Source organism: Pelodiscus sinensis, chromosome 14, assembly GCF_052426305.1.
Source record: "Pelodiscus sinensis isolate ZL-2025 chromosome 14, ASM5242630v1, whole genome shotgun sequence".
NCBI lineage: Eukaryota > Metazoa > Chordata > Testudines > Trionychidae > Pelodiscus > Pelodiscus sinensis.
In genome coordinates, this window is record NC_143065.1 from 44,162,183 (window position 1) to 44,284,078 (window position 121,896).

A 121,896-nucleotide genomic window follows, 5' to 3' on the forward strand; every position below is an offset into this window, starting at 1 on the left:
CCACGCTGTGTGGACGATCAGCTGAGGAAGCCTTTGCCGACTGATCCCTTATGCCATATCCACCACTTCTCCCTTATTCACAAGGCTTGATATCCTATCAAAGAAAGTTCTCAGATTGGTTTGACATGATTTGTTATTTACAAATCCATGCTGGCTGTTACCTATCACCTTATTATCTTCCAGGTGTTTGCAGATTAATTCTTTAATTACTTGCTCCATTAGCTTCCCTGGCACAGAAGTTCAATTCACTGGTCTGTAGTTTCCTGGGTTGTTCTTATTTCTCTTTTTATAGATGGGCACTAGATTTGCCCTTTTCCAGTCTTCTGGTGTGGTATAGACTTTAGTAAGGCATTTGACGCAGTCTTACATGACCTTCTTATCAATAAGCTAGGGAAGTACAACCCAGATGGGGCTACTATAAGGTGGATGCATAACTAGGAAGGAGTACTGCTGAAAGGGATTTAGGGGGTCATCGTGGACCACAAGCTAAATATGAGTCAACAGTGTGACACTGTTGCAAAAAAATCAAACACGATTCTGGGATGTATTAATAGCAGTGTTGTGAGCAAGACACGAGAAGTCATTCTTCCACTCTACTCTGTGCTAATTAGGCCTCAGTTGGAGTATTGTGTCCAGTTCTGGGCATCACATTTCTAGAAAGATGTTGAGAAATTGGAGAAGGTCCAGAGAAGAGCAATAGGAATGATTAAAGATCTAAAGAACATGAGCTATAAGGGAAGACTGAAAGAATTGGTTTCTTTAGTTTAGAAAAGAAAAGACTGAGACATGACAGAGGTTTTCAAGTCTCTAAAAGGGTGTTATAGGAGGAGAGAGAAAAATTGTTCTCTTTGGCTTAAATTGCAGCAAAGCAGGTTTAGGTTTGACATTAGGAAAAACTTCCTGACTGTCAGAGTGGCTAAAGACTGGAATAAATTGCCTAGGGAGGTTCTGGAATCTCCATCACTGGAGATATTTAAGAGCAGGTTGGACAGACATCTATCGAGGATGATCTATACAGTGTTTGGTCCTGCCATGAAAGCAGAGGTGTGGACTTGACCTCTCAAAGTCCCTTCCAGTTCTAGTATTCTATGTTTCTAGTATTTTTAAGCTACACAACTTCAGCTACGTCAATTGCGTAGCTTAAGTCAAAATAGCTTAATTCGGCTTTTGGCGCTGTCTACACAGCAAGAAGTTGAAGGAAGAACACTCTTCTTTTGACTTCCCTTACTCCTTGGCTACGTCTACACTGGCCCCTTTTTCGAAAGGGGCATGCTAGTTTTAAACTTCGGAATAGGGAAATCCACGGGGGATTTAAATATCCCCCGCGGGATTTAAATAAAGATGTCCGCCGCTTTTTTCCGGCTTGGGGAAAAGCCAGAAAAAAGCGTCTAGACTGGCCCGATCCTCCGGAATAAAGCCCTATTCCGGAGGATCTCTTATTCCTACTTTGAGGAATAAGAGATCTCTTATTCCTCAAAGTAGGAATAAGAGATCCTCCGGAATAGGGCTTTATTCCGGAGGATCGGGCCAGTCTAGACGCTTTTTTCCGGCTTTTCCCCAAGCCGGAAAAAAGCGGCGGACATCTTTATTTAAATCCCATGGGGGATATTTAAATCCCCCACGGATTTCCCTATTCCGAAGTTTAAAATTAGCATGCCCCTTTCGAAAAAGGGGCCAGTGTAGACGTAGTCCTTGTGAAATTACAGTTACCATGAGTTGGAACAAGAAGTCCTCCAGCTCGACATTATTTCAAAATAAAGGCTTGTAGTGTAGACATGTCAATTATTGCAAAATAATGCTGCTGTGTAGACGTATAGAGTGGCTAACTTCTATAGAGCTACATAAACTACTCTAATTAAGGAGCTGGTCCTCAGTGTTTTCAAAGCACTGTGTTGTAGAGAAGAATCATATAGTATCTTTAACTTTTAGGATTTTAAATTTGCAGAATGCACAGAGTAGGTTTTTAAAAAGTGATAGTACTATATTCTTCCTAGGACAGAGAAATCTGGCACACCAAGAGCATGGCTATAAAAAGATTGCTTTAAAAAGATAAATTGGTTTAATTTTTATACTTACAAAATTTGTGATTCAGTGTGAAAAATTCATTCAGTAACTGTTAGATGAGACAAGTTTAGCAAAGTGCCTACGCACTCAGCTCAGAGGGCGGCTTTCTGTGATTCCTTTTGGCAGCAGTATGTGGGCAAGATGCACGATTTATGAAGATAGGAAATTCCATTAAGCTGTTGCTGGCTGTAGAGTTTTCCCTTCAAGTACTAGCTACCAGGGTCCCAGATTGTTTTGTGGATGCAGGGGGTGGAGGGTGGAGGGGGAGAAATGTCAGGTTACATGTTTTTAACTCCCACGTCACGCTGTTTCTAAACGAAGCATTCAAGCCAGCCTGTGAACATGGAGTCACCATAATAGTGCATGGTCTCCAGTCACTCAGGCCTGGTCTACACTACATGGGAAAGTCGAAGTAAGATACGCTCATGCTACATTTCAAAGGTGGAGGTGCCGCCAGTTCCCTGCTGTGACCCCACCCCTTCTCCCCATGGAGACAGTGCTGGGGGGAAACAGCTTTTAAGCTGTTCCTCCTAGCACCAGACCCTGTTAGCCTCCCCTTGCTGCCTCTCTCTGATAGAGGCAGCATGAGGCGGGAAGAGGGAAGTGACTAGTCGAGTCGACTATCTGATAATCAACTAGTTGCTTACACCCCTACCTTAAATCCCCGTCAACAAAGTGGCAGGTCAATGGGAGCAAATGCTCCCATCAGCCTCCCTTACTCCTGCCAAGGAGAAGGTGTACCAGCGCTGACGGAGGTGCCCTTTGAATTCGAGCTAGTGGGTCTATGCTACAGCTGCTAAATCAAACCTGATCAATCTTGGCAGCGCTGATCTTCTGTGTAGTGTAGATGTGCCCTCAGTATTCACACAAGTGCATCCACAATATAAATCTTTAAAACGAGAAAAGGCAAGTGTTCAATGGAATTTGCACGCAACTTGTTTTTGTTAATGGGACAGATATTCCTTTCCAAGATATCAGAAATTCAAAACAGACACATTCTGAATGACTTAAGGCGAGCATGTTCATATACCGTGGTTCAAAAGGGGGGTCGGTGACTCCGAGGCTGCATTATGAATGCAGGAGTAGATGCTCTTAAGCTAGTTTTCCTGCCTTCTACCCTAATGGCCTTTACCCTCACGATTTTCATGAAGCTGCACTAGGGCATGCTCATCACATCATGCCCAGGTTCTATGGGGCAGTAAGATTGAACTTGGGTGAGGCTGCGACTGAGGCTGGGCTGTGTGTGTCTGTAAGCACTTGCAGGTCCTCACTGATGAACAGTGGACAAGAGGCTGAAGCTCAGGCTTTCTGCTGTTGGGGGCAGGCATGGCTGGGGGCTCTGTAACAGCATTGGACCGTTCCCATTTCTTATGCTGTGGGTGCAGAAAAGAGGAGGGATGCCAGTATCTACGCCCTTAACTAAGACAAACGGCGGGAGAGAAGGTGTTCAAGGATTGCTGGTGAAAGAGAGCACAAAGGCCAGGGAGAACACCAGGTCTATGGCGGCTCAAAGGGGACTCCCATATAGAGGAGCTTCAAGCTCTGTGAAGTTTATTCTCCCCACCACCGAGCCTTTGGCATCTGATGACGATGTCTACACTTATAGAGGCACAGCTAAACCACTGGAGTTGTGCCACTGGAAGCTCTCCTGTAATGGTTTAATGATACCAGTAGAAATGTTGGTGGGAGACTGGAGTGCTGTCCACACCAGCACTTGTTGGGAAACGTCTGTTGGGGGGAGAGGGGGAAGAGGGGTGTTTTCATATCCCCGACTGACCAAAACGTGACTGACACAAGTGCTAGTATAGAAAGCCCAGATGAGCTGCTTCTAATCCTGGCGATGCTGGGGCCTGTGGCCATTATGGCCACATTAGATCAGCCCAAAGCCCATCTAGCCCCATGTCCTGCCTGCTTGCAGTGGCCAAGCCAGGTGCCTCGAGGCAAAGAGCAGAGCAGCAACTTAGCAAGTGAGGGATGAAAACACAAATCCCACATGGTTGTTCTGGGTTCACTTTGTGGGGCGAGGGGACGTGGGCAGGGTGTGGGTCAGGCTGAGAGAAAGTGGGGACTGAAATGGGGGAGAGGAGCTGAGATGGATGAGGTCAGATGGGGGGCTAGACGGGAGAGGTAGGATGAGGGGGCTGAGGGGAGTTAGATGAGGGGCGTGGCTGAGATGGTTGAGGGGGATTAGAGGGGGAGGGGGCTCAGATGAGAGAGAGGGCTGGGGGGGTTAGGTGAGGGAGGGGGACTGGCAGGGGGGTTAGATGAGGAGGGGGCTGGGGGATTGAGAGGGGCTGAGATGAGGGAGGGGATTGGGGGGGCTGGGAGGGGGGTTAGGTGAGGGAGGGGGTTGGGAGGGGCTGGGGGGTTGGGTGAGGGAGGGGCGGGGGGGGGGTTGGGTGAGGGAGGGGGCCGAGAGGAGGAGGATTGAGGGGCTGAGATGAGGGAGGGGGCTGGGGGGGCTGGGAGGGGGGTTAGGTGAGGGAGGGGGTGGGGGACAGAGGGGCGGGGGGGGTTGGGGGGGAGGGGTCGCTAGGGTGCCCGGTGCCCGGGCCCAGCTGCCAAAGGGGACGCGGGGGGGGACCGGAGGTGGCAGCGACCTCCCCTCCCTCCCCCCCCCTCCCTCCCTCCCTCCGCCGGCCCCGGGCGCGTGCCCCCGGCCTCGCGCTGCGATTGGCGGGAGGCTCCGATCCCGGCCCGCCCCCTTGTGCGGGCGGGGCCGCGGAGCGCGGCGATTGGTTGGCTTGTCCCCGCCCCCCGCCGGGTTCTCGCGGGAAGTGGGGGCGGGGAGCGGCGGGGTCCCTCCGTCAGCGTCTCCCCCTGGCGCCCTGCGTCCGCCGCGGCCGGGAGCCGCCCCGCGCAGGTAGGAGCCGGCTGCGGCCCGCGCCCAGGCTGCGCTCTCGCCCGGCAGGGGGCGGGGCAGGTCGCTGTGGGCGCGCGGCGGGCTGAGCGGCGCTGCTTGCTAGCCCGCGTCCTGGAGCCGGGCGGCGCGCTGTGATTGGGCCGCGCTCCGCGGCGGGCCCGCCCCGGGGGAGAGCGGCGCACTGTGATTGGGCCGCGCTCCGCGGCGGGCCCGCCCCGGGGGAGAGCGGCGCGCTGTGATTGGGCCGCGCTCCGAGGCGGGCCCGCCCCGGGGGAGAGCGGCGCGCTGTGATTGGGCCGCGCTCCGAGGCGGGCCCGCCCCGGGGGAGAGCGGCGCGCTGTGATTGGGCCGCCTCTCCCCTCCTCGCCCTCGCGGTCGACTTCTCGTGGGCCGCGCCGCCGACGAGCGGGGGGGCGGGGCCCGGTGCAGTGAGGTGCCGCCCGGGCCGGGCGCTGAGGCAGGAGCCGCCGCGCTGAGGGAGGCCCGCGCCCCGCACAGGTGGGAGCCGCCCCGCCCCTCCCCGCCGCCTGAGGCGCCCCGTGCTGGGGGGCCCAGCTCCCCGGCACTTGCGGGGTGCTCGGGGCGGGGTGTCCCTGCGCCCCGGGGGCGTTACTGGGTCACCGGGGGGGGGGGCTCTGGCGTCACCCGCCTTGCCGGGGGGGGGGGTGCCCGGGGGCGCGCTCTGCCGGGGGGGGGGTGCCCGGGGGCGCTGCTCGGAGCCGGCCGGGTTTGGGTCTGGCCGGGCGCTGGGCGGGGGGCTCGAGGCGAGGCGGAGACCCCCGCAGGACCAGCCAGCCGGGACACGTACGTGCCGTTCCCCCGCTTGGCTGCACCTGTCTTCATCCACACGCTGCCCCCCTTTCTTCTGCGCCTGCATCCGCGTCCGGGGCTCCCTGCCGAGCGAACACACCTGCTTCCGTCTTGCCGCTTCCTCGTGTTGCTTAGGAGGGGGGCTTCACATTTCAGAGGGGACAGGGTTGAAATTGCAGCTCCTGGAGGAGAGAGAGCCATAGCGCCTTCTGGAGGAGGGGATAAAGGCACTGACTGAGGTTAGATGAGGGAGGGGGGTTAGATGTGGTTAGGTTTTGTTGCTAGAGTATCCTACGAGTAACCCAATTTTGGTAGAAATTTAGCGGTGTTAGTCTGGTGCAGCTGAAACAAAAAAACAGGACTGTGTAGCGCTTGAAAGACTAACAAGATGGTTTAATAGGTGATGAGCTTTTGATCTGAGGAAGTGAGTCTGACCCAGGAAAGCTCATCACCTACTAAACCATCTTGTTAGTCTTTCAAGCGCTACACAGCCCTGTTTTTTGTTTCATTAAAATTTGTCATTCTTATGGTGATCCGCTAAAGAGACAGATAATTTTGATGAGTGAGTAAACTTTATTATCCTAGTTGCGGGGGTGTGTGGCATTTTACAAGACTGACATAACAAGACCTGCAGTGTTCTATGGAGATACTATTTGGGATTTTTTTTATGGTAGCAGTTTCCCAACATACTTGGACAAGAGCCTTCTTTTCTTTGTGTGCTTCATTACTGCAGGTGTCGCGTGGCATAGAAGAGAGTTTGTGAATAGCTCTTTGTATTCTGCCAGCACCTGTTCATGTGGAACTGAGGGGCTACGTCTACACTGGCCCCTCTTCCGAAAGGGGCACGCTAATTTTAAACTTCAGAATAGGGAAATCCGCGGGGGGTTTAAATATCCCCCGCGGGATTTAAATAAAGATGTCCGCCGCTTTTTTCCGGCTTGTAGATAAGCCGGAAAAAAGCGTCTAGACTGGCCCGATCCTCCGGAATAAAGCCCTATTCCGGAGGATCTCTTATTCCTACTTCGAAGTAGGAATAAGAGATCCTCCGGAATAGGGCTTTATTCCGGAGGATCGGGCCAGTCTAGACGCTTTTTTCCGGCTTATCTACAAGCCGGAAAAAAGCTGTGGACATCTTTATTTAAATCCCGCTGGGGATATTTAAATCCCCCGTGGATTTCCCTATTCTGAAGTTTAAAATTAGCATGCCCCTTTCGGAAGAGGGGCCGGTGTAGACGTAGCCAGGTAGTTTTAGTAACTCCTTAAAGGTGTGATCCGGATTGACTAAAACAGAAGTGTTGAAACCTCAGGCTGTGCTTCTGTTCCTAATTTAGCCTCCATTAACTGGATATTGTCTGTCTTGTTGCCAGCTATTTGTGCTGTCAAAAGACTAAGTGAATTAAATATGGCGATACAAAGATGAATATTCTGACCCTTTTGTTACAAGGGGCATATTTTCCAGTGGATCTTGATTCATTCTAGTTCCTGAAAGCATAGATTTCTGTCTTGACATAGGTATTGGTTTCGTAAAAGTGGAGCAGAGCATTAGCTGCTTATGTGAGACAGAGGATTTAGACTCTTTTTGGTATACTTTTATTAGGAAATATAAAAACGTAAGAGTACTTAATCATTGACACTACAGCTATTACAGTATTAGTTGTATGAATCTAACCATTTTAGTGGAGATTGCCTTTTCCTTAAATAATACCTATATCCATGAAACCACTCCAATTTGGTCTCATAGGTTTGATTTAGAAACGTCAAAATGCTAATGCTCTTCAAACCTAGTTGTGTGCTTGAATAGTTTTTTTTGGCAAATGATCTGAAACCATAAAGGTACATCTTTTTTTTTTTTTTTTTTTTTTTTTCCTTACTCCCTCTTGATGCTCTGTTTATAAAACAGCAGATCAATTTAGGTAATTATTTTAGTTCTAAATGTGTTGTACTGTGACATAATGCTTATTAAGGGCGTAAGATATAATTAGTCTAGTAAGCAACCCCAGCAGAAAAAACTGCCATTTCACACTGTTCGTAGAATAAGTTCGTAGAATAAGTATTGGGGTCAAAATACTCTTTGTGGAATTATGTATACTCCTTTATAATCTATGTATGACGAGACAGTTTTGTGACTAGTTTGCTCATAGGTGAATTCAAAAGGTTTAGCAAGACGTAGAAGTAGCAATTGGCTTTAGTTAGCGATGTTAACTATCATTTGTGTAAATGTGTAACCACTGGACATAGTAGTAGTTATATGTTTACACACGGGGGAGGGGGCAGGCAGGAGCACTTCACCTCCTCCTGCATTCAGATTTCCTCCCAGAGCTTGCACCTCTCACCCCTTCCCACACACAAATCCCTCATTCCCACCCCAGAGCCCACCCATCCTGCCTCAAATCAGTGAGGGTGCAGCTAGACTTCAGGAGTTTTTCCGGGATTCCAGAGAGATCCCGGAAAAACTCTTCTGCATCCAGGGATGCGTTTGTTCTTCCACTTTCTTTAGTGGAAGAGCAAATATGCTCTTTCGGTAACCCCTGTATTCCTTGTTCCACAAGGAATAAAGGGCTTCCAAAAGAGGGTTTTTTTTTTCTGACATTTGGTCCAGTCTAGACAGGCCAAATGTTGGAAAAACCTTTTCCTACAGAAGAATCGAAAAAAAGTGGCAGTGTAGAGTGTATAAAGGCTGGGGATAGCGAGTGATGGAGAGGAGGAGAATAGAGAGGGTGGGGCTTCACGGAAGGGATGGGGATTTGGGGGGAAGGATGGGGCGATAGATCTTGGCTTGTTCTGACATTTAAAAAGTGATCTTGGGTGAAAGAAGGTTGGAGACCACTGGTGTAGATACAGGCAGTCCTCGACTTACGCGGATCCGACTTATGTCGGATCCGCAGTTACGAACGGGGCTTTTCTTGCCACAGAGGACACGGACTGCGGGACCTCGTGGTCCCGCCGCCCGTGTACTCTGGGGCGAGAAAAGCTGCTCCGCGTCTCCCTGGTCAGCAGACCAGGGAGACGCGGAGCAAAGCCGCGGAGGGGCTCGGGCAGCCCAGGCGCCTGGGCTGTCCCGCCGCCGGCTTCCCCCGAGGCTTTGCAAAGCCGCGGGGGAAGCAGGCGGCGGGACAGCCCAGATGCGTCCGGGCTGTCCCGCTGCCCGCGTGCTCTGCGGCTTTGCTCCGCGTCTCCCAGGTCTGACCAGCAGACCAGGGAGATGGGGAGCAAAGCCATGGAGGACTTGGGCGTCCCGCCACCCCCGTCTCCCTGGTCTGCTGGGGGGGGGGGTGCAGCTAGTGCCTCCCCTCCCCCAGCAGACCAGGCTTTTCTTGCCTACCCCTGGGGTAGAGCAGCTGGGGGCTGCCGGGTTGGTCCCGCAGCGCCGCTCCGGACCAACCCAGCAGCACCCCAGCTGCTCTGCCCTAGGCGTCCCCAAGTCAGCCGCTGCTGAAACTACCAGCGGCTGACTACAGGAAGCCCGAGGCAGAGTTGCTCTGCCCCAGACTTCCTGGAATCAGCCGCTGATCAGTTTCAGCTGCAGCTGACTTGGGGACGCCTGGGTTTCTTAAATTGAATCTGTATGTAAGTCAGAACTGGCGTCCAGATTCAGCCGCGGTTGAAACTGATCAGTTTCAGCAGCGGCTGACGCCAGTTCCGACTTACATACAGATTCAACTTAAGAACAAACCTACAGTCCCTATCTTGTACGTAACCCGGGGACTGCCTGTAGTTCAAAGTCACTGATCAGTCACAAGTTAATGAGGGATGAGAAAAAGGATCCAGTGTTAGGGAAAAATTGGGTTCTAGTGACAACTCCTTGGGCAAATCATCTCAACTTTCAGTCTTTAAAAATGAGCAAATACTATGTATCCACCTGTAAGTTTTTTCAGAATAAGTATGTGTTAGTTTGTGGAACCTGTACATTATGTCAAGGTTAAAATTTATATTGTTTTCATACCAGATTGTAAAGAAAAGCCCAGTGTCCTTTTTTTCTTTTTTTTCCTCCCCTAATCCTTATAAGAACTGCTTTTCATTTTGAAAGGCTAGATTAGGTTTTAGTCAAACTGTTTTCAAAGGTAAGTTTACAAATGAGTTGGTTAATAAGCAAGTCCTAACTGTCTGGTGTATGTCATGTGCACCTGAAAAGCAAAGTATCCAAGATGTGCATCAGCAACCAATTAGTGCACATCTTGTTTTGTTATGCTGTTGTATCTAAGAATGTAAACTTGTCATCTTGCAGATGCTGAATCTATAACACTGTCCTTGTCTTTAATCTATACCTAGTTTTGAGGGTTGAACAAGGCGTGTAGAGTACTTGTTGCATTTAGAATTCTCTCATCTTCTCCCATGGCTCATTGCTATGTATTCCTTATTTGCCAATAGGGAAAATAGGCTGGTAGTGTGTCAGGAAACAAGCACTGAGAATGCAAGTCTCAGACTTTGAGGTAGGCAAATCTTTCTTTTGATACTGTTACTCAATGGTGGCATATTTTTATATCGGTGTGGGGAACCTCTGGCCCTTGGGCTGGATGCAGCCCCTGGCTTGCCTGGATCTGGCCCCTGATGCTCAGTACCCTCCCCAGCAATGGTGCTCCATTCCCCCTCCCCCACTGCCCCTCTGTGGTGCTGGAGCACACCCAATCTACTAGGCTGGGGCCCCTAGGCTCTGGTATGGGAGGGGAATATCGGGAGTGTCTGTCGTCTTTTCAGTCAGGGATCACGACATCGAGGATTTATTTGTTTTTTTTCCTTCTCAGCTGTGTGCACAGTCCCCCCCCCCCCCACTGATTTTTCTATGGATCACTGGCCCCGATCCAAAAAAGGTTCCCCACCCCTGATTTAGATCATCCAATAGTTGGTTTTTTTAATAAGATCCCTCCATATTTTCTACCTGATTATTACTGGCTCTGATTTTTACATGCAAAGTGGCAGCTAAGGTAGCTTTTTTTACTCTGTTAGCAATTCATCTGAAAACATTCTGAAATGTAGCCTAATACAAAGGAATGTAAATAAAAAAAATTGTCAGATGATGATTCCATGATCAGTTTCTTGAAAGTATTTGCTGATCATTTCACTGATTTTCTCCATTAGTGTTTATATAATTTCAATATTATAGATGCTTATTTACTTTGTACTGTATAACAATTCATGGGAATAGTGCGTAATACCTTGCTGAATCATTCCCAAGGCCACATGTAAAAAGACTGCATAGCCTGTATATGTAAAAGTACAGTAATCTATTGAACTGTGGCCTATGTCTATCTGATGTTTATGTAAAATATTGCCCATACCCTGTTAGCATCTAGTCTTACTATATATTTTAGAATAGTGATAGAAATGTAGCCGTGTTAGTCTGGGGTAGTTGAAGCAAAATGCAGGACAATGTAGCACTTTAAAGACTAACAAGATGGTTTATTAGATGATGAGCTTTCGTGGGCCAGACCCACTTCCTCAGATCAAATAGTGGAAGAAAGTAGTCACAACCATATATACCAAAGGATACAATTAAAAAAAAGTGAACAAATATGAAAAGGACAAATCACATTGCAGAACAGAAGGGGGATGCGGGGGGGTGGGAAGGGGGAGGAAGGAAGGTAAGTGTCTGTGAATTGCTGATATTAAAGGTAGGGAGAGTGGGATGTTTGAGTTAATGGTATTACAGGTGATAATTGGGGAAACTGTCTTGGTAATGGGTGAGAAAGTTCAAAGACTTGTTAAGTCCTTGTTGGCAAGTGTCGAATTTTAACATGAATGACAGTTCAGAGGATTCCCTTTCAAGTGCAGATGTAAAAGGTCTTTGTAGCAGAATGCAGGTGGCTAAGTCATTTAGAGAGTGTCCTTTCTGGTTAAAGTGGCAAGAAACTGTTTTCTCTTTGTGATCTTGTCTGATATCTGTTTTGTGGGCATTAATCCTTTGGCGAAGTGTCTGAGATGTTTGTCCAATGTACATAGCAGACGGACACTTTCGGCACATGATAGCATAGATTATATTTCTGGATGCGCAGGAATATGTGTTCTTGATCTTATAACTCACTTGGTTAGGTCCAATAATGGTATCAGCAGAATGAATATGTGGACAAAGCTGGCAACGGGGTTTGTTGCAAGGGAAGGTACCAGGGTTGGTATTAGTGTGGTATGTCCTGTGGTGGTTGGTAAGAATCATCTTGAGGTTAGGTGGTTGTCTATAGGAGACTATGGGTCTGTCTCCCAGAGCCTCTTTGAGTATGGTATCCTGTTCCAATATAGGCTGTAGTTTATTGATAATGTGTTGGACAGGTTTAAGTTGGGGGTTGTAGGTGATGACAAGTGGTGTTCTATTGTTGGTTTTCTTGGGTCTGTCTTGAAGTAGATGGTTTCTAGGTATTCGTCTGGCTCTTTCAATTTGCTTTTTTATTTCTCTGGGTGGGTAGTTGAGATTTATAAATGCTTGGTAGAGATCCTGAAGCTTCTGGTCTCTGTCAGTGGGGTTAGAGCAGATGCGCTTGTATCGAAGGGCTTGGCTATAGACGATGGATCGTGTGGTGTGTTCTGGATGGGAGCTGGATGCATGTAGGTAACTGTATGAGTCGGTGGGTTTTCTGTAGAGAGTGGTGTCTAATTTTCCATTGTTGATTTGTACGGTGGTGTCCAGGAAGTGGATCTCTCGTGTAGAATGGTCCAGGCTGAGGTTGATGGTGGGGTGTAGGTTGTTGAAATCTCTGTGGAATATCTCCAGTGTTTCTTGGCCATGTGTCCAGATCATAAAGATGTCATCGATGTACCGTAGGTAGAGGAGGGGTGAAAGGGGACGGGAGTTGAGGAAACATTGTTCTAGGTCAGCCATAAAGATGTTAGCATACTGTGGGGCCATGCGTGTACCCATGGCTGTGCCGCTGATCTGGAGGTATAAGTTGTTCTCAAACTGGAAATAATTGTGGGTGAGAACAAAGTTACATAGGTCTGCTATCAGGTTGGCAGTAGTGTCCTCTGGGATAGTGTTTCTAATTGCTTGTAATCCGTCTTCATGTGGGATGTTGGTATATAGAGCTTCTACATCCATGGTGGCAAGGATGGTATTATTGGGAAGGTTATCGATGTTTTGTAGTTTCCTTAGGAAGTCAGTAGTGTCTCGGAGATAGCTGAGGGTATTGGTTACGAAGGGTTTGAGAAGAGTGTCTACATAGCTGGATAGACCAGTAGTGAGCGTGCCAATACCAGAGATGATGGGACGTCCGGGGTGCCCAGGTTTATGGATCTTGGGAAGTAGATAGAACAATCCTGGTCGGGGGTCAGAAGGTGATTCTGTGAGGATTTGTTCCCGAGTAGCTGTGGGGAGGCTTTTAAGGAGACAGTGTAGTTTCTTTTGGTAGTCCAAGGTGGGGTCAGAGGGGAGAGGTTTGTAAAATGTGGTGTTCGAGAGTTGTCTGGTTGCCTCCTGGTTATAGTCGGCCTTATTCATAATGACCACAGCACCCCCTTTGTCAGCTGGTTTGATTACAATGTCCAGGTTGTTTTTGAGACTCTGGATGGCATGGTGTTCAGCGCGGCTAAGATTGTGTGTCGCTTGTTGTCGTTTGCGAATAATGTCAGTCTGTGCGTTGTTGCGGAAGCTGTGTATATAGAAATCCAGATTGTAATTCCGACCGTCAGGGGGAGTCCATATAGAATTATTTTTCCTTTGGTGTTGGTAGGGGGGATCTGGTAGGTCAGATTGATGTTCAGTGGTGGTTTGGAAATATTCTCGGAGACGGAGGCGGCGAAAAAAAGCCTCAAGGTCACCACAAAATTGTATCCAGTTTGTGGGGGACGTGGGGCAGAAAGAGAGACCCCGGGACAAGACAGACTCTTCTGCTGGATTGAGTTTGTAGCTGGAGAGGTTAACAATATTATCCGGTGGGTTGAGGCAGTTGCTGTTGTAGCCAGTGGTATGGAGCAGGTTAGAAAATTTATTGTCTTTTCTTTGTTGTAGGGAATAGAAGTGTGTATAGTAGATTTCTTGTCTGGTGGAACAAAAGTCTTGCAAGGTGTCAGTCGGTGTGGATGTTTGTCTTGAGATGAGATGATCTAAGCGCCGAGGTGCAGCGCTGTGGGGACCTACCTGGCAGCGCCCCAGCTGCTCTGTCCCAGGCATCCAGATTCAGCTGCTGTTGAAACTGATCAGCGGCTGATTCCAGGAAGCCCCGGGGCAGAGAAACTCTGCCTCAGGCATCCTGTAGTCAGCTGCTGGTCAGTTTCAGCAGCGGCTGAATCTGGACACCAGTTCCGACTTATGTACAAATTCAACTTAAGAACAAACCTACAGTCCCTATCTTGTACGTAACCCGGGGACTGCCTGTATACTGCACAGTGACATAGATGGGTAGCAAGGAGCCAGAAATGGGGACTGGAACAGCTATAACTCCATGGGGCTTGCAGGGGGTAGAGAAAGGGACAGCTATCTACTATATATTTCAGAGAGTTTGTGTGTAAGTTTGTCTCTCTCTGTCCCCCTGCTGGGGTACACATACCCCTCCCCAGGCTGAGCTTGCAGCAACTGCAGCAGCCATGGAGAGGCATGTCTCACCTGGCCCCAAGCTGCTGCAGTGAGTGAAGGCTGGAGTTGTCCCCTCTGCCTGGGGCAGCCTGCATCTTGAGCTCCTCATCCCCATCCTCGAACATTGACTTAAATGAAGAAAAACAAAACTTACTTGAGTTCAGGACCTGAGTAACGCCAGATAAATCTCGTAGTAGATCTCAAACTGAAGCCTTGGTATAATATGGATACATTAATAATCATAGTTGAGCATTTTTATGCTAAAGGTGTTAGTAATGAAATAGTGTTTTTAAATGTGAATTTCATTCAGTTGGGTAAAATGTTTATAGCACCTTATTTATTTGAACAGTTGGGGGAGGATATAGCAGAGAGAGGCACGAATAGGTGATAAAAGCAGTTTTCTGTGGGAGGGTAAACTAAAACAATTCAAGCAATGAGATCAGCATTTGGGATGTGTTGTGTAGGCAAGTTAAAGGTTAGACAAACAGAACTCAAATGCCTTCCTGAATAATGTGGACAGACTCCAGTCATCAGTGGGCAGTATTGAATCTGGGGCTTTTGGCGCTAAATGCCTTAGGGATTTAGTGACAAGTTGACTATCTGATAAGCAAATGCTTATCACGTAGTCAAGTAGGGACTCGACTAGTCACACTCCCCCACCCTTTCCTGCCTCTATCAGAGATAGGCAGCCAGAGGGGGGGAAGCAGGAGCTGGTGCTGCGGGGAACTGTCACCGTCTCCATGGGGGGCAGGGGAGGCAGAGGCACAGCGGGGAAGCAGTGCGAGCGGGATTGCTTCAGTCCCTGCTCACGCCATTCTCACTGTAGGCGCTTCTGCTTTTGAAATGTACAAAAGCCCTCTGGGGCTCTAGTACATTTCAAAGGCAGAAGTGCCACAGGGAGTACTGGGTGAGCAGGGACTCAAGCAGTCCCTGCTCACCCTGGGCTCTTTGTGGCGTTCTCAGGGTTTTTGGGGTTGCTAGGGTGAGCCATCTTAAAAGCTAGTTTCTCTTCAGCACCATCTCTGGGGTGCCACCTCGCCTCTCCTCCCCTCCCCCCCCCCCCCCCCGCTGATGGGGAGGGAGGGAGAGAGGGAAAGGTAGAGGATGCTGCTGTGAAGGGCTGGCCACCATGAACAGTGGTGATCAGGAGCTACTGGACTGAGCACGAGCCAGGACCGAGCAGTTCCAGCTAGCACTGATCATTGCACCTCTGCATTTTAAATGGAGTAAGAGCTCACCAGCTCTTACCCTGTTTAAAATGCAGAGGCGCAGCACGGGTGGCTCTGGAACTGGCACAAGCCAGGACTGCTCATTTCCGGCTGGATTTGGCTCCTGGAGCCACCCCTACTGTGGCTGTGCACAGTGGTGCTTATCGACTAGTCGTAGAGTCAATACATTTTGTATTGACTATATGATTAGTCAGTTAATCGCATTTCAGCATCCTTAAAATATGAGCTGCTAGTGCATGACTAAAGGCTGTTTGCCTCTTAGCTCTAGATCAGTGGTCACCAACTTACCAAGCTCTAGATCAGTGGTCACCAACTGGTTGATTGCAGTTGACTGGTCAATCCTGGGGATTCTCCCATTCAATCATGATCTCTGGGGGATGTAGAGGGACTGCTACGTAGCCAGATTTGCTCCTGGCCAGCCTTACACCACTCCTGGAAACAGCTAGCATGACCCTGTGTGTTGGAGGTGGGGGCAGGGATCTCTATATAGCATGTACGCTTTCAAAAATGCAGTGTGAAAATAACCCTTTCATGAAGATTTTTGCATGAAATGTATTTATGGAAGAATGCTTTTATGTATACAATTATCAGTAAGGAGCTAGTAAAGGGAAAATCTGTTAAAAGTTGTGTGTGTGTGTGTGTGTGTGTGTGTGTGTGTGTGTGTGTGTACACAACTCTGATTTTATTTTTTCTTCGTAGTATCATGCATGTATATAAATAACATTATTGCAAAATCTTAGTTGGCTCAAGCAAACACTCCATGCCTTGTAAATAGCTAGAAGCATTATGTATACAATCCTGCATTCTTCCCAAACAACACTTGCAGACTTTGATGGGAGTTTTGCAAACGAAGGCCAGCAGAATCCAATTTGAAAGTAGTCTTTTTTTTTTTTTTAAAGCTAATATGAACTTGAACAGTGCAGCCTGTAGATGAAGGAATTGCCAATTTTATTAATAAATCCTCAGCCAGCAGTATCGGAACAGGAAAGCCTTTAAGGACACTATGCACTTCTGAACTTGGCAAGTTTGGAACAAGTGAAATGACACTATCAAAGCATGTTCTGTAAAAGTGTTTTGCCCTGCAAATATGTTCTTTGGCATTACTAACAAGCTTTTTCTGGGTCAGAGATTTAAGTTGATGTCCATCTACAGTCCTTGGTTTTGCTTCAGTGAATTTGTAAAGTTATCAGATGCCACAGTGATAGTAAAAATATATAAATGAGTCTATGGAAACTGAGTGCTATTCACTGGTATGGGTGGGGAAGGAAGGAATTTGGCAAGTTGCAACCTGAAACCTGTAAAAGAGTTTAGATATGTATATTGTCAAAACTTAGTGTAATATGTATTCTGAAGACTTGTATTGGCTGTTACAACTTGTTGGCTCAAGACAAGAATGAATCTAGTTCTGTGAGTTTAAACAAAGTCATATTTACTAACACTTTTTTTAAATGCAGTTTTTTGTACCCCATATGTGATGGCTTCTGCCATCCTGTTCTCAAATATGAGAAATAATTTAAAAGTAAAGGGAAAGCATTCGTATCGGGAAAAGGAAATATGGTCTTTTGAAAGCAGTGTCTTCGGAACCACCATTGCTCCTTTATCTTAGTAGAGCCTATGATCTCTGCTTTATGGGTGGCACCCCCAAGGTTATTTATGAACTGAGTTTTAAAAACCCACCTATCTACATTTGGGACAAGGTGGGTTACGCTTATTGTTTGTAATGTTTCAGAGGGGTAGCCGAGTTAGTCTGTAACAGGACAAACTTAAACAACAAATAGTCTAGTAGCACCTTAAAGACTAACAAAACATTATGCTTTCTTGTTTTCTGGTAACCCACCCACTTTGCCTTTTGTTGAAAACTTGCACATGCCATACCTTTTCTTTGAAAACATTTGTTTCAATGAAACTTTGCATTTGGCATAGAAACAATAGCAAAATATTAAACCATGAGATAAAGTTCAGTTAAGTATTCTCAAGTATCAGAAAATGACTGCCTTGGTGGTATTGTGCGATATATTACACTGCTAAAAATTAGTAGGTGCTTGAAACATTAGTGTCTGGCCAATGGCCGAGACAGAGGAAAAGCTGGATCTGGCAGCACTTGGCAGTAATTTTTTGCAAGACAAATGTCCTGAGCTCTTTTTATTGTCTAATGGATTGTTTGACAATAGCACTTCTCTTTATTATGCTGGCTTTTACAGTGCTACTTCAATAGGCAAAGAGATTCTTTTGGAGATGATTTAGTCTCTAGTTAGTTGAGACATTTCCTGTTTTTATAATAAAATTACACGCACTAGTTTGGGGTACTGTTTTTACCTGGAAAAATAAGGATATTGTCCTGTATTTGTGTAGCCTACAACAAAATGGGACACTTATCTTGACTGACACTTGAGATTACTGCTTTGATATAAATAGGTGATGATAATTATCAGAACACTTGCTACAAACATACTGCTATTTCATGGCTTTTTTTGACCAATATCATCTTGCTGTTTTGGCATACTTTCTTGTGTCTCAGTGCTAACGGTGAAATGAGAAGCCGAGTTTCAAAATTTAGGTGTGTCTTTCTCCAAACAATTGATTGACCCATAAGTTTAAAAGTAGATTTCTTATGCAACTACAGTGGGATTTTTCAGAACGGTTCCTTTACCATTTGGGTTGTCAGAAGAAAAGAAGAAAGCTTCAATTAATGAAATAATGTGGCATTCCAGTCTTATTGGTATTCTAAAGCATTCAAGATGTTGGCTTCAATGACCTTCAGAACAGATTGAGGAAATCTGATAATTTTACTTGGACTGTGGTATAAATGTGTCTCAAGCTGTTGTGTACTGATCTCATTTATCTTTCACTATATTAGAAATTAGCACCGTTATTGCACTAAAGGTTTTATGCTCCTAAGAAGAGTTAGGCAATCGCCATTAATTTATCTCCTAGAACTGGAAGGGACCTTGAAGGTCATCAAGTCCAGTCCCCTGCCTTCACAGCAGGACCAAGTACCACCCCTGACAAATTTTGCCCCAAATCCCTAAATGGCCTCCACAAAGATTGAACTCACAACCCTGGGTTTACTAGGCCACTGAGCTATAGTCTTTATCATGATTTTACTTGGTATTTACTGTTCTGGGAAAAGTTAGTAGACCTTGTTTAGGGCATTTTCTATTTCAAAGTGTGTTCCCATATCATCTCCTATCATCTACATGCTATGCCTCTGTAAATGCAACTCAAAATTGCATTTGCTTTTTGTGACGGCATCATCTTGTTGACTCACCTTGAGGTTGATTCACCACAATACCCAGATCCTCCTTAGCAGTGCTGCTGCCAAGCCAGTTCTCCCCTTCTGTATTTGTGAATTTCATCTTTTCCCCCAAGTGAGGCACCTGACATCTTAGTTGAATTTTATTTTCAGGTCCCTCTGAATTTTGGCTCTACCCTCGAGAGTATTTGTGGCCCCTGCCTAGATTTGTTGTGTCCGTTTGATCGGTGATGCTCTTTTCCTGCATTCAGGTCATTAATAAGTGTGTTTAACACTGGACTCAGAACAGATCTTTGTGAACTTCACTTAAGACGTTCTTCCAATTGGACATAGTTTCATTAATAGTCGCTCCTTGGAGTTGTTTAACTAGTTCTGTATCCACTTAATGCTAGTTCCACTGAGCCTGCATTTCTCCAGCTTGCATAAGAGAATGTCATGTGGGAATGTCAGGAGCCTTGCAGCAGTGTACTTAACATATCCTGGACTTTTGCATTTCCACTATCCACTGAACCAGTTACCTTGCTAGAGAGGGAAATCAAATGGGTTTGGCATAATTTGGTCTTAATAAATCCATGCTGGCTATTGGAAATAACCCTTTCATCCTTCAGGTACTCACAAATTGAATGTCTTATTGCTTTAGTAGCTTCTTGGGTATTGAGGTCAGACTCACTGATCTAAGGTTCCTTGGCTCCTCCTTTTAACATCCAATTAAATGAAAGCACCAACAATGAAGTGTTGTTGTAGGCTTGAAGCATTAAGCTAGAGGCGGGCAATCATTTTTGATGGGGGGGCACTCCCGAGAATTTGGTAAGAGGTCAGGGGCCACATTCTTCTATGCTAATGGAGCACGTGTGAGGTCTGTGGAGGTTGGGTGCAGAAGTGAGCACAAGGTAGGAGATTGGAGTACAGGGTCTGGGAGGGAGTTGTGACCTGGGACAGGGATGCAGAGGGTTTGGGTTGTGACCTGAGGCTGAAAGGGCTTATGATCTTGTGGGACTTGAGGCAGGAGTGGAGGAGGGGATGCCGAGGGTTTGGGTTCTGGCCTAGGAAGGGGGTGCCAGTTTCAGACTCTTGACTGAGAAGTGGTAAGTGCCTCCCTGTCAGCAGCCCAGCGGGGCCCTCAGGCAGGCTTCCTGCCTGTTGGGCCATGTGCTTCTGTGATGCATGTCCCTTGGGGGTGGGGAGGACTTCGTGGATATTCAGAGCTCTTTTTTCTAGAGACAGATGTGGATGAAAATTTTGTATCTAGAACCTTGCAAAACTGCATATAACTGCTATATAGCCACAGGTATCTGCAATATTGGCAGCTCATTTTTGTGGATGCAGATACAAAATTTTGTATCCATGCAGGGCTCTAATGATTCATTCACTACAAAATATCTATCTTGAGAATAAACGTTGCATAATTTTTAGGTTACATTTTTTAATAACTGTTGAATGCCAGTTGAAATATTGGAAGTGTCAGGGAGATGAGAACCATGGTAACTAGATTTTCTAAAAGAATGCTCATTGTTAGTTTCAGAAGAAATGAGAAAATGAGGTTTTAATTGCTGTCTTTATCTTGAGTGTGCCACCTTACGCACAGATCTTCTGAATTGGTGCTAGCAATGCCTGAACATTAGAGTTAAAAATGATCTGGTATTCCTTGATTTGAGAGTTGACAATTTGGCTGGTGTCATTGGTGATTAAAATCTGATTTATAGGCTGCCTGATTAAATATGATTTGTTGGCTACAAATTTAATTTACTCAGCTATATTTTTGGGGGGTTAGAATTTAGTATAATCTAAAATCAGGCATTCTAGTCATAATTAAGATTTATAGTGGAGGCCATATGAGGACTACCTGAGTTGTCATTACATTTGTCTGTACCTTTTCTATGGATGAAGCCTTCAGGGCTCTAAATCTGGTGCTTTTTAAGAGCACTGTACTTGCTGTATTAAAAGAACTTCAGGCCATAAACCACTATATTAAAATAAAAATTGATTGTAAATCCCAGTAGGTTGGTTGCTATAGTAGGTAGCTAGCTTCTGTCTCAACACGTTGAATAAAATAAATGGCACACCTTGGTTCTATGCCTCAGTAGGATTAAGGCAGGACACTTGTTAGTTGCCATTCAAATGAAGCTTCCATTAATGATTTTCTACTACATACAATTTTCAAACTTAACTTTTGAGGCAGGCTTGCAATCTGAAACTACATGCAGGTTTGGTTTAATTAGGCCTTGCAGCAGGCAGACACCCCCCCACCCCCACACACACAACTTCTTGTACTAGAAACAGAGAAAATAACAAAGAATCATGAAGACTTACTTGTTGAGATTTTGTTAATGTAAAGAGAAGGTTTTGTTTTTGTTTTGTTTTAACAATTTGATTAATAACCACCCCCCCCAACCTCATAATAGGAATGTAAAGTCCTGTTCAACGTTTAACCAGTTTAACTCATTAAACATTTAACCTCTCCACAGGCAGTTGATCCCAGTCAATGGTTAACTGTTACCAGTAAGCATCACCTATTAAGGAGTTTTTTATGTCCGGGTTTGATAAATGGTAAAATGGGGAGGGCTTGAGGAGGTAATAGAATTGTTTGTGGATTATATGGATGCATTCTTTGTAGGGAATGGAAATCTACAAATGTGAGACATGTATGCTGGCATTTAATAAACTGTAGCACATTTATATACTAGCTTTCATGTATTTGAATATGTAAATCTAACTTCCCCGTTGCCTTGCACGGCCCAAGGTGAAGTGAGTGCAAAGATATGGAGAGTAGTATTAATCAAAATGTAGTGCTGATGAATTGAGCACACTGTCTTTGTTCAGATCCCAGAGCGCGAATAAACTTGATTTGCTTGTGCATAAGAACAGTCAGCATTGTACTAGGGAGTGTGTAAGCATATTAATTGACATGTCAAATTGGGTGGAGAGTGAGTCTCAAGGTTTGTTTAATTTCTGATAGGGCTGTCAAGCAATTAAAAAAATAATCACAATTGCATGCGCCTCCCCTTTGAAATGCTGCGAAAGTGTTTCAATGGGGCAGTGCTGCATGGAGCCCGGGATCAGCTGGAGTCCACAGCTGACCCTGGGCTCCATGCAGTGCTGCCCCTTGAAAGTGTCGCCATGGCATTTCCAAGGGGCAGTGCTTTAGGAGCCTGGGATCAGCTGGGGGGCTGAGGTTGTTGGCTCTGGGAGGAGAGGAGCATTGGAGCAGAGGGCTGGGAGGTACCTGGCTCTAGGGGAGGGGAAGGGCATTGGGTTGGAGCAGGGGGCTGGGATGCCTGGCTCTGGGGGAGGGGGTGGGTGCATTGGGTTAGGGCAAGGAACTGCATGTTAAAACTTCTGGCTTCTTGGCTTTCCTGTAGGTGGCCAGTGGGTCTGTTGGTTAGATTTGGGGGTTCCAGTGTCTGCTTTGTGAGGGCTGTGGGAGCTGGTGCTTTGTGGGGTGGGCAGGGGAATGGAAGGGATTCTGGAAAGCAGGATTCCTGGGTTCCTTTTCTAGCCATGACGCTTCTCCCCGTAGTGCCTTTAATTTCACGTTGATTGTACTTATATTTCAGTAAATACTGTATTGGCAGTTCTTGTATGATTTGTTAAAATTGTGAAGCCAAAACAAAAAAGTAGTCAATATGATGGTCTTCTGTTGATATGTGTTTTAGTAGTTAAATTCCTGGACTGTCATTGCTCCTCAAAAGTGCTGTCATATGGGTGGAAATTGGGTAAGTATTGTATTTTATTAATATCAGCAGAACTGACTTAAATGGGGCTTGTGTGTTGTGTATTCTTGCCTTAATCTTTGTATTCATGCCTGTCAGTGTGAAAGAAGCTGTTTGCATATATTTACATAAATATTTGCATATATATGCAACCACACTTAAGTTGTGGCCCTCAGTATGTGTTGTGGGTGTCATTGTAGTCCCCGGGGCTTCCAAAGTTGAGTAGCTGGGATCTACAGGCATGCTTGGTGAATATGCAGTGACTGTACTTCCCAGGCTTCTGTCACTAGGGTCAGAGCTGGATGCTTTTTCTTTAGCTGTGAAGTTGGTTTCCTCCCTTCCCTCTCTTCTTCTGGTAAGGATGGGGTCTTTCTGGGAACTTTTTAAAGAAGTCTTCCTTGGCTTAACAGTAAATCCTGAGGCTACTCTAGTACTTCAGCATTTGATCAGGGCCAGTTCAGGGATCCTGCCTCCTTTCTCAGATTGGTACTCACAGAAGCTAAGATGGTGACTCAAGGCCAGAAGCCTAGCTTTTTAAAGCCACCAACCAAGTGAGGGTTGGCTTTTTTTCGTGGTTGATGGGCTTTGTTTGCAAGTTCTTTTATACTGAATGGCAGTATAACGTCCATTGGTACAACTTCGGTGCTAGGATATCTAAAATGGGATGTGTGTATGGGAAAATTAAGAGCACTAGAGGAATTGCGTTCTGTTCGGGTTCCACCTTTCTTTTGTCACTTTAATTGAAACAGTTAGTTATATTTGAACATTGAAATTCATGTTAAGAATCTGTGTGCAGATTAAAAGTTCAGTGGTTGAGCACAGGGAAGGGTTTTGCCAGGACAATGGGTTTTAGATCTAGCTTTGCAAAAGCGTGTAAAGAAGGGAATAAAGTGAAGGAAAGGTGTATCAATCTAAACATAGATTGATATGTACATTAGAAGCATCTAAAGTACATTAGAAGCAGGAAGCCTGCTAAAAAACCCGTGGGCCCCCTAGATGATCGAGCTATAAAAGGAGCAATCAAGGACGATAAAGCCATTGCGGAGAAACTAAATGATTTCTTTGCTTCAGTCTTCACGGCTGAGGACGTTGGGGAGATTCCTGAATCTGCACCGTCCTTTGTGGGTGATGAATCCGAGGAACTGTCCCGGATTGAAGTGTCATTAGAGGAGGTTTTGGAACAAATAGAAAAACTTAATGTTAACAAATCTCCAGGACCGGATGGCATTCATCCAAGGATTCTAAAAGAACTCAAATGGGAAATTGCTGAGCTATTATCTGTGGTTTGTAACCTATCCTTTAAATCGGCTTCCGTACCTAATGACTGGAAGGTAGCCAATGTGACACCAATATTTAAAAAGGGCTCTAGAGGCGATCCTGGCAATTACAGACCGGTAAGTCTAACTTCAGTACCGGGCAAATTAGTTGAAACAGTAGTAAAGAATAAAATTGTGAAGCATGTAGAAGAACATAATTTGTTGGACAAAAGTCAACATGGTTTCTGTAAAGGGAAATCCTGTCTTACTAATCTATTAGAGTTCTTTGAAGGGGTTAACAAACATGCGGACAAGGGGGATCCAGTAGATATAGTATACTTGGATTTTCAGAAAGCCTTTGACAAGGTCCCTCACCAAAGGCTCTTGTGTAATTTACACGGCCATGGGATAAGAGGGAAGGTCCTTTATTGGATTGAGAACTGGTTAAAAGACAGGAAACAAAGGGTAGGAATAAATGGTAAATTTTCAGATTGGAGAGGGGTAACTAGTGGTGTCCCCCAAGGGTCAGTCCTGGGACCAATCCTAGTCAACTTATTCATAAATGATCTGGAGAAAGGGGTAAGCAGTGAGGTAGTAAAGTTTGCAGATGATACCAAACTGTTTAGGATAGTCAAGACAGAAGCAGACTGTGAGGGACTCCAAGAAGATCTCACCAATCTGAGTGATTGGGCAACAAAATGGCAAATGAAATTTAATGTGGATAAGTGTAAAGTAATGCACATCGGGAAAAATAACCCCAACTATATGTACAGTATGATGGGGGCTAATTTGGCTACGACAAATCAGGAAAGAGATCTTGGAGTTATCGTGGACAATTCTCTGAGAACTTCCACGCAGTGTGCAGCGGCGGTCAAAAAGGCAAATAGGACGCTAGGGATGATTAAGAAAGGGATAGAAAATAAGACCCAGAATATCTTACTGCCCCTGTATAAAACTATGGTATGCACACATCTTGAGTACTGTGTACAGATGTGGTATCCTCACCTCAAAGATATTTTGGCCTTGGAAAGGGTTCAGAAAAGGGGCAACTAAATGATTAGGGATTTGGAACGGGTCCCATATGAGGAGAGGTTAAAGCGACTGGGACTTTTCAGTTTAGAAAAGAGGAGACTGAGCAGGGATATGATAGAGGTCTATAAAATCATGAGTGGTGTGGAGAGGGCCGATAAAGAAAAGTTATTTATTAGTTCCCTAAATAGAAGAACTAGAGGACACCAAATGAAATTAATGGGGAGCAGGTTTAAAACGAATAAAAGAAAGTTCTTCTTCACACAGCATGTAGTCAACCTGTGGAACTCCTTGCCAGAGGAGGCTGTGAAGGCTAGGACTATAATAGAGTTTAAAGAGAAGCTAGATAATTTCATGGAGGTTAGGTCCATAAAAGTCTATTAGCCAGGGGATAAAATGGTGTCCCTGGCCTCTGTTTGTCGGAGGCTGGAGAGGGATGGCAGGAGACAAATCGCTTGATCATTGTCTTTGGTCCACCCTCTTTGGGGCACCTGGTGCTGGCCACTGTCGGTAGACAGGATACTGGGCTAGATGGACCTTTGGTCTGACCCAGTACGGCCGTTCTTATGTTCTTATATAAACATAGACCCATGTAAACTGAACTTTACACACTCTAAATAGTGAGAATGAATTTCTGTATAAGGTGGCTTCTTTAAAAGATAAAATGATTGAGCTAAAATGATGAATCAGATGTTATAAAACCAATTCTTGCACCCCTCCTTATGTGGGGTACTTAATATGTAACTAAAAATTGTGATCACAAAATAATTGTGTAGAATTGGTATAATCACACAAGTTAAATTTAATTCCAGGTATAATTTTAAGACTGCTTTAATTCCAGGTATAATTTTAAGACTGCTTTAACCTTTCTCTTTATTTCACCTCTGAAATTGCAAAAAGTACAAGACTAGGATAATGGGCTGCTTTAGAATTGGTGTGTATCATAGGTACTGCACACAATGGCACGAAGTAATAGCCCTTACCCTAGAAGACTTCCGTCAAGTCTGGACTAAAATTTTTGCTGGCCTAGGGCAGTGTTGGTTAGGATAGGTTTTGGATGTTTCTGTACTGGCAAAAGCTCTAGTGTACATGCAACATCATGGCTTAAAAGTACTTTTATCTGTATCGCTTGCTTTACTTGGGAACCAGTATAAGCTGTTACAGCAAAAACACTTTTCTTGTCTCATAGCTGTAGCAGTGAACTTGAAGTGTAGACGAGGCAAGATAGTTTGTGGGCTCAAGGGATAGGCTGTAGCAAAAGCAAATGAACGGAGGAATAGGGTCTTGATAGTAAATGCTACTTTGTGTGGAGGACAAAGCTGGATGCAGAGGTGGGTAGAAGCATGTTTATTTACACGAGACACAGACCCCCACACTTATGGTCAGATGAAACAATCAGTTCCCACTGAGAAGTAGCTGGGTGCTGGTCATTATTTTTGGGTTCAAAAGAAGTTGAACTTTCTTAAAGCCCAATTTTTCAGGAGCTAATCTACCATTAATGGAAATATTTCCTTTGATTTCAGTGGATCTTGGATTAGACTACTGGTTGTGTTTTTACAGGTATGCTTATTTCCGCAAAAAATTAGTATGAATTCCTCTGTTCCAAAAATATATTGTACCCATTCAGCATGGTCTTTAAGAAGATAACTCTGCAGATAATGTCAATGTAGTTTTCAGGCTTTTCTCTCAAACACCAAACAGTCCTGTTCCAAAATGTTTGTTATACCTTGTTTACAGTGTGTTCTTGCTTTGCCATAAGCAGTGAGTGCATTCATTTGAGGTGGAAATTCGAGTATGCTAGATGCATTGAAATTGCAATACAGCAACCGTAGGGGGAAAAAGACTGAATTGGAGAATTTTGATCAGCGTTTATGAATTTAAATGGAATGTCTATCACATTATCTTGCTATTCCTGCAAATAAGATTCTATCCTCTACTTACTGAAAGCATCATGATTCATGAGATTTATTAGAAAATATAAGCAGTTATAGAAATGTCTGCGGAGGTGGAGAGAATGTTATTAATAGATATGGAAAAGAGCTTTCTAGAAAGCTAAAGAATGTCATGGAGCTTCTGTTACTCTATTGTGCACGTCTGTATGTGTATATACACACGTAGCACAAATGACTAGATTTTGTTTGTAAAAAAGAAAAAAAGTAATAATTTTTTTTATGGTAGTGTAATCAAAAGAGAAATGCCGCTAACATTTGAGTGACTATTTGCATTCAACCTAACTTTTACATTCTGCACTTGGTAAATATTTGAGGACAAAGTTTGTTAGCAATGCTGAAAGTCACTCCAATGCATCATCTTAGCTTAGTTATTTCAGAAATTTGTGTTCAACTGTAGTGTCTCAATCTGAAGGACTAATCCTTTCTTGCCATCTCTGCTGTTTAATGTAGGCTTTTAAAAATCCTAAGAAGCTTTACTCCTTTGTAAGGCTTTCAGAAGTCTTTTTTCTTAATGATAAATGTCAACAGATTATATCAGGGCATCTTTGACAACAGCACGGGAAAAATGTAATTTTCATTCTTTGGTAGGTTCTGCTTTACAGTATAGAAGCAAACTAAACTGGGTCATAACTTTTATAGCCAGAAAGGTAATGTCATCTGTGAGCTGATCTTCTCGCTGAAATCCCTCTAGCCCAGGGGTTCCCAAACTTTTTGACATAGGGACCAGTAAATCCACTCATGAGCTTTTGAAGGAGTGGTAACATTCATTTGCATATTTGCATGTTCAATAAGCAAATATTTGAATATTCAAATAAGTTTTCTGGTCCTCCTAAAGCCCCCAGTGCCAGCATTAGGAAAGTTTTTGATACAGTCACCCACAACATTCTTACCAGCAAGTTAAGGGAATACGGATTGGATAAATGGACTGTAAGGTGGATAGAAAGCTGGCTAGATCAGGGTTTCCCAAACTTTTTACTTTAGTTGGAACCCGTTTTTTTTAGTACTGTCTTTTGCAGCCCAAAAATATAAACACATATTAAATGAATAAATTTTCAGTGTTTCACCCGGCTGCATCCTTCACCCAGCCTGGGCCAGAGCTTGGGGAACCCGGCGCCACACGAGCACTTCAGGAGGCGGGAGCAGGAGCAGATTGGGGGTAGGGTATCTGGCTAAGAAGGAGGGTGCAAGGAAGGGGAGGGTTGCCAGGTACTGGATAGTCTGGTATTTGACTGTTTTGTCTGGGAAAGAAATTGAGAAATTACCAGACATATAAAATGCCTGGTATTTTCTAATTAGGTATGTTTTATTATAATTAGGTGTATTAGTCCTTAGCTGCTTGGCTGGTGTGTGTGCTCACACTGTCTGAGTGTGTCTACCTGCCAGGCAGTTCGCAACTACTCCAGGAAGGGTATGTGGTGGGGAGGGGGCAAAATGGAATCCCCAGCCAGACTCACTCGTCTGCCAGGGTCTGCATGTCCCCAGGTTAGTCCTGCTTCTCCCTCCCCTTTCTCTTCCCGATCTCCCGAGTACAGCCCTGCTGCCCCTGTCCAGCCCTGGGTTCCCCCGGTCAGCCCTGCTCCCCTAAACCTCCCCCCCCCCCCGTCCAGCCCTGCTTCTGGCAGCTGATTCTTCCGTCGTCCTCCCGATCTCCCCCGGCGAGCTCCTCCTCTCCCCATGCAGCCCTGGTTCCGCCTGCCCTTTCTGATCTCTGCCGCCAGACAGCCCTGCTACCCCCAACCCGCCCGCCCCCACCCCCCATCTCTGCAGGACAGCCCTGCTGCCCCCAACCCTGCTTCCCTACCGGCAGCCATGCTGAGGCCTGGTATCTCTTTCCTGCAGCCTGGTAGCGGGCCGTGGCCCATAGTTTGGGAACCGCTGCTCTAGCCTTCTGTAGGGACCAGAATAAGGATATAATTTTTTTAAAAATGCAGAGCATGTACTTTCTTGTTTGCATATAGCAGGGGTGGGCAAAAGAGGGCAAAGATTTCACATGGTCACTAACCCCCAGACCGGTCAGGGTCTGTGGGCATGGAAGTAGGAAGAGTCCTGGCCCTGCCCCGCCCCTTCCTGGGCAGCCCGGGACCATTTCAAAAATTTCTGAGGTGGCCCCCAGTCAAAAATTATTGCCCACCTCTGGCATTCAGTGTTCTGAAGATAAGTTTGGAGAAATTATCATCAGAGGTCACCTCTTGAATTTTCTACTAGGATTTGCAGTGGCACCAGTAGTATGGTACATGGTATATAGTCTGACACTCTTCTGTTCTTAATTTTTCGAGTTCTGTGGTTCCTTTCTTTCATGGGTCTCGGAGACTCGCACTACTAATTTACCTCAACTTTTAGATGTTTGTAACTTGTTCTGCAGATGGTGTGTGATGGGGTGGACTAGGCCCAAAGGTCCCCCCTGCTAGAGACTTCAGGCCTGTGCCACACCCATCCCTGGAAAGGAGCAGTGGAGAGGTCCTCCAACCAGGCTAGGGTGGCTGTAGGAAAAGCAGCCAATGTGGGCCCAGGAGGGCCACACGAAAGGAGCTGCAGAACAGAGCAGCAGTTAGTTGCTGTTCGGAGCTGAGAAGAAAGGACTACCTGGAAGAGTAGCAGGGCTACAGGCAGTTCAGTGTGAATAGAGACTGGGGGGAGCAAGGTGCTCTGGCTGGCTGCTAGAACTGAGTAGGGACTGAGTCTGGAGAGGGCCACAGGAGATCGTGCTTACAGGGAGGAAGCCCTGGGGATACAGCTCCATATCCTCCTACCAAGAATGGGCTAGTCAAAAACAAGAGCCATGGGAGGGCAGAGAGATGCCCCGGTGAACCCTATACCCCAGAAGGGTCTGTCGTGATTAACATGCAAGAGAGTATGAGACTCATCCAGAGCACCGAGTTAGTGGAAAAGCTGTTTGAGTGCCCCCGAAGGGGTCACCAGAACTAAAGAACTCCGGTCATGACCGGTTCACCTTCCGAGTCAGACCTACTTCTTGGTTGGTCTCTGGATTGATTGCTAGCTAGCAGGGGTCTAGTACGCTTTTCAAGCCTTGACTCCGTTAGATGAAGCCATACCTCTGATGGACATGTTTTTGGGCCTTGCCTCTACACTGTCAAGTTTTGGAAACACCACAGTGAGAACGTACATGCTGCAATGTGACTTGTTTCTAAAACCACCCTGTTTGGTATGACCAATTTCCACCCCTACAAGAGATTTTTCCCCTCCCTTTGTCAACAGAGTGTAGATGCCATGCCTGCTTTTATTGGCTTTCAGAAAATGTCCCACAATGCCCATACCAACCAGTCTGGTCAGCAGTTCAACCTCTGCTGCCCTTCAGCCAAGTAAACAGTCCACCTTTCCCCCTTGCAAGCCTGGGAACGTTAAATTCCATTTCCTGCTTGCTGGCTCAACATGAAGAGGTCTCGCCTTGTCTTACCAGGTGCTAGTCTATGCCTGGCCATTGCACAAAATGTGGAGCTGTTGGATCTGATCAGTATATGGGGAGAAGAGTCTGTACTGTTCCAGTTGCTATTGATCTGTAGGAATTTGGAGGCATTTCTTAAGGCTTGGGGGGGGGGGGGGAAGGGCTATGATTGGGGCATTTCTCAGTGCAAGAACCAAGATAAAGGAGCTGAGGTAGGTGTACCATAAAGCCAGTGAGGCAGGCAGTTGCTCTAGTTCTACAAAGCTAAGACCTACTGTTTCTAGAAAGAGATGGGCGCTATTTTTTTAGTGGTGATCCCACCTTCCCCGCTAAGAGCCCCGAGGGGGGGCTAACCTGGAGGATGAAATTATTTGAAGAGGTTGAACTAGATGAAGATGTGGAGCTCCCAGCTGGGTCCCCTGGTGGGACAGGAAGCTGGGAGCTGTTCTCCACTCCTGAGGTACATAGCCAGTCTCAGCAGTTGCTCTTGGGGAACAAGAAGCAGGAGATGAGACGTAGGGGAGATGGCTGTGGTTTGTGGAGTGCAGAGGTGGGCGTATGGTATAGAAAAGTGGGTTTCTTGCTGTGTTTCTGTGAGCTGAACGTAGCCCTGTGTAGCTCATCGGCATGGTCAAATGGGGTGGTGATGGACACCTAGATTTCAATGGAATCAGTAATGTATCCTGTTTTCCCTGCGTACCTTCAGCAGTGAGATGTCTGCTAGAAATGATCCCTGCCCGTGGAAAAAGGTGGGATAACTGTAGAATGCATTCCCTGCAAAGCTACGCTGCAAACACTGTATTGTCTTTTTCCGTACACACAGCCCCCTCCCTGCCCTACAACACTTGCCGCTCTTTGGTTGCTTTTAGAGATGTGTGCTTGGCAAGGGTTAGTGAGAAAGTGATTGGTAGATTGCAGAAGGTGCTGGTAAGTGAAATGTTTCAATGCCGTGATTGAGTTTAAAATTCCCTCTTCTGTTTGTTGTTGGCTTGTGCTTTAGCAGATGTGTCCCTGAGGTACACCCCACATACTCCTGCTGACCGTCTTCGGCAGATAAGAAAAAGGACAAGAGGCAGCAAAGACGACCTGTTCAGGAAGGTGATGCAGCACTCCTCTCTGGAGAAAAGGGAACACAAGGAGTGCTGGGAAGCTGAATGTCAGGACAGCAAAGAGAATAACATGTTTTCTAGGGCCTCAACTGAGCGGATAATTAAATAATGGAGGAAGGAGATGCCCAAGTCTTTAATAAAGCTGCAGAGTGAGCAGATCCAGGTGTGACCTGCACTGCAGTGCACATGCAAGTCTTTCTCTAGACACCTCTTCTCTATGCCTACTTATTCTGTTCCAATTTCTGGAATGACTCAGTTTCAGCAATGATAGCTGGACCTGTACGCAGTAGTGAGGTTATGCTCTTTCCAAGCCCCTCCTTTACCAGCAAACACGTTTTGGCAAGTGTCACTTTCTCTTGATCAATAAAGGCAAAGTTTTTTATAACAGTAAATCGTTTTTGTGTTCCACAAATTCATATAGCAATCACTTCGATTGCAGGAACGGGCTTTTTAGTCTTTTTAGTAATTTTCCTCACAAGAGTACGTGGCCCCCCAAAATTTACCTGGCATCCACCAAAAAAGCAACTCAAAACAGCCCCCACCTCCCCCCCCCACCACCGCCAAAAGCACCTGGCATCTATAGAAGTGGCTCCATGCACTACCCCTCATCTACAACAGGCCCTGACCCCACAGCCTCCGCTGGCCACAGATCTCCATTATGTTACTGCCTCTCATTATCAATGTGCTTCCTCAAAGCCCTTCCTGTATCAGTTGCAGCCCTCTGTGCCTCCCCTTGTACCTGGCTGCTCAGACTCTGCACCCAAGTGCTTTGCCTCAGCGCTCGACCCCTGAGCAAACATTTCTACCTTAGATTCACACAGATTATGCAAAGCGCAGTACATGGCTATGACTATGGGAATGTTTTCCTCTGTAAAGTCTTAACCTGCCATAGAGACATCTCCAGCCAAGGGCACATTCGACTGCCATGCAACACCTGCTTAGCCTGTTAAAAAGCTCCTTACTGCTGTCCAGGTGCCCGGGTAAGGGGTGAACTGGGTCTCCCAGGATTACTATGAGCATTTCCACATCCCCCATTGTAATCTTGTGGTCTAGAAAGAAAGTCTCCTCTTGCAGCTTTATGTACAGCTGGTGTTCCTGAAAATATACTTGTCATGCACTTCTGGTGTGCTCTGTTGCAAGGTGATCTGGTGCTAAAATTGAAATGTGTGTGCCACACCCCCCCACCTCCAACCCCAGTTAGTGGCTGGCTTTGCAGAAATGGGCTTCCCTATCATACATATTCCCCAGAGTCACAGTCCTCCATAGCAGGATGTGAGTTTATTGCCCTGCACACTTGCTTTAATACAACCCCCATGATAGACTTCCCTACTTCAAATTGATTGGCAAGTGACTGGTAGCGGTCTGGAGTCACCAGCTTCCAGATAGCAATTGCTATACACTTCTTTACTGAGGCCAGCTCTCATTCTAGTGTCCTTGTGCCGCAGGTGTGCAGCTAGCTCAGCAAACAGCTCCAGGAAGGTTTTCTATGCATCCTGTAGTCACTGCTCTTCATCACGCACCTGCATGACAATGCAATCCCACCAATCAGTGCTGGTTTCCCTAGCTCATAGGTGATGGCTGACCCTATGCAACTGCTCTTTTGTGTGCCAAAAGCAATAGAGAGTTGGTGCCCGCCACTCTTCCCCTGTTAGTAACTTCCTGATTAACTCCACTGCCATGTATGATGCCTCAACTGAGTGTAGAGGAGAAGTGCGATATATCCCTTCTCGCTGCAGATGTTGGAGTACATAGCAAAGGATGGTAGGTGAAAGAAAGGTGGAAACCAGCAGAGGTCTGGGAAAGAAAGCAGTGCCTGAAAGGGTGTTTAGCACGGTCCCAAGATGCACCGCGCTCTGTCCTGCCTTCTCATAGAACCTAGCAAGAGAAGGTGTTGCCAAACACTCAGGGATACATGCCTTGCACTGCTGATGATGGTGCCCCCCAGTGGACACGATCTGTTGACAGAGAGAGCAAGAGTGAACACCGGTTGTCAATTTTGGTTTTGTTGCCTTTTTTTTTCTCCGTGTTGACATGAGTTTTGTCAACAAAACTTTGTCGCATAGACAAGCCCTTAGTGTGTGTCTCCTAACTTGTGGGCAAGCTTTAAAACTTAGATTTAAATTTAGAAAACTCACATGTCTGGGAAGTGAACTTGATATTTCAATTATCTGTATGTTATGTAAACACTTAGCTCTTGTTTCTAGGTTAATTTAAATGTAGTGCTTGTTGTTGAGAAATTGAACATCTGGTTTTTAAGTATGGAAATCAAGTTAATGCATAACTGAACACCAGGCTTACTGGGTTTAGTAATATACATGTCCAGCGTGGATTGCCAGGATGGCTGCTAGTTTTTATTAGATTTTTTTGGTGCTGTTTGTGTAACAACTAGTAGTGGAGCACTTCCTGTTGGCATAAGGATTAATACACAATCTAATGACTCCACGTATCTAAATCCTAGGCGGCCATGTAAAGTGTAAATAATTATTTTTTCAATGACATTTTATAGGGATAGTATGGTTCTAAAAAAAACACGTCAAACAAACTTGGTGCATTTAAAAAAATAGACATGCTAATCACGTGGCACTTAGAGGTTTTGAAGTAAGTCCTTTCTAAGCTTCTGGATAGAATCTAAATATTTTTCTTTAACATGTTTTAGAGCAGAAAATCTTTCCTGTTGTGTAATGCTTCCAAAACCTTTGGGAGCTGCAGAATTTTGTATCTGAACATTTTGTATTCTTATTCATTAGAAAAATGGAGACAGAAGCCCAGCAGCAGAGTGGGGGCTATCCTGTTTATTGCGTCGGGTGTAACATGTATGATTACCTGCCCTGTGGGCGGGTGGCGTATGTGTGCACCCGTTGCAAGGAGCTCCTGACCCTCAGAGACAGAGTTCGGGCTTTGGAGGCCAGGGTGGCTGAACTGGAGGAGCTAAGGAAGGTAGAGAGTTATGCTGATGAGACTTTCCGGGACACTGTAGTACTGTCCCACCTCCAGTCTGAGAGCCCCAGTGATCTTAAGGAGGATGAGAGTCTCAAGGGAACAGAGCATTCAATGGGAGCAGAGGGAAACCATCCCGTAGTTGGGACCCTCCTCCCAGAGGATGTTGCGGTATCCTCTCGCACTGAGGATACCTCTGAGGGGAAGGGAACGCCAGTGAGAGAGGCAGGTGTTAGTAGTGGGTGATTCGATCGTTAGAAACATAGATAGTTGGGTTTGTGATCACCGGGAGAACCGTATGGTCACTTGCCTGCCTGGTGCGAAGGTTGCGGATCTCTCGAGGCATCTAGACAGACTTATGTGTAGTGCTGGGGAGGAGCTGGTGGTCGTGGTACATGTAGGTACCAATGACGTAGGGAAGGGTAGGAGAGATGTCCTGAAGGCCAAATTTAGGCTGCTAGGAAAGAGACTGAAATCCAGGACCTCTATGGTGGCATTCTCGGAAATGCTTCCAGTTCCACGCGCAGGACCAGGTAGGCAGGCGGAGCTTCAGAGCCTCAATGCGTGGATGAGACGATGGTGTAGGGAAGAGGGGTTTAGATTTATTAAGAACTGGGGACACTTTTGGGAGAGGGAGAGCCTATACAGGAAGGATGGGCTCCACCTAAACCAGGGTGGAACCAGACTGCTGGCACTAAACATTAAAAAGGCCGTAGAGCAGTTTTTAAACTAAGAGATGGGGGAAAGCCGATTGGTGTGGAGATGCACGTAAATCGGAGGGAGACTTCTCTTAGAGGAGAATCCATTGATAGAGATTGTCTAAGATGTAGTCAGAAAGAGAGGAGGGGAGAGGGCAAACCATGGGCCAGAGCAGACAAACAACCGCATACAAAGGAATCCACTGCATCAGGGAAGGGCAGACAAATAACCAGTGGCAAATTTCTAAAGTGCTTGTACACAAATGCTAGGAGTCTGACTAATAAGATGGGTGAACTAGAGTACCTCTTATTAAATGAGGAGATTGACATAATAGGCATCACTGAAACCTGGTGGAATGAGGAAAATCTGTGGGACACAATCATACAGGGATATAAAATATATAGAAAGGATAGAGCAGGCTGAGTGGGTGGCGGAGTGGCACTGTATGTGAAAGATAATGTAGAATTAAATGAAATAAAAATAGTAAGTGAATCAACATGTTCAATAGAATCGCTATGGATAGTAATTCCATGCTCTAATAATAAGAAATTAGCAATAGGGAAGTATTACCGACCACCTGACCAGGACAGCGATACTGACATTGAAATGCTGAGGGAGATTAGAGAGGCTACCAAAATAAAGAACTCTATAATAATGGGGGATTTTAATTACCCCCATATTGACTGGATACATGTCACCTCAGGAAGAGAAGCGGAGATAAAATTTCTCAATGGCTTAAATGACTGCTTCTTGGAGTAGCTGGTGTAGGAACCCACAAGGGGAGAGGCAATTCTCGGTTTAGTCCTGAGTAGAGTGCAGGATCAGGTCCAGGATATAACTGTTACCGGACCGCTTGGGAATAATGACCATAATATAATAACATTCAACATTCCTGTGGTGGGAAGAACACCTCAGCAGTCCAGCACCCTGGCATTTAATTTCAGAAAGGGGAATTACACAAAAATGAGGAGGTTAGTTAAACAGAAATTAAAAGGCACAGTGACTAGAGCCAAATCCCTGAAAGCTGCATGGAAACTTTTTAAAGACACCACAATAGAGGCCCAACTTAAATGTATACCCCAAATTAAAAAACATAGCAAGAGACCTAAAAAAGAGTCACTGTGGCTTAACCACCATGTAAAAGAAGCAGTGAGGGACAAAAAGGTATCTTTTAAGAAGTGGAAGTCCAATCCTAGTGAGATAAATAGAAAGGAACATAAACACTATCAAATCAAGTGTAAAAATGTAGTAAGAAAAGCAAAAAAAGATTTTGAGGAACAGCTAGCCAAAAACTCAAAAAGAAATAACGAAATGTTTAAGTACATTAGAAGCAGGAAGCCTGCTAAAAAACCTGTGGGCCCCCTAGATGATCGAGCTATAAAAGGAGCAATCAAGGACGATAAAGCCATTGCGGAGAAACTAAATGATTTCTTTGCTTCAGTCTTCACGGCTGAGGACGTTGGGGAGATTCCTGAATCTGCACCGTCCTTTGTGGGTGATGAATCCGAGGAACTGTCCCGGATTGAAGTGTCATTAGAGGAGGTTTTGGAACAAATAGAAAAACTTAATGTTAACAAATCTCCAGGACCGGATGGCATTCATCCAAGGATTCTAAAAGAACTCAAATGGGAAATTGCTGAGCTATTATCTGTGGTTTGTAATCTATCCTTTAAATCGGCTTCCGTACCTAATGACTGGAAGGTAGCCAACGTGACACCAATATTTAAAAAGGGCTGTAGAGGCGATCCTGGCAATTACAGACCGGTAAGTCTAACTTCAGTACCGGGCAAATTAGTCGAAACAGTAGTAAAGAATAAAATTGTGAAGCATGTAGAAGAACATAATTTGTTGGACAAAAGTCAACATGGTTTCTGTAAAGGGAAATCCTGTCTTACTAATCTATTAGAGTTCTTTGAAGGGGTTAACAAACATGCGGACAAGGGGGATCCAGTAGATATAGTATACTTGGATTTTCAGAAAGCCTTTGACAAGGTCCCTCACCAAAGGCTCTTGTGTAAATTACATGGCCATGGGATAAGAGGGAAGGTCCTTTCTTGGATTGAGAACTGGCTAAAAGACAGGAAACAAAGGGTAGGATTAAATGGTAAATTTTCAGATTGGAGAGGGGTAACTAGTGGTGTCCCCCAAGAGTCAGTCCTGGGACCAATCCTTTTCAACTTATTCATAAATGATCTGGAGAAAGGGGTAAGCAGTGAGGTAGTAAAGTTTGCAGATGATACAAAATTGTTTAGGATAGTCAAGACAGAAGCAGACTGTGAGGGACTCCAAGAAGATCTCACCAATCTGAGTGATTGGGCAACAAAATGGCGAATGAAATTTAATGTGGATAAGTGTAAAGTAATGCACATTGGGGAAAAATAACCCCATCTATACGTACAGTATGATGGGGGCTAATTTGGCTATGACAAATCAGGAAAGAGATCTTGGAGTTATCGTGGACAATTCTCTGAAAACTTCCACACAGTGTGCAGCGGCCGTCAAAAAGGCAAATAGAATGCTAGCAATTATTAAGAAAGGGATAGAAAATAAGACCCAGAATATCTTACTGCCCCTGTATAAAACTATGGTATGCCCACATCTTGAATACTGTGTACAGATGTGGTCTCCTCACCTCAAAAAAGATATTTTGGCCTTGGAAAGGGTTCAGAAAAGGGCAACTAAAATGATTAGGGGTTTGGGACGGGTCCCATATGAGGAGAGGTTAAAGCGACTGGGACTTTTCAGTTTAGAAAAGAAGAGACTGAGGGGGGATATGATAGAGGTCTATAAAATCATGAGTGGTGTGGAGAGGGCTGATAAAGAAAAGTTATTTATTAGTTCCCTAAATAGAAGAACTAGAGCACACCAAATGAAATTAATGGGGAGCAGGTTTAAAACAAATAAAAGAAAGTTCTTCTTCACACAGCGTGTAGTCAACCTGTGGAACTCCTTGCCAGAGGAGGCTGTGAGGGCTAGGACTATAATAGAGTTTAAAGAGAAGCTAGATAATTTCATGGAGGTTAGGTCCATAAAAGGCTATTAGCCAGGGGATAAAATGGTGTCCCTGGCCTCTGTTTGTCAGAGGCTGGAGAGGGATGGCAAGAGACAAATCGCTTGATCATTGTCTTTGGTCCACCCTCTCTGGGGCACCTGGTGGTGGCCACTGTCGGCAGATAGGATACTGGGCTAGATGGACCTTTGGTCTGACCCAGTATGGCCGTTCTTATGTTCTAAATTCTTCAGCTGTTTTATGGCATAGAATTTTTCAAGTAATTACAGCATTTTTACTGTGCTTCTAGCATGTCCGCTCTAGAACTGGAAAAATAGGATTTCCATACATCAATAATTAAAGGGAATTAATATTGTAGTACTCTGAAGTGTTTGTTATTGCTCCCCTTGTTATGGGAATGAGACTATTTTAGCATGGCCCTCATTAGGAGGATAACTAACAAATTTGATAGTCTCCGTGTAGGCTTTCATTAGGATTTGTAAGTCACTTTTAAACACTTGTGTTAACAAACCATTCAGCTTTTTTTAATCAGTCATTTGCCTCTTATTGTACTCACCAAATGTAGTAATTGGGACATAATTTTATTTTAAAGTTGTTTTTAGTAACCTTGACATTTAAGTGCTATACTTAAATCTGACAACATGGGATTTAAGAGGTATTAATGTGGAACTTCGTGGTGACTACAGGAATAAAATACAACTTTTCTGTTCCAAGCCCCTACCCCTTACATGAGCGCTACTAGCACTGAGGCCTCTGACAGATGAGCTATACATATTTCATACTACCTAGGAGTGAAAAATAGCCAAGAGTGAGAGCGAATTTTTTCTACCTAGGCTGTAATGTGTTTTACCAGTGCTCATAAGTGCTTTTAGTTCCATTAGCAGACTGAGAAAAGAAAAAAAAAAGTGAAGAGCTTTGTTACACTAGCTCACACTGAAGTTTCCCTGTCTCTCTGGCAGGTGGAGGGTTTAGGTCCTGTTGTCTAATGACATTGCTTTTTCTGAGGCGTTCTCCAGGTAAAAAAGCAGACTTTTCTAGTGTGGGTTTGAAAGAGTTCTCTGAGAATACTGTACTTCAGTTCATGTACTGGCTTGCTTCAGGAATCTATTGCAGCTGACTATTTTGGGTGGTCTTTTCCTATTGGATGGTATCTAACCTATCTAATTATTGAAAGTGAGGCAGAGTATATGTATCCTTTGAACTTTGAATTGTTTGTTCATGGGTCATGGAAGATTTTTCCCATGAGTGAGCAACCTCCATTAGCTTTATCTTCAACCTTCATGTGTGTTTTGAAACAGTCTGCTGTACAGGTGGTCCATGCTAGAGCCCTGCAGATCCACAGATACCCACTTTGTATCTGTGTCCATGGATGTCAAACTTTGTATTCGTGCAAGGTTCTAGTCCAGTGGTGGTCGTGATCCCCAATGGGGTCGCAAATGTCTTCTTGGGAGGTCACCATAGCGGTGGGCATAGGCCCCGGCTGGCCCGGCTCTAAGCACAGTGCTGCTCAAATTACCTTGGGGATCGCGACACGATTACAATAAAATATGGAGGTTGTGGATGAAAAGTTGTGCATCACTGCTCTGGTCCATAGTGTTATGTCTGTGGTAGAGTATGGAGTTCCATGAGCAATTGTAGATCGATAATTCTTAAACTTCAGGTAATTGTAGTCTTAACATCTAATTATGGTGATTTTAAAAGCAGAAGGGTGAAATTGATGTAGTACATTCTAGCCATGTGGATTTTTCTACATAGCTGAAATATGTTTCCAGTCTGAATATACGGTGTCATTAGACTGTCCTCCAGTTCTCAGAAGGTGGTGGAAGGCAATAGTACTTACAGGCTAACGTCGTACTTGCTAGCTGTCTCTTCACATGCTTTCTAGAGGACATATACTTTTCTAGAGAAGTGTAAATGCTCAAGACCCAAGCTAACTTCAGTTAAAGTCTGAAATGTAATGCGTATTGACCTGAGCCCTAGAAAGTAAGGGGCTGTTTAAGATTGAACTTCTGTGGAAACTAAGAGTAACTTGCTTCAGAGGGGTGGCCAAGTTAGTCTGTAACAGGAAAAACTTAAACAACAAATAGTCTAGTAGCACTTTAAAGACTAACAAAATATGTAGGTGGTATTATGAACTTTTGTGGGCACAAACCACTCCTTCAGATGAAGTCTCACTTCACTTCACAACTAAACTCTCGTGATGGAAAATAATTCAGCACTAGCTTATCCTTTCTTTAAAAGACAACTGAATTTCTATTGTTTGGGCCAATAGACAATGTTCATAAGGTAAGATGAATTTTTCATCACAAAAAAATCTGCAAGAGGCATTTGTAGGTGCTCAAATGCTAATTTAGTAGGTGCCAACTTGCTCAGATGTGAGGTCATTTGACTCTGTGAGAACACAGTCCACTAAACAATTAACTAGTTTCCCATATGCTTGACTTTCTGTTAGAAGCTTTATCTGACATTTAAAATTGTCTGAAATGTGAGGCTTGGTGTACCAATCTGTTTTAAAGGCTCAGACTTTCAGTGCTGCTCTGACACAACCTTGCTGCGTAGAGCGGCTCCAGCAGGGGCCTTAAATTGGTATTTATCAGAGCCTGTGTCTACTCCAGCGACTATACTGATGTAGCTGTGCTGGATGGCCCCATATATAGATATGGCCTTTGTTGACAGAAGGGTGTCTTCTGTTGGTGTAGGAACACCAACCCCCTGGCTATGTCTAGACTGGCATGATTTTCCGCAAATGCTTTTAATGGAAAAGTTTTTCCGTTAAAAGCATTTGCGGAAAAGAGCATCTAGATTGGCACGGACGCTTTTCCGCAAAAGCACTTTTTGCGGAAAAGCATCCGTGCCAATCTAGACACGGTTTTGCGCAAAAAAGCTCCAATCACCATTTTTGCCATAGGGGCTTTTTTGCGCAAAAGTTTTCAGCTGTCTACACTGGCCTGTTTGCACAAAAGCATTTCCGGAAAAGTGTTTTTGCCCGAACGGGAGCAGCATAGCATTTCCGCAAGAACACTGACAATCTTACATGAGAGAGTCAGTGTTCTTGTGGAAATTCAAGCGGCCAGTGTAGACAGCTGGCAAGTTTTTCCGCAAAAGCACCTGCTTTTGCAGAAAAACTTGCCAGTCTAGACACAGCCCCTGACTTTAGTTCGCTGTGTTGATGGGAGCCCTCTTTGGAGAGCACCTGAATATGTGAATATCCTGTTCATTTCAGTAGTGACATCATGCATGCCAGTAGTGCATCAACGCTCAGCGCTGATGAGCAGCAATAGATCTGACAAAAGTATGAGTATATATTTTGAAGATCAGGAAAGGCCTGGGTTGCAGTGTGTGTGACTGCAGGTTGGGCATGTAAAGCAGGAGTTGGGAACCTTATGTCAGGGGGGCCACTGACCCACAGAAATCAGTTGGGGGCTGCATACAAGTGAGAAGCAGGGGAAAAAACCCTCAGGCTATGTCTACACTAGCATATTTTCTGCCACAAAAACTTGCAATGAGACACTCACTAGCATGTCACGATGTCATTAGCATATTTTCTGCTGATTCTTTTTCCACGAGGTGTTTTTGCGTAAAAAGAAGCAGTGTAGCTGCTTCCGTTTTGCACGATAGATCCATATGCCTCTCTGCAGAGGCATAAGGATCTTGCACAAAAAAACCCTTTTGCACAAAACGGAAGCGGCTATACTGCTTCTCTTTGCGCAAAAAGAATCGGCAGAAAATATGCTAATGACATTGTGACTCATGCTAATAATGAGTCCCTCCTTAGTGTATTTTCTGCCATAAAGCCTCATTGTGGCTCCTGCATGAGGAGGAAGACACTCCCCACATTCCCCTCGCACACCAGAGCCATGCGGGGGCCCAGCCTAGAAGAGGAACAGCGCGGGGACTGAAGCGCCAGTTCAGGCTCTCCAATGCTGGGCGGCTGGATCCAAGGAAGCCGAGGGCTGCTTCTGACCCCCAGGCCTGAGATTCCCCACCCCGGTATAAAGGATTTCACCAGTTTCCACTTTACCACCAATTTCACTGGACCAGTCCACATAGGAGACCCACTTCCTGGACACTACAGTGCAAATAAGTGATGGCCACGTAAATACCATTCTGTACCAGAAACCTACTTGTGGAATAAAGTAAAAGGTTTGGGAATGGGGCTAGTCCCAGGGAGGTGCAGAAACAGGCAAACTATTACTAAATATCTTTTAAACTTTTATTAAAGGACTTCTACATATAAATTATAATTTTATCAATTTTGTACATCTGTAGGCACCAAATAATTATTAGAATGACTAATAGGCAAAATGCAATACAGTAAAGAAAATTCCTTGAGGTTTCTTTAAATTCCAGTAGTTAACAAGGGACCAGGGATTATTAACAGTTACATTTACAGGCAGTCCCCGGGTTACGTACAAGATAGGGACCATAGGTTTGTTCTTAAGTTGAATTTGTATGTAAGTCGGAACTGGCGTCCAGATTCAGCCGCTGTTGAAACTGACCAGCAGCGGCTGAATTGGACACGCCTGGGGCAGAGCAGCTGGAGTGCTGCTGGGTTGGTCTGGTAGCGCCACTCCTCGGTGCCACTGGACCAACCCGGCAGCCCCCCAGCTGCTCTACCCCAGGCGTTGGCAAGAAAAGCCTGGTCTGCTGGGGGGGGAGGCGCACTAGCTGCACCCCCCCCCCCCCCGGTCCCCCTGTTCGCAACTAGGAGTCTGACTTAAGTCGGACCGACGTAACCCAGGGACTGCCTGTACATCAGTCTTACGTATAAGACTAATCATTTATCTAAAACTCTTAGCACTACTACTTAACAATACCTCTAAACAATTTCAGATAACGATACTTACATTTACAGACACACAAACTACAACAACATATTTGGTATACGTTATGTGTGGTATACGTTGCGCTCTACAGGAACTCATTTGGTTCGCAGAGCAGGAGGTGGCCCTCGGGTGATTAGTCCTCGGACCTGGCTCGTATTCTGCCTTCTGATGTTTATTCAGGATTCCTCAATTTGATACAGGAGAGGAAGCTGTTTTATAGAGAAAGCTTTTGCACACTTCTTGTGATAGGCTAGCAGACCTTGTCTGTTAATTGACAGGAGTAAGGGGGTGAGATGGTTTCCTGTTTTTCCTTTTCTGCCTTATCGGGCAGGGCACAGCCAGCACAACCAGCACAAACTTTACATTAACTTCTCATGTCTGGTTTAGGTTCCTGTTCTTCGCTGATCTTTAAGTTATAGTGTAAAGTTTTTCCATCAAGGGGAAGTTGACCTGTTGCTTGGATGGCAATACGCGCGAGAGGCCTGGCCAGTAAAGAACCTGATTTCACACTACTGACCACTCTACATTCTATATGCCTCAGGCTTTCATCCAAAGCACATCACACAATCCATTGTCTACAGCTAAGCCCTAAGATACAATATTTGGTCTAATCTCTGAGAGACCTACAAGACCTCTATCGAGCGTTCTTAGAACAACGCTCACCTGGAGAATTGAAGATACAGATTGATAAAGCCATGCGAACACCCAGAAGTCACCAATCCTTGCTTCTAGACAGCCCCTCAATGTGAAGTGAAATACTTGCCACCGACTTCATGCCCTACAACAGAAACACTAATCCAGGAACCAGGGCCAGATTAAGGGGGGGAAGAGGGCTAGCCGGGCAGCTGCCTGGGGCGCCAGCCTATGGGGGGCGCCTGATGGCAGCTGTAAGGGGGCGGAGGCACGTGTACGTCACGTGCCTGCTGCCTGGGGCACAGGAATGGCTCGAGCCGGCCCTGCCGGAAACCTGTCTTTGCAATAAACCCTGTTGCCAACTTTGTCCACGCATCTACCTTAGTGAAACCATCACAGGACCTTCAAGGCTCATTCACATGCACATCTTCTAATGTAATATATGCTATCTTCTGCCAACAGTGCCCCTCTGCCATGCACAGTGGACAACTAGAACTGTCTTTACACAAAGAATGAATGGACTCAAATCAGATCTCAAGAATGGCAGCATACAGAAAACAGTGGGGGAGCACTTTAGCCTCCCTGGATGCAGTTTCTTTCTTGTAAGTTGCCTTTCTCAGGCAAAAAACCTTTCAAAACCAGACTGCTGTGTTGGCATTCATATGCAAATTTGACATCCTGAAACAAGGTTTAAATAGAAAGGAGCTGTTCTCACATTACAATAGACCATTTTCCATTCAGATACTCTCACCTTCTCATCACGGTTGTTGATGAGCCATATCCATTCTGATTTAATTAGCACTGATGTCACACTCCCATCTCTGTATTCCTTCCTTTTCTGTTTTCTTTTCAGCATCTGAGGAAGTGAGTTGTATCTTACTCTAATTCTAATACATTTGTTAGTCATTAAAATGTTTTCGGACTGTTTGTGTTTTGGTAGAGGCCTACACCTAATAATGAATACAGCTCCAACATGTGGGTGCCTTTATTTTCATTTTCCTAAAAGGGGCTTAACTTTCAACATTTCAGGAAACACTGCTTTGAGATCGGTAATGTTTTAGATGACACTTGTGTCCAAATGCAATGCCTGGTTGAGGAACTGTGAAGCTTGATACCAAAGTTCCTTGGCACTAGTGTTGAGACCTATTGAAATGTTCTCTCCAGTACTCATGCATGCTTCAGAACTTCATGTAGGCTTTGCCCCTATAACATACAAAGCTATTTCTGCTATGTATAGGTCATTTAAATATTTTTTTCCTTTGGTAGCATGCATTTAGCTTCTTGCAACAGACTCTTAGAGCATGTACTAATTACACTAAGGTGCATGAAAAGCCAGCCTTTTTTTGTCTTTCTCCACTACAAAGTTTGCTTTTTTTAGTTAAAGCAACATGTATGTAATCCATTTTGTCCTTCATTGTGTACTAGTGCCCTCTACTGGAATGAACACCAAAGCTGTTTAAGTGTGGTCACTTTCCTTTGTAGAGACTGCAGCCAGAGGATAAAATATAAATTACTACAGCAAAACAATTGACATTGCTTTTATATTATCTTCTGTGTATCATGAAGGAACATCCAATCATATGAGAGTGCGTTTTGTTAATTTTATTTTAAAATGGTGCATTCCGGTTCTAATATTTTAACATTATTTGCGTGCAATTTAAATTAAAAACACATTCCAAACAGCATCTCCGGACAGTTCATAGAGGCAAAATGGGTGGTAATTCTGCCTTGCACGAATTTTGTTCCGAACACTGAAAAAGCTCTTCTGAATTTGAAGAGAAGCTGATTACTAGATGCCAGTAAAAACCAGCACAGCTGCAAAGTCCAAAAACTGCACAGTGCTGCCCTTGTCTGAGGAAAGTCCTATCTCCACTTCCTAAAGCTGAAGGAGCCTGACAAATGTTGTTCCATGGAAGTGTTAGGGCTAGAGTGGACCTGTTTCAGGTTGGTTTTGTATGGAAACCATCTCTGGAATATTCTTCCTTGTGAGCCTATTTCTCATAAGAGATGAGTCTGCAGCTTGAAGAAGTGGAGACTTTGCATAATACAGGCAAGTCTGTTTTCTAATCTGATGTTTCAAACCTTGCAGTACGCTCCAGTTTAACAAAGATGATACTATAAAAGCAAACATACAAGGATTAACATTAAATTCACTGCCTGAAGCTCCAGCCTCAGAAGTCAGGAACATTGAATTATACTTTCCAGATATCTCTAATATACATGGTTGAGAGAGTCTGATGAGCCTTATTTGAATGCTGATTGAGGGGGGTGGTGGTGGGGTGGGGTGTGTGTTCATTCCACACCTGGGGTTGTGTGTGTGTGCACCAGATGCCCAACTCTAGGGATTCTATTAAATTGTCCATTGGAGTGCATATGTGCAGTAGATCTCCCCATGCTCAAGAGCATGAGGTGCACTGTGGGCTAGCATCTCTCCAGCTCTTTCTTGCTGCCATGTGGTCTGAATTGGAGTCGTGTGCCCTCAAGCTTCTCCAGCTTTTAAAATAAAACTTCTCACTAGTATAGATAGTTTCATAGCCTAGTTCATGTACCTGGTGACCCCCAAGGGTGCTGGAACAATTTTTATAGTGGGGGCATTGAGCCATTGAACCAAATTATAAACCCTGTATATAATGTAGTTCACTTCAAGATGGGGGGTGTAGCAGCATCCCTGTCGCCATGGCCTGGTTTATGCCCAAAGTCCAGGGGTTCAAGAACTGCATTTCTTGCCCTTTCTCCTTCATCAACAGCTCTGCCTCTACTCCTTGGATGAGACACGTCTCTTCAAACTATAACATCCTTGTCATTTCCACCAAGAACTCTCAAAACTCATGAACTTCACCTAAGGAAACACGTGTTCGAGAAGGAGCTGAGACTCTTCTGATGCAGGCCAGGGAGTCTCACCCTCTCCACCCTCCCAGTACATTGCCCTCAAGTGAGAAGCAGCACTCCTCCAAGCATGTGCTTTGAAGAAAATTCTTCAATACCTAAACCAAAGGACTAGTCTCAGAGGCAGGCCTGTGGGAAGAGTCCTTGGGTTCTGGTATTGAAGAATAAGGGTCACTCTCTTGGTTATAAGGACAGATCCCTGTCAAGAACTGTCCACAAGAGATGCAAGTCCTTCTCAAGCCTGCTACGGTGGGTGAGCCTTCACATGTGGACCGGAAGGAACTGACATCACTGAAACCCTCCACGCTGGGGGCGAAAGCATGCAGGAAGAAAGATCTGCTGGTTCTGTCTGGTGACTCCAGCACTAAAACATAAGGATAGTCATCCAGCAAGTCCATCTACAAATGCAGGTTTAGATTTGTCATTGATACCAACTCGTTTGTCTAAAGACCACACACTACCTCCATGTGTGCACTAGAACTGTCATGTCCATTGGGACCCCCCCAGACATCAGTGTATATACAGAGATGTTCCCCAGTGCGGAGTCTGTCTTCCTTATTCTCACTCTCCTCTCCAGCCTGCTGCTCCTGAGAGACCCTTTCTACGATGGGAGATGGTACTAAGGTGCTGTCTCAAGTTGTCTGATCACCAGTCCTCAGGCAGGAGTGCCCAGTATCAGTGGTCCTGCCATTACCAGGAAAGTCGTTTTCTGGTTTGGACGAATCAGATGTGCTGGTTGCTTTTGCATCTCCCCGAACCAGAGCCAAGCCTCCTGATGAGCAATCAAGGAGCTATGGTCACTATGGTTCCAGATAGAATTTCCCCAGGGACTGTCTTACCAGATACTTTGGGGTTCACAACAAATGGTTTACCCATCTTTCTGGACTTATTGGAGACCATGGGATCCCTATGGTGTAGGACTGGTAGTGTTGTCTTGAACTCTCCTGCCCCCTGGTCCAGTACAGGGGCTGAGGGTAAGGGGTTTGGGATAGGGGAGCTGTTTACCTTGGCCTGTGGCTGTCAAGATGGCAAACCCCATCCCTAGCTGGCTACTCCCTTGGTGGTGTGGCTGCCGTCAGTGGTCACTCTGCAGTATAAATGCCTCCTCTCCCCCTCCTCCTGCACTTGCTGCTCCCCCCTGAAGACTGAGAGTAGTGTGTTCCTCTGCTCAGCCCCCTCCCTTTCCATGTGACAGAAAACAATAGAATTCTAGGCACATCCAATTTTTTTCTGGCATAACCAAAATCTGACCTTGCTTTAAGTTAGAATACGAGGAAGCTGTATCCCAAATGTGATGGTCCTAGCTCTTACTGTTTAGGAGTTTTTGAACAAATGGACACACAGACCAAAGGACTCTGACGCACAAATCTCTAAAATACATATATGGATTAATATTAATGTAATAGATACTGAGCAGTTTGGGTGTCATCCATACTTTAAAAACCATATTTAAACTGAATGGTGCTTTTAGTAAATGACAAACGTCAGGGAAAAATTGTGTGTTCTCAAATGTAACTGTACAGGCATCAGCCTTCTGACTTCATCTGCCCTACCATTACTTGATAAGTAATCTTTAACCTTTTAAATTTTTGTGCTATTTGGATAGCCTTTTAGATCAAATGTTTTCCATTACATCATTGCTGCCTTCACTTTGATAACACAGGGACCAAAATAGTACCCTAGTCATCTGGGAACCAGGAGAGTGTTGAAGTTATTGAAAAGTAATCTGCCTGCCCTATCTCAGTTGTTGGGCAAAAATGGAACTGGAGAAGAGCAGAAAATGAAGGGGGGGGGGGGAGAGAGAGAAGGTGGAAATTTGAGGGGAATAAAGTCAAATGTTAGATAGTTCTCTATTAAATATCAAAACTACCTTACAATTTAGTCTCCGTTCCAATAGAACGCTAGCTGCTGTCTCTTTCTCAGCGCTGAAAATGGATCAACCATAAAATGCATATGACACAGCAATAAGGATACTGAACCTGGCATCTGCTAGCACTGTAGAGGTGGTGGTGGGGTTGGAGGGAGGAATACTCGTTTTTCCTAGTATGAAACACAGATTGGTGCTGTCAGTCAAGTGCTGTTTGAATATCACAAAAATCATCAGAAAGGTGCAACAGGAAGCCCCAATGACTTCTGCTCCATTTAAAAACCGATGATCGTTCCCAATCTGAGGATGAAAACACCCAGGGTACAACCTGGTTTGCAGACTTTCATGAGGGTGTTGCAAACAATTGTGGGTTTTTATGAGTACCTGGTGATAGCCCTTTAAACTGAACCCTTCTGCTTTTTTAAAAAATTGATTTGACAGCCTACTCCAAATTGTTTTGACATAATAATCTGATATCTGTAGGAAATATCATTTTTAGGGAACAACATAAAAATTGTTCATTAACCTAGCTATCCTTTTTGGCATAAGATATGAGATCTGGGCGGATTGCTGATACCTTACTGGGGGTATTGACTCTTATGTAGGCTCTTCAGTCTTGGAAAGGTAGAATGCAAGGAACTTGAAGGTAGACAAATTCAGACTGGACATAAGGCATGAATTGACTAATTCACCATTGGAGCAATTTATCAAGGGTCCTCGTGCTGAATTCTCAATCAGACACAACTTTTAAATCAAGGTTGGATGTATTTCCAAAAGCTCTGCTCTAGGAATTAGCTTAAGGAACTTCTCTGACCTGTGTCAGACAGGAGGTCAGAGAGATGATCGCAGTCGTCCCTCTGGCCTTGGAATCAATGAATTTGTGTGCTGCTTTCATTGTTGGGCTGCTATTAAAACCAGATTACTCACAGAGCTTCTATCAGCTTATCTTTCTCCTACTCAGCTCTGCCTGCTGCCCAAAATTATTGCTTTACCCTGGTGTGAGAGACTGTCACTTTATAAGGAAAAATGTCTCAAGTGTCTTTTTTCTGTAAGAATGTGGAGCTGATTGGATGAGATGCACAATGTTGGGGGTAAAGCTGTATGTCGGGGTCACACTGTCTGGAATAAAAACAGTTTTTTATTTTGTTTCTTAATGTCACTTTGCAGATGGCATGCAAATATTTTGTAACTGGCTAAGCCATTCCATTGGTATCTTAATGCCACATATTGCTGGCTGAGTGCAGCACCATGTCATGAAATTCCTTAAAGTTTAGAAGGAAATGGCATCCTTCGGAAATCATGTCAGAGCCTGGTCCTGCTCGAGAGAGAGAGCTTGGCGCCGTTGTGATTAGTTCTCTGAAAACATCCACTCAATGTGCAGTAGCAGTCCAAAAATCAAACCAAATGTTTAAAAAGGGATAGAGAATAAGACAGAGGATATCTCATTGCCTTTATATAAATCCATGATACACCCGCATCTTGAATACTGCGTACAGATGTGATCGCCTCATCTCAAAAAAGATACCTTGGTGTTGGAAAAAGTTGAGAAATGGGCAACAAAAATGTTTAGGGGTTTGGAATGGGTCCCATATGAATAGAAATTTAAAAGACTGGGTCTTTTCAGTTGAGAAAAGGGGAAATGGGGGAGGGAGGAATATAGTCTATAAAATCATGACTGGTGTGAAGAAAGTGAATAAGGAAGATATTTATTTGTTCCCAAAATATAAGAACTATGGGGTGCCAGCTGAAATGAATAGATAGCAGGTTTAAAAGAAACAAAAGGAAGCTTTTCTTCATGCAGTGCACAGTTAACCTGTGGAACTCCTTGCTGGATGATGTTGGGAAGATCAGGACTTTAACAGGGTTCAAAAAAGAACTAGATAAATTCATGGAGGTTAGGTCCATCCATGTTTATTAGCCACAATGTGGTAGGAATGGTGTCAGTAGCCTCTGTCAGAGGCTGGGAATGGGTGACAGGGTGGATTATGTGGTGGTTCCCTGTTCGATTCATTCCCTCTGGGGCACCTGACCATGGTGCTGTATTAAGAATAAAGGGATCTAAAATCTTCAAGTTTAAATGCCTGACCCATTGGTGTATCTAAGAAAAGGTCTGACATCTATCTGGGATGATCTACATGGTGCTTGGTCCTGCTATGAGGGCAGGGGGCTGGACTTGATCTCTCAAGGCCTCTTCCAGTTCTAGTGTTCTATGATTGGTCTCCTCACCTCAAAAAAGATTTTGGTGTTAGAAAAGGTTCAGAAAAGAGCAACTAAAATGATTAGAGGTTTGGAACGGATCCCATATGAGGAGAGGCTAAAGAGACTGGGACTCTTCAGTTTAGAAAAGAGGAAACTGAGAGGGGCAGGATGGGATAGAGGTCTATGAAATCATGAGTGGTATGGAGAGGGTGAATAAAGAAAAGTTATTTACTTGTTCCTATAATATAAGAACTAGAGGACACCAAATGAAGTTAATGGGTAGCAGGTTTAAAACTAATAAAAGAAAGTTCTTCACACAGTGCACAGTCAACCTGTGGAACTCCTTGCCAGAAGAGGCTGTAAAGGCTAGAACTATAACAGAGTTTAAAAAGGAACTAGATACATTCATGGAGGTTAGGTCCATAAAAGGCTGTTAGCCAGGGGGTAAGGAATGGTGTCCCTGGCCTCTGTTTGTCAGAGGCTGGATGGATGACAGGAGACAAATTGCTTGATCACATTGTCTTTGGTCCACCTCCTCTGGGGCACCTGGCACTGGCCACTTTCGGCAGACAGGATACTGGGCTGGATGGACCTTTGGTCTGACCCAGTATGGCCATTCTCATGTTTCTCTGATGCAGCAATGTTATGGTTCATGAGGGCATGCCTTGACAGGCAAAATGGTTCTTTTCAGTTGAATCAGCATGAAGTAGTCTTGATAGCAGCTTTCTACGGCTGAAGAAATAATTCCTCTAGTTTTCTGTCCCTGCAGAAGGTTAAGGGGATATTTGGGATTCACTGACCATTGTTACGAAGAACGACTGTATAAAACTCATTTTACCTTAGTGGTTGGATTCTGATTTTGAAGCAGCTGACATGATACTACTAATAATCCCTTCATTCCAATAAGGAATTGGTGTGGCAACATTGGCAGCTCTCTCTTGGCTTGTGTGTTTTTGTCAGTGGAATGATTAGTGCAGAAAGCATGCAAATTGCAGTAGCATCCAGTCACCAGGAATATGAAGTTTGTGGTGAGTAGCCCACTTATGCCTTTCAAATAGCCCATCTCTGAGAAACTTCTGAAGGCAGTAACAGAATTAGATTAATGGAATTGATAGCGTGGTTATTAAAATGACTGATTCTGTTACTCTCTAGTGTCTTTCAAAATGAATAGTGATCAGTTGCTAGTGTTTCGATTCAAAACGTGAGATGTGGTGATACCCACTTCAGCCTCTCACTACTGTGGTGTGATGTATACCTTCGGAGCATGTTGCCAAAGAACCTGTTCTCCGTGATCACTAACTTCTTCAAGGTCCTAGAGAGCTGTGTAAGCATAAGGTGTCGCAAGATTGAATTTTAGGTTGGATGCTTGCTTGTTAGGTATGGGTATTTCGCGTGCCTCTGAGGAAATGCAAGTTAGTGTTCTGAAACAATTTCTTATTGTTCGGTTGTGTGGATTAATACAATGCATGGTTTAAATGCAGAGGACTGCTTGGATTATGGTTTGGGATTAAAAGGAACCTTGGGATGCAGATGTGAATAAAAGATTCATTTAGTTTAGATTTATTATGTGGCAAGATTGCAAGACCTAGCTTTCTCTGGGTTTCCCAAAATAGAGCCTATATAAAACATAATCAGATCAAAACTAACGAGGACCACCTCCAGTAATAATAATGCCTGCCTCTTATATAGAACTCAAAATGATTTACAAAGAAAATCTGGTTCACTGCCATTTTATTGATCGGAAAACTGAGGCATGGGGCAAGACATTAAAAGTATCTCCAGTTTCACATACCTTTTAGACACACATAATGGATCAGACCATTTCTGCTTTGTAAAGCTGATTTTTGTGTGTGTGGGGGGGGGGGGGGGGGGGGGGAGGGTTAGTTTTGGGCTATTGAAACTTGAAGCCTGTAGAGGAAGCCTGTAAAAATTATTCCTGGAAAGTAAAGTAAGGCTGTTATAAAAATAAATAAGGATGCCTTTTAGAATTTTAGGGGCTTTTGAGGCGATATTACCCTAGTGTGCTATAATCTTTAAAAATCCACATTCCACTATATGCAGTACCTTAGGGTTTGGGTTTTTTTCTCTTAAACTGTTCCTCCCCGCCTTAAACTTTTGATGGTTGTAAGAAAACATGAAGTGCTTTGTAAGCTGGTTTCTGGTTTTGTTGCTTCAATTTATAAATAAGAAATGCTGCAAAAATGAACAATTTGTTGTAAAGATTTTTTTGAAGGCCACATTTAAAAGACTCGTAGAAGAAAAATGACAATTTAATGGTGCATGATGCAGTAATAAAAATGCCTGTGTGGTAATGTTTAATCCTTTAAAGGAGAGAAAAGAAACACTGTAGTTATCAGCATTCAAAAGGCAAGACACAGGCTTAAATATATGCAAAGCCTTGGAGAGACTGAAGAAATTTACTGACTATATTGCAGAAAGCTTCTGACAGGCGCATCGCATCTTTGAAAGTAAGATTTGAATTATTAAAGCTGTCTTTGTTTATTAAATTAGGCCTCCAGTGAGAAGATTGTATGAAGAAATGTCATGCAGACTTGAGCTGAATTGGGCATAATTTGTAATGGGTATTAAAAGTAAATTTACCTTGTTGGACTAGAACAGGGAGTTCATTCAAGTGCTTCAGAAAACTGAAAATACTAGTTTCAGGTGTACAGGAGATTTGGTATCTGAAGTCTGTTCCTGCATCAAGTAAAATACAACCCTGTTTAAGGAGACCAGTTTATTTGTTAGTGAAGGGTAATCTCTTAAAACCTAGAGACTTGAAGGCAAGCAGTTTAACAGAAGAGTCTTTGTTAATTTTAAATCAGGAATGCAAGGGAAAAAGATGAGCACCAAGGTGTGTGTGTGGGGGGGGGGGGAGAGGGGATAATTTAAATTGCTACTTTTTGGAAAAAATAACTGAGGAGTTTAACGAATTAAATGAGATCAGTGTAAATGTTTTTGGTTGTGAAAAAATATTTTTACACCTATTTGATTCAAGTATAGCATATATTTGTAATGTTATGCACTTTGTGGTTCATCTTCTGTTCTTAAGAAAGTAGTTTTACTGCATTGTGAAATACTTTTTCTTATTCATGTTCTTTGTTGGACTGTAAGAAATAGACAAAATTGATGAAGTAAGTGGAGAATCTTCACAAATACTGTGGGGCCAGTACAGACAGTGCAAACAAAGTACTTCATAATGTTTCATTTAGGATCTTTGTAAAAAACAAAACTTAATTTCAGGGTTTTAGTTGTTGCCGCTGTCTTCAATGCAGACAGTCATAATTTGTTAGTCATAAACTGGACTCTGCTGTTTTTGTTAGTCTTTCTAAACAAAAAAACTCTATTCCTTTTATGCAGTTTCTCAAGTGGAACACCACCATGGTTTATTTTAAAATTGAATCCTATAAATATGGGATTTAAATCTGAATTCTTCAAAAATGTTTAATGAAAGCCATGAATTTTATGATAGCATGAGGCAGATGTCAGGATTTACTCTTCAATTAGGTAGGATTGTGGTGGGAATAGCAGATTAGACTCTCCTTTGCAGCTGATGCGTTGTCTGGAGGAAGTGACATTTATGCTCTTGATCCTTCAGTGATTCTGCATGTCAAGAACTGAGCCTTGAAATTCGTCAGCAGTGCTGTCTTAAGAGCAGACAGAGCTGAGTAAGAGGATTTTTACAGACAGAAAATTTTAAGTGCAAAACAGCAGGTGCTTAACTATATTTTTTCTTTTTTTCCTAGGAGATTGGAAAGGAAAATTGTAGGTGATTATTTGAAACTAATGAGTATTAGAAATTTTGAAATCTGAGATGCACTAGAGTTTAGAGACCTTCGTTTGATTAAGGTAAGATTATCTTAAAGCCCCTTTCATCTTTCCCCTTTCATCTTTCTGCTTAATGTTTGTTTAACTTCTATCTAATTGGAGATTCTGTAGTGTAATGCATTTAAAATGTACTTTGCACTCATAGCATTTAAATGGTTAATGTTCATTCAATTTAATAACTTTCAGCTGCAAAGGGCAGATGGGTCTATGCCTACATAAGGTGGTGTCTTGATAACTGGGTTCTGTTTGCGCAGAGGAGGGAAGGCAGACTACTTATCATGAGGAATAAACAGTGTGATTATAATACCTTTATTCACAGGAGGATCTGGGTGGTTGTTTTTATCTTACAGTGGAGGGTCTATCATTCAGATTGGGTTAAATTAGCTCAGTAACTACAAGGAGTTGCAGGGGAGAGGAAGTGTTTTAGAGATGTTAGTTCTATATAATAAACCAATGAAACATGAGGTCAGGTTAGCAGCAGTTCAGTAATTTTATGTTGCCATGATAACCTAAGTGCTAAATGCATATTTATCTTGAACTATTTAAATTTTTTGCTAGCTGTCCTTTTTTCTTTATAAGATATATGTTAGATAAAAACGAGTAGTAATATACTGCCTCTGTTTCAGAATAAGAATGAAGCATTGCATATTTGTACTAATATAACTAGGTTTTTGGGCAATAGCTCTTTTTACCATAAAATACATTTTGACAAACTAAATCTAGCTTGGTTAGAAGTGTGTGCATGTAATGTATATTATCAGGAACATACTTAATTATAACTAAGTATCCTTCTGATATTTCTCATGCTGGAGTTGTATTTAAACTGTTTCCTTGCAACTGTGTGGTGTAGTTAGCCTCACACAATTTTAGAAAACCAAATTGCAAAGGAGGAAAATCAAAATTAGAGGCCATCAAACCTTGTCTGAACTTCTGGTGATCCTGTGAGAGATTTTGGCTGTTAAAAATTTGAAATTCGAAGTTTTATATTAAAGAAATATTTTAATCATATGTCTAATAAAGAATAAACCCTTTTTATGTCTAAGGAAATAGAAAGCTATTAACGTTTTTTCTTTAAAATGTAACTCCATCTAATGAGTTTATATGGCTTATGTAAGGTACTTACTGTGTATCTCAAAGTAACCTGAGCATAACTTCCTATGTTCATAACCTATATTGAGCTATGTGATCTGTCATTAATGAGCTGCAAGAATGTCAGATAAAAGAGAGTTTGTCTTATTTTTTTAATTTGTAAATGATAGCAGGGAATAACAGTTGAACTGTTTAAATGGATACTCTGTTCAGGTGGTGGCAGAATGTTACATAACCAAAGAGAAAAATTTCTTCCTTTCAGAATAGTGCTAGTGTATAAAGCATCCATTTTGTGTTAAGAGTATTGTGCATCGTTCCCTCTGTGCAATTTCTCAATGTAAAGGAATGCAGCAGATCTCTTTTGGAGTTCTTTTATCAATCACTTCACATGTATAGCATCCCATCAGTTTACTATATTCACTACTAAGTCAGCCTCTGACTTTCAGAAAAATTTGTTTGATTTGTCAAAGTAATCATACCCCCCCAAACCAACTTAACTGATTGCAGAATATGCTTTTTTATTACCTTCCAGGCAATAGAACTTGACTATTTTGGGAGGAAATAAAGTTTTGCTGTTGGGTTTTAAATATATATCCTCTTAAACATGCTTGGCAATCTGCTTATGCAGCCATGATGAGTTTTATATTTAAATTGGAATGATTTTTCTTGGGATGAAAGTGCTTGCAGATGTGAATTGTGAGGGTAGATGAAATTATGCGGTGAGCACTGATGACAATCTACAAAGCTTTAATGTGTGAATGTAGTCGAAACATTATCCGTATTTAGAAGCGTTCTGGAAAGAATCCTGGAGAAATTGAGATTCCTGTCTTGAGCGTGCGTCTTTGAGCGATGGATGGGGTAGAACAGTAGTATGAAGGAGCAGCTAATGATTATTTTGCTATTGCTATAGATATTTCCAGAAGCAAATTCCCCTAAGTTGAGTATTGGTTTAAAAAAATAAAACTTGTGTGCGCGTGGGGTGGGGGCAATGAGTTTGTAAAATCCTGGTCTTGCATAGAAACCATTTTTCTTTTCATTAATTATTCAGGTTTTAAAGTTTGCTATGTTGCCATATTAAGTTACATTGAATCAGTTAATACAATAAAGGGGAAAATCAAGGTTTCTTGATAAATTTTGTCAGTTGTACAGTGACTGAAGTTGGATGACTTAAACTGAAAAGTAAATTTTATGACCAAAACACTTGGTGTTATCTCCAATTTAAGGCGGTTGGGCAGATCAGAACGTGGAGACCCACGTTAAGCTCTTTGGGGCAGGAGACCCACTATGCTTTTAGTACAGTGGTCAGCACAATGGGGCCCTGACCATGTTTGGAGCTTTTGGGTTCCTTGCAATATTTATAGGACTTTTAAAAAGCCTAAGCTAGGGGGAGAGGTGGATATGCTGCAGAGTAGGGATAGTGTCCAGAGTGACCTGTATAAATTGGAGGTTTGGGCTAAAAGAAATCTGATGAGGTTCAACAAGGACAAGTGTTACCTAAGATGCATGCCCAGGCTGTGGTGTTTGAACACGTTACAGGTGGGGAAAGTGGGGGCTCAGCCGAGCAGCTCTCTGTTGTCTCCAACTCCCCAGGACTGCGTGGTTGGCTGCCCAGTTGCTCCTGGGGCGGGGCCGCATGGTGAGCAGCTGTCCTGTGTGCTGGAGCCGGGCTGCGGGGTGGCTGCTCTGAGGGCTGGGGCTGTGAAGTGGCTGTCTCCAACCACTGTGCCCCGGCCCCAGGAGCAGCTGCACCGCAGCTCCAGCTCTGGCAGCCACGTGGCCCGCCCCAGGACCAGCCTTCCTCAGAGCCGGAGCTGCAGCCAAGGCTGTGTGGTGCCTGCCCAGCTGCTCCTGGGATGGGCCTTGTGGCAGCTTCCCTCTGCCCCAGGCAAGGACTCGCAGCCAGCCCAGGAGGGAGCAGCCTGGGGCATCTCCTATCCTGCACACCAGCTACCCTGGGAGCAGCAGGTCTCACCTTCTCCCCAATGGGGGGGAGGGAGCGCTGCCTGGGAGCAGGGCTTGGGGTCCCAGCAAGGTCTCTGCTGGGCAAAAGACAGGACTATGCAGCACTTTAAAGTCCTGTTTTTTGTTTCAGCAAGACCAGACTAACACGGCTACATCTCTTTTACTGTTCTGCCGGGCAAGGCTCTCGGGAAGCAGCACTCCTGGCGGGTGCCACAGTGGCAAACATCCGAACATGCGCATGTGACCTCAGTGTTGGTGCCCAAGACAAAACTTACTCAGCTCATGGGTGGAAAATCTTAGCGGGAACACTGAGTACTAGTGTCACATTGCCCTGGGCTAGTACTTGAATGGGGTAGTGAGGTGTTCTCAACGTGGGCAGCACAAAAGCCATTTTATAGATTGCAGCGTGACTAATGAGTAACCAACCCTAATGCACTCATTTGTCAGAAGAAGGGTATTGTTAGAATGTAAGCCTAGGCCAGTGCAGGCACTAATAGGATACCTGGAATCCAAACAAAAAGGAGCAGCATGCAACCTTTCCGTGGGCTTTTACAGCTGTCAAAAGATAGCTGCGAGTTTTCAAATGTTAAATATAGAAGGTGTTAAAAAAAAAAAAAAAAAAAAGAAGAAGAAACCTCTAAAAGATCCAAGGAAGAGATCACTATTTATTTTGCAATAAACTTGGTTTGCAAGGCAGTAGCTTTAGCACACACTTTTATAAAATCCCCTCATAGACAGTAGTGGCCATCCATGCAAAAGGAGCATGAATTTTTAGTCCCTGGTGTTACCTAATATGCACGCTCAGGCTGGGGTTTGAACACATCGCAGGTGTGCCTGCACGTGCTTTGTGTGTGCCTTACAGAATTTGAATGCTGCCGTCAGCTGTGTGGGATTATCTGCACCCTTTGCCCACTTTGGTATGCCAAAGTTGGAAAATTTGGTCTTGAAAATTATTTCGGGTCTTTCTGTGTAGAGAAGTGCATTTGTCTATTTGGCCTTGTGTGCACTGGTGGCTGTGCACAAGGTGCACATATGTACTAGCGTTGTAAAACTCGGTTGAATATAATGTTTAATCAGTTAACCGATTAAACAAGTGTGGGGGGGATAAGGGTGATGCTTACTGGCTCACCATTCGTATCCCTAGTATATACGTGCCCAAATGAAAAGCTGGCTGCGTTGACACTGTAGTGTGGCGGTAAAAGCCTATGACAGGCAGAGGCAGTGAGGCAAGACACTGTTAGTAGTACATGACACTGCTAACAATACCATTGTAAACATGGGAGGCCTAACCCTCGGCTTTGGGTGTGTACTCTACTCACCTGAGTAGAGCCTCGCTGTCTACCCTATTTATACCCATTCTGGATGACGGACAGTGTATGTACTGTATGCGCCACCATAAATGTAGAACATAGCAAGAGAAGGGAGCAAAGCTGATTTCAGCTTCCCAGCCGATAATTATATGGAAATATATACCAAATAAAGGTCAGTCTGCACAGCTGCTCAGGTTTCTGCAAATGGCCAAAGCAAAAACGTTTCCTTGTTTATTTCAAGCTCTCTTGCTCCTCTAATGCTGAAAACAGACTGAGGCATGTTGCATGTATCGTTAAAGCTGGAGCTACAGTAAGACAATCCTTGCTACCAGTTGCAGATCTTTCAATAAATCTTTTATCCTCTGTTCTGCGGAGTTTCTGGGAAAGCATCAGGCTGTTCAAATCAATGAGTAAAAACACAAGTCAGATGAAGGCAGAATAACAAAGCTGATTCTTTCTGTCCTCTTGCCTTCCATTTGTAGGCTCGACTAACAGTTTTTTCAATTGCAAGTTTTGTGACTATTTTAGGAAATAAAGTAAAAGAATGCCTGATATAAAATAGTGTGGTAGAGACATAAAGAAGGAGAAATTGCTTACCATTTTTGGTTAATGATCTGTGTGCAGATCATTGTAGAAGTGTGAGAGGCTATTTTTTGTTGGCTACATCAAGTCTTACTTTCTCTGTTTTAACTAAGGAACTGGAATGGGGAGCTGTCTTTTGATATCAATCCATAGAATGGCATGTATAAATCTATAACTGCAAGCTTTTCTCCTAACTGTTCATCAGAAGATTGTGACACTAGTATTGCCTGCCCTCCCCAAAAGGACAATTTTAAACACCGGCTAAAAGTCTCTCCTCTTAATTGTGCACTTGCCTGAAAGGATCTCAATTGTAAGTAAGGGCAGTCTCTTCTGTATGCTACATGAAATTCCTAGCATGCGGGCTTTTAAGAGCACCCCAAAATTTGTTATGGTATGAATAACCTGCTATAGTTGTGTAAATAAAATAAATTAATGGAGATTGCCTGTCTCCTAGAACTGGAAGGGACCTTGAAATTCATTGAGTCCAGTCCCCTGCCTTCACAGCAGGACCAAGTACTATCCCTGACAAATTTTTGCCCCAGATGGCCTCCTGAAGGATTGAACTCACAACCCCGGGTTTAGCAGGCCAATGCTCAAACCACTGAGCTATCCCTCCCCTCCTAATGTACCTTGTAAGTTGTTACTAGAGGACTCTATGGACAAGACTGCATAATTTTAATATAAGAACAGGCATGGGAAAATCCTCTAGTTTTATTGATAAAGAATCTGGCTCTTGCTCTTTGTTTAAAGGAACGCACCTGTCTGCTTTCAACTCAAAACACTGCTGCCATGGTTAGCTGCTGTAGCAACGTTACTTCTGTGTTCTATTGCTACTGATTCTGTTGCCATTTATCTCAAGAGTTAATATTCTGTTGAGTCTTGTGAGAAAATTATCATCTGGAAGGGTATACAGAGTCTAAATCTACTTCAGCTGAGGCAGGAGGAGGCAAGATTCAGTGGAAATCTATAATGGCGCAGTCTGGTTCCCACTGCATGCTTTCATATGACATTATAGGATCAGGGTCTGCCTCTGAAGCAGCCTCTGGACGAAGATTCCTTTCAAGCTGCAGCTCAGCCCTAGAGCAATAATTTTTTGTCCCTTTTTGCCTATTCAAGTTCAGAGTGAGTATGGGAGATCTCTCTCTTCTGCATCTAAAGGTATGGCTGAGATTTTTAAACTAATGTTGTGCCCAGCAGTACACACGTACTTTTAAGAGATTTTTTTTTTTGCTAATCTGTGGCATGTCCAATCCTTTGTCTTTCACATAAAATTATTGCATAGTATGAGTGACTTTTGTTTATATCTATAGCCAGGTCTTTAGAGCAGTGGGTTTAAGTCTTAGCCTTATCTGAAGGTACATAACAATCGTCTTAAAAATGTAATCCTGGAAACTATCTTGTGTAAATGCATCCAGAATGTATTCCCTTCCTTGATCTGTTATCAGAGAGGAATGCTCGTCAGGAGATGGAAGGCTAGAGATTTTTTTTAATTGGCTCAATTCAAAACAAAGTCTAGCATTTCTTATTAAACAAGCTTTTGGGCTGTGGCATATTTTTAATACATTTCTTTAATGAATTGCTTTAACATGTGAAATCTATATCCCTTGCTCTCTTGCATAGCAAGTTAATGCAGAAAAGCAGATAATTTAGACTAAACTGATTTTTTTAGATAAGCTTAGTCTATTTTATACTTGAAAGAGTTTGTCTGTTCAGGAACTCCTCCTAAAAGGTAAAAGCTAGGACCACCAAATTTGGTGTGCAGCTTCCTCTTACCACTTCAAGTAAGGTCGGGGTTTGGTTGAGCCAGGACAATGGGATGTGCCTGGAATGGGATTGCGTCTCATAAAACCATTCAGAAAAGACAATCACTAGGCAGATGAAAGGGGCACGCTGGAGCATGCCTCCCTCCCCCATCTGGGACTGCCCCAGCCCCAAGTCCCCTATGCCCCAGGCACTCTTAAAGAAGGTTGGGGGGGGGGAGAGCTGAAGCTCCTCTACCCCTGAGTTGGAAGGGGACATTGCTGGCTGTTACCCCTCACTCCCTGTCCAAGGGGAAGTGCACAATTTGCCTTAACTCTGGCTGGGATGTGCAGGGACAGATGAACCTGGACCTGCCCCAGCGGGGGAACATGCACCCCTCCTTGGGCTGTGCCCACTCGAGCACAGCCCCAAGCCGCTGGGGATGTCCTCTCTACCCGGGGCAGCCTGCATACTGAACCTCCCCATCCCCATCCCCATCCCCATCCCAGGGCAATGCCTGAAATGAAGAAAAAACTTGAGTTAAGGACCCGAGCAGCACCAGGTAAATCTTGTAACTAATCTTAGTGGATTCAGCAATATAACTGCTTAGATTTATTTTTTTGCTTGAATTTCCTCTTTTTAACACAGATCTTTTTATTGGGTTTTCTTTCCTGATAAAGAGCCCCACGCAGTCACATATTTTTCAGGTATCTAAAAAGGTGTCCTAAGGAAGAGGGAGAAAAATTGTTCTCCTTGGCCTCTCAGGATAGGACAAGAGGCAGTGGGCTTAAACTGCAAGGGAGGTTTAGGTTGGACATTAGGAAAAACTTCCTACCTGTCAGGATGGTTAAACACTGGAATAAATTGCCTAGGGAGGTTGTAGAATCTCCATCTCTGGAGATTAAGAGCAGGTTAGATAGACATCTATCAGGGATGGTCTAGACCAGCGGTTCCCAACCTTTTCCAGATGGGAACCCATTTTGACAATTCAGGAAGACTTGGTGACCCAGGGCAATTCAAAAATGGGAGGAGGAAGGGGAGGGCAGAACCACCTGGAGAGACACTTGGTGACTCTTTTGAAATGTAATGGTGGCCCATATTTGGGTCTCGACCCATAAGTTGGGAAACCCTGGTCTAGACAGTACTGGATCCTACCGTGAGGGCAGGGGACTGGACTCGATGACCTCTCGAGGTCCCTTCCAGTTCTAGTGGTGTTTGATTCTATGATATAGCATTGTAGGTATTTTTTGCACAGGAAGGCTAGTTTGGTTACTTAGAACAGAAAAATACCTAAATTAACAAGTATTTGAAACCTTATGTTCATGTTAGGAAAACAAAGTTGATCCATATGTTCTTTTTGGCCAAATGCCTCTGTAAATCAGTCAGGAGCATAACTGTATCCAAGTATTACAAGAAAGCATTTGATGCAATTTATTTGTTGCATTTTAAATATCTTGGTAAGCAGTGCCTAATCAAACGGATAGTTTTTGGTTTGGGATGTGATTATTTGGACTGTTGTACTAAGACTAGTGCAATATGTCACATGTAGAGGAGGCTTAATTGATGAGAGTTGTCTGAAGATATTGCAGTTCTTCATAATTGGTTTTCCCCTTCTATAAATGAAAATCTGTAAAGCTTAAATGTTAGTAGAAATAGGAAGATGCAGCCCCTGGCATCTTTCTTAGAAGAGGAATATTGTATCAGCGTCTCGTCTGGCACATTTGCTAATTGCATTTTGTGTGTGTGTGTAGACCAGTACTTGACTTGTCTAATGGTGTTAAATAGATGCTGAACCTTTAAAACACATTTATTGTAATTTGATGCTAACTTCAGCTAGAACTAAAATTCTTTCAGATCTAATTAATCTGTCTGTAGCTCTGTGCCTTGACTTTCATTTGAAAACTTTTATGCTGACAAAGACACTTGGCCTACCCATCCTGGAATGGTGTTGGAACCTACATAGAATAAAAGGGTGAGCTGACATTTTCAAATTAGAAAACCTAGGAGCAAGCAAACTGGAGCAAAAGGTTTATATTGGACTCTTTGGATCCAAGTTCTTGGATCTGGACTTCCAACATTCCGATCATCTGAAGAAGTGGTTTGTGCCCAGGAAAGTTCATGATACCATCTACATGTTTTGTTAGTCTTTAAAGTGCTACTAAACTATTAGTCTGTAACAGGAAAAACGTAAACAAAAAACTCGGCTACCCGTCTGAATGTTTTTAAAGTAACTTCTATTGTTGAATCTGCGGTTCCTGAAAATGAGCGAGCATAGTACATGCTAGGTAAATTGTTACAAAATTTCACAGAATGCTGTAAACTGTTCTGCCAATAAACTAATTTTATAGTAGATCAATAGTTTCCATTTGTAGAGTGATTTAACACAGTCTTTAGTTGAATAGCTCTTTTGCCTGAAGTAATGCTACATGATCAAGATGAATGTGTAGATATAGTATCCTTGTCAGTTTCAACACATTTTTCTTTATATGCTCTCATTAGATTAATGACCCTATTGTAGGATGCATGTAAATGTATCGATAGAGCAATCATTATGAATTTGTTTCTAGTATATTTATGATATTTTTGAAGCTTGCAAATCAGTAAATATTGATACAAAAAGTACTCTTCACTTACATCGGAAACTGAGATTCAGGTGATCAATTCTTTATTCAGTTGAACCGTAAAAGATATCTGGATTTCAGCCTTGGTCTGAGTGAAATCTCACTTACTTGACAGAGCGCCTGCTCTCTAGCACATATATTTTGGATGCAAGCTATTCATAGGTTCAGAGATGGTAATTTTAATGGTCTGCAGCTCTTACCTTTGGCTGTGATCTCGTCAGATTTTTCAAAAAAGGCAGTTACTCAATGTCGTCATATGAGAACCAAAAAAACTTCACCTTTGTTGCATTATTTGCATATAATGTTCCTTCTTACCTACCTGTTAATGCCCATCTGTTTCCTGTTTTGGGGATTCTAGTACAATACAAATGCCACCTCTCCAGAGATCTAGATTCTCCTGAAGCATGGTTGTTTTTTTTAAAGCAACTCTATAAGTAGTCATAATGATTGTACCTCATCCATTTGACCTGTGATGACAACCCATTGCATGCCTGTATTGTGCTTACAGGTATGAAAACTGTTTTTATCGCAATGTACACCATCCTCCAGTTCCCAGTAAACATGTAATATATTATCTGTAGCAGTAGAGAATTTGAACAGTACTGAGGATATTCTATCGTCTTCAGAGAAGTTACTTCATCCACTCTGTCACATATTGGCTGTAAGACACACGTTGTAGCTACTTAATCCATCTTTCCCATGTGGCTAAAAGACTCCTTCAAAAACAAATAAGTACCTTTGGGCCTGTCCAGGCCATTAAAATACATCAGATAGCAGGGACCACAGTTGTTGAGAGATGCCCTAGACAAGTAGCTAAAATTCCATGATTTTCATGTTATTGGTGACGTCTTGTATGCCGTTTTTTTTTATAGGTTTGAACAGGAGTGTGTGTCAGAGTTGGTTCTATTTCAAGAAACTTTAAATCTAAACTGTCTGGTTTCTGAACTTGACTGAGGCATGAATTAAAGCTGTTGGCAAATATGTATATTCAACCCTAATTTAACTGAACCAAGTAGTTTTTCCTGGTAAATAACTTGATACAAACAAAAAAACACCACAACCTTAAGCATTTAGTACTGAACTTTGGTTTGAATGGGTTATGTATCTTCATAATTTAAACAAACCCAATGCAGGAGGTGGGGGGGAGGAAGGGTATAACTTACAGATGTACTACACTTGAAACTCTGTGCTCTTCAGTGTATGTTTGCTGCCTTAAAATTGACTATTTTAATTTTTGACATGGTACTGTGCAAGATTTGTCTTTGCCTCAACTCAGTACCATTTGAAAGATGAAAAGCTTGATGGTGAATATATTTAGCTGAGGAAAATACATTTTCTCTTCGAGTAGTTACTTAAATTCATCTGTTATGGTAAACATGTCTCTTTGGGTGAAGAAAAACAATGAAATACTAAGGCATTTAAAACTAATGTACTATTTGAAAGTTCTGCAGAATATCTCCTGTTACAGAGATCTGGAATCTCTACCTTGCTAGTCCAGGCATGTTTAATCACTGCACTGTGAATATTGTAATAAAACAAAGCTTCCAGACATGCAGAAGTAAGCATTCTGTTGCCGGTTTAAAATTGGGAATGCTTTTAATTATTCCCGAGACCTATACAATTAGTGCAAAAGCAAATCTTTATCCTAATGTAAAATCAATAAAAATAATGCAATTTGTATCTAGTCAGGTGCTTTAGGAATTGTTAATGCAAAAAGTGTTCTTCCTTGATTTAGCAGCAACAGGGCTTCTAATAAATCCAAATCAAAGACTTCAGACTAAAAAATGTAATTTTAATTGATTCATTTTTCCCCAAGAGACTATTGCCAGTATGACTCTTAAAATGCAAATTGCATAGAAGAGACATTTTACTGAAACAGTTGTAAATAATGCCTCTTAAAAAAAAAAAGTTTAATTGAATTTTTATTGTAAAGTCAATTTGATTAGTGATCTTCAGTAATTATTTCAGTTCAGTTAAATATTTATGGGTTTTGTGCTGTTGGCGAAGGCATGATTGGATCCCTGAGAGGTTACACGGAACATCTTAAGCTTTGGGTTTGCTTTTGTAGCCGCTTCTGAAGCAGCAAAAGTCCTTTTTTTCAAGGAAATGAGTGTCCATTTTGGTGAAAATTTGTCTCTTTAGAAAATGTTCACATTGATATGATAGTCACACATTGAAAATCAAATGTATTTAATTTGACAGCTATCATAAGCCTATAAGGTTTATATTTAGCTTCACATTTTCCATGGCTGTGAAAGCTTGCCTTTTCTCTGGCAAAAATGTAACAGTTTCATTTGTAGTTCAGGAGAAAGGTTTAATATGAAGTAATTTACATATCAGAGGCAAATTCATAAAGCTAAAAATATTACATTACAAAGCTTACTAAAGCTATTTTTCTCGTGTCCCAATAAAGCTAGATTAATTTATTTTAAAAGTGGAGGGGAAAAAATAGGATCGAAGCATTTTTTCCTTACCATTTTGAGTGTGCCATAAGGATAAGATTGGGCTTTCTTAAATTTCCTTGCAATAAGGAGAGCTGTAGAAGTTCCTTTTTAATGAACTTAAGAACATCTGATGAAGAGATTTAGGCTACTATTGGCACTTCTAGCAGTTCACAAAACCAGAAAGCAAGTAAAGATGATACTGTGTTTTAGGATGACAAGATTGCCGCCTTTGACAAAATGGAGCCTGTGTCTGCACACCTACTGGGAAATCAGTAACCCATACAAATGAATAATTGGTACCCCCAGTGTGTTGAGAGTGGCTGTAAGAAGTAATGAATGAAACAGTGATGGTAAAACTAACTTTGGGGGAGAAATAACCTGGGATAAGGAGAAAACATTACCTGGACATGTGTTTAAGGATATTGTAATGAGTGCATATGCTGAATGGATAAATCTCAAACCAATCTGGTAGCATGTGCTAGCATATCAAGCCTTGTGGATAAGGGAGAAGTGGTGGACACAGTATACCTAGACTTCAGTAAGGCATTTGACAGGGTCTCACATGACCACCTTATCAGTAAACTAGGGAAATACAACCTGGATGGGGCTATTATAAGGTGGGTGCATAACTGGCTGGATAACCATTCTCAGAGAGTTGTTATTAATGGTTCACAGCCCTGCTGGAAGGGCATAACAAGTGGGATTCTGCAGGGGTCTGTTTTGGGACTGTTTCTGTTCAATATCTTCATTGACGATGTAGATGATGGCAGAGAGAGTATAATAAGTTTGAAGATGATACCAAGCTGGGAAGGGTTTCAAGTGCTTTGGCAGATGGGGTCAAAATGCAAAATGATCTGGACAAACTAGAGAATTGATCTGAGGTAAATAGGATGAAGTTTAATAAGGACAAATGCAAACTGCTCCGCTTAGGAAGGAACAATCCGTTTCACACAGACAGAATGGGAAGTGATGATCTAGGAAGGAGTCCTGCAGAAAGGGATTTAGGGGTCATAGTGACAGTGACCATATTGTTTGAACCAGAAATGTGGACACATTAGCCATGTCCTCTGTCACAATCAGCCACACCCTCTAGCCCCTTAGGCCCTGCCCACCTGCCACAGGGATTCCCACCACTGGGGAGGTCAAGATGGACACGTGATTGGAAGTAAAGGGTGTCACGTGACCCCTCTAAGAACTCTTCCCATCGTCCTCTGCCAATAGGGATAAGTTTGGGCACCATAGGCGTCCCCCTTCCCAGGCATGGAACTATACCGCGATTGCATTAACCCAGACCTAGGGTCCCGTGACACTGCAGCACTAGGGTTCCAACCTCAATTCAAGATAAGATCCGAGACCTAGTACTTTGCATTGTAGGTGCAGCCCCATTTGACTCGGGGCCTGGGAATCATCCAGAACGATCCCGCAATTTTATGGGACAGCATCCTTAGTCCTCTTACCGGATGATGCTTACCGGTTCCAATTCACAGGTAATCAGAGGGGGCTGGAGCGGTGTCGCATCTGCTGGGGACTGCTCCAGCCCCGCAGAGGGCCCACTGCAGACAGGAGTTGCTCTTGTCCAGAGCAGCTCTTGTCTCTGGGAAAGCTGGGGACCCCACAGACAGGGAGTGCGCCGATGTCCAGAGCAGCCTCCCTCCCTGGGGAGTACAGCTTGCTGTGGGCAGGGGCTGTGGGAGCTGGCGGCAGCCCGTGTGACCTAACGTTAACTGGTTCATGGGAATTTACATCCCTAATGAGAGGTACTGCAAATGCATTTTTTGAAATTACTGCGAAACTATCAAGTGCCCTCCGTTTCCACAAGCCAGAATGACAAGACTGAGCTAACCATGACCGTTACAGGGTGGAGAAAACCATGTCACTAACCCTGCCCACCACTGTGTGAAGGGTACGTTGCCCGTGGAGGTCGATGGGGCTGGGCTGTTTTATATGTAAAGCTACTGAGAAATGTCTATGCCAATTCTATGATGGCAATGCCTATATTATGTAAATAGTACCTAATAATGATTGCCAAAAGAGACCACTTCCCCACCTCCTTACAATTTAAATTCAATTTAAATTTTAAGATTGCTTTGGGCCCAGTCCTATCTTAATATTACCCAAGAAAATCCAGTTAACGTTTAGTCACCCATCAAAAACATAAGGCATGGGGGAGTGGTTCTGACCCTGTGCACATTGGAAATCAGGCTGTAGGAGGATTGTCTCTGTTGCTGCTTCTCCCTGTAGTGCAGGGGTGGGCAATAATTTTTGACGGGAGGGGGGCACTCCAAGGTCTTGGAAAGTGGTCAAGGGCTGCACTCTTGCATGAGATTAATGGAGGAGGTGCGGGGTCTGGGATGGAGCTTGGGTGCAGAAGGAAGCTTGGGGTAAGGGATTGGGATACAGGAGGAAGAGTGGGTGAAGGAGGCAGTTGTGACCTAGGGTAGGAGACTGGAGTGCGGGGGTTGGTTTGTGACCGAAGGCATGGGCCTGCGGTGCAGGAGTTAGGGTTGTGACCTAGGGTAGGAGGGGATTGGGCTGCCAGAACTGGGAAGAGGTATGGGTGTAAGAGGGGAGCAGAGGGTTTGGGTAGTTTGGGGGAGTGGGGGTGGAGGGCTGGGAAAGGGAGGGACTAGGGTGACAATGTAAGCTCTGGCCAGGAGACTTACCAGCCAGCAGTTCAACCTGACTGCCTGCAGAGCTAAATGCCTGCAAAGCTTAAAATGTTTGTTTGCCTGCCTGCCTGCTTTGTGCCTGCACAGGCTGCAGGGCCATGTGCTTGTGTGAATAACTGAGCTGTAGGGGATGGGGGCATGGTGCTTCATGTGCTGCCTGTTGTTGACACAGGCAGCTCCCGTTGGCCAGTTTCTGGCCAGAAACCGGCCAATGGGATTGTGCTGGGGTGGAGGCGGGGCCTGAAGTCTTCCCCAACCCCCCAGGATCACAGTTCTGAAAGAGAAACTGCCTGGTAGCCCCTCTTCTGTGAGGCTGAGGGGCAAGCAGGGGAGCCTGCCTGGGCTCCCCGTTGTGTCCGCAGGCCAGATCCAGTGGCTTGGGGGGGAGGGGGCGGATCTGACCCACAGGCTCCTATTTTGCCCAGGCCTGCTGTAGGGCTTCCCTGTCAAGCAAGTGAAACAGATGTGACCCTACTCAAGGAAGTTCTGTGCAGGGTCATCAAAAGCTTGTTAGCAGAAGATCATGTCTGCTACACTGAAAGCATCTTGCTAATATGGCTCCACCGAAGCGGAAAATAAGGTCCCTGCATCTAATAGTAATGGGGGATTGAAACAAAGGTGGGGAAAATGGAAACCTGTAGGGAAAATTGGGGGAAAGACATAAGCAGTGTGTGTGGGGAGAAGTGAGAAATGGACCTTAAAAAGCTTTGGGAATCAAACTAAGGCTGTCCTTGTGTTGAGCACTCTTGTTTTTTTTGCAAAGCAAACTGTTTCCTGTCCCGGTAGATTCAGAATAAAGTCTGTTCCTCCTCCCCCCAGTTTTTGAGTGAGTCGGGGTGCCACATGCAGAAGGGAGCAAGACCCAGTTATTAAGACAAAACTGTTTTGTTAAAGATGATCTGGAGAATAGACCCTTGCGTTTTAATCTCAGTTAAATGGGGATTTTACAGCCATGCTCTATTTTAGTGTGTGCTCTGTGTGGCAACATTTGAGACAGTTGAGTAATTAACAGTTGTCCTGTAAAGTTTCACAGTCTGGCACTGTCTGCAGTATGAGGAGGTCTGTGTAAGATACAGAGAGAAACAGTTCCATTAAGAATTCAGTGCAACTTAATAGTGTTAGAAATTCTCTCCCAGATCTGTCCTCCTTACCTTCCTGATTGTAACAATCTCTACTCTGTTCATGCTTTGGACAGGGCCATCCCAACAATAATTAGAGAGACTGTCTATTGGTTATAATTTAATAGAGGGTAATGCAGGGTACAGGATAGCTTTTTACTGCACTGCCAGTCTTAAATAACCAGTGGTTGCAGCTAGGTTTTCTCATATGACACTACAGCTGTGTCAGATCCCTCCAGTGCACTTACTTTCTATAAAGCATGCAAATAATTCAGCTGTGGAACGCTGCTGACTGGGAGCATCTCACTCCTAGTCTGTTAGTTTTTCCTCAGCTGCTGAGTAGAATCCTATTAGATTCCACCTACAAACTATCTCCCCTTAACTATGCGGTTCTAAGAACACTGTGCTAGAAATGTAGCCGTGTTACTCTGGTGTAGCTGAAACAAAATACAGGACTATGTAGCACTTAACCATCTTGTTAGTCTTTAAAGTGCTACATAGTCCTGTATTTTGTTTAAGAACACTGTGTAATTTGAAAAGCCTTGAGGGCAGGTCATCTTTTCTCCTCCTGTGAGGCAGCTCACTTTTAAGTCTTTGTCCTTTTCTTTAGTTCATCATTATTAAACATATAGATATAATCCCTCATTCAAACCCTTTTGTTAAGTCAAAGAATAGGCTATCCTAAGCCTTGATAGTACAGGCCACTACGTCTACATGTAAACTACCTACTGCTTGTGAGTGGTAAGAGCAGAGCTTTCCAGACTGCTGCATTATAAGGTGTTGGACTAATCTAATAGCTATAGGTCTCTCCTCCCACACTCCATCATTCCATCTGTAGAAGGACCCAGAAAGCAGAGAGAGTGGAGTAGTATCCAATAAAATATCCTTCTGTCCTGTTGATGGCTGACACGTTAGAGTAGGATGTCAGTTGTGTAGTAGGGTGTGCCTGAACGTAATGGTAATGCCATTCTTTTAGGTTCCGTAAGGACAAACCACTTACATTTGCTAATCTCCTAATAGTTGATTCAAGGAGTGACATTTGGACATTAAGTGATTGCTAAAGCAATTGCTGCAGAGGATAAAAAACTAATAAAACTTTGTCTGAGGGAGTATTTAGTGATAGCAGTTAATCTTGAATATTAAGCTCTGCCTGTCTGGGTTTGTCCACCTGTCTATACAAATCCTTGCTGAAACGGACCTAATCCCATCTGGGGCTCTGGTAATACCACAATGCAAATATTAATAATTAGCAACCTGATAAAACAGAGTAGTCACTGGCCTGTAGTTCTCTTGAGAATATTGCCTTTGTCTATAGGTACTTGAGAATCAACATAACTGGTGTTTATTAAGCCCCGTGTTTTGTGGAGAAGAAAAGGATGGGCATGAGGCCGTACAGAGTGTTTTGTTTGTTCTTCCACTTGCCTGTACTCTCATTCCAAATTCCTGGGCATGTTCGTCGCTGATATAATTCAAGACCACTCTTCCTGAATAACTGACTTGTGTACATCTAATAAAAGTACTTACTCAGATCTTGACTTGGTAGGAAGCTGTCCTTTTTCCCAGTAATTATGCTTTGTGTTCTATAGAAAGTGTACACAGCAAAGCAGTGATTCTACTTCGAGCAAGGTCCCCGTGGGTGCTCTGCTGTCAGTGTCGGGCTCATCCCAGCACTTCAGATCAGAGATTTTTTTCCAGCAGTATATGGTCAGGCTGCGCATGCATACCTTTGGAGTTCACGCATGCGGCTCAACTCCGCCCAGTTCCTTTGTACCGCCCTCGGTCGCAGATGGAGCTCAATCCCTCTCCTCCACCGTCCATTCTTGTGAATGAGAAGACAGTTTAGTTTTTAATTTAGTTGAGTTGTCAGTTTATAATTCTTGTTCGTCTAGTTGTTGTAGGCATAGTTGTTTTTTTTAAAGAGGACCATCACAGTGAAACTGGGCCCACCGCCAAAGTAACGCCAAGACAAACCCAGTTTAAAAATACAACTCTCCATGGAAGCGTTTTAAAAAAAGAAAATCCAACCAAATAACATACTTCCTCAGGGAAGAACTGGACATAATGCCTGGTTTACCCGACTCTAAGAAATGCAACAAGTGTCACTACCCGATGCCCGCTTCAGATGGCCATGGGTCTTGTATTCGGTGCTTGGGTGAGGTGCCCATCCCTCAGAAATGTGAGTAGTGTTGTGCCTCACTGCCAGGGTGCAAAAGGATAGGGAGTTCAGATTGAGAATGCTCCCCTTCAATAAGGCCTTTCAGCCCCAAGCACCCAAACGGGACTATTCAGCAAGAGAACCCCAGCAAACAAAAGAAACGGGCAGGTTCCCCGGCATCTAAGTTGCTGGCAAATAAGAGGGTCTCTACAGCCTGTTCCATACCTCTGAGTCAGCATGAGACACAAACCAGGCACCTCCAGCACCGGGCACCCATGTGTCACATCAGTCGTGGAACTGAAACCACGAACCTCACAAACCACAGCACCAACTGCAACAGCACCGAAGTTACCGGAAGGAACCGGGTAATACCCCAGAACCGCAACTGCTGAACAAGACCTCGACACCACTGAAAGCGAGGGCAAAATCCACCAGACCCTTGCTACGCTCACCAAGCCCGGAACCAGCATTGATGCATCCTCCATCGGCGCCGCATTCACTGGCACCGCGGGAACTCTGATACTTGGCACCACTTGACTCACAAGTGTCATGCTGACGTACCATGCTCAAGATCATCACACGATGCAGTCCATGCTCAACCTTCACGGTCACCATCGTCAACAAGAGACACTTCGTGTTTACTGAGATCACTGGTGCTCTCACATTACTCTGACAGTGACTGCTGGAGTGTGTTCTCTTGACACTCCTGCTTAATCAGACCAAATATATCTTAGGATACATTGACCACAATACTCTCACTATTCTTCCTGGTATTCTGACTGGTTATACCACCCTCATCAATCATCACAGTGATCACTATGCCATCATTGTGTTCCATCCAGGCACTGTTCAACAGCACCATCTACACCTGCCCACAAATCAGTACTGGCTTCCTGTCTTCATAGTCCTCCTCCCTTGACAAAGGATTTGGACACAGAGGAGAGGGGCAGATTAGTGATGAACCTGAACAAGACCAACAAGGTGTCTCTCCAACAGAAAAGTCGTTTCCCTCTCCCAATGAGGCGATCATCCCAGATGATACCTCTCCAACCTGCGATCTGAAACAATTCCAGGAGTTTTTCAAAGGGGTCACTACTAGCCAGGAGGTTACCTTTTCTGAGGTTCAAGGAAAGAACCTACAACCATCAGCCAAATAAAAAATTGTGCTTCCAATTGATGAAGCTATCATGGAGGCAGCAGATGAGGTGTGGCAGACACTGGCCTCCGCTCTGCCTACCAACAAGCGGGCTTTATAGAAAGTATTGTGTACCCTTGAAGGGCATGGACTTTTTATTCTTGCATCCACAGCCGAATTCCCTAGTAGCAGATGCAGCAAACCAGAGATCCAAAACCCCTCAGTATATGGCTTCCACCCATGATAAAGAAATTGATAGAAATCAGATCTTTTTGGCAGGAAGATGTATTCATCCTCCACTTTGCAGCTCCGGATAGCTAATTACACCACATTGCTTTCTAATCCTGATTTTGACAATTACGCTAAGTTCACTGAGTTAATGCAGTATTTACCAGATGACAAACGACCCATCCTAAAGTCCATAGTTTAGGAGGATTGCGTTCACGCACAGCGCTCCCGATGGCACTCAGTGCTACCGATAATGGCAAGGGCAACAGCTACCTCAGTGGTCATGAGGCATACGTCTTGCTTATAGGCAGCTAGCCTGCCAAAGGAGCTACAAATCAAGGTCGAAGATCTGCCATTCGATGAAGAGAAATTCTTTACGGCGAAAGACAGGCGAAGTCCTCCATTCTAGCAAAGATATCCACATCACATCCTCGTTGCTTTCACATCACATTATGCACTCTAGGAATGTACACACCTCCTTATCACAGGAGACATTACACTTCTTACCAGAGGCACCGAGAGTTCTCCTACATCAGGCCTCAGCAAAGACCATTTGAGCAAAACCAATCAAGGGCAAGAAACCAGTGTTGACAAGGCACTGACAGCTTCCTCCAGGCAGCAGGTTTGAGGTATTGGTCGAGGGCCTGCAAGACTTCTCCATTCATAGAATCATAGGGCTGGAAGAGACCTCGGAAGGTCATCAAGACCAGCCCCTTGCCCAAAGCAGAATCAATCCCAACTAAATCAACCCAGCCAGGGCTTTGTCAAGCTGAGACTTAAAAACCTCTAGAGATGGCAATTCCACCACCACCCTAGATAACCCATTCCAGTGTCTCACCACCCTCCTAGGGAAATAGTTTTTCCTAATCTCCAACCTAGACCTCCCCTATTGTAACTTGAGACCATTGCTCTTTGTTCTGCCATCCGTCACTACTGAGAACAGCCTCTCTCCTTCCTCTTTGGAACCTCCCTTCAGGAAATTGAAGGCTGCTATCAAATCCCCCCTCGCTCTTCTCTTCCGCAGACTAAATAAGCCCAAATCCCTCAGCCTTTCCTCATAGGTCATGTGCTCCAGCCCCCTAGTCATTTTGATTGCCCTCCGCTGGACCCTCTCCAATGTGTCCACATCTTTTTTTGTAGTTGGGGGCCCGGAACTGGACGCAGTACTCCAGATGTGGCCTCTCCAGAGCCGAATAAAGGGGAATAATCACTTAGCTAGATCTGAAGCCAATGCTCCTCCTAATTCCACTAGAGCCTCATGATCATGCCACTTTTCACCAGTCTGCTGCTCATTGATCGTAAAAAGTGCAATTACTACAGGCTGTTGGATTCTAGATATCGTCAGATGCGGATACTCTATTCCCCTTACTTCAATTCCCCCAGCCTCCCCACGGACCCCCTCTCACGAAACACTTCTATGACAAGAGATGAACAGTCTCCTATAAGTGGGCGCCATAGAAAGGGTGCCTAAACAACATCAGGGCAGGGGATTCTACTTGAACTACTTTCTCAAAAAGAAAATAACGGGGTTGGAGGCCTTTCCTCTGTCTTCACCATCTTCGCAGATGATTCAAAATTATCGCATTTGCATCCATCATCCTGGCACTAGGAGGAGGGAGACTGGTTTTCAGCCCTCGACCTGCAAGATGCTTATTTTCATGTCACCATTCCCCCAGCACATAGATACTTCCTCCGATCGTTTCCAGCATCGAGTCCTACCCTTCAAAAAGACTCTGGGAGCAGAAGAAAGTCTGAAGACCCTAGCTGTCATGGTGGCTCATCTACACTGCGAAGGCATCATGATCTTTCCTTAGCTGGATGACTGCCTCATACGAGGTCCATCACAACAAGCAACACTAGACATGCTCCTCTTTGTCAAGAGGTTCTTTGAATCCCTCGACCTCATCATAAATGAGCAGAAGTCCACTTTGTGCCCAACGCAGTCACTAGAATTCATAGGAACTCAACTGGATTCCTCTACGGCACAAGTATACCCTCCTGTCCAATGTTTCAAGGCCATAAAAAGTCTCATCTCTATTATGGCATCCAGTCCCACTGTGATAGTGCTCACCTGCCTCCAGCTCATGGGACATATGGTGGCCGGTAGGTGAAATGTGCGGTACACAAGACAAATCTGACTCTTAGTACTCTCAGAAAGTTGAGAACCACTGCAGTGAAGCATAGGTTAAAGCAGTGCAGCCCACAAATATTTACATAATTAGGACCAGGCTAGTCCTTTCCTAGACTCAGAATATAAGGTTTGTAAAATATGAAACAGTTGGCCATTCCTGGCAGAGCTGCAAATAGAAATGGCAAAGACTCAAGAAATTAGAAAAACTTAAAGCTACTGTACAAAGAGTTTAATAGCAAAATCAGTGGAGCAGAAAGTCTCAAAGATCAGGAAAGACTACTGGTTGTTTTAATGAACAAATTATAAAAGCCTGAATCTGGACGTTACAGAACATGTCCTTCCTGACAGAGAGCTTATGGGAGATGTGTAATCAATGTATATCCTACGCAAGATCTGCCTCTTCTTTTGAGTTAACATCCTTGACCTTCAAGCAGACAGACTTCTCAGAACAGTTTGGTACAATATAAAAGATTTGCCCAACCAACTCAAATTCGTAGCAGACAAAATGAATTTAGAACTAGCATCCTAGTAGTATGCTCTGTGTGCTGTTAGTTTTCTGTTTTCAAATGAGGAAAGAGTGATTTTGGAAATGCTACTGTTTCCCCCCACAAAATTCCATTAATTGTAAATTTGCTTCTCTTCTTGAAGTCAAAAAGCTTCACTGCAAAAGTCTTGAGACTTAGGGTATAACAAGCTCAAAGTATATATGGCAGGGGAATTCTTTGTTCTATAGCTCATACAGAACAGAGGTTGAAATCCTTTTGACCTTTTCTTTGCACCCCTTCATAAGTCTGTTAGTTTTGTCTGAAACTGTTTTGCTATCCGTTGACTTTTAACACATTTTTATATAACCTATAATTTGTTCTGCCTTCTAGCTTTTTCATTAGATTTCCTGAAGAACAGAATCACTAACTCTAAGAGGATACTGTACCATCTTATACCTTAATACATATGCACTTTTATGGGACATATTGTGGAACATAGCATATTAAGCTGTTTTTATTCTGTTTTTAATATACAAGATTTGCCTTTGTGGTGAGTTTTCAGTAGAAAAGAGGATTTGCATGTTATCTTAGTCTGTTTCCTACCCAGTGCTTGGTGCAACCTAATAATCTCTGGTTTGCAGGATATGAAAAAATGTGGAAAGAAAATATGTCCTGTACACATCTGTCATAGCAGTTAGTGCTGGAGTCTAAACATACAGTAGGGGGTACCAGACAGAGCTTGTTTTCAGAAATTAAAAGGAGGAAGTGCAGCACCCCTCCCAAACATAGATACACCGTAAGTGGGAGACTCCATTGTTGAATGCTTATCATTCTAGCTCTTGCATTTTCTCTGTTCATCTATCTAAACCTTGGACACTGTTTACACTTACTTACATACCAGGCTAGGTCTTTGCAAGCAAGATTTCACAAAGTGGCGTACACTTTTCGCTGTGTTTGAGCTGCTTGTTAACTCAGTAAAATACCTGAAGAGTAGCACACTGACATATTGCAGTTACATGCACTCAGTGTGACTTTGTTTTTAAAGGAATCTTTATCCTTTGTTGAACATGCCATTCCAAGGGGTCATATGTGGGAAGTGAATGAAGTCTGCTTCTGAGCTCAAGTTTAATTTGATTTTGAACCATCACAGGTTCATGCTTAATTCTCATTTATCAGCGATAAGGTTCACAGTCACTGCCAGTATTGTATATTCTGAGAAGAGAGGGAATAGCTACAATTGTTGATTTAGCTCATAATAGAGAACTGGGGGGGAAAACACACACATCAGGGTAGGTAGCAGCAATCAAAGCACCAAAACATCAGTGGAAAAGTGTTTTTGTAAACTTTTCCTATTTTACAGTCTTCAGTGTTCTGCAGACCATTTTCTTTGAAGATATTTAATTGGAAGCAGCAAAATTTCACTGAAACATTTAATACATCTGCTGCTGATTAAGTGCCAGCCATAGGTCTTTCATGCAGCACCAGCTGTACAGACCTCCAGAATTTGCTAAGCAATAAAGTATAGTCAACCAATTATTTTAGCTATTGACCTAAGACAAACTTTCCAATAGGCAGTCTTATTTTGGGGTTTTTTTGTATTATATGAGAGCATAAAGGAAGGAAAACTCTTCTAAAATGAGCATATGGTCTCAAATTACGTAGGCTGCAGATTAGGTAACTTTCAGAAGAAGAGTAACACCACCAATGTTGCACTCTTCTGTGTACAGGAAGTCAGCTTCCCACGAGAACTGGTTCATGCCTCCTTTCTCCCCCCGGCCCCACTGCCTCTGATAGAGGCAGCAGCACGAGAGACAGGCGGCTCTGTGGGAGCTAGTACTTGTGGGGAGCCAGAATTGAAAGCCACTTTCTGCATGTATCGGTTCCTCCTTACCTCCCTCATCCCCCGTGCCGCTGCCTCTCTATCAGAGGTAGCAGTGCAGAGAAGTGGGGAGGAGATAGCGCCACAGGAAGCCACCCACAGGCAGTGGCTCCCACCTCTCCCCCACGCTGCCTCTGATAGAGAGGGGGTGGTGCATGTAGCTGATATGATTACATATTAGGGATGTTGGCGTATAGTCGTTTAGAAGTAACTGGTAAGTCCAGATTTATGGGTTAATCATTTAAAGACTACACATGCTTCCCCACCCCTACCCCTTGCTGCCTCTGTTTCTAAGAGAATATGTTGAATGCGCCAGTGCACTCTGTCCCCTTGTGCATATGCACTATGACATCATTGTGGTGTTTAACTACATGACCACATACTGTTTCTCCAATGTAATGGAACATATGCAGTCTTGTCCATAATTTGATTTTATAATGTTTTAGTGTAGGTAGATAAAATGAAAAAGCATTCTGTTTTCCTTGCACTGAACCATTGGAACATCTTTAATTTTGGCTTAACCTATACAATCTGTTCTGTGTAAGGTAGGGGTGTGTGTGTGTATTTTAATAATTTAAGCAGCACCCCCCCACACACACCATCGTTTCTAAACTTAAACCAGGTTTTTCTGTCTTCATCTTCACTATGTCACGAGTCCTGCTACGGCGTCATCAGTCAATTCCTCTAAATGCAACTCAGTTTTTCAACCTCCGATTGCTCCATATCCTCAAATCCCTCTCTTCCAACATTATGGGCATTCTCATAATCCTCTTAATCTCTTCATCGATAAGTGGAAGATCAGAGATATCATTGACAGTTTCCTTTCACAGCTTCCTATAGCAAGCATTGATGGTTGATGATTTTATTTCCTCAATCAACTCCTTTGTTAGTGATGCAGTTAGCAATGTTGTAGTCTTTTCAGTGCTTCCTGAGATCAAGTGTTTCATCAGCTTCCAGCACATTACAAATCTGAGCAAAGGTGTGCCTAGTGTAATAGGATGTAAAAAAGGCCGACCTTAGGTCGATTCGCCCGATTCCCCCGAATCGGGCCATGGCGCCCTGAAGCTGTAAGTGTGCCGTGGGTAGGGGGGTAGAGGGTTGGCCCCAGGTTTTGGCGGGGGAGGTAGCTAGAGATTTTTTGTGTGCCGTTTTTTTTCTTGACTTTCTCAACAAATATTCCTGGGGTCCCCGTTGAAACTTTTGTGTGCGGTGGTGGTGGTGGTGGGTTTCCCTCAGCCAAAATTGCTGGCTGCTGTGGGGCCTCGTCGAAATTGTTCAGACTGGGCCCCGCACTTCCTAAAGCTGGCCCTAGATGTAAAGGTAGCAATGACACCCTGGTCCAGAGTCTGGATGAGGGAAGTTGTGTTAGGTGGCAGGAAAACCACTCCCATGTCAGGATGGGGTGGTCTGAGGCATCCTCCAGGATGAGGATCATTTTGAAGGGCAGCTTTAGGTATTTTTCTGCCTCGTGGACGAAATAGTTGTGGAACTAGTCCAAAAATATGTCAAGTATGGCCCACGCCCTTCTGTTCGACCTCCAAAAAACTGGCAAACATATTGGCTTATTCTTTCCCTTTAATGTGTTGGGGTTCAATGTGCAGTAGAGGTTTCACCAGGCAGTCTGTTAGCATGGAGGGGAAGGGTCAAGCTATCTTTTGCTAACTTGATGCCTGAAGCTGTCCTTTCCTTGGGAACGTGTATTCTTGTGGGCATCCTTTTCCGATACAAGGCCGTTTCATCTGCATTGAAAACTTGTTGAGGGCACATCACCTTTATTCTCAATTTTAAGAAGCTGTGAGGAATAATCCTGTGCTGCTTTGTGATCTGCTATTGCCGATTTCCCCCATTAATGTCATATGTAAACTGTGCCTCTTTTGAAATTTGTCAAACCATGCCTTGCTTGTGATGAATGACACTACACTGTCCTGACTTCCCCCCTCACCACCTGATGCTTGCGCAAAATGCTTCCACGGACGCAAAGCCTAACCAGCGCAGAGTAGAGTGGAAGAATGACTTCTCGTGTCTTGCAACACACCTGTTAATACATCCCAGAATCACGTTTGCTTTTTTTGCAACAGCATCACACTGCTGACTCATATTCAGCTTGTGGTCCACTATAACCCCTAGATCCCTTTCTGCCGTACTCCTTCCTAGACTGTAGCTTCCCATTCTGTATGTGTGAAACTGATTGTCCCTTCCTAAGTGGAGCACTTTACATTTGTCTTTATTAAACTTCATCCTGTTTACCTCAGACCATTTCTCCAATTTGTCCAGATCATTTTGAATTATGACCCTATCCTCCAAAGCAGTCGCAACCCCTCCCAGCTTGGTATCATCTGCAAACTTAATAAGCGTACTTTCTATGCCAATATCTAAATCGTTGATGAAGATATTGAACAGAGCCGGTCCAAAAACAGACCCCTGCAGAACCCCACTTGTTATACCTTTCCAGCAGGATTGTGAACCATTAATAACTACTCTCTGAGTATGGTTATCCAGCCTGTTATGCACCCACCTTATAGTAGCCCCAACTAAGTTGTATTTGCCTAGTTTGTTGATAAGAATATCATGCGAGACCGTATCAAAATAGCTTACTAAAGTCTAGGTATACCACATCCACTGCTTCTCCCTTATCCACAAGACTCGTTATCCTATCAAAGAAAGCTATCAGATTGGTTTGACATGATTTATTCTTTACAAATCCATGCTGGCTGTTCCCTGTCACCTTGCCACCTTCCAAGTGTTTACAGATTATTTCCTTAATTACTTGCTCCATTATCTTCCCTGGCACAGAAGTTAAACTGACTGGTCTGTAGTTTCCTGGGTTGTTCTTATTTCCCTTTTTATAAATGGGCACTATATTTGCCCTTTTCCAGTCTTCTGGAATCTCTCCTGTCTTCCATGATTTTCCAAAGATGATAGCTAGAGGTTCAGATACCTCCTCTATCAGCTCCTTGAGTATTTTAGGATGCATTTCATCAGGCCCTGGTGACTTGCAGGCATCTAACTTTTCTAGGTGATTTTTAACTTGTTCTTTTTTTATTTTATCTTTTTACCCCCTTTATTTTACCTCCTTCCCACTAGCATTCACTATGTTAGGCGTTCCTTCAGACTTCTCGGTGAAGACCGAAACAAAGAAGTCATTAAGCATCTCTGCCATTTCCAAGTGTCCTGTTACTGTTTCTCCCTCTTCACCTGACCAGTGGGCCTACCCTGTCCTCACTGACCAGTGGGCCTATCCTGTCCTGATGGTAATTCAGACTTCAGAAAACTCCTAACGAGGAACCTTGAAAGACTTTGCTGTTACAGTGTGGTGGTATTCGATATTAGAGTGACAAGATGAGTAAGGTGATACCTGCTGTTGGACCAACTTCTTCTGTAAGAGACAAGCTTTTCAGTTTATTCACTGTTTGTCTTCAGATGCTGCTGTCAGTTTTCTGTAGTTACTTGATGTGACTTGGCAAGCAGTTTGAGCACCTGTATGCTGCTGTAGTGTTACATGAGCTTAATGTAAAGAACGCAGGTGCCAGTACATGTGATTTATGCTTTCATGGATTTTCAGCTGAAGGGAGTGAGAATGAATGAGTACAAGGCTTGAACAAGGGCACATGTCTCTAGGCCAGGGAATTGCAAACGTTTTGGTCCACTGCCCACCCTGTTCAATGTAGACCTTTCCGTGGATCACCAGCCAATCACCCATGCTGACAAAATGAGCGCAGGAGGGGATGGGAGAGTGGGGTTTGGCCAGGAGGTAGGGTGCAGTAGCAGGGTTCTGGCAGGAGGGAGGGTGCAGCAATGGGGTGGGGGTGCTGGTGTGAGCATGAGGGGGATGGGGCTTAGCTGGCTTTTGTACCTCCCTCTGCCCCTGTTGGCTGTGGTTTTGCCAAAGAGAGCAGCAGGGAAAGCCGTTAGGTGAGTGCCTTCCTGCACTGCCATTCCCTCAGCCAGGTGAGCGGGGCCAGCATCAGGAAGTCAGTGCTGGCACTTGTACTCTGTGGGGGAGGTCAGGGCTGGAGCACCAGTGCAGGCTCCCTGCTGTTGGGGGGCAGGGCGAGCTCTGAGCCTGCGGCCCGCCTGCAAGACGGACACAGACCACACTTTGAGAACCTCTGCATTAGAGGATATGCTTGCTGGAGCTAACCTAAGGCAGCAACCTTAGGAATACGGAGTGGCTGATAGGCTCTATCTGGAGGTCCCTATGTTTCTCCTTTTGTGCGTCTCTGAAACTCCCGGTAGTCTGAGTCATTGTGTGCCCCTTTTTTTCCCTCCGCCCCCAAGGGAGAGTGCAATTTGTTTCACTCAGGGTAGATGGATTTAAATCAAGGCTGTTTTAAATCAACTTTTTAAATGATCCATTTTGTGCTTTCATTTTTTTAAATGGGAAGATGCGTTCTCATTAGTTGGTATAACCATTAAAACATACTGACTTACAACTAACTAGAGCCTTTACACCAAAAGTGATCTCTTTGCAACCTAAGGAGGTACTGTGATGGGTCAGGACCCCCTGGGACTGTTACCCGGTTTGCTGAGACCCTGCTGTGTCTCTTCTCTGCCAGCTTGGGCTCCCATACCTTATCTTGAGTCAGACATGCTGTCTTGCTGCAACACACATGCAGGATCTCAGCCACGGCCCCAAAGCTGCAGACTTTAACTGAAAAGAGCTTACCTGTCTCCTGCTCTCAGGTACACAGCCTCTAGGAGCTACCTGGAAACAGTGAACTGGGAGCTGAACCCTAGAGAAATCCATCTTGTGCTGTGTAGCGATCTGTACAGTATTAGCTGGTGAAATTCACCCTCTTTCTCAATGCAAAAAGAGAGCTGCACAGACTTCGTGCCCTCCCCAGCTAATAATCAGGGCCATAACAAGGGCAAGGCGAGTGAGGAACTTGCCTTGGGTGCATAGCTGATGGGGCGCAGAGAAGTCAGATACTACGCTGTCTTCGCTCATGCCTTATGCCACGTCAGCACCCCCACCTGTGCTGATGATGGTCTTGCGTCAGGCGCCAAATTAGCTGGTTATGACTCTGCTAATAATTACTTATCCTACTTTTCTTCGTTAATAAACCCAGTGTTTCAGTGATCACGAGAGAGAGAGTATGCGGAACAATATAGGTTACCAGGCAAAATAAAACAGAACACACAAGCTAAGCTTAATGCACTAAGTTACCCTCAAAGTTGTTCTAATGGGCTACATCTACATTGCCATGATCTTGTGCAAAAACTCTTCCAGAAGAGAGCGTCTACACTGGCATGTGCTTTTGCTCAAAAGATGTGCTTTTGTGCAAGAGCATCCTTGCCAATGTAGACGCTCTCTTGCGCAAGAAAGCTCTGATGGCCATTTCAGCCATAGGGCTTTCTTGTGCAAGAAATTCATGTTGCCTGTCCACACTGGCCTCTTGCGCAAGAGGGCTTCTTCCTGAGCGGGAGCATCATAGTTCTTGCACAAGAAGCACTGATTTCACACATTAGAACGTCAGTGTTCTTGCGCAAGAACTCCCCGCCAGTGTAGACAGGCAGCAAGTTTTTGTGTTAAGCGGCCGCTTTTGCACAAGATCGTGCCAATGTAGACACAGCCATGAGGTTCTTTCATAGCCTAGAATAGAATGCCTTCCAGCCTAGGCCCACTCTTCCCACAGGTCAGTCTTAGATGTTTCCAGCAGTCACCTTGGGTAGAGTGGCAAGGGAGAACTGACTACTTAGATTACCTTACCCCTACCCTTAAATAGTCTTTGCTTAAGGCTGGAATCGGTTGTGTGCAGCCTAAACTTCCCCTCTGCTCTTGTGTGGAAAAATACAGTATTCAAGATGGATCCTACCATCAGGTGACATGTTCATATGTCTCTGAAAGGTCCACAGATCTGCAGGAAGGTTAAGTCCTGTCATCTCTTGCTAATGAGCCATTAGCCCAGTGTCTGGCTTCCTCATTGTTGCACCTGGTGGGCTGATAATAGGCTTTTCCCAGCATGAACATATTGGGAATTAATCTACAGTTCATGTTCCTAAATCAGATACAGAAATGATACTCATATAGTGCTTATTTCCTAGATAAGTAAATAAGGATTTGTGTTAAGCTTCATTAGGATAGTAACTGGAATGTAACATTTCTGATTAAAACAGTCAGGCTATGTCTACATTGGCGGGTTCTTGCACCAGAAATATGCAAATGAGGCTAAGCGTGGACTCTCACCGAGCCTCATTTGCATATCTAATAAGCCTCCATTTTTGCGGAAGAGACTCTTGCGCCAGAAGGAGCATCTACACTGCCCCTTCTTGCGCAAGAAAATCCCTCTTGTGCTATGCCGTTATTCCTGGAAATGATCAGCATACCGGCATTGCGCAAGAGGGTTTTTCTTGCGCAAGAAGGGGCAGTATAGACAGCTCCTTCTGGCGCAAGAGCCTCTTCCGCAAAATGGCGGCTCATTAGATATGCAAATGAGGCTCGGTGAGATTCCATGCTTAGCCTCATTTGCATATTTCTGGTGCAAGAACCCGCCAGTGTAGACCGCCTCAGTTTTGTTTGAATACATAAAATTATCAAAGCATGTTTTGCATTTACAGTAAATGATATAACAAAGGAATATAGCTGTAATCAGTGAGCGAAACTAAAAAAAATTCAAAAACTCCAGTCACTTTTGCTGAGGCATAAGTTCCTACTTGCCTAAAGCTGTGTCTCTGCTTGTGGGTTTGAGGCTGTGGCGGTTGATGGTCCGGTGTTCGATTCAGCGGGGTAATAAAGACCTGCTACATTGAATGCTGAGGGCACCGTCAGGGCCAGTACGCCGCCTCCTCACAAGGAGTAAGGAAAGCCAACAGGAGCCTTTCTCCCATTGACCTCTCAGTGTGAGAACGGCACCAAAGCTGGGCTGACGGTACGTCAGCTCCAGCTATGTTTTCATTTAGCTGGAGTTGCGAATCTGAAGCCGACCTTCTCCTGTAACGTGGAGCTGGCCTATGTCTCTTAAAAATCAGACCATCTCTTCAGTTACTTGAGGCTGCCCTTCAAACTTAAAATGAGTAGGTCCCCCTGCCTCCTCGTTCCAGGCCCATTCGTGGGGGGTGCGAAGGGTGTGAAATCACCCCCCGTGGTGCCCCGAGTAAGCATGCTTCGGATAGCATGGGGAGCAGCGCGCTGCCTGAGCCTCCCTCCCCCATGCTCTAGCCATCTGGGGAAAGTCTGGGGCTGATTTCTCTGCTTACTTGGGGGACCATACGGGTGTGCATTCACATCCTTTTGTGGTCCACATTTACGAAGAAAGCGCCTCCCTTGCCCCAAAAATTCCTGCATAAGGACCTGCATTCATTATTTCCTGCTTTTTTCCAGCTCCCAGTTTCTTAACTTTGAATTAGTTCAAATAAAGAAACTGTGCTCTCTGTACTTGCAGAAGAGGTTACTGCTGTCAGACAGTGGTTTAGCACTTCAACAAACTCTGGTTCCAAGTGCTGAGCTAGTGAGTTCTGCCAGCTCAGTGGTGTGACTTTCTTTAACATCAACAAATATGTATGGCTCGAATGCTTCACCTCCAGCCCTGAAATGTGTTATAGTTGGCATGATTGAGTGTCACAGCAGCAGCATCTTCAGCAGTTAGGCATCTGCCCTAGTATTTTCGATTGAGGATATTGGCAAGAAAACGAGGTGGAAGAAGCATTTGATCCATCTGCTTCTCCGCTGCCTGCAATTTAACTTTGTTTCATATGTCTGTCTTCAGTGTCTTCAAGTTCTTTCCAAATTTCAACAGCGTCAGCAATACAGCAGCAATCTTTCTGCAGTTTGTCCAAGACTATCAGTATATTCAGCATATCCTCTACATTTCACTTTAGTCTGGTATTGGCTTCTTTGGCTCTGAGTTCCACTTTATCATGATTTTCTTCATGTCCTGTCATCAGACAAAGCCAGTTCTTAGTAAATATCTCAGAACAATTAACCTCTGAATTCCATTTTACAATTTGGGAAAGGATGAGTTTGGCTCTTTCTACTTTTTTCTGTAAAGCTGGAGCAAAGCAGTTTACAGAAGCATTTTGCAGTTTCAACATTTTCCTTAATTCCTGGTGCAGTACTTACGTTTTTGCACACCTCCACGCCCCCCCCCCCAAAAGCATCAAATGAGCACTGCAAGCATAAGTATCGGGTTCCCTTCATTATAATCTTCTAGATTTCTTCTCTGCTGCGTTTGCAGCATTGTCTATAACAAGCTATGCAGTTGATTGTTTAATCAGTTTGCTATAACATTTACTGCTGCTTCTTTTACTCGCTATATGCTTCCAAGGGCATGAACAGAATAAGCAGTTATTCAGTGATCCATCCAGAGTCCTCCAATCTCAGTTTCTATACATCAGAGGTTTAGGGACATCCAGAACGTCAGTTCTCACATATTGGCTGTGGTATATTAAGTACTTTGTTACGTTTGTTTGGAGCCTGGTGCCTGTTAAATTCAGTGGATATTTCGTGGGTCACAATCATAGATGTAACATTTCACTTCAAAAATATCTGATTTTAAATTAAAAGCTAAATTAATTTGTTCCTATCTACCCTTTTCTGACCCTTCCATTTGCTGGAGTGAGCAGGAAGCCATGTGTTCTTACGAAACGCTACTACAAAGGAAGACCGCTTCTGTTGAATTAGAAAATACAAAAATCTCAGATTTGCCATGAAAAAGCTTATAGGATATGCAGATGTGACTGCATAAAGATGCAAACCCCACTCCTCTGCTTATGTAGCCTGGGTGCTGGGGATTACAGTGGATGAGAAGCTGGATATGAGTTAACAGCATGCCCCTGTAGCCAAGAAGGCTAATGGCATATTAGGTTGCATTAGGAGGAGCATTGCCAGCAGATCCAGGGAAGTGATTATTCCTTTATTCAGCGCTGGTGAGGCCACATCTGGAGTATTGTGTCCAGTTCTGGGCCTCCAACTACTGGAAGGATGTGGACGAATTGGAGAAGGTCCAGCGGAGGGCAACCAAAATGATTAGGGGACTGGAGCATATGACCAATGAGGAGAGGCTGAGGGAGTTGGGTCTGTTTAGTCTGCAGAAGAGAAGAGTGAGGGGGGATTTGATAGCAGCCTTCAACTTCCTGAAGGGAGGTTCCAAAGAGGATGGAGAAAGGCTGTTCTCAGTAGTGACGGATGGCAGAACAAGGAGCAATGGTCTCAAGTTACAGTGGGAGATCTAGGTTGGATATTAGGAAAAACTGTTTCCCTAGGATAGTGGTGAAGCACTGGAATGGGTTACCTAGGGAAATGGTGGAATCTTCCTAGGGAAATGGGGGAGGGATAGCTCAGTGGTTTGAGCATTGGCCTGCTAAACCCAGCGTTGAGAGTTCAATCCTTGAGAAGGCCATTTAGGGATCTGGGGCAAAAATTGTTAGGGGAGGTACTTGGTCCTTCTGTGAAGGCAGGGGCCTGGACTCAATGACCTTCAAGGTCCCTTCCACTTCTAGGATATAGGCACATCTGTTCATTTATATTTATATAGGATTTTAAGTCTTGGCTTGACAAAGCCCTGGCTGGGTTGATTGAGTTGGGATTGGTCCTGCTTTGGGCAGGGGGCTGGACTTGATGACCTTCTGAGGTCTCTTCCAGCCATAGGAGTCTATGATTCTATGAACGTTGTGTGGGATGCTATTTCATTCTCATGCCTCCTGCAGACTCAGGGCTTCTCTCTTTCTCATGGAATGGGACAGGATGAGCTGCAGTCTGATGGATCCCTTGGTCATTCATGCCTCCATCTTCTCTGTTGTCCTGCAAGAGGCTCATGCATAGCAGGTCTCCAAGCCATGCTGAGGTCTATGCACGGGCTCCCACCTCAAACCCTGCCTTCATGCTTAATGGCACTGCGCCAGTTCTGTTACAAAGCTGATGTTTACATTTGACTAGTAATTGATGAAAACTTAAGCAAATGGTCCTGTAGCACCTTAGAAACTACCAAAAAATCTAGATAGATAGTATCATGATCCCCTTTTTCAGATCAGTTGTGCCCATGAAAGCTCATGATAATTAAACTGATTTGTTAGTCTCTAGGGGTGCATTTACACAGCAAGACTCAACTTGAAATAAGCTACACAAATTGAGATATGTCAATTGCGTAGCTTATTTCAAAATAGCTTATTTAGAGTTTTGTTGCTGTCTACACAGCACCTATTTCGAGATAGAGCACTCTTCCTCTGACTTCCCTTACTTCTCATAAAATGAGAGTTGCCGGTGTCGGAGTAAGAAGTCCTCCAGCTTAACAGTATTTCGACCTTATGTCGAAATAACTGCTGGCTGTGTAGACGCAGACTATGTGGTTTCAAAATAACGCTAGTTATTTCGAAATAACGTTTCTGTGTAGACATAGCCTATGGTGCTATAGGACCACTCTTTCTTTTATTTTTTTAAGTTAGACTAATGTGACTCCCCCTCTGAGACTAGTAATTGATGAAGTAGTAAACTAGAAAAATAACTGTTGTTGTCAGGATCTAGGGAAGAACTAAAGTCAATAATTCAATTGTTAACCAATTGACTGTTTGAACTTACCATTTGATTTCCTTAACATATTGTAGGAATGGCTGAACACAGTACCCTAAAATCTGCCAAGTTTGCATAGGTGGACATTTTGGTGCTACACATCTCGTCAGCCTCTATGCTGAGAACTGGCTTCTGGGTCCCCAAAGACTGGCATTTCCTCGTGGGGCTAGATAAGTATTCAGAGGGCTGCTGCTAAGAAGAGAGAAGTATCTTTGTGAGCTATTTAAAAGGCAGCTTTTGAGCTCAGTGCGCTAGTCAGTGGAGTTCTGAGTCGATAACTTCCGTATAGTGACAACAGTTTTGCCCAAACACACCAAAAGACACTTTTTAAAAAACAAGAATATGAATTTGTGTGCAGTTTTGCCTGTCTAATGAATGGACCCTGCCTCCTGAAATTGTATATTACGAGATAGGGTGGGAGATTTTTCTTTCCCTGAGAGGCTAGTTACAGTGATTTAGATATTGCTATCTTGAGATTTGCATGGCAGTTAGTATAGTACGGGTTTTAAAGCATGAAATAAGAGAGGGTGATGAAACTGTTTCATCTATTTGTGTAGTAACAGTGTAATGCTTGCTTGCTGAAAAAGCATAGTATATTTTTGTAAGAAGCTGCTAGATTTTGGAGTTTGTGCCATAAGTGTTTTAATAGGCTAATCCACCTGGAAACTAAGATTTATTAGACTGTTTAATGAGCTCATAATTGACAGCAATTTCCACTAACTCTTATTTTGCCCCAAACGGTGCATAAATATGGTACAAAATTTGAAAAAAATTGTAACAAAGCTATAGAGACAAGATGATAGAGATCTTTTATTGGACCAAATATTGATGGTGAGAGACAAGTGTTTCACGTTCACAAAGGAACTTTTCAGGTCTGGAAAACTCAGTGTGTTGCTGCTGTATTCAAGGTGGAATAGGTTTTTAGTCGTAGTAGTTGTTAACAAGGTGAGTTTTCTAGACTTGAAGAAGAGCTCTGTGTTAGCTCAAAAGCTTGTCTCTTACTAAAGTTGGTTCAGTAAAAGATATTTCCTTACCCCACTCTGCCTATGTAATATCTTGGGACCAGTACAGGTACATTGCTGCATACAGCAGAGACATCTTGTTCATATTTACTTTCATAACTGAAGGCCTGATTTTTAAAAATAGGCATGTAGCTGGATGTCTGCATTGCACATCCTTTTAGCGTATGTGTGCACCCAGCTGGGTAATTGTGCACACATACGCTGAATTCTGGTTGTACGCAGTATGACTCCCAGGCATCTCAGACTTGGATATCCAACTTAAAATGATCAAAGAAGTAGATGAGATTATGACTGCATTTATTTTAATATACTCATTTACAGAGGCATTAAAATAGCCTAGTAATGAATAGGTTTTTAGTTGAATGCTAACCTACAAAAACTGGTTTGAGTATAGAAGACTAGCACCTTAGTAATAATTAATTGCATTTAAATCTATATGATTTAGATAAAAGAAAGTTCTTCTTCACACAGCGTGTAGTCAACCTGTGGAACTCCTTGCCAGAGGAGGCTGTGAAGGCTAGGACTATAATAGAGTTTAAAGAGAAGCTAGATAATTTAATGGAGGTTAGGTCCATAAAAGGCTATTAGCCAGGGGATAAAATGGTGTCCCTGGCCTCTGTTTGTCAGAGGCTGAAGAAGGATGGCAGGAGACAAATCACTTGATCATTGTCTTCAGTCCACCCTCTCTGGGGCACCTGGTGCTGGCCACTGTCGGCAAACGGGCTACCGGGCTAGATGGACCTTTGAAATGAAATAATAGATTCAATGTTTTTTTATTAGGGTAATGATTACAAATGCAATCATATGAAATTATAGTATGCTTTTTTTTTTTAAACCCCTCTTGTCACACAATCTAATGGCAAGTAGGTTTCTGTTCTAAATCTAAGCAGAAGGTGGAATTTGGTGAATAATATAGGCAATTATATTAAGCTGTAGTCACAGAGAATTGTTGGGTATATTACTGGACACCTTGTAAAGTAAAATGACATTTTAGATCTTCCTTTCACCTGGTATACAGATGGAATATAGCAAACAGCCATAACTAAATAGTAAATCTATCTTAGCCACCCAGTATAGAGTAGTGATCTTGATTTAATTATGTTAGGTCTATTCATTTGTATTTGTACAGTATTATAATTTCTTAGGAAAAAAGAAATCCTATGCATTGTTTAAATTAACTTCTGATTATCTTTAGTTAAAACTATTAAAATGCTGATTGCATATAGATTTAAATGCAATTAATTATGAATAAGGTGCTAGTCTTCTATACTCAAACCAGTTTTTGTAGATTAGCATTCAACTAAAAAGCTATTCACTACTAGGCTATTTTAATGCCTCTGTAAATGAGTATATTAAAATAAATGCAGTCATAATCTCATCTACTTCTTTGATCTGTCTATTTCAGAATTGTACTTCTAGTTTTGTTGCATCATCTACTGCTCTGGGAATAAATATGTTGTGAAGGAGAATTTGGCAAACATAGTCATGAAGCCAATTCTAGTAACAAATTATCTTTAATTAGCTTTTGAAGGGCAGACTTTGAGAGCATTGCAGAATTTCTGTCAGCAAGGCTCCATAAATGCTGGAGAAGATGTGTTTTTCAAAGCTGAAGTAAACATCAGTGGTACAGAAGTATGATGGAGATTTTATTAAATTATTTTCCTATGGAGGAAAATGATCACAATTGAGACAAATGGAACTGTTTCTGTAGTACTGTGTGACAGCTTAATAGTAATATTTAATTTCTCCGTTATTTTTTGAATTCTAGTCTGTCCAATTTATTTGGTTGCTGAATTGTTACTGGAACATGGGTTTTGGGGTGTGGTGTGTGTGTGTTTTTGTATCCTAGTTAACATTTAAGATTGGCAGTTACTATTCAGTTTTTTTCCCTTGACTAAATACTTTAGCTTGGTATAGAAGCTGAAAAGTAAATAGGCAGCTTATCACTATTCAGCAGAAATTCCTGGTGTTAAGTAAAAATAGTCTTTTTCCATACATCGTAAGCAGGAAGGTCAGTATACTGAGCTATTCTGAGAAGTTAAAAATCTCAGTGGGCAACTTTTGTAAACAGATATGAAGCCTTCTCCTACATACATGCCCAGATCTTCAAAAATAATAATAAAAAGATCATTTCCTGACACCCCCAAAGGTTTTGTTTGGCTGGTTCCAAGCTAATGTTTATGGGAAAAAAAATTCTACCAATGCTGCCATCAGTTCACCTGCAAGAGTCGGAGCCATAGTGCAAATAAGGAGAAGGCAGCTTCCAGCATCTTACAATCACTTCAGTTGCACCTATGGACATGTATTGCATTTGCAGGCCCCCTGCTACCACAATCAATGGGTATTTTAGCACTGGAGTTCTCTCTCTCAACATTGTATAGATTAGTCTTGAATGGACTAAATTCAATTATTAATAAAGCAGGGGTGAGGAACCTCACTTGTGTGCTGCCCCCAACTGATTTTTCTGTGGGTCAGCAGAACCAAAATAGGTTCCCCACTTCAAAGCCTCTTCAAATGATTAAAAAAAAATCCTATATTGCTGAAGAAAATGATTGGGAAAGACTGCCTACATGCCAAGGAATAGCACAGTGTTTGTAGTACTAGCTATAAGGAAGGTGTGAACTGTCATAGTGGGGTGCTGATTGCGAACACACCAATGATGATTTCAGGATTAGTATGGTTGACCATTTCATTGCTGAATGTTAGAAGAGAAACATTCAGAGGAACAGTCTCTCACTGCCTCCCACCTATTCCCCGGCATCATAAGACACAGCTGTGTTCTCCCCAGCTGCAAAAACCTCCAGCTTCCCCATGCTTTCTGTAGGGCCATTGTGCATTTTCAGCAGACCAGGTCTGCATCCCATTCAGACTCTGAGACCAGTATACAATTGATGAAATACTGTATTCAATAGCACAATACCAACTGCATTCATTTTCATCTTAGGATTTTTAACAGAGCTATTTTATCTGAAAGTCGCCCTGGAATTTCCAGTGGAATGCTGCGAAATCCAGCCCTTTAGCTGCCTGATTTAGACCATGCTTGCTAAGGAGTGACCAACAGAGGTTAATAACCAGTTATCTAGCTATGTAAACATTATGGTAATGACTTCCTCACGGTAACTGTGCACAAACCGCTACTGTAGCTTAGATTAGGAATGGAATACAAAATCTTGCAAAGCAACTGTCTAGAGTTTGAAAAGAATACTTGCTAAGCAAAAAATAGATGCATCTTCTCTGGCTGACTCCTCTTCTCATAGGCTGTGTCTACATTGGCACCCCTTTCCGGAAAAGGGATGCTAATGTAGACTTCGGAATAGCAAAATCCGCGGGAGATTTAAATATCCCCCGTGGCATTTGCATTAACATGGCTGCCGCTTTTTTCCGGCTTGGGGATAAGCCGGAGAAAAGCGCCAGTCTAGACGTGATTCTCCGGAAAATAAGCCCTTTTCCGGAGGATCTCTTAATCCTACTTCGAAGGATTCCAATAAACAGACTCACTTTCTAATTTAACAAAATATATTGTAAGACACAACAGGTAAAACACTACAGTCAATAACAATAAATCAATACTGAACAACTCCAACCCCTCTCCCTCTGGTATAACAGGAAACAGCAAAGAGAAAACCATCGGTTAGCAGTGGAATACTGTACTCAGTCAGAGGTCCGATGGAACAGGAACAGGTGCTCAGGACCTTCTACCCTCTGGCTATGGACAGGCGTAGGGGAGGAACTTGGAGGAGTCCTCAGGCATGGTAAACGAACAGTTCAGTCTTTGCTTAATCCTCGCCTTGGCGATGGAAAACACAGCTGCTCGGAAATCACAAAGCTGTTCTAATACTGCAGAGGGCCTTCGCCACAGCAGCAAGCCTTGCTTCATGTAGTTGATGTCCGATGACTTCGGATGCAGGTAGCTATGGACTCGCTGTGTTGGGCAATTGCCACAACGGTGGGTCCAAGCACCCAGATATGGTGGCAGTGGGATGAGGTCTGTCTGTAACTTGAGATGGTCCCAGCCTTCGCCATGGCTCTCAGGTACAGCAAGCGACTCTCCTCCATGGCATGATGAAGAACTGCCAACCTGATCCTCTCAGGAATCAGTGTATTTGAGTTCAAAAGGTGGGAAAACAGCTGGAGTCCCAAGTGCAGAAAAGTAGAGTGACTTGTGCAAAGTCTATGTGCCTTGTGCAGGTTTCCGTGCCGTGTGCACACACTTGGTGTCGTGAGCACAGCCAGGTGCTGTATGCAACAGTGTTTTTGGCGGCAAAGTCTTTGCCATGCATGACAGGTTCCATTTTGAATTCCCTTTCCAAAACCCTGACTCCATTTTGATGTTACCAACTGTGTCTTAACGCTTTGCTTGTACCGTATACCTTGCTTTCTTAACTGCAGACTGTTCGCTATTGCTACAGTCTGTGAAGGAGAGTAATGCAAGTTCTGACGCTGCCCTTTTATCCCGTAGTAAAGTCTTCCCCTCAGTTGTACCTCTCCTGTATCTTTCTCACAAGTGAGACTTCTTCAGCTGAATAAAAAGGAACCCTATATCTTTAATGGCAAATAGGACTGGGAACAGCTTGTAAGGTGAAGTTGTCAGAATTACATTAGCACTTCAAACTAGCAAGTACAGTAGCTTGGGTGGGGAAACCAACTTGCCTTTCTTAGCACATATTAAGGAGCACTGAATTCACCAAATGACAGCCCTGTTCCAAGTTTTGAAGGTATGGCAGAACTGCAAACCAAGGCTTTTGGCCGCTGAATTGCAGGATCTATGTTGCTACATTTACTTAATACCAAAATGTTGTAAGGATGAACTGTTTGGTTCTGATTACAAGATCAATTTGTAAGTTCTATTTTGCTGTTTGTCATCATATGACTAATTATCAGTCTTTTATGGATAAAAATGAGTGTGCTGCCCTGCCTGCAAACTATTTCTTAGTTTAAATGTAGCATAGTGACAGTTGTAAGTCTCAGAAGGGTAGCCATGTTAGTCTGTAACTTTAAAAACGAGTAGTCCTGTGGCATCTTAGACGCTAAGGGTATGTCTAGACTGTACACCTTTTTCGACAGAGGCTTTGTCAACAGATACTGTCGACAAAACCTCTGTCAAAAAAGAGCATCTAGACTGCAACCAGTACTGTCAACAAAGCAAGCCTATTTTTGGAAAAAAGTCTAGATGCTCTTTCGAAAAAGCACAGTTTGCATGCAATAGCGCCTCTTTTTCAACAGAGTACTATCAAAAAAAAGGTGTTATTCCTCGTAGAATGAGGTTTACCGCTGTCGACAAAACTGCCGCGTTCTGTCGACTTACTGTTGACAGAACGCAGCTGTAGTGTGAACGCAGGTATAGTTTTGTTGACCAAAGCCCACTTTTGTCAACAAAACCCTGTAGTCTAGACACACCCTAACAAATATATAATAATATCATGAGCTTTCTTGGGCAAAACCCACTTCTTAGCTTGAGTGGTTGATAAAGGACAACTTCATTATTTTTTTTTAAAGTGCTGAGGATCTGGCTTCATCATCTTCTATATTTTTTTCCAGAACTTCTGAAAAGAAATCAAGCAGCCTTTTTGTTCTCTCCAGCATTAAAAAGCAACTTAACTTATCTATCTGCTGATATCATGCACTTCTGGAGAATAGGCCTGATATGGTAGCAAAGCCCTTTTTTTGAGACATTCTCTTGCCATCTAGCACTACTTTACAAGAGAACTTGTTATGGTTGCAGTGAAGAGGCAATAACTGTAGCCCCGAACCTTTATCATAAATAGACCAATTTCTTACCTAGAACAATCTTTTCTTATTTATCACTCTGCACTTTGAGTTAGTCTGCTGTGACTTCCTGATCCTCAGGTACATCCTGCTGACACTACTCAGGCAAGCAGCCTGATTTGGTATCAGCTGAGCCGTTTGCTTGCATAAGGGGAGGAGGGCTAGCCATTTCTGTGGAATTCCTTGGTACAGATTGGGCGCCTCTGGTCTGTCACCCTCGGGACCTGAGCTGTCCTGAACCAGGGAATTTGCTGGACCAGGGAAGGTCAGTGCTCCCCTGTTGGCTGCCCTGCTCCCACGTTCCTCTCCCTTGGGCTTCCTGCCCTGCCATTGGCCTGGCACGGGCTCTGCATCCTACTGCCCCAGGGTCTCCTGGAGTTCCCAGCTGGAACAGCTTGGCCGCTGCCAGCCACGCTGTCACACGGTGTTCCCCAGGGTTCCCAGGCAGGAGCCGCCCAGCTACTGCCACCAGAGATTCCACGGCTGGGATCACCCACACCCTGCTGCTGCTAGGACCCCTGGTGTTCCCCAGTTGGGGCCGCCTGCCTCTGCCAGCTCCGCTTCAGCCACAGGTTCAGCCCAATGTGGCCCTGCTGCCATCAGGGTTATCCTGAGGTTCTCAGCTAGGGCCACCAGGCCGCCTGCCTCTAGAAGCCCCGCTGCAGCTGGGGTTCCCCAGATGGGGCTGAGATTCCCTGGCCGCCTGACCCAGCTGATGCCAGAGTTTCCCTGGCTGCCACCTCATCCGGCCACCTGTATTTAGTCCAGGACATAGAATGATGGGTGGACAGTCTAGTATGAGGGGTTTGCAGAATGTGTTTAAAGATCCTTGACAATAACTGGCTTGGGTCTGTCTGACTGAAAAATGGAATTAAAAGTTAGTTTGCAGTTTTCAACTAAATCCATCATTCTAATTAAGCGTATACCTTACTAACGATACGTCTGCACTATGCACTTATTTTGAAATAAGTTATTTTGGAATAAAAACTCCAGAAATAGCTATTTTGAAATAGCACGTCCACACTACAAGTGTCCAGCGAAATAGCGCAGGTCTATATAGAAATAGCGTCCACACTGATTGGAGGCTGAATCGCATTGAAAGCCCTCCGGAAGCACTTCGGGTAGTGCGGTCACTTCCTGGAGCTGCTGCCTGAGGTTATCTGAGAGATCATCTACACAGCAGGGCTAAACTCAAAATAAGCTACGCAAATTGAGCGGTGTCAATTGTGTAGCTTATTTCGAAATCGCTTACTTCAAGTTTTGGTGCTGTCTACACAGCACTTATTTCGAAATAGAGCGCTCTTCCTCTGACTTCCCTTACTCCTCATAAAATCAGGATTACAGGAGTTGAAGTAAGAAGTCCTCCAGCTTGATATTTTTGATATGTCAAAATAATTGCCAGCTGCGTAGATGCAGACTGTGTTATTTCGAAATAATGTTGCTGTGTAAACCTAGCCTACGTTATCCTGACACCTTTTCCCCATCCTAATGCTTCATTAGTGTTGAAATTGCCTTTGTAAACTGGAGCTTAAAAGATTATTTGTTTGAATTCAGAGCAACAATAGTTCCCTCTAAAGATCCATTTGCATTCTCTGTTTTTAAACGCTACTGCATTGGGTCAGCATGTTCAAAAGCTGGGTGTTTTTGTGCACTGCTCATTCTTTCACAGGATGGGGAGTTGTGAGCCAAATCAGAACTGTGACAATACCCTCAGATCATTCCAGACTTCTCAAATTTACAAGCTACAGTAACCACTTGAAGTGTGATTTCCACCCCCACCCTCATTACATCTGTCTTAGTGTTCCGTCAGAAATATCCAGTATTGATTCGCTTGGGTCACTGTGTTCTGCGTGCCTGTTTCCTCCCGGAAGCTTGTCTTTAATTCTTTCACCAATTCTCTGTTGTTTCCAGGCCTCAGAATGTCTGTGCCCTGGAAGCCCTGAGAGATGCATACAGAGCCACGATTATTTCCCACCTGTCTTCAAGGCCTTTGCTTGAATACAGCATCTGTCCATCCAGGAGGCCTGTTGAGGAGTCCTTTCTGAGCCTGTCTCCTGCCGCTGCTTAATCATATGGAGGTCTTACATTAGCTATTCAAGAAGCCCCTCCACATCTTTGCAGCTTTGCACATTCCATCACTCCAGCCCCCGAGGACCTTCAGAGCAAGCGAATGGGGTGAAATCCTGACCCTGTTGAAGTTGATGGGCATTTTGATGCTGACTTCAGTAGAGCCAGCATTTCACGCCAGCATTCAAACATGGGTCACCCGAGCAGTCGTACTACGCCAACAGACTAGTGTGGCAGCCCATGCACTGTGACCCTCCAAAGAGGACCGTTTGTGACGGCCATACATGACAACGCCCATTTTCCTTTGGGCCACTGTCACTGTAAACTAGAACTACCGGCTTCTGTTCTTACCTAATGTCACTCCCCATGGAGATCAACTAGGACAGGTCTTTAACTGTTCAGAAAAAAAAATTGCCGTTTACCCAAATTCCTGAAGGATAGATACTTTTTTGTGCTGTGCTCATAGCTACATACAAATGGACTTCCTCACAGATGTCCACTTCCTGCTGGACACATTTCCGTATTCCCATGGCACGTCAGTAAACCATCCTGTGCTTTTTAGTTTGCTGGGATCAATGCATTTGAGAGTACAATTATGTCTAGTGTGTATCCATGGCTCAGCCAAACCAGTGGAAGTGTATAAGGTAGGCCTCTGCCATTCCCTTCACATGTTCTGTGGTGCATGTTCTCTTTTGGAACCCTGTCCTAGGTACCTCATTAGCTCAGACAACCATTGTCCATAACTTGCGGACTTGATTCTGAGCTTTCCCTTTCTTTGTGTGAGTCCTTTTTCCAGGAACAAACGATTCCTGTTCACTCTGTGCTGTTTGCTTTCTCTTTCTTTGGGTAATGTTTAGTTATTGCTGCTCCAATCCCATCCATCCGTACTAGTCTCAGACAGCTCAGAAAAAGGTCTTGACTGCTTTCTTCTATAACTGCTTCCTTCTTGAGACGCACACCTGTCAGTGTGACTGATCTCTAGTCAATAAATTGCTCTGTGAAGGTTGATTTAGAATTATGTTTAGTCCTGCAGTTTCTCCCCTGATCTGAAGAGCAGATAGTTAGATTTACTGGAGGCTCACATGTTTAGCTGTTCCTGGGTGTTACCTGTTCGCTGTTCTGGTGTGTGCAGCTCTCTGGCCTAGAGAAACCTAGTCAAGAAAAGATTTAGGGGGCAATGAGACGAAGAGGCTTGAACAAAGGAGCATCTGCAAAACAAACTGTTACAAAGATGCCTAGGCTTCCTGTTGGATTTGCTTTGGATTTGATTATTGCCGTTGATAAAATAAGAGGAGTTGATGGCCAGAGGGTGTGAAAGGGTTTGCATCCTCCTGTACTCTGATCTCTGTATAAACAGGTCTTTTGTGTCCAGTGTGCAGGGAGCAGCCTGCACCTTGGTAGATTTCCAATGCCAGGTATCCCTGTATATGGGTTGTTCGCAGTGTTGTAGCTGTATTTATCCCAGGGTACTGGAGACAAGGTGGACAAGGCAGTGTCTGTTGCTGGGCTAATTTCTGTTGCTGAAAGACAAGCTTTCAAGCTTACACAGAACTCTTACAGAATAAGAAATTACCTCACCTACCTTGTCTGCCTAATTCAAGGGACCAACACAGTTACACAGATACTGCATTCTGGCATTTTCAGCCCAAGGTCTAAAGTGATTACGAATTTATAATTCATAGCAGAGTACCAGACTTCCTTACTTTTACGGTATAATAGGAATAGTTTCTCTTTAGCCTAGTTTTGTATTCTTTCTATTCAAAACAAATAATGTTTGTACTTCATTTGCGTGACCAAAATAAGTTGTTCCAGGTTATATCCATTAACGTATGTTTTGAAATTGACTTGTTGTTCTCTCTCAAATATTGAGTATTTCTATGCATATTAATAAGGATTCTGTGAAGTAATTTTTGCTTCAACAAAAATATACTTTCAGATGGTAATTTGGATTCTCTATTTTTAGAAAAGTATTCTTTAAGGGTAACTTTATTTCTGTTATGATAGTACCTAAGGACTTCAAGTTGGGGAATAGAGTCCCCATTGTATTGGTTAATATGAAGACAAATTAGAGGGGATATTGGTCACAATATCAAACAGGCTTGTGCATAGGTTAACTTGTAGGTCTGTCACAGGCAGTAAGAAACAACTTTTAAAAGTGGAGCAGTTGAGAGGTTGTCAGGAAATGCTGTTTGGAAATATCTGAATTTTGCTAATGACTATAACTCTAATATTAATGGAAATGTCAGTGGAAAAAGATGCTGAACCTTTATGAAAGACAATCTGTACCTTCAGTTACAGTGTGAAAACTTTTGGCACACACCTAGAGATTCTGCTAGACTCCTCTAGCAAAATTCATGAAGACCAGACCTCATATCCCTGGTCTTTCTCAGATAAAAAAAGAAAGCAGACTTGTTCTCATATATATATATATATATATATATATATACTCCTTTCATTCTGAGAAACCCTGCAATAAAATGTATTCCTTTATGTATCATAATGAAGAACAAAAGGTCACAATGTCAATGTAAAACTCTCCTTTGAAGGTTTGCTTTACATTATTGGGACTTGTATAGTTTTTGATGCATCCATTTACATCTAGTATATACACTTACTGTAAAGATTTAAAGAACGTGTAAGTGATACTGGGTTTTTTGTAACTATAGGCATTTTTCTGGCAATTGTTCCTCTGCCTTTTGTTTGTTCTGTACCCAATATCCTATCTCTGACAATTTCACAGCAACCAGCTGTGAAACCAGAAACAGGAATTGTGATGTTATTGGAAAGGCTGATGAACTGTTCAAAAAAGTTATCTTTACGTGTTAAATACAGATTGAACCTCTCTGGTCCAGCAACATCCATGGTCTGGCATGATTTTAACTAGCCCGATGTCCATGTATCATGGGTGTGGCCAAGTTTCCTGCAGTCCCATAAAGTTTGTTTACAGCCACCAGTCCTGGCTCTCAGTGTTCTCTGCTGTTCATTAGCTCTAATTTACACCTAAACACTTTCTCAGAGCCTAAGAAGCAGTGGAAGTGTTGGTAATGCTGCTAGACAATATTGACCTCATGTGGTTTGGCAAATTCTCTGGTTTGGCACTGGTCGGGTCTTGAAGGTGCCGGACTAAAGAGGTTCAACCTATGTTTTTTGTAGAGGAAAAAGGTGACCTGTAGAAAATATGTTGGTTAATAGAAAAACGTGCAGCCCTATCCATAAGGATTTGTCGGTAGCACTTTTAAACCCTTGCCCTTTTAAACTTCAGGGAGCAGAGTTGTCTCTGCTGCCAAGCATTGTACTAGGTGAGAGCCAGCAATGCGTGTCAAGATTCAGCATTCTGAAATGTGACAAGCAGGGGAGGAAAGGGACTTGTTGGTTGCAGATATTTTCTCTGTGTCTTAGTGGAGTGCTGGTTTTGTGGTGTCTTCAGCTCATGTTCATAAACATTGCATGTGGTTTTAAATGCTATTTTTGGGTGATTACAAATATTTTTGCAGCATTACATTTAGACTGGAGCAAAACAGAAAATACCTAATGCTTCCTTTGGGGCTTGCATACCATATGTTGCAACAGTCAGTCTGGAATGTCTCAAGAACCCCTTTCTCCTTAGCCTGATGCAAAGCCCACTGAAGTGAATGGACAGACTTCCGTTTGGTTCAGTGGGCTTTAGATGAGGCCCTGTTCAGTGCACAATTAAATCTACTATGATGGTTCTTCCAGAATGGTTCACTTTTTTCTTTCTAAATTGTTCTAGTGAAACCTTATTGCTTTTATGAAAGCAAAATATACTGGCATCAGGCAACTTTTCCCACAAAACTTCCTGTGCACCTTAACCCCCAACTGAAGCCGTGTCTATTCCTCCACTTGTAAGCTTCTAAATGGAGATGAACAGTCGTCGCTGTGATCAGATATGCTCACCATCCTGGACTGTGAATGCCATCACTTCCATTTGCAATGTGAGTCTCCTCTACAAATGGTAACTAGAAGATGGCCAGCCATGCCACCGCCATCAGTCTGAGCTGTTATTTAGGAATGGCATGTATCAGTCTGTGTGACCCACGTCTAAGAAACACACCAGGAGGGTCATATTTCATAGGTGATAACTCAGAATATTGGCAGTATAGGATGGCAGGTCTTGCTCGTGACCATAGAATTCTCTGTGGAGGTTACCGTTAAACAGGCATTCCATCTTAACGTTCAGTATTTTGAAGATGGTGGCTGGCTTTTGTGAGCGCCCGTCCCAGAACTTACTGGCATCTTGCTTTTGGTCATCTTACAAAAATGTCGGGTTTCAATTTAATACTTGACGTTCCTGTTTTTCATCTGAGGATCTCAGTGCTGTCACAGTAGCGAGAATCTTCTCCATTAAGCAGAGTGGCGATCCAAGCATCCCAGAGCTTGCCCGGTATTTCTCCTCACAGTGGTGGAATCAATTGAATAGAAATTTGCTTTGCTTAGTCCAAGTCTTCTGCTCTAACCAGCAGACATGCAGCCTCTCAATGCACTGGACACGCACAGATTAAAACAAATCTGTTATGTAATTGGAGGGTAGCCGGGACCTATTCTTCCATAAAGTGACATCTAATAGTCTGTTTAAAATATGCAGTAATAAGCATGTAAAATGTATTGAGCTCTTCTCTTCTCTCCCCATTCTCTCCCCCCGCCCTCCAATGGCTTAACTGAATTTAAAATGTGCTTTATTGGCTGGGGGTGAAGTGTGTAGGAGATGTTGTTCTCCATTTAAAAGTGAATTATCTCTCTCTCTAAGAGAAGCAAAGAGTACTTGTTAAGGTCATCCTGAAAGCATCATCACTAAAAATTATCTGCTGATGCAGAAAATTAGATTTATTCTTATGTTAGCATTTCCATAAAAATACAATTATATAAAAATTTATATTCTCTAAAAGCTTGTAGTAAACTAGGCTTTCAGAAAAATAGGACACTTATCTTTTGAAGTCCAGTTTCAAATGGCCAGATGGTGCTTCCAGTATGGAAGCATAAATTTAGTGAGGTGATTCATTGTTTCTGTTTTTTAAAAAAAGGCAACCTGAGCTAAGCACCATGTTGCTCAGTCTCACTCATGCATATTTGTCTGTCACGGAAGCCACGGTCATTGCTGCAGCGTTCCAGTTAGTCCCCTTCAATCGATTCAGACAGTTGTGTTTGTAGTGAGAAGCATGTGTAGCCGTTGCTTTGCCTTCGAAATGTAACCACCAGCTCTGCCCAGTCAGTTGTGTTTCAAAGAACATCAGGCACTTACTTGCTTGTTTCACTGGGTCTTCCTTTAGGTTCTTCCTGCAGCTGCCCAAAACCAGTATATCGCACCAGGATTTTATACCGTTATAGCATTTGTTAAAATGTTGGAGGTCAAACGTTGTCTCAGTTCAGAAATAAATTTTAGAACCTGCAAGCTGTTTTTCATATTCCTCGATTGCAATTAAATAGATACAATTTGTGCCACTAGATACAAGAAATCTTATGGTTGTCCTCATACCATCGTACTGCAGATCTCTGGCTGGGAGTGGGTCTGTCTTTAGAACACCAGTCTGCTAAGGGGTAGAAAGCCTGCGAAGGAAGGTTGCATACAGTAAGATTCTTGAAATGGTAACTGTTCTTGGCCAAGCTGGGGCTCTTGTACATTTCAAAGGAGGAATGTGGAACTCCTTGTGCAGCATTTGCTTATCGGATAGTTGACTAGCCTTTAGCATCCCTAGTCAGTCTCCACCTCTACCCCATCATTTCCGACTGCTTCTCAGTTATGTAGCGATGCCTCACCTCCATATTGAATTCTGCGTGAGAGTAGCCCTAAGACATTTATAAAAGCATCTCGTCCAAGCATGGTAAAGGCAGCTCTTGGAGCACCACACTAAACAAAAGCTCAGCTCTGTCTTTCACAGCCAGATCACGTCGTTAAATGTTTAATCTTTGGGCATTCTTTGGCATCAACTCAGGAGACGTTTCAAAAGGGAAAGGTGTTGAGATGAAGGATATATGTGAATTAAGCTTTTGATTAAGCTCCTTGGTGAAGAAGAATCCAGGTATTAGAAACAGTAATCTGCAACACATTACATAATTCAGTGAGTTTTTTAAAAATATTCCTGTGTTTTCCTTGTGGTGCCATGATTTTTGCTTCACTCTTGAGTAAAACTAGATTTTCATGACAGTATGCTTTTAAAATTAAAATGTATTCTAATTATTCCTCTATTTTGCAGTCTGGGGTCATCTGATGTGTTCTTTCAACTAGGGATGCTAAATAGCGTTTAATCAGCTAATCGACTAGTTGGAATTTTCATCGACTAGTTGATGGGGTGGGTGGCGGGAGACTGCAGAGCCGCAGCAGGGTTAGCTCCCGGCCCTGAGAGCTATCCCCACTGAGTCTCTGCCTTTTAAATGTGTTAAGAACTGTCAGGCTCTTAATACATTCAAAAAGCACAAGTGCAGCAGGGGGAACCGGGCCGGGCTTGTGCCCAATCCCCCGGCCAACACCTCTGTGTGTCCTCCCCCCCGCAGAGATGGTGCTGCGCGGGGGAAGAGGGGAGACTGGCTTTTAAGCCGGCTCCACTTAGCGCCAGAGCTGGATCCTGCTCGCCCCCCACCCCGCTGCCTCTCTTGATAGAGGCAGCAAGGGGAGGGGGGAAGCAACACTAGTCAACTACCCAATAAGCATATGCTTATCGGATAGTCAACTAGTCATGTACATCCCTGCTTTTCAATATGATCTTTCACCTCCTGTAATGTAGAGTGCGGAGGGGGGGAATTTTGGGCAAGAAACTTGTAAGAGGATGTGGGACCTTTGCTATGAGAGAAACCTTTCCAGCTAATGTTTCCTTTGTTCTTAGTAACCCTGTGGAAACTTTGTACAAGAAGTCTGGCCCCAAATCACATCAGTTAGGGCTCTCATCCCCTGGGACATTCTCACATTTTCCTAGTTCTGTTCAAACTTTATAAAGGTCTCTTCACTCCCTGGTGGGCTGCTAGAGTTGTTTGGCATCCTTCCCAGCCTGAGGTCTGCTTTGAATAGGGACTCGTTAGCACTGCATATTCCAGTTGCCTGCCTGCTCTAGTAATAAAATGTAATTCTGAAACCCATATTTGAGCCATTTAAACTTAAAGAATTGATCTAGGCTTGAATGTCAAGTTCCGCACCAGAACAAATTCATATATTTCCTGTTGTTTTTGTTCTTTTACATGAAAACCCTTTTTTATCAATGTCTGAACACTTTAAAAAAAGTACTTACAAGCATTAGCCACTAACAACTCAAAAGCATCCGTGAAGAAAGCAATGGTTGAGTTTTAGCCTTTGAAATAAGGCAGTTTAAAATGAGCAGCAGTGACTTTAAATACAAATTTCACTCACTCTCTTCTCCGAATACTTACAAGTCAGCAAGTGTGCCAGCCTGTCACAGGACTCCAAAGCACAAAGATTTTTTTTTTTAAACACCAATTAAAACTTTTGGTGACGTCTCATTTCAACTACAGCAGAGCAAATCCAAGTTTAGAACTTGGTCTTTCGTTTGTCAGAAGCTTCAGGCTCTCAGAGAGTTTTATGTGTATTGTTAGAGTCTAACATATTACTGTGTCTATTACTTGTCTAAGCTTTAAAATGTAGGCGTCGTTCCTCCCTATTCTTCTTTCTGGAATTGGAGTAGAAATGATTCATCATGTCACACTTGGTAGTGACTGTACTTTCCGTGACTTCTCTGTGTGTGCTGCAGAGCGGTTGCTATGATTAGTGCTCTTTTGCAGCTCTAGCTGCCTGCTGCTCAGCATTTCATTGCTAGATTTATGATTTTTTACTTGAAAATATACTGTGGCTCTAAAGATTACTGCTAGTTCTGGCATGTCCTGCTCATGCTGCACAAGAAAAATGTGTTGATGGATGCCTTTCAGTTATAGTCCGGAGTTGATGTGCACTACTAATCAGTAAGTTCATGTTGAGATTTGTTTGGAGGGAGGTGACCTGTAGCAGTGGTTCTCAAACATTTTGGCGTGCAGCCCACTCCACTCAATGCAAACCTTCCCATGGACCTCCAGCTAACCATCCATGATGACAAAATGGGTGTAGGAGAAGGTGGATGTGAGGTCTGGATGGGAGGGAGGGTGCAGGAATGAGCTGGGGGTGAGGGTTTTGGGCAGGAGGCAGGGTGCAAGAGTGGGCTGGTTGTGGAGGTGGGGGGCTCTGGGCTGGAGTGGAGGGTTCAGGAGTGGGCTGGAGGTAGGGGGACCTGGGCCTCCCCCAGCTGCCTCCAGGCACCATCCCCCACTGCTCCCATTGGCCAGGATTCTCGCCAATGAGAGCAGCAGGGAAAGCCTCCAGGCGAGAGGTTTCCTGTACTACCATTCCCCCAGCTGGAGAGTGGGGAAACGGCAGCACATGGCGTCTCTTCCTGCCCCCGCAAGCTAGTTCTAGCCTGCGAGGCTTGGGGCCCCCCTCCTGCAGCAGGAAGTAGATTCTGGTGGGGAGGAGGTGGATGCGGGCTGGAGCCTAGCCCTGCTGCGAATCAGAGGGGGCAAGCCCTGAGCCCGTGGCCCACCTGCAAGATGGTTGCGGACCATACTTTTTGAGAGCCACTGACTGAGAGGGATCTTGACGAATGCCCCGTTATACGGTGCTGCTAATTCAGTCCTGCCTGCCCTGCGTGCAACCCCGCTGCATAAAAGGCGTCAGTCAGAGCTGCTAGTTCCTTTGTTCCCATCTGCGCCACGTTTATACTTGAGGACGTCTCCTTATGTTTTGTAGGTATGGTGTGAATATGCGTTGCTTGGCAGCTCGGGTCAACTATAAGACTTTGATCATCATCTGCACTCTCTTCACGCTGGTCACAGTCCTGCTGTGGAATAGATGCTCCAGTGATAAGAGTGTTCCGTTTCCACGACACCTGGACAGCGGCTTCCGAGCAGACGGATTGGAAAAGCGAATAGCTGCTTCTGAAAGTAACAACTATGTCAACAGCCTAGCGAAGCAGCAGAGCGAGGAGGCCTCGCCCCAGGAGCAACAGAAAGCACCTCCAGTCGTCGGAGGGTTCAATAGCAACGGAAACAAAATTTTGGGACTCAAATATGAAGAAATTGACTGTCTGGTCAATGATGAGCATACAATTAAAGGGCGGAGGGAGGGCAATGAGGTGTTTCTGCCATTCTCTTGGGTGGAGAAGTACTTTGAGGTTTATGGGAAAATTGCCCAGTATGATGGCTATGACAGATTTGAGTTCTCTCATAGCTACTCCAAGGTGTATGCACAGAGAGCGCCTTACCACCCTGATGGAGTATTCATGTCCTTTGAGGGCTACAACGTAGAGGTTCGAGACAGAGTGAAGTGCATAAGTGGTGTTGAAGGTAGGTGGTGAATGTATTTTTACAACTGAAATAATTTGAAAATTGACACACTATAATTTGAAATTCGTAGTGTTTGAATGGGAATGAGACTGTCAGTTATGACCCACAAGTTTATTCTAGTTTGTTCCTTTTACTATTCCTCCTTGCATCTCTCATTCTGGTTTGTAGCCGACATCTGCAGTGCTAGCAAGTGCACTCGGGTGCTTCCTGAACACCCAGGGAGGGGGATGATAAACAGTAGAGCCATGCAGCTGCCTATGGCTAAACTGTCTATTGGTATTTTCTGTATGTTGTATTTAATACGTTCAAATTGTCTATGAGAATGTCATGCTTTTCTGGGTAATTACAGGAGAGATTTCGAAGAACAGTGTGCGTTGAGTGGGAAGGCACTTAAGCCATTAAAGCTTCATGTCGTAAGACCGAATAAAATTACAGTACAGTACAGCAGAACTTTTCTAATTTGCAATTTGCTGAGCCATGCAATCGATAATTCGTACACAAACAGCTCTTTCCACTTCATAGGAAAGATTTAATAGCAGAAAACTCCAGCAAGATCTCATAACTAAGAATTAATTACTTTTACAAAGCATACTATAGAAAACTTACTGGCATACTGTCACATACTATAAATAACTAAAACTAAACTGCACTTGTGAAATAAATGAACAAAGTGCATTAATGTGCTGATGTATTCTTGAGTTTTCCCTAACAATAATTAACTTGCTGGTGTCATTTGTGATGTTACGCTGTATGCTAGTAGCAACTGGACTTGCAGTGTAGGGCCACTTCTAAACCCCTGCACATCAGAAGATTAGTTTATTTTGAAAGATACAGGAATGAATGACCCATGACTGAATTACATGTGATAGCATGTGCTGTGATCCTTCCAGGTTATATGTTTATCTGCCCACTACTTTAGGTATCAAACAAGCAAATTTTATTACATCTTTCTTCTCGGTCGATATATTATATTTTTAGTCTCTGGAATATACTTCAAAAAAATAAGATGCCCCATCAAAACACATTCCTAAAAACTACTCTTTAATGGACATGGTGTTAAAATATCCCTTCCACACTATTGAATTCAGTTCTTTACACGAGTGTCCTTTCCTGGGTTCCATTTTGGATTCACTGAAGCTGCTTTTAAAAAAATTCACCTTAGCTTAATGTTGAGCATTTTCCAGATGACATCCGAGCTCTAATATCTTAAAATGAAGAGGTATTCTCCCATTACTAAACTGCCACCTTGCTCTGTAATGGATGGAAAGAGAGGGGGGGAGGAAATGTTGTGCCCTACAAGAAAGGGGCTACCACTTCTACCACATGTCCTGATTCAGTTGAGTTGCAAGGTGGCCTAGGTCTGAATGGAGGCTCTTCTTTCCCCGAAGGGCTTTTCTGTTTTAAAAATGCTGCAGTGGTGCTTCAGTGTAGATGCTACAGCTTTGCTGACAGGAGAGGTTCTCCCATTGGCACAGGTAATCGACCTTCTCAAGAATCCTTCCATCAACTTAGCCCTGTCTGCATGGGGGGTTCGGCTAGCATAGCCACGTGTGTCAGCGGTGTGGATTTTTGGCACCCTAACTCATGTAGCTATGCTGATATAAATTGTGATCATACACCAGCCCTAAGATGCCTGAGTAATTCATCACTGACCTGTCAGGAAAGGGGAGAGTCTTGTGACTCCCCCAAAATTATAAATAAACTAGCGACCCAATAAGCATCACCTATGCACTGAGGGTACTTGTTAGTGAAACAGATGATCGGTTAGAAAGTCCAATATGAAATTTTGGTTGTGTACATCAGAGGTTCTAATCAATCGTCTGCTTCATTAACTAGTCCCCTCTTTTGACCATAGGTGAAGCGCAGTGTGTCAGTCTTGAATGTTAAATGTAGAATGCATCTGGAAGATCACTGCTGTTGGCCACTTTGCAGAACTGCTGCCTTTTATGCTGAAAAGCAAAGTGAAATACAAAACTACGCAGGACAAGTTCTGCAACCTCTCCACTTGCAAAATATGTCGGCTCCATGTGGAACAGAACTAGCTGCTGTATATTTCAGCCACTGATTTCTTTGAATCAGTTTAATCAAATTGTCAAGTGTCATTTACCTACAAATTTGGCTTTCTGCATTAAACCAGTTAGTGCTGTCATCGTGCAGTGTGGTGCCAAGAGCCCCGATGAGCTTGAGGAAATAGAATTGCTAGTATCTGGCAGACAGGTTTCAGCAGAAGAACTACTACTGGTTTGTGGTAGAGAAGATGGGTATCAGTTAAACCATTTGAAAAGGTTTTACGTTTCAAATGTAAACTAATAGTATGCTGCAAGACGACTGTCTATATAGAGTAGTTCTTGTCACCTGGATGCGGAGAAAAAGTCATGGTATATTTTACCTCATGTCTTTTGTACCAGGTTAATATGTTGCTTTGTGTCCCGTGACCTGGAGAATTTACTCATGTCATCATCTTAAATTAACAGCTACAAGTAGAGCTTTTACAGCAGTTTTCATTTAGTGTGTTCTACAATCCCAGTACAGGCACCCTTAACTGAGAACACTTAGTATTAATGAGTGAGCTAGCTTTCAGCAGTGGAGAGAATACATAGTACTTAAATATTTCCCTTGATGCTTTTACCTGTCAGGCAGAAGTAGTCCATTAGGTTACTTTCATGAATACTTATTAGTAACATGCAGCACCAAAAATGTATGAAAATATATCATCTTTAACTTAGCTGAATCTTTTTATTGCACCAGGGTCTAGGGATAACTAGCTTCCGAACTGGACATTTCCAAGGGACAAAAATGGTGCAAAGGTGATAATGTATACTTTCACTTTTAATTTTCTTCACTTTATGCCGTTCAGAGATTTGAAGGACAGGGGTCCTCTGTTTGAAGGGCAGGAGTTAGGGGAAAGAAGTCACGACACTTTCCATGTTAAGATTCAGCATCAAGACTAAGTTGAAAGAATAGTCAGTCGAGTGTGTTAAACTCCAATGTGTTTTGGAAAAGTTACTTCACTGCTGCTTTATGCTGTGTGCAGATTTTCTTTCCTATTGCCATTTATTCAGCTACTGGCATGTAAATCAGTCTGAGGTCTGGGACAAGGATCCCCTTACAGAGAAACTAGGGATGTAATAGTGTAGTCGATTAACCAATAAGCAAAAGCTTGTAGGTTAATGTTATAGATTACATGCATTTCCCTCCGCCCTCTGCCAGTACATTTTTTAGCAGGCTGGCCAGCAGCCCAGCTCAGTCCTAGTTTCTGATGGGTCTGGGACCTACACCTGCTGCGGCTCTGCATTTAAAGTGTATTTGTAGTCAGGCAGGCAACCTGGATCAGCTGGCTTGTGCCAGGTCCAGGATCTCAGACCCCCTTCCCCTCCCTGACAGGGGCTGCTGCTGCCACCCCATGCTGCTGACTCTGATACAGAGGCAGCATCATGGGGTGACAGGCAGCCGGTCCGTGAGGGGAGCTGGCTTTAAAACTGGCTCCCCTCATGGACCGGCGCCCGCCTGGCACCCCACGCTTTGCCGGATGGCAGAGGGCTTCTTGGGAGTGAGACCTGAGTGCAGTGGCTGCCAGACCTGCCCTGGGGACTACAGAATAGTCGACTAACTGATACCAGCAAGATAAGGCTATGTGAGAAACACCTCTGCATGGCAGCTGCTGCTGCAGCAAGCACAGCCAGTGGAGGGGGGCAGGTCCGGGTCTGTCTGCCCCCTGTATTCCCCAGCCAGAGTAGAATGCAGCAAACTGGGCACTTCCCCTCGCTCCCTGAGAGAGGGGAACAGCCAGCCAATGTTACCATATGAATTTGTGGAGGAGGGGGGTTGAGCTTCAGGGTTCCCCTCTTGCCCCGCTCTCTCTAAAGGGTGGGAGGCTTGGCACTGCAGCAGTCCCAGGTTGGTGGGGGAGGGAGGACACGCCCCTAGCCAGCCCCTTTCACCTGCTTGCTGATGTGTGTCGTATGCTTTTATGAGAGACAATCCCATTCCAGGCATATCCTGTTTCCCCAGCACAACCAAACTCTGAACGTGCTTAAGTTATGATCAGAGGAAGCTGCATCCCAAATTTGGTGTCCTAGCTTTTACAATTTAGGAATTCTTGAATGGACGGACGGATGGACGGACAGACAGACAAACTCAAATCTATAGTAGATTTAATTAGCAAAAAAATTGTGGGGTTAGACAGATTTCATGGTCTTGAGTAGAAGAAAAATCCATAAAACTTTTAATATATATTAAAGTATGGAATTTCCCTAAACTAAGTAAATGCCCATGTATGGTAGGACATGGTGAGAACTTCACTTTGCCTTCCACATCTGGCTGGTTTTGATATCAGGTTTCAATATTTGCAGATCTTGGTTAACGAGGGGAAGTAATTCCCCTTTTTTGAACAAGGTTTCATTGTGCTTGAGAACTAATGTTGAGAGTTACTTCTGGTGAATGGTATTTATGTGAGGCCGGGGTACAGAGAGGGAGACCGAATTCTAATGTGCGTTTCAAATGTTCTAACAATTCATGTTTTTCCTATCCTATAGGTGTGCCATTATCCACACAGTGGGGACCTCAAGGCTATTTCTACCCAATCCAGATTGCACAATATGGGCTAAGTCATTACAGTAAAAATCTGACTGAGAAACCACCCCACATAGAAGTGTATGAAACAGCTGAAGACAAGGACAAAAACAGCAGACCTGTTGATTGGACTGTATCAAAAGGCTGTTCTGTTTCGACAGTACCTGATAAATCCAGGTTCACTAATGTTAAACAGTTTGTCGCACCAGGTGTGTTAAACCACATCCATCACAGATAAGCCATTTGTCTTAATTTGTGCAGATGTTACCAAGGGAGTACTTAAACACGTCTTTTCTGTCTGTGAGTCTTTTTTTTTTTTTCCCTTCTGACTTGTCTCTTGACTTTGTAACTAACTCTGAAGTGAACAGAAACTGAATTATGGAAGAGATTTTACTGAACAGGTAACAGAGAAGCTCCAGATGAAATTCTGCAGCCTTTAGCAGCCATGCCTATCCTAGAAATAGGAGGAAGCAAACAACCTTGGAAACTGTCTGTAGGACAGGAAATGGGACAAAAATAAATACCGTAATCTTTGTGGTAATAGGAGTTCATGCAATATCCTCTTTATAGCCTTAACTTCATGTACTCCATCAGTGTTCCATTATCAATCTCTGCGTTGCCAGACTTTTCATTAGAATATAAATTTTTGTGTTGTGCTGAAACATGGCGTACAAGTTTTACTGCTGTACTTAATTTGTCAGTTCAGGCCTTCCTAAGTCTGAGGGAAGTTGGACTACATGTGGCTTCATTTTTTAATATTCTCTTGTGCTGTAGCAGTACTGCAGATTCCTGCAGCAAGGATTATCCCTTATGGTAGGTTTAGCAGACTTTGTAAATTACAGTACCCTTTCAGTTCAAAACTGATGTGCTGCCGTTTAAATGGAGGAAATCAAGGATGTGTAATTCTGCATCCTACCATCTGTTTCTTTGTACGTGAGCTTTCATGCGCAGGATGGCTGTGTACTCAGGCCCACGATGCTCAAGAATTCTTATTTTGGCCCAGATCCTAAGGGATCTAGCACAGTTGCTTTATGCTCCATTGCTGATCCTAACACTCCAAATAGCTGGTCATTGAAGGGCTGACCTAGCATAAGACGTATCCCTCCTAGTGGCTTTCTGCTGCCAGTATAAGGGGGTATGGTTGGGGGAAGTAACTAGGCCTTCCTTATGGCCTGATGAACCCAGCTACCATATCAGTCCCTTGGGATTACAGATGGCTGATGTAATGCCAAATAGCTTTCAGGCTGCTGTAAGGGACACCCAGCTACAGCTAGCCTAGGTGCCTAGGTGGGGCGCCAAAGGCTACCTTCCTAGCTGCGCTGTTTGCCTCTTGGTTATAGCCAGTGTTCTGAGCCTTTGTTCTTACCCAGGCCTGTGAGTTTTCCTGGTCGGTATGTAGCTAGCGGTTACGACACCATGTGTGTCTGGCTCCTTTCTCCATTCCCAGTATTTTTAAATGTTTGTATTTCCTCTTGAGTTGTCATGTTCTGTTTCATACTTAACAAAACAAATCACTGATCAAACAAAATGCATTATGTTATGCAACATTTTCCCCTTGTGCTAAGACTGCCTCATTAGTAAGGACTGAATGTATTTTTCTCCCTAATCAATACCCATTAGAATTAATGAGTCCATTACTTAAAAAGACAATGAAGTAATTTTAGTCAGCACCTTAGTCCTGGGTCTCTAAGGAAAAAGTTGTCAGGACGCTCGTGTCTTTGTAGTAGATAAATATAAGGAGAGGAAAGGTTATAAGATCTCTTATGTATTCTCCCCTCATCCTTTATTGATGGCAGAGTAATCTTCAGACCTTGAAGGCCACAGTACGAAGCCACTCATCTTAGATGGCCTTAAGTAATGGATTTATAGGTGCTTAATGCAGTGCAAGTAATGGGCAGCCTTTACGTTTTTATTTGATTCTTAACGTTTTGCATCTCTTCCCATAGGATCTTGTATGAGAGCAAGCAAAAGGAATAAGTAGAAATGATAGGTGGGGACACTCAGATTTTAATATTTATTGTTTTTAAATCTTTTTTTTTTTTTTTTTTTTTTTTTTTTTTTACAACATTTTGTTGGTAGCATTTGAGTTAGATGGTCATTCACAGAAAGAAGAGCACTAGGGTAACACAACATTGCTATTTCTCTACTCCAAGGTTCAGAACTCTTTAGTTTTAAAAAAAAAAAAAAAAAAAAAAAAGTTTTATTTAAAAAAAAAAAATCAGTCTGAGAAGAGGGATGGTAGAATTGTACAGTGCAGAAGGTGAAATGACAGTTTTGGTGCAAAGTATAAGGAATTATTTTGAGGAAAGGCTCATGTTCTTGCAGGAATAAGGGCCAGATCGCAGTTACACCCTAAAATATTTCTAGGTGTATTTCACACTGCGAGGAGACAAACAATCAATCACATTTCACACGTGAGAACTTAATTCCATTAAAACCATTGATTTTAAATGACTATCTTGAAATGTTTATCAAACCTCTGCGCCTTCAAAACTACACGATATGTTCAGCCTTACAAACTAATTAGCTCTTTTGGGCATTACTACAATTTTGGAGGGGATTTGGTTTTATACTTAAAAGCTAGCATTTGAGGAATGAAGATTTCCTTATTGCTTTAGAGCCTTATTGTTAACCTATCTTTTTAAAAAACAGACAGCACTGAGTTTTGCCCTTGTAGAAGCTAATAAATTATTTTGTGTTCATTTTTCCGCTAAATTGATCCGTTTCCTGGTATTGGAACTGTCAAGCAGGCAGAAATTCGACTAATAGATTTTAACTTTAGTCCCACTGATATCTGACTACCTGTTTCTATCTCAGCGCTCCAAGCTGTTTTGCTCAATGTGACTCTAGTCTGAAATGTGACTAAAAATGGCATCGCTGTGGCTCCAGCTTTCTCTCAATTTCCATTTCAAATCATTTTAGTTTGCAACTGGAAAGAGTCCTTTTCAAATAAGCTCAGTAAAATCTCTGCAAATCAAGTGGGGTCCTTTTCTTCTGGTGCAGATGTACTGCAGGCCCAGTTAGGTCTTCAGTTATGCTTCTGTAGGTAGGGTTGCCAGGTGTCCGGTATTGACCCAGACAGTCCGGTATTTTCGCCTCCTGTCCGGTAAAAAAAAAAAATTCAGAGAACACCGGACACCTAAATTGTCCGGTAATTTCTGATTTCCCTCCCCCCCCCCCCCCCGCCCCCTCCTTCCCCTGGCCAGAAGGCGAAAATGCCGGGCACCCGGCAACCCTTCAAACAGTGCTCCAGCTCCCAACGCCCCCAGCCCCCATGCTTACCTGGTTCCGCATGGTTGCTGGCACAAAATGGCTGCTGACCTAGGGGAAGCTCTGGGTCTTAGTGCTCAACTGCTTCCCTGTTCCTATCCCTGCACTCACTCTTAAAGGGGACATGCTGTTTTCATGCTGTTTTATTTTACATTTTTTTCTTTCCCCTTCAACAGAATTTTTTCTCTGGTGTGTTTTTTTTCGGGGGAGATGTTCAGTTTTTTTGTTTCAACCGTCTGGCAACCCTATGTGTAGGCCTGATGCCCTCAGTAGCCTTGTTTGTACATTTAGCTGGTGGGCTTTGTGGTGGAATTTGATAAACTAAGCCGTTGACCATGGAATCTGCCATGAGCTGTGTTGCCTGTTAGTTTTGCTATATAAGCAGAGGTGCTGAAATCATTTTAGTGGGGTGCTGAGAGCCCTTGAACCGAACTGTAAAGCCTGTGTGGTGAACCCCCCCCCCCTCGGGTCACCCCTTATTCCAGCACCCAGGATACAATTTTCTGACTGGGGAACTGAAAAGAGCCCAGTTGATTATCTATTGGGACAAGTCAGCTGCATTATGTGACGACAGTGCCCAGAACATGCAATCCCAAATTAGTGTCAGACACCCAAATTGTACACACCAAATTGGATTTTTTATTGAAAGATGAAATACAATGTAAAGTAGGGATGTTAAAAATCGTGTAATGGGGTAACTGTGTTAGAGAAGAAACAGGCGACCCAGGAACGGACGGAGTAAACTAACTGCTTTATTGCTGCTGCACGTTTACCCCCAACACAGCGTTCCGAGTGGCAATGATTTGGCACCAGTGACACTCCTTGATCCATTTTAGTATGTCAGTGTACATGTCTATCACTACTTCCCTGAGCCCTTATTTAGCAAAATTAACTCCCATACAATGAATGTTAATAAGCAGGTGATAAATACAATTATACCCGCTACTGTTTACTGGTTTTTAGTTGAATTAGCATTACATACGGTCTGAATTAGCAGCTTACGGGGAGGAGGAAAGAGCTTTGACCCTGAAAATATTTTTATAGAGCAAGGGAAGTCAAAACAAGGCGCTGTTCAGTGTAACTATTTCCCTAGGCACTTCCAAGGACAAAGGAAAAAAATATGCTGAAAGGGCAATGCCTGTTACAGCTGGACCCCTGTTAACTTGTACATATCCCAACACATGTAACCGCTGGAAAGCTGGGCGGTTACGCGCGCTGCCGACTCTGCGCTAGAAAGCTGTGCTTACTGGTTAATGGTGATGCTTTATGCTGCAGCTCCACAGGGAGGCGCCCTGCAAGGGGCCACAAGCCCCTGCTGGCCCCGCTCCCGAGAAGGAGGCTTCACTGCCCTGCCACAGCAAAGCCTCCTCCCGGGCAGCCGGCTGAGTGTAACGGAAACCCTTAACCAATAATAGCAGATGCTTATCCGTTAATCGGTTACACTGTAGCATGCCTACTGTAACGTCACTTCGTTCTGCCCTTTCTTTCTCTCTTTGAATCCTAACTGGCTGGAACAAGTGGCCCAAATGGCGTGACCGGAATGCCACGCTTGATTAGGGCTAGAGGGGTTTTGTGTTTTGAATTGTGTTGCTTGCTTAGCGTGTATCGCTGTCGTCTGTAGCTAGCTTAGTGCTACCAAATATATTTCAGGGTCTCAGTGATGCAGCCCATCTACCTTTTCACATTGCTCCCTCTGTCTCTTCTCACACAGCTGCCCTCTGCCTGAAGGTTGCCTTTCAGCATCTGCGTTGCAGCCGAAGTATTGATCAGCTAGCGTAGGATCCCGAAGAATCAGTTTGGCCAGCGCCTTGGCATGTCTCCTGGATAGTGATGCATTAATGAGCATAGAAGAGGGAAATGTTCCTTGTCGTACAAGAAGTCATCCTTGACCCTTAAGTGTGATGCCGTGTTCTTAATTTAACAATAAATGGACGGACACACAGTGAAAACAGAGATTTTAGATGAAGTGCCCTTGAATTATTTCAGATTTTCTGGCAAACCTAATAGCATGATGTAACTTCCTTTTAAATGTTTTATTAAGTTAGCTCCTGGAAGATCATGTTTTACCCCTAACCAGCTTCTTTTTTTTCCTCCCCAGAAAATACTGAAGGGGCGTCTCTGCAGCTTGGGAATGCAAGAGATTTTATTATTTCTTTTGACCTCAAGTTCATCACAAATGGGAGCATATCTGTGGTTTTAGAAACCACTGAAAAGAACCAGCTCTTCACCATACACTATGTCTCCAACACTCAGCTAATAGCTTTTAGAGACCGAGATATTTACTACGGCATTGGAGCCAGGACCAGCTGGAGCACTGTCACAAGAGATCTGGTCACGGATTTAAGGAAAGGAGTTGGTCTGTCCAACACAAAAGCTGTGAAACAGACAAAAATAATGCCTAAGAAAGTTATTAGGTTGATCACAAAGGGAAAAGGTTTCATTGATAACATCACTATATCCACAACTGCCCACATGGCGGCTTTTTTTGCTGCGAGCGATTGGCTAGTGAGGAACCAGGATGAAAAAGGTGGCTGGCCAATTATGGTGACCCGGAAGTTAGGAGAAGGGTTTAAATCTTTAGACCCTGGCTGGTACTCTGCAATGGCGCAAGGGCAGGCCATTTCCACGTTAGTCAGGGCTTATCTGTTAACAAAAGACCACACATTCCTCAACTCAGCATTGCAGGCCACAGCACCTTACAAGCTCCCGTCAGAGCAGCATGGAGTGAAAGCTGTCTTCATGAGCAAACACGACTGGTATGAAGAGTACCCAACCTCCCCCAGCTCATTTGTTTTAAACGGTTTCATGTACTCTTTGATTGGACTGTATGACTTAAAAGAAACAGCAGGCGAGAAACTAGGGAAAGAGGCAAAATCTCTCTATGATCGAGGCATGGAATCCCTCAAAGCCATGCTTCCACTCTATGATACTGGCTCAGGAACAATCTACGACCTCCGCCATTTCATGCTTGGCTCTGCTCCCAATCTGGCCCGGTGGGACTACCACACCACCCACATAAACCAGCTCCAGCTATTGAGCACGATCGACGAGTCGCCTATTTTCAAAGAATTTGTCAGGAGATGGAAGAGCTACCTTAAAGGCGGCAGGGCAAAGCACAACTAGAGCTCACAACCAAAACCACGGATCAGCGATCTGCTGTTGGCGGGAATGAATGGACTCCTTAAAGCTAAACAAAAGTACATTTTAAAAGGTGGCATACTAAGTTTTTGTGGACTCTTTGAAAGTGGTCCTCAAAACTGATCTTCAGAAGTAATTGCATTCCAGCACGGGAATACTTCTGTCTGGGAGGTGGAATTTGAAACAGGGATCCAGTCAAAGGACTGAATAAAAGCTGGTAACCTTAACTTGTTTACCTGCCTGTAGTGTTCCACAGCGAAATTATTCACACTGAAAAAACTCATTTGTACTCCTGAGTTTGTTGGGGAAGATTTTTATTTTTCCTTTTTGTAGGAAAAAGATAATTCACGGAAGCCATATAGGTCTTTAAAGTCCAGTACTTGCCTAAAAAGTTAGTATGTGGCCTCTTTTAAAATGGAATAATCTGTGTACATGTTTGAAACAAAACTACAGATCATGTGGTGTAATGCAGTAAATGTGTATTTACTTGTAGCCTGGGTAGTCAACAGTGTATCTTTTAAAAAGTGTTTCTTTTATAGACATTCTTTTCTTGGGGGAAGGTGAGTACACAACATTTGTTTTTAAATTCTATATATTGAGAACTACGTTGAACGTACGGTTTCTTTAAAGACGTGTAAATGTAAAACGCAGCCAGCGTTCAGGCTCCTTACGTTATGTAAGCACAACTCAAAGTGGGACTAGTTGACTGCACAAAAACTGCAAGCGTACCATTTCAATTCAAATCTACAGTCCTGCTTGAGGCTTGCTAATCAACATTCCCTCCCATGTAGTTGGAATCTCTGGTTGTGGAATCTGAAGTTTTGTACTGTTTTCATCCACACTTCAGAGATTTCTGTATGTGGTGACAACTGAGTTCTTTGGGAAATGTATATTGGAAACCTAAAAATGTGGTGAGGGGCTAATTAAGTAGTTAATAGGTAACTTGATTTAAATGACATTAGTATCAAAATGTTCTTTTCTAGTGAGTTAATTTTTAAACTGTTTCTAAAAAGTGGATCAAACATTTTAAATGTTAATATTACAATCGAGCTCTCTAAACTGTCATACCCATAATATTGGCTTAGTTTTTATATTAATTCTCAGAGGTTCTGACAAGCGAGGAAGAGTCCGTGTGCAATAATTAAACGGTCAGGACCCATGCCTTCTGTGACCTACATTATTCAGAATAACCTGACATTTTCTTTTGATTTTTATAAAGTCTCTCCACTAGTCGCTACAAACTTTCATTTCAACATGAGTAGTGCCCTAGCGATTCATGGCCATAAAAAACCCTTCACGGATCATGAAGTCCGATCTTCCCCTTCATGTTTGACTATTGTAGGGAAAGGTTGGGGGTGTCTCACCTAGGGACTCCTACCATGGGCTAGGGATGTAAAAGTTAGCCAGTCAGCCATTGGCTTATCAGTTTCTGATACGGTGACACACTTCGCTGTGGGCTCTGCAGCATCACTTTTATTCTGCAGAGCCCACAGTGAAGCTGGCTACCTGGGAGCAGAGGTGTCAGGGGCTGTCGGCCCCGCCCCCAGGGAGCGAGCTGTCACTCTGTACTGTAGGCTCTTCAGTACACGTTATATATTGCAGAGCCTGCAGTGCCTGTAACCGCTAGGATTTTTAGCAGTTCCGTTTTTACACTAGTGTGTTACCGGGGCCTGGCTCCAGCTGCTGGTCCTTGCCCCGGAGGGAGAGGGAGGAAAGGTCCTCTTCCCCTGCAGCAGCTGGAGCTGGGTCAGAGCCACCTCCTGGAACCTTCCTGGGCTGCAGGAAGCTCTGCCGCTGTCAACTGGGACAACCTCCTGCTGTGAGCGCTGAGCCGGTGGCCCCGGCTGTCAGACGGAGTAGTTGCAGAGCAACCCCAGACATGTCTCCATACTTAGAGACCCTCACTCCTGTTCTGTGCGGGTGATGGTGCTGGCTTTACAGCTTATTGTCCAGCCAGCAGCCACTGCCTCTGGCTTCCCAGCTCTGCCAGCAGCAGCACAGAAGTGAGGGCAGCAATCCCACACGTTCCTGCAGTAGCCATGCAGTTCCCCCGCCCTCCTGGCCCTCTCTTGGGCCAGGACACCCACAGTTACACCACTGTGAACTTTCAGATGTAATCATCTGAAACTGTAAAACTGACAAGTTTTTTTTAATCCCGTGACTGTGAAATTGACTAAAATGATCCATGAATTTAGTAGGCTTCTAAACATGTGTATTGCCTTCTTGTAGTTCAGAGAGAGTAAATGAAGCAACTCATCACATCGTTGGACCAATACTGTTCTTTCTAGCAGGCTAACTAGTTGGTGCAGGCTGCATCACGTGTGCTAATATTTTGGTCAGTGGAGATGATGAATATGAAACCTTTAAATTGTAGGCCCATTCCAGTATGATAAAGCAAACACGCTAGTTAATGGATTTTTTTCCCCCATTGGTCCTGTTGTATTTCTTATATGTGGTTTAAAAAAAATTACCAAGAAGCATTTTGAGTGGAGAGAGATGTTTGTTTTTGGGTCAAAATAAATTCAAACCACTGAGAGGACAGATGTGGCAGATAACCGTCAGACTTGAAAGCCTTTTCTATTTTGCGCCCCAATGTATTAAACAGGTTTGTAGTTCTTTTGATCTTTCAAATACATAACATGATTGCATTGATTAGGACAAAAAGTAGATGTCACAGCAGAACTGTTTTGAACCCTAAAATCTTTATCAATACCAAAGTGTTCAGAGAGGAGATTTCCCTCAAACTACTATTATATTAATAATAATTTTCTGCAGTGGCTGATCACTGAGAGTGAAAGAGCTCTTTTCTGGTGTGTTTCCTCACTATTATCCCCATTTTGGATTTGGAGAATCAAATAAGAAAGGTTGGGTACTGCTTCTGTGACAAATATCGGTGCCTTAATAATGTGGACACCTTTTCCTACTGAATCAGGAAAAGAGCGTTTAAAAACAAAGTGGCATTGATCTCCCCATGTTTCATACCTCACATTGGAGTCCATCTGGCAGCAGACCAATAGATTTATTAAAGGGATGTCTATGTTACGCAGCTTTTAGTGACCAGGCTGTGTCGACACAGCCCTGTTGATAAGTCGATATGTGTGAATGGTGTTTGTCGGTACTTTTGCCAACAAAACACTTCTAGCCCCCGCGAGAGGCTTTCACTTTGTTGGCAGGAGAGCACTTCTGCTGACAAAGCAGCATTTGCGCTTGCCCCCACAAAACTTTTTTGTCGTTTGGGGAGGGGCTTAAGCATCCTTGAACAACAAGAGTTTTGTCAGTCATTTGCATGTGTAGACATAGCCGAAGAAACACAGGTTAGTCGTTTCAGATGAGAAACTGATGATGTACCATTCTATTTTTAACACAATCTTCATTGCATTTTTGTTGAGTGCATATGCATGCAAATTAAGCAATCAATCAGGAGTGCTTATGGAACCTAACGTATGGATTCCTCTTAGTTTTTAAAAAAAGAAGGGGGCTATGGGAGAGAATTAATAGATGCCAGTGCCGGTAATTTCATTTTATTTGATTTCATTGTATAATGATCCCTTTTGTGTGTGTCTGTTTTTAAAGTGACAAAAGACCTTAGATGCTAAGGTCTATTTAACCCATTCACTGGGATTATTGTACATATATATTTCATCAGAAACACAGTGCACGTGGGTATATGCAAACCAGTGACACACAAGCACAATTATAGAAGTGTGGCAGTGCTGTTTTTCTTGGCCATTGTGCGAGACATTCACTGAAAGCTGCTATTTTCACTCACTTTGTAATTGTACTTTTTCTTTTCTACATTTTACATGGGGGGTACACACCATGTGTTAAATATGCAATAAATTGTTTACAGGATGCCCTTCTAAAGGGTAGTCCTTTGTAAAGCTGTACAGACTTTGCAGTTTAAGCACAATGTGCACATGTTAGTTTTATATACAGCAAGACATGATTTTTTGCAGAGGGAAAGAGGTACTATTATGTTTATATACAGAGTAAATGGCTCAACATTTGTGCTTAATGTAAAGCTGCTTTATAAAATTGTAAAATAAAATTTTTTATCTTAAGTCACGGTTTTGGGTGTTGTTTTTTAATTGGTATATGAATCCCTTGCATGAGAAAATGTAGTCACTTGATTGCACATCAGTAAAAACAAACCCAGTATCTGGTTAACAGTCTTCTTAATGGTCTGTTACTCTATCCCAAAAAGGGACATTTATCCTCCAGCCAACGACCCTCTGCAGCGAAAACAGCACAGTCTCTCCTTGTTACTAGCTTGCTTGTTGGGGCTTCGTTTCGTCTTGGAGAGGACTTCCACTCATACCTCTGATTCCCAGCTTCCCACGTAGATCCTTGCAGTCTAGACAGACCCTATCAGAAAAAGATACGCAAATACACTCCGCATTTTCCATATCTTTTTCCCATACTTTTGTCAGAAGAGGCTTTTCCGAAATTTGGCCTGTCTTGACTGGGCCAAATTTTGGAAAAAAAAAACCTCTTTCGAAAGCCCTCTTCTTCCTCATGGAATGAGGGACACAGGGTCTTCTGAAAGAGCATGTTTGCTCTTCTGCAAAAAAACCGGAAGAGCAAACGCATTCCCTAGACTCAGCGGAGGTAGGTTT

General features: G+C 43.6%; 1 protein-coding gene and 1 long non-coding RNA gene across 8 annotated transcripts; one reads left to right on the plus strand and one right to left on the minus strand.

Moving 5' to 3' along the window:
• Positions 1–4,807: 4,807 nt before the first annotated feature.
• On the plus strand, positions 4,808–121,341 carry GLCE (glucuronic acid epimerase). Of its 6 annotated transcripts, none has more exons than XM_089782098.1 (6): positions 4,822–4,927; positions 31,070–31,164; positions 53,979–54,081; positions 105,705–106,300; positions 110,836–111,081; positions 116,241–121,341. In XM_089782098.1, the coding sequence occupies exons 4-6, from the start codon at positions 105,718–105,720 to the stop codon at positions 117,263–117,265; spliced, it is 1,854 nt and encodes a 617-aa protein (XP_089638224.1). In that variant the 5' UTR covers positions 4,822–4,927; positions 31,070–31,164; positions 53,979–54,081; positions 105,705–105,717; the 3' UTR covers positions 117,266–121,341. The 6 variants fall into 6 exon arrangements, with proteins under 6 accessions (XP_075752949.2, XP_089638224.1, XP_089638222.1 ...); XM_089782096.1 differs by lacking the exon at positions 4,822–4,927 and adding an exon at positions 5,281–5,425; XM_089782097.1 differs by lacking the exon at positions 4,822–4,927 and adding an exon at positions 5,296–5,425 and having other exon boundaries at positions 31,067–31,164.
• LOC149523616 (uncharacterized) lies at positions 58,612–72,472 on the minus strand. Of its 2 annotated transcripts, none has more exons than XR_016350679.1 (3): positions 72,312–72,472; positions 71,320–71,414; positions 58,612–58,815 (listed from the first exon to the last, which is right to left on the minus strand). It is a non-coding gene; the product is annotated as an uncharacterized LOC149523616 (long non-coding RNA). The 2 variants fall into 2 exon arrangements; XR_016350680.1 differs by lacking the exon at positions 58,612–58,815 and adding an exon at positions 69,402–69,538.
• Positions 121,342–121,896: the final 555 nt, after the last annotated feature.

Bases quoted from the DNA above. Each gene is read 5' to 3' on its own strand.
- GLCE (XM_075896834.2), top strand. From the start codon at position 105,718: ATGCGTTGCTTGGCAGCTCGGGTCAACTATAAGACTTTGATCATCATC. The intron at 106,301-110,835 runs GTAGGTGGTGAA...CCTATCCTATAG, and splicing joins GTGCATAAGTGGTGTTGAAG to GTGTGCCATTATCCACACAG. The intron at 111,082-116,240 runs GTGTGTTAAACC...TTTCCTCCCCAG, and splicing joins TAAACAGTTTGTCGCACCAG to AAAATACTGAAGGGGCGTCT.